General features: G+C 37.9%; 1 long non-coding RNA gene and 1 pseudogene across 1 annotated transcript; both read right to left on the bottom strand.

The window, feature by feature from the left end:
• Positions 1–50072: 50072 nt before the first annotated feature.
• LOC116639587 lies at positions 50073–115193 on the bottom strand (annotated as a pseudogene).
• Positions 115194–118442: 3249 nt separating this feature from the next.
• LOC116639432 lies at positions 118443–142197 on the bottom strand. The gene is made up of 3 exons (XR_004300838.1): positions 142116–142197; positions 121179–121212; positions 118443–118527 (listed from the first exon to the last, which is right to left on the bottom strand). It is a non-coding gene; the product is annotated as an uncharacterized LOC116639432 (long non-coding RNA).
• Between the last annotated feature and the right edge of the window lie 1982 nt (positions 142198–144179).

Raw genomic sequence — 144179 nt, 5'->3', positions numbered from 1 at the left:
TGGCATTGGAAAATCAAATGCAGTTCTTCTTTTGTTTTTTGTTTCCATATTTGATATGAATTTGATTTAAAATGTTTTCAATAAGGCAATGTAGATATTAATAGAGCTTCATTTTATTGGTATATCTTGAAAAAAGTATGAACATTTATGTAATTTAAAACTGATACACCAAGTGATTCAGATAAATATGCAGAGCAAATGACCATTCTTTATAAGAATTTGTTTTGTATTATTTTGAATTTTATATATAACGATATTTTCTGAAATATATCCCCTTTATAAGGTATGATGGCTCTGTGTGTGTGTGTGATTTCAAAGAGGGCCTTTATTTACTACTGAAAAGCAAAATGAGAATTTCAAAAATATTTCTCATAGTACCTAATTAAGGTCTCCACTGGATAGGGAAGAAAAGAGAAATAATTAAGATTATATAAATGCAGCCCAACATGCTAATAGAAGTTTCGTTCCATTTCATAATAATAAACATATATATTTTCATGAGAAAATACCTGCTGAGTTTCTAAAACTTGAAGGTTAGTAATACCTGAACACTTGCCAAATGATGAAAAATTATAGGCTCTTCTCTGGTAATAAGCATCAATACCTAACAATGATGTCACGATGTTTTCATGTGTTGGAAATATGAAGATCAGACCTTGAGAAACTCAAGCTCTTTTGTCTCTACCTACAGTAATTAGTTTGAAAAGCATTTCAGAAGACACATGACTTGTGAGAAGACAGATGTAATTTCACTCTTCACTTTGAGCAGTTTACCTGTGTATGGATGGCTGAATACGTCATAGTTTATAAACTGCTACATCTCACACACAATTAAACAAGGAAATGGGCTTCTGCTGTGTTTAAAAAGAGATTTGTGGCTGCCTACCCCTAATCTCCAGAGTGTCCCTTCTCTTTGTCCTGCATGGGATGAGCATGGGTCCCTATATATTGGGAACTCTATCTTAGATTTAAAGATGAAAACCTGGTGGGGCACTTTGGTGCCTCAGTGGGTTAAACATCTGTCTTAAGTGTCTGACTTCGGCTCAGGTCATGATCTCAGGGTCCTGGGATTGAGCCCATTATCTCGGTCTTCCCTGCTCAGCGGAGAGTCTGCTTCTCTCTCTCCCCCTGAACCCTCTCCCCCTGCTCGTGCTCTCTCTCTCACTCTCTCTCTCTGAAATAAATAAATAAAATCTTTAAAAAAAAAATAAATGGCAAGGCTACTCTAATAATACAAGGCAGTAAGATGCAGAGATTAAATGTGTGGACTTTGGTACTGCATATGTCCTGTGTTCAGCCCTGACTCTGTGTCCCTTGTAACTGTGGGACTCTGTGCTTTGGTTTCCTCATCTGTAAAGTGGGGATAATAATGATAATACTGCCTCACAGGAATCTTGTTTGTGTTCAGAGGACAGGGCCTGGCCAATGGTAAGCCTATAGTCGACAGCACGCACTGTAATTAATATTGTTCACTCTTTTCCTTTTTATCTGATCTTGATCGAGCGCAGGTCACCTCTCAAAAGGGAGAGGAAAGTCCCTTCAGCTGCTTGTCTATTGTTCTTACTCTGGTTCTTAATGACCCAGAATAATCTTTAGGTGCAACTTTACATAAACTCCCTTCTTTTGCTTCTAAATGCTTCCTGCAACTGGCAGCATGTACCAAGCAGAAATGAATAAATATTTTACAAAGGGGAGAAATGGTGGCACTTCAGAATATTGTTTCCAATTGTAGGTGCTGAAGTGTAAATCATAACTTCCATGTGGATTTCATGAAAATTGAGGGTATCTATTTAAAAGATCAAATATATGAGGAAAAAAACACCACATTTTCTTTCCTTATTATCCTACAAAATACTGCATTTACCCTTTTATTCTCACCACTTATTTCCTTAATATTTCTTGTATATTTCAGGGCTTGGAGAAATACATTTTGCAAGTATTCAAGCGCAGTTAGTTGGCCATCAAAGTCATGTTCATCTTTGAGACTGTGAACCTTGTAACTACAAATGCAATTCATCCAGAGTTGCACAATTGATGACAAACTTGAATGCACTTTGTATCATCATTCCAATTTTAGTATATGTGCTGCCGAAGCGAGCACTGCACTTTGTATCATCAGTGAGGATTCAGACGCAGGAAGAAGGAAACTCTTTCATTATTGTAAGCGGTAAAGGACTTGATCGAGGTAACAACTAAGATGTATTGAGCACCTCCTGTGTCCCGGGCTCTGCTCTGAGTGTGTTGTGTACGCGCACTGATTCAGTCCTCACAGCAGCCCTGGCAGTAAGTGACTTCCCCATTTTTTCAGATGAAACCCTGAAGTTTAGAGAGTTGCCCGAAGTAACACAGCTACTGATGAACTGAGCTGGGATTACAACCCAACTATTCTGGTCCCAGAGTGTACCTGCCAAACGACTATGCTCTACTCCACAGAGAATAAGTTACTTCAAGGTATTTTCCAAATTCCTGAAAGGACCGGAACAGCTGTGCCTCCAGCCTTGACTTCTGGGATAACACCGCAGACTGGCTTGTCAAGATGTCAAGCTCTAGTCCAGGCAGGAGCTGAGAGTTGGAAATGACGCCTGCCTTCGGGATAACGATGTCAAGAGACAAGTAACCACTTCTAGACCCAGAGCGATGCTGGGTCTACTCTATTGCACAAGCGGAACGAGTGTCTTGCATCCTGCCGCCTCTCTCCGTACTTAATTCCATTGGGAATTCAGTTTCGCTGCCAATCACTGCACCCAATTGGCAGAACTTATATCACATCTGGAACCCAGCTTTGCAGCCTCTGAGCCTGGAAAACACACCCGAGGAGGATGGAAAAGATGTTAAGCAAGCCAATCTCAAGTATCATGCAACCCCTTTAATAGAAGAATTTCTCCTTTGCTTCAGCATTTTCTCCCTGTTCATGTGAAGTATTACTTCAAGTAAAACAAAGCGAATGCTTATCAAACAGAAAGGGAAATTTTATGAGCAATTGAAATAAGATATTTCGTTTCCAGCTACCTTTCTTTTCAAGTGTCAGTGACAGATAACAGATAAAGACCCTTCAGTCTTGCTAAAAGGGACAGTTTATATTTTCCATGAAGGAAATAACAGGTGGTGGTAGTGGGGAGAAGGATATCACACCGATGCACTTTAATTTTTTTTTTCTCAAAATGGGTGGGGGAGTGAATATGGTTAAATAACAATAGAATGTGAGCAAGTGGGAAGTGAGCTTATCTATTAGATGAGATGTAGGTTTTGTAACTTCAATAAAAAATGTCACTCTCAAATAGTGCTTTTCAGTTTGTTCTTTCTCCTCGAATCAGGATAAAGTAATTTCCTATATAGGGAAGGAAAAATAACCTTTTCTAGACTCCCTCTTCCGCGCATGTTCCTTTCAGCAGGCCACTTATTTCTTACTTCACTCTCACCCTCAAAGAGCCCTGTGTTTGATTATGAGTTCTGAATGGCAAGGACACCTTTTGAATCAGAGGCATCCTTTCTGGAGCAAAGTGGGACGGTCTTCCTGGCTCTCCTTGCACACCGCCCTCCCCCTGGTGCCCCAGGCACACACGATCTCAGGGAACAGGCCGCTAGAATTGTGAATCTAAAAGAAAGCAGGAGGGATGACACAAGAAATGGGAGTAGCTGTCCCAGAAAATGCCTAGACCATCCAAGCCTCTTCATGAGGCTCAGCACCCGGCTCCTTGCTCATCCTTGGAGGTAGAGCTGGCTGGCTAGAAACCAATACCCATCTCTCATCCACATGCCTCCTACAGGTACCACAGTTCACTTTCTCCAGTGTAGTGATACGGGAGAAACCTTTACTTTGGTTTGGGCTCATCTCCAGAATTCTTATGATTTTATTTTATTTTTTCAAAGTAATCTCTACACCCACCATGGGGCTTGAATTCAGAACCCCGAGATTGAAAGCCACACACTATACCAGCTGAGACAGCCAGGCGCCCCTCCAGAATCCTTTTGAATATCTCCTCTTCAATATCCCAAACACTTCTTAAACTTAATATGTCCAAAACATAATTTATGGCTTTCTAATACTCTTGAGCCTGTTCCTTATCTCATATCCTTGTGGCAACAGAGGGTCCACTCTAGATCTGGCTGCATAACCAGAAGCCTCTCTGACTTAGCCCACAGTCATGGTCAGTCCACACCACGTCCTGTGGATTTCACATCGCCTGTGTCTCTCCTATATTTGCATTTTCCTTCTCGATCTCAAACAAAACAGCATTCTGAGCTATGATTCTCTTCCACGTAAATGTCAGTAGATTCTAACTGGTTCCCTGCATGCTCTTTACTCGCCTCCATCCAAAATCTTTTCTTCACCAACTAGTCAGAGCAGCCTTTCCAAGCAGCATAAATCTGATCAATCATCTCCTCTGCCTTAAAACCGTCATCAGTGTCTTCCCATTGCCCTTAGGGTAATGGGGAGGATTTGGCTCCTGCTAAAGCTGAAACAATCCTATGTGATTGAATTACACCAGCCACCACCTACTGTCACCTACTGTCGAGACTCATTGCCACAGTCTTCCTGTCACTGAGCCTCTCTAGCCACAGAGACTTCCTTCAGTTTTATATCTTCCTATACTCACCCATAACACAGGGTCTGAATACATTCATCTGCCTGGAATCTTCTTCGTTCCCACCTGACTCAATTTTCTTTTACCTTCTCCCAGATATGAATCCTGTTTTCTCAGAGAAGCCATCAGGAAGTCCAATCCTTATGATGTGTGCTCACAGCACCATGGCTTTCTTGATAAAAGACTTTATCGTAGCTGGACTCTTGTGCTTGCTTGTTTGATTACTTAATTAATAGCTCTGTCCATTAGACAATTATCCTTCTAAGGGCAAGGACTAGGCTTTCTCTAGTGCTGGCACTGTTTTTGGCATATAGCAGGAATTCAATAAATTGTTTTTGAATGAGTGAATGTTAAAATGGAGTCCTGGAAATGTTCAGGGTTAGATTTTATATTTCTCATACCTCCCAGATCTGTGCCAGATCTAAAACTGTCCATGGAAAACAGAATAGCTTCAGGTGCTTTTGGTCATCATTATCCCACTTGTCTGAGAGAATTTAGAAGATGTGCAATGACCGATTACAAAGAATATGTTATAATAAGAGCAAATACTCCAACTGTTCTTTGGTTATGTCTGTACAATGCCAAACATCTGCAAGGAACCATTAAAATTTAGCTCTCCATAAAGTTCTAAGTTTTAAAGTATTTGGCATTATGGAGACAGCTCTTGCCTGGGTTTTGCAAATTACATGAACCCAATATTCTCCAATATTTGTGAACATCTCTCCTGCCTAAAACGGTTAGTGACCCTTTTGCTATTGACTTTTCATTTGTCCCATGGTTCTGAGACTATCGGTTTAGTACACATTTTACAGGCCAGGTATTGGCTTTATATATGATTCTCACAATAGCCCCAGCAAAAGGCTGTTCCTATTTTGCAAATGAGAAAAGTGAGGACCAGGGTTATACAGATAGCAGGAGTCATGGTAGTATTGCGTTTAAGTACAGTTTATTCAAAGACTTTTTTTTTTTACATTTTTAAGAAAGATTTTATTAATTTATTTGAGAGGGGCAGAGGGAAGGGCAGAGGGGGAGGAAGAAGCAGAATCCCCGTTGAGTGGGGAGCGAGACGCAGAGCTCGATCCCAGGACCCCAGGATCATGACCTGAGCTGAAGGCAGACATTTAACCAAATGAGCCACCCAGGTGCCCCTAGTTTATTCCAAGACCTACGTCAGTTTCTTCTGTTTAATATCACCTCTCATCTCTAACTTACTTTTTGGGGAAGAGAGGAAAAGAAAATAAAGAATAATAATTATAATTCAAGAAAATGAGATATTCTCTACCCCTGATCATTGCATTCTCCGGCTCAGAGGGTTCATGGAACCTGGAGTTTGTTGTCCAATATTTTCTTAATCACCAAGCCATAAGTTCCAAAAAGGCAGGGAACCACCACTATCCTGAACAAAAGGAGCCCTCCTCAGCACCAAGAATATCAAAGTATTTCCTCTGAAGCATTCAGGAGTGAGTTATGAAAATATCTCAGTTACAGTGGATAGCCATCTCACTTGCTCTCAGGACACCTCCTTTGAATTATTGGTATCCAAGAACAAATCTATGAGACCCTTAAAAGTATGAACTGAAACTTCTTTTCTGACGATGATTTACTGAGAACTCCATTTTCTTCTAAGAGAAGGCACTAAATAGTCAGGAAACCCAGGTTTTAGCCATAGCATGGACAATAACTTTATTTTTTTAAGATTTTATTTATTTATTTTGGAGAGAGAGAGAGCATGGGAGGGAGAGGCAGAGGGACAGAATCTCAAGCAGATTCTATACTGAGTGGGGAGCCTGATGCGGGACTCAGTCTCATGACCCTGAGGTCATGACCTGAGCCAAAACCAAGAGTTGGACACTTGACCGACTGAGCCACCCAGGCTCCCCACTGCCAATAACTTTTGATTAGCAGGACATCAGACATTGTCTAGTCAGACTCCTTTAAGTTACAAGGGAGGAGAGTGAGTTTCAGAGGAGAAGCCATTCCCAAGCTCACCCAGCACGTCCTACCATTACCACCAAGTCCTTTTTAGCATTAAAATCTTTTCTTCAGCAAATAGTTGGTGGGACACACACCTTTAGCTTCCCACTTACTCTGACCCCCATTCCCCAAGAAGCAGACCACTGTAGTCCACCAAATGTGCTTCCTTTATTTTCAGTTCCCACAGTTCTTCTTCTACAAAGGACCAAATCCATGATGGAGAATAAGCTATCCCAGGCTTTTGGGCTACATGTACTTGTTTAAAAAACCAAGTGTCCAACAGGATGTGCCTACATAACAGAATCAATCCAACAAGGGCCTAGTTGACCCTCTGGCAATTTTTATGACACATGTCTCATTTTTCACCTTCCTCTAGACCCCAGAAAATATGTTTTAATAACATTTGCAAATGTTGCCACAACGGAGCCCAAGAGAAGCCACAGTTTTGATTCCTTTGGCCAAAAGCTCCCACCAAGACCCAGGGACCTACTTCCAGCTCTCTGGAGGGTTCTCTTCCCTTGAATCGAATGTATTGGCCTCCTGTACACAACAGCTTGGAAACATTACTGATGCACCCAGCCAGGAAAGTGTCCCAAAGACATGTTCCAGCTTTTGATGACAGTGACAGAGGATCCTGAATGCACCACGGAGACAACCACCTGCAAAACTCCATTTCTTAAGTGGGAGTCAAAGTTCAGGCCCTCCTGGAGTGCCCTGGGTGGCTCAGTCATTAAGCATCTGCCTTTGGCTCAGGTTATGATCCCAGGGTCCTGGTATCAAGCCCCACATTGGCTCCCTGCTCAGGGGGAAGCCTGCTTCTCCCTCTCCCACTCCCTCTGGTTGTGTTCCCTCTCTCGCTGTGTCTCTCTCTGTCAAATAAATAAATAAAATCTTAAAAAAAAAAAAGTTCAGGCCTTCCTGCATTTTCTGATAATGATTTACTGAGAACTCCATTTTCTTCTAAGAGAAGGCACTAAATAGTCAGGAAATCCTAGTGGGTCAGATTGCAAAGTCTGATAACTTAACAAGGTTCAGGCACAAAATTCGGGGATTGTATTAACTGTCCAGTGTGATGTGCTATGAACTCATTTACACAAAGGCCCAAACTCTATCTACTTACAGAGTGGCAGTTTTATCTACTGAAGTGGTTCTCAAGAGGGGTGATGGTATCCTCTTGGGGACATTTGGCAATGCCCACAGATATTTTTGGTTATCACACTTGGGAGTAAAGGTGCTACTAGAATTCAGTGGATAGAGGCCAGGGATGTTGCTGAACATTGTACAAGGACAGGACAGCCTCCTACAACAAAGAATTATCTGGCTCAAAATGTCCACACTGATAGTGTTGAGAAACCCTGACACAGAATTCACCAGACAGACAATAAGTAGACAAGATTACTTGATGGATTTCATTCCAGTCAAAAGGCTTTTGGGAAAGTCCTTGTTCAAGATGTATCAATGTGAACAAGTTGTTTTTTGTTTTTGTTTTTTTTTAATCTGTCTCCCTCAGTTTTCTCATCTGTAAAACAGGAATAACAATGCATGTATCCCTAGCATATGGAAAGCTCTCTGTAATGTTATCAGTTACAATTATTGATCCAAACAGCTTTTTCCTGTTCTGCTTTGATTGTTTTATGGACAATAACAAAAAAATGTATCATTTGATCCCATGTTATGTAAGTTTTAGATACATTATCTCATTATCTCATTCTTTGAGTAAGATCTTAGAAAAGGAAAGTGAGGTACAAAGATACTAAATGACTTACCCAAATTTGCAGAATTGATATGTGGCCCAGTCAGGGTTTGAACATGTTTGCACATGAAGGCCTGATCCCTTATTCATTCTATGGGGTAAGTAGACCCCACGTTTCTTAGGTTTCCTTCTACCAGAGACACTTGCACTGGTTTGTACATTTCTCTCACAGGTCTGTGGGATGCTGTGTTCTGTCACATGTACGTTCTTGTGCTCTGTGTATCATATATCCTGAAGTGTCACACCACCAGGTGGTGAAGGGCCTGGGCCTTCAGAATCCTGGCTATTTCTCTTTTGATCAGAGATAGAAATAACAATGATATAATTGAACTTACATATTTGAAAGGATGCTCTGGTAGCATTCAATGACTAACTGTACTAAAGGATAAATAAGGCAGACTGACATAGTTAAAATGAGAAGAGTGTCAAAGACAAAGGGTACCCATGCCAACAAAGGCCATTAGGTAAGCAGGGTGCCACCAAACCTTGTGGAAATCATATGTGAATAAATATGGCATGCTTTAGCCGCACAATTGCTGTTTTAGTTCATATTGTTAACAACTGGCTTAAGGCCAGTGTCCTATTTTCTTAAAAGACTAATCCTAAACCTCATGCTCACTGTGAAGAGGAGAAAGAAAAGCCACAAACTAGGAGAAAATATTTGCAAATCATATATCTGAAAAAGGACCTATATCCAGGATATTTAAAAAAATTTTTTTAAGATTCTATTTATCCATTTATTTTAGAGAGAGAGAGAGCACAAGTGGGGGAGGGGAGAGAGGGATGAGCAGACTCTATGCTGAGCACAGAGCCCAACATGGGGCTCGATCCCATGACCCCAAGATCATGACCTGAGCCAAAATCAAGAGTCAGAAACCCAGTTGACTGAACCACACAGGCACCCCCTATATCCAGGATATTTAAAAAACTTTTGAAACCCTACATTAAAAATAAACAACCCCCCAAAATGGACAGAGGAGTTGAACAGAAACCTTAGCACAGATATTCAAATGGAAGTAAGCACCTGTAAAGATGTTCACCAACACTAGTTATTAGAGAAATGCACATTTAAAACACAACACTACACACCTACTAGAATGGCTAAAATAAAAACAGCGACCATAAGTGCTGACGAGGATATGAAAGAACTTGAATTCTTATACACTGTGTATGGGAATGTAAAATGGTACAACCACTTTGGAAAACAGTTTGACAGTTTCTTAAAAACTCAACATACACTTCCCATACTATCTAACTATCCCATTCCTAGGAATTTACCAAAAAGAAATAAAAGCATACGTCCATACAAAGACACTTACATGAATATACATAACAGTTTATTTTGTAATAACGCAAACCTGGGAACAATCCCTCCCATCAAGTGATTGGGAAAACAAATTGTGGTATATGTATACAATGGAATACTGCTCAACAGTAAAAATGAATGGACTATTTACATATGCAACAACATGGGTAAATCTCAAAATAATGATGCTAAGAAAAAAGCCAGACAGAGAGTTCATACCACATAATTCTATTTCTATAAAATTCTAGAAAATGCCAACTAATCTGTAGTGACTAAAAACAGATCAGTGATTCTTGGGGAGAAGAAAGAGGGAGGGATTCTCAAAGGTCACAAGGAAATGTTGGGGGGTGATGGCTATATTTCTGATCTTGATTGTGGTGATAAGCTCATGGGTGCAGACATTTGTCAAAATTTATCAAATGATACACTTGAAATATGTGTAGTTTAATGGATGCTACTCATACCTCAATAAAGCAGTTAAAAGGAAATCTGTTCTTGTCAGCTCTTAAATTATAACTTTATACACACACATTTTTAATGTAATATGTATCAACATATAGATTGCCTATCTTTGATATGTAAAACGAGTCACTTTTTTCCCTTCAATTTTTTTTTTTTTTTAAAGATTTTTATTTATTTGAGAGAGAGAGAATGAGAGAGAGAAAGCACATGAGATGGGGGAGGGTCAGAGGGAGAAGCAGATTCCCTGCTGACCAGGGAGCCTGATGTGGGACTCGATCCAGGGACTCCAGGATCATGACCTGAGCCGAAGGCAGCCGCCTAACCAACTGAGCCACCCAGGCGCCCTTCCTTTCAATTTTTTAAAAGATGAAACTTTTCTGAGTCAAATTTTTCATAAGAGAGACGTCAGTGTCTCTTGCAATACTATTGGCAAAGATTGTAGATGCACATTTGTTGGATTTACTTGACATCTTGTTGAAATCTGTTTATATCTTAGACTAACACAAAATTCAGGCATTTTCTTATTTACTTTAATCAGATACAAAAAGCCTGGAGAACAGATCATGGCATAGCTTCATGAAGAAGAAACTAACAACATAAAAAATCTTTGTGCAGCTATGGGGTTAGTGACTAGTTGCCTTATACCTCAGCGTGTCTCAATAGGATCATGTATTTACTAAAGTAAAAGACATTAATTCTTTAAAAAAACACTATAAAATAACCTTGTGGATTAACTGAGAGTATTTTCAACATAATTAGAATTATAATATCAATATGCAGTACATGGGATAAAAACTCTGGATTTGCAAAACCTGAAAATATGATCAAGAAAAAAAATACACGTAAGATGTTTCCCATTTTACTAATACCAATAATGTATATTTACTAATATGTATTACTAATATTAATATGTTGTTATATAAAATATTATACTAATATATAATACTAATATTAGTATATTATGAATAACAATAATGTTACTATTGATGTGTAATAATAATACAATAGGTTTATTATATCCTATAGCTACATTATTATTATATACTTAGTAAAAATAAATATTAATTCTCATGTTAACTATGTACTAATGATGATGATGATGATTACAGAAATAATAGTTACCACTCTATCATTACCAGTTATAGCGTGCTATTATCCCCTTCATTTTATAAATGAGAAACGATGGCTCAGAAAGATTACATATTTCTTCCCAAGCATCAGTTAGTAAGTGGTGGAGTTGGGATGCGGACCCAAGTAGTCCGATTCTAGAGCCTACACCTTCATCTTCAATATGGATCTGATGTGTTTCTTTGTCATCTCCTATGAATTTCAGGACATCTAAATATGCTGAATACAAAGGAAAATTTTAAAAATGATACAGCATGCTAATGCCAAGTACTACATTTTTTTACCTTGATCAGAGGGGAAAACTGAGTTTCATATTTGTCAGAGAAGGTGACGTTACCTGTTGGGCACACAATCTTGGTGGCTTAGCACAATAAATGTTTAGTTTTCTCTCACATTATAGACCAGATCATGCTGGATCCAGGGAAGCTGCTCCACACAGTCAGTCAGAGATGTGGGATCCTTCCATTCAGTGGTTTCTCTCATGTCCTGCGTCTTTAGATTGGCCCTTGTATGCTCTGCATCTGGTTGCTCAATGACAGAAGGAAGAGAGCATAGAGGATCCCCTTGGCAGTTTTATGAACCTGACCCAGATGTGACATTTATCACTCCTGCCCAGAAATCAGTCCCATGGCTTCACCCGACCTCAAGGCAGGTGGGAGTTGTGGCTTGTGTTTCTAGAAAGAAAACAAAACAGGGTTTGGTGACCCTGTAATGAGATCTGTGCCACAAGTTTCTGTTGTATTTTCACACAGAGCTGATTAAAGGACATGCAGCTGACATTAAGGAGGACTAAAGCAGTGAGTTTCAAAGTGTGCTCTGAGGATCACTGAATCAGAACTTCTGGGGTAGGAGATGGTAATCTACACTTTTAAATTAGCATCCTGCAGGATTCTCCATGCACACTGAATATGGAGAACCACCAGCCCATGAATTATCAAGACCTGTGCCAGCAAGAACATGGCTAAGGAGTGAAATTGTCCATGCCAATCATGAATGTTTAGGTCACCATAAATTATCCCCACCCCAAATGACAGTCAGTTAAGGCAAGTAGAGGGCATCTGTCTCTGTTTGGAGTCTCTACCAGGTCACTACTTCAGGGCTCAGAGTAGGATGAGGTAAGAGAAAGGGCTAGAGCCGAAAATTTAAGAAGGCTCTCTGTTAGGTTCACGGAAGTACAGAATCAGCATATGAAACATTGTAAGAACCTTTCAGGAACCAAGAGTGAGAGTCTTCTTAAATCTCATTACAGGATCCCATTATATAATACTAAACTTGTTCCTAGGAATTTTTTAAGAACTTTGGTTCTCACACCCACACAGTTGTTTCCTCTTTTTGTTACCTTGGTTAGAAGATGCTCTGTCGCAGGAGTCCTGCATGAGCCAGTCCTGAGATTCCCACACATCTGCGTGAGGAGTCAGGTTCCCCTGGTATCTATGTGTTGATTGTCTGGGGCGGGAAAGCCTGAAAGGGTGTGGTCTGGGGGGGGTCAATGATTCAGATTAGAGGTAGATGATGAGGTCATTGGGTTTGGAAGAGGTCAGAATGATTCCTGTTCCCCGGCTCAACCCCACGCACCATGTTGGAAACTGTGGGGAGAAGGGGCAGTGGGAGCTGAGTGAACGGTTTAAAGGAAGCTCACCATGCAGCACAGAGGCACAAACAATTCACAGCCACCCCGGGACTGGATGACAAAAGGTACAGTGGCCAGAGGCAGAGGCAGATCTAAGTTTTGTAATATTGGAATTTTACATAGTCGAGGTGTACCATTGCAAGGAAATGAATGCAAATTATCAGCACAGAATAAGAAACAAGTGAATGTTTATGTATGAGAAAAGGAGCCACCATAAGTTATAATATGTAAAAAGTTGATAAGCACTACAAAACATTCCCCAATGATCCACAAAAATGATATTTTTCTTAACTGTCTGACACTTCTATAATTCTTTTTTTCTACATTTCTTGGCTACATGCTCCTTGATCCCCACCTAGTCACAGGACATTTTTGTGATTTTTACAATAGAATAGAAAGATAGTTCAGCCTTTGCTCTATTACAACTGATCAAAATTCCTTTTTATTATCAATAGCATGCATAAAACATGCAACTTTAGTTATAAACATACTTGTTCTTTGTAGTATCTTTTGGAATTATGCCCTTATAAACACAGAATTATGATAAATTCCACTGTGGGTGATTTACATGTACAAGACAAAAAGCATATGGAACATTTATAATTATCTATGTTACATCATCAAGTATGTTTCTGACAGTGGAGGGCTTCCATTTTCTCTAGGCTTTGATGAAACCCAAATCCTCTGCTTGCAATTTTGCACATTTAAAAAAATGGTAGAATTTTCCAGAATTGGCTCCTGGGTCATACATTTCAAACTTGTTTCTTCTTTCCCTCTAGCCATATAATTCTAGTTCTGCATGCCAGACGACCCATTAATATCACATTAAATCATCTGGCCTGGAACTCCATATCACAATGGTGTGCCAGCAGATGGGGCAACAGAAGTATTTCTAGAAGCCATTTCTATACTGGGTGGCTAGAAATGTATTAATCATAACACAGAAATATCTACAAACCACATGCTAAATCCAAGCTAAAGAGTCCTCGATTTCAACTTTCCCTTAGTTGGATCCTCCAAATACCCTTAGCTATGCCAACACCACTAGACACAGGGTTATAAATGACAGAGGGGTAGAAGAAAGAGACAGTAGTCTTGACTGATTGCAGTTTAAATATATGCTGTGAGTATTATAAAATATAGAATCATGGGAACACATTGCTAGGGCCCCTTATAGTGTCCTAAAGTACATTGGCCTCCCGGTAAGAGGGGGAAAGTATTTGCTCTCTTTCTGCATAAAATAGACGATTTTTTTCTGGCCTAGGAAGTCTTAGGCAAAACATCATTTTGGAATCTCCAGAATGTCACAACTTGGGGTGAGTTGGGAAATAGTACTCTTCATACAGTTAGTAGCATTTCTCAGAAGTCACAACAAACAGCATGATGTACCACTCTAAAACAGTGACTTCATTGGCAGGGTACATTAGGGTAGATGAGGGGTGCGGGTTGGAAGAAGGTGGGCGGCTACCATGGAAGAGCATGAGTCATGAGAAGATTATATGCAGGGATGAGACTCCCCCTACCCCGAGGGGGGTGCTTTCCCAGAAATTATTGGGGAGTGGTCCTTTGTCTTGAACTATGAAATATATGCTATTTCTATTAATATGATATCACTAAATTTACATGGGAAATTGAGTAATGCCAACTTCATTTCCAAATCCCAGATCCAGTCTACACCATATACCAAATGGATTTAGATAATGATGAGTGCCAGGATATTTCATGCACAATATCCCTGATGTGATCTTTGCCGTAACCCAGATGCTATGCTCTGAATCCAACCACCTCCTGGGAGGCAACTAGGCACCTGTCCAATGTTGGCTTTGGCCAAATATCAAACTAAGACCTAAACAAAAGATGAGCAGTCTTATATATGACCCAGTCCTCATTCTCAGACCTCATAACTACAAGAACTGCTGCTCAACCAATTTTGTAGGTATAGTGCCCAAGAAGCAATTTTGTGGCCAAATGTGTCTCATCTGAATCTCCTGGAAAACAGACCAAGTACACCCCTTACCTCAAAACTCCTCTCTTTTCTATTTTCTTATCACCTACCAATAAGACTTGGTTCTGGCCCACCCTCTGTTCTTTTTTTTTTTTTTTTTTCCCATTTTATTTTTTTATTTTTTATTTTTTTAAATTTTATTTTATTATGTTATGTTAGTCACCATACATTACATCATTAGTTTTCGATGTAGTGTTCCATGATTCATTGTTTGCATATAACACCCAGTGCTCCATTCAATAATGCCCTCCTTAATACCCATCACCAGGCTAACCCATCCCTCCACACCACTCCCCTCTAAAACCCTTGGTTTGTTTCTCAGAGTCCATAGTCTCTCATGGTTCGTCTCCCCCTCCGATTTCCCCCCCTTCATTTTTCCCTTCCTACTATTTGCTTTTCTTTTTTTTTTTTTTTTAACATATAATGTATTATTTGTTTCAGAGGTACAGGTCTGTGATTCACCAGTCTTAACACAATTCACAGAGCTCACCATAACACATACCTTCCCCAATGTCTATCACCCAGCCACCCCATCCCTCCCACCCACCCCCCACTCCAGCAACCCTCAGTTTGTTTCCTGAGATTAAGAATTCCTCATATCAGTGAGGTCATATGATACTTGTCTTTCTCTGATTGACTTATTTTGCTTAGCATAATACCCTCTAGTTCCATCCACGTTGTTGCAAATAGTAAGATTTCATTTTTGTTTTGGGGGGGTTTTTTGATGGTTGCATAATATTCCATTGTAGATATATACCACATCTTCTTTATCCATTCATCTGTTGATGGACATCTTGGTTCTTTCCATAGTTTGGCTATTGTGGACATTGCTGCCATAAACATTGGGGTGCATGTACCCATTTGGATCACTACATTTGTATCTTTGTGGTAAACACCGAGTAGTACAATTGCTGGGTTGCAGGGTAGCTCTATTTTCAACTTTTTGAGGAACCTCCATACTGTTTTCCAGAGTGGCTGCACCAGCTTGCATTCCCACCAACAGTGTAGGAGGGTTCCCCTTTCTCCACATCCCTGCCAACATCTGTCGTTTCCTGACTTGTTAATTTTAGCCATTCTGACTGGTATGAGGTAGTATCTCATTGAGGTTTTGATTTGGATTTCCCTGATGCCAAGTGATGTTGAGCACTTTTTCATGTGTCTGTTGGCCATTTGGATGTCTTCTTTGGAAAAATGTCTGTTCATGTCTTCTGCCCATTTCTTGATTGGATTATTTGTTCTTTGCCACCCTGTGTTCTTAAAAGGCAATGCATTTCATGCTTCAAAAATGATTCTTCCAAAATTGTATTCCAATTAAATTGGCATGCATTGCTCCATTATTATTTACCAATCTTTCCACTCCAAACCTAGCCATTCTGTCACAGACTAGCCCCATTTTCTTTAGCCACTTGCCATTTCACTAGGCTAATAAACAAATACCAACTTAAATATACTTAGAGGATACCTCCCCCTTGGCCCTAGAAACACTAATATAGAATAAGGAGGATAATAAGGGTGGAAAAAAATCATAGCAAGGATTTTTTTTCACTTGGACAGAATTTGGACCCATATTTTCTTTCCTACCAGACAGTCTTAGTTGGGCATGTAGTATGGGCCAGTTGCTTTACCTATTTCGTATCACTTGATCATTAGGACAACCCTGCTAAATAAGTATTATTATTATACCCAGTTCAAATATACAAAAACTAATACTCAGTGACATTAAGAAAAAAAATTACCCAGCAGATTAGTAATTGTGGAGCTGGGATTCTAACTCAGATCCACTCCCTCCAGGACTCCATACATTATGCAGCCTCTGGATTGTTCTTCAGAGAGAACTCAGTCCTGTTCAGTGTTAGGATTGTTTGTTTTTTTTGTGTTGGCCAAGGGCAGGAAAAACATTTTAGAGGAATTTCAACTAAAAGGCAAGTATATAAATAAATAATGTGCCTGCCTCCTTCTGAGCCATAGAGTGCCAGCACCAAGCTTTGTTCTTTTCCATTTCTTTCAAAAGCAAAAGAGACATGTGACATAATCAGAATTCCCTAAAATACACAATTTTAAGCTACTATTTATTTCTTAAGGACTTACTGAGTATGCTCTGCATTTTTAAAAAGTTTGCTTCTCATAACGACCTTACGAAATAAATATGGTTCATTATACAGAAGAAAGAATTGAGGTTTAAAGGTTAAGTGGTCTGTGCGAGGTAGCCAGAAAGAGGCTGAAAAAGTGAACCAATGCCTGTCTGACCCCAAAATTCATTCTCTGAAGTTTTACACTACCCTTTCTTACATTCATTAGAGTGACTCAGGTGTGTCTTTCATAGTTACTCATTTTATACCAGCTTAGAAGTCAAACATTTCTCTTCTGTGTTCACCTCAGAAGCACTGCCTCATGCACATAGTCTGAGCATGGTCTTTGGAGCCAGAATGCCCGCCTTTAACTCCCAGCGATACCACTTGTGTGAGCCTGGGCAAGTTAATTAACCTCTCTGCCTCAGTTTTGTCATCTGCAAATGGATATAGTCCTAGTGCCTACATTATAAGTTATTGTGAGGATTAAATGAATTTAATATGTAGAAAGCAGTCCAAAGAGTGTATGATGCATATTAAGAACTCTGCTAGGGTCTGTATGGAAGAATATGTGATGCATAGTACTAGGTCAATATTCATACAGGAGAATATATGAGACACAGTAAGATCTCACCAGATTTTGGCATGCCCCACTCCAGCATGGGCCTCAGTGATGGCTCAGTTTATGCTACAGCTATACTGCCCATCTCTCATTTTCCACCCTGGGTCTTCCCTGACACTAGAGTGTAACTCCCCTATGGCCCCCCCGCCAGGCATCATATGTGGAGGTGTGAGTGAATTACCTCCCTGTGTGGCAACCCCTGACCAGTATGGAATGAGAGGTGCTGAATAAATCCCTACCTCTTCCATCTCTCAGGAGACCATTCAGAGGATCTTTGGGGTGTGTGTGTGTGTGGTGGGTGGGAGATTTGGAGATGGAAATGGATGGAGTCCCAAGGAATAAGTGATCTGAGCTTCTGGGACTTCATAACAGGAGATAAATTTCCATACTTGCCCTCTGGGAGTCCATTATTCTTGGTGCCAACCTGTTTCCCTCTCTATCTCATGTATAACATGGTGCTAAGTAAAGCAGAACAGCAGAGAAATAAAATCCATTGGATCACATATCCCACAGATTGGATCTTATTTTCCTTGGCTTAATACGACCTAAGTAATTTGCCTCCAGTAAGAAATTGACTCAAATCACGAAGTACAGTTTAATGCATGAGGAACCAGCAGACATGAGCTCCAAATTCATGTCTATGTTTAATCAGTTTTATGACCCTAAGAAAGATACTAAACCACTGTAAGTCCCAACTATCCTATTGAAAAAACAGGAGATATCATTTGATGATTTCTAGACTCTTTCCTATAAAATTAAAATTCTGATTCCCAATGCCTTTTGACAGTTACTAACATGGTACGAATTATTTGGAGCATATGATGAAAATAGATTCAAGATTGTTAAACATCTTACAATCTATCTTACTTGAAATAGATGTGATAACACTTTTATTCATGTATTTGCAAATAATTTAAACATTTAAAATAAATCTGTCATACTTAAAATGTAAAAATAATCTAACCAGCGGGGCCTGGAAGCCTCAGTCAGTTAAGCCTCTGACTCTTGGTTTCCACTCAGGTCATGATCTCAGGGTCGTGGAGGGCTCCACACTCAGTGGGGAGTCTGCTTCTCTCCCCCTGCCCCTCCCCCACTCACTCACTCTCTCTCTCCTTCTCTCTCTCAAATAAATAAATAAATCTTAAAAAAATAATCTAACCATTATTCACATGGTGGGCAGGCCACAGTTTGAAAAATACTTTGTGTAATAGCATCCCTGCAAATTGATTGCCACAACATTCTTATAGTATTAATACTATTAGTAAATCCCATTTGGGGCAAAAGGAAGTAAATTCAAAGAGGCTATACAATTTCTTTTCAGCTATATGGTAACTAGTTAGTGCACACAAAGTTTTCCATTAAGGATCTAACTTTTTTGAAAACTAGTTTTCTGCTAGGATCATACCAAAAAAAAAAAAAAACCCAAACAATGAAGGTAGGAGATAAAATTTGTTCAGTCAGATACATGAGGGAAGACAAATACCAATGTGATGAGGATATCTTCTGGTTTTGTAGTAATGCCTTTCTTCCTGCCTATATAGTAAAATCCTTGAGGTCACACACAGATAAGTATCTTATGTAATGTTTTTTGTTCTTACTCTGGACTTGCACACAGTAAGTGCTAAATAATTAATCACCAGATATATGAGTGATTGAGTGATTAATTGGGACTGGGAATTAGGAACAAGTTTATTTCCTCTCGGATTTCTTCCTTGATTTGTCAGTCCAGGTAGGGCAAAATGTCTCTCTGCTCTAATAATGCCAAGATTATTACAACATTTGCTATAGAATATTGGAATTCTCTCTATGTGGCTTTGCCTTGATAGCCCACGAACTAGATGAAAGGAAGCTCTGATGTTTAACCATTTATTTGTTGTGTGCCCCTAGGATGTGGTAGATAAAAGAAATATGTGTTGAATCAACAAATGAATAAAAGAAAGAGTCTGGAAAAGAGAGAACAATTTGGTAATTTGGGATTTATGAATTGTGGAGTTATTTGAAGCTGGAGAGAGTAGTGGGATTAGAAACACAGGAACTAGACCCTTGGGGATGTTCACAGTTGGGAGGGGAATGGAGAAGGCAGGCATAACCAAAGAGTCACTGAAGATCAAATGGGAGAACCAGAAAAATGTGAGATCATGCAAATAAAGAAGAAAGTGGCAAACCACTTTCATGGTCTTTCCATTACGATGTATTTATTGGGCCTTATATAAAGTTTATATTTAGCATGGATACTTAGAGTACCACTATAAGTTGCTATTTAATATCAGTTTGCGCTTGTATACACATAGCCACAACCCCCGAGAACCTAAAGCAAGTGAGGCTCTGGAAACATGTAGCTTTGAGTCTGGAATTTCTAATCCTTGCTGTGTGGGCTGAAGCAAATTAGTCTGAATGTGTCTCAGTTTTGTTTGTATGGCAAACACATCACCATCTCCCTCATTGGGTTGTTTTATGCAATCACTAATAAAGCATTATGATAAAGCCCTTTGCAAATATGAAGTGCTATTGAAATGTAGAGTAATACACTGGACATCTTTGTATTCCATCAGACACATCCCGAGAGACATTTCCTTCCTTCCAGAACATGTACACTCAATGAAGTGTCCATCTGGCAAGTTAGACTCTGCCAAGAGTGGAAAGGCAAATTATTTTAAGGTAAACAGCTGAGTGCTAGTGTGCAAAGGTGGTAAAAGACTTGTAGCCCTGCTTGCATAAGGGTTAAGAATAGGGATTAAGATGCCCCAGAACGTGCAATGTACTTGATATTTTCCGTGGGGAGAATGAAGGCAGGGAAAATTTCAGGCTACCTGGGCCCCTTTGCCTTCCCTCCAAAAACATTACACTTGGCTAATGGAGCTGTAACTTTGTTTTGATTTCCTGAGTGGTCTTGAGTTACCTAATATCTGGCTTGCTTCCCTAAATGGTTGCTTCTTAGATCTCGCCAGTAAAATCATACTTAAACCATTTTCATTAGGAACTGAGTACTACATGATCATAAAGTACCTCATGAAATGCCTTGATTAGCCAAGATCAAAGGCTGAGCTTCATTAGTTTTGCTTTCTTTCCCCTCCTACTTTGCCTTTGCGTTCAACTGCATTAACCTGACTAGCTCCACTCTCCAGAGTTTTGCACAATCTGGAATAGATAACTTCTCCTGAGAAGTCTGGCTTTTCTTTGAAGCACATGGTTTGCAGGTTTTCTGTGGCCCAAGGCACAGTCAACAAGCTGTCTATTCCGTCAATTCTTTGGGGAGAACCAGCCCATTCTCAGCAAGTTTCTGCAGCGCTCCCAGTGTTGAGAAAGACTTGGATTAACACCATGGCCAGAGGTGTGAGCCTATGAGCCTGGCTTTCCTCACCAAACTGAGTCGTTTCAAACACCCAAGAGTCAAATTTGTTAACAAAACTCTTTACCATAATGTGGTGGTGAGGGGGTACTCCTCATTCAGGTACACCTCTTCAAGTTTCAAGTTTCTCACATGTAAATGTGGGGTATTAGTGTTGACTTCACAGCCCTGTTGTTAAGACGAAAATGAGATAATGTTTACAAAACACCTACCAGAGCCTAGCACACAGAAAGCAAGTAAGTGGTGATATCGACACATGCCAACTCAATGCAGCCTTACAATTCTAGAAAGGCGAAGGGCTAATGCAGAGCTGTGACATGCTAACTATTTTCTGGAAAATGTTTCCAATTGCTTAGCCACAGCAGCCTCCAATTTTCTTTTGGGTTAATATCCCAGTAAAGAATGGAAGATGTTTCCTTGGATTAGCTCTTTGGAGCCAGGCAAACCTCAAACCTTCCCACAAGCACATGGAAGAGGATGTCTACTCTTGGTCTAAGAACAAGAGACACAGTGGACAATCTGGCTTTCTGCATTGTGAGGTTGAGTGACATGAAGTAGAGACAAGGTAAGCTTTTTTCCTATATAGGAAACCTGTGGTAAAATTCGGCCATTTTCAAGATGGAAAAAGCACTCTTCCTGAGATTTTGGTTGAAGTCTCATTTGACCATGTCAATTTGTTTTTCTCCATCTCAGTTTTTGTTCATGCATTTTCTGTATTATGATAATGTAAATTTAAAAAAGCAGTTGTAATATTTCTATTACCAATAATTATCACTAGCAATTAGCAATACTCACTGAGTGTTTACATTGTGCCAGGCACTATAAAAAGAAAGACATCTATTTAGACTTAGTTTAATTCAAGTAATAAAAGCTAACTACTCAAGTGTGTCCTCTGGTTCAGTCACCCTCCAGATCATGTAATGTTTGCATCATCCCTAAAAATTAAGTATGATCCTCATTTCCATATTATAGATGAAGAAATTAACACCAGGGAATTAAATATCTCCCCCAAGGTGTCATAGCTATTCAATAGCAAAACTGGGTTCCAACTCGTATCTCTGAATCCAGAGCTCAAGTTCTTACCTGTTCTACCTAATTACCTCTCAACCATATTTTTTTAATAACCCCACAGTTTTTCTTTCCAAAAACCTCCATGCTAAGGGTTGGAAAGGGATGAGGGGTGTGTAAACCAAATTATTAGTCTGAGCTCCCCTCCTAAAAATAGTTCACTTCTCAGGAAAGACATGGTAAGTGGTACACACCATCCTTTATCTCTATCTCCCCCTCACCTTACATTAGATTTTAATTCCAATTCACTGCTAAATGTGATTTGATTGATTCCCTGTGGTGCTTAATACCCTGTATATGAGGGGGCATTGTCATTTGTCATTTACTGGTTGGCTAGATAAATGAACCCTTTCTGTACTACCTTCACCTCCCATTCCCACTGCGTCAAAGATGTTTATAGGGAAACTGAATAGGAATCTTACCCTCCCTCCTCCAATTTCCAATTCCTCAGAACATATCCAGTGGGGCATAATTGAAGATCCATGCTTTGTGGGATACACCCTGTGGGAAACTCCAGTGGAGAGAACTAAAGCTCACAGAAGTTAATCAATGCTTTTACTCTTGGATTTCAAGACTTTCCCTATAAAGATGTGACTTGAGCTGGCTTCCATTTATAAAGGGTAAAACCTGGAAATATTTAAAACATATTTACGAAACACTAAAGGTTTCAATTATTAAGGATCATAGAATACTTTCTGAGGAAAATTTTTATATTATATCATAGGTAATAGTTGTTTATCAATGTGACCAATAGATTTTGCAGTCTTGAGGACAGGATGGGATTTATTTACCTTTGAACATTCAGCTTGGTATAGTACCTCACACATGGAGGCCAGTAAAATATTTGTTGATTCACTGGTTGAATGAGTACATGAATGAAGTTCATCAGTGTATAAATCAGTCATCTTAAGGATTCCTATGATGGCTATTTTTATATGTCGATTCAACTGGGCCATGAAGTGCCCAGATATTTGTTTAAACATTATTTTGTGTATGTTTGTGAAGGTGTTTCCGGAGGAGATAGACATTTGAGTCACTTTTACTCCCCAAATGGATGGGCCTCATCCAATTCACTGAAGGCCTGAATAAAAGAAAAGATGCTGAGTAAAAAAGAATTTTCTCTCTCTGCTTGATTGTGGTCAAGCGGAGAAAATGAGTCTTCTCTTGTAATTCAAGTAATAAAAGCTAACACTTGGACTCACACTCAGACTAGAATTTAAGCATTGGCTTTCTTGGGTCTCAGGCTCTTGAAACTATACTCGCATATACTAACAGCTTGCCTGGATCTGGACTTACCAGTCTCCATAATCACATGAGCAATCCTTAGTAATAAATCTTTTTCTCTCTCTGTCTCTCTTGGTCTCTCTGTCTCTCTCTCTCTTTCTGTATATATACCCATATATGTACACAAACATATACAGTTGACCTTTGAATAACATGGATTTGAACTTCACAGATTCACTTATACGTGGGTTTTTTTCAGAGTTGACAGCAAAAGCCACAAGGCATTTATTTACAACTGCCTGCTCAAGTTTTCACAGGATTGAATCAAAGGCGACTGGCTGAGAGATCTCACCTGCTGTCCCCTGAGTATCTGCGGAGGCCAGCCAAAGCTTTTAGCAGCCTTCAGGGCCAGGACCGGGCAGGGCTGCTGCAGGTCGCCCTGTGCGCAGGATGGAGTGGTCCGATGAGCAATTCCAAGAGAAACTCCAAGTTCTTGGGGTTCCACGGTTGCTGGCCTTGCGCCCTTCCTGTGCTGGCAAGGACCCTCCTCCCATCCTGAGGCTTCCAGAAGCCAGGCAGTCACGTATGTCAGCAGCTGCTGCTGGCCACTGGCTGGGGGTGCCCCTCTACATAAGGGGCAGCTGTATGTACCATGCCTCCCAGCCACTGTCACCTCCTGTGGGCCTGCCCTGTGCCTGCTACTTCAGATCCAGACCCCCAGGTGCAGAACATCACAATCCGGGGGCCAGGCCAGCTGCCTCTGCAGTCCCTGGCCTGCCGGGGCACTTCTAGGCCGATTTTTTTCAATAAATATACACACACACTATTGCAAATGTATTTTTCTCTTCATTGTGATTTCCTTAATAACATTTCTCTAGCTTACTTCATTGTAAGAATACAGTCTAATACATATAACATACACAATATGTGTCAATCAGTTGTTTACGTTATTGGTAAGGCTTCCAGGCAATGGAAAGTTATTAGTAGTTGAGCTTTTAGGGAGTCTAAAGTTATACACAGATTTGCAATTGCAGGAAAGTGTTGGTGCTCCTGACCCCTGCATTGTTCAAAGGTCAACTATAAACAGTATAGGATAGTTATCTATCATCACCATGCTGTGCATTAGATTTCCAGAACTCATTCATCTTGCATAACTGAAGTTTTGTACTCTTTGACCAACATATCTTCAATTCCTCTTCCTCACAGCCCCTGGCTACCACCATTCTACTCTTTGCTTCTATGAGTTTGATTATTTTAGATTTTTCAGATAAGTGGTATCATGTAGCGGTTGTCTTTCTGTGTCTGGCTGATTTCACTTAGCCTTATGACCTCCATGTTCATCCATGTAGCTGCAAATGGCAGGATTTTCATAGGTCTATTGCTCTCACTTCTGGCTATGTATCTGAAGGAAGTGATATCAGGATCCTGAGAGATATGTATCTGAACTCCCATGTTCGCTGCAGCACTATTCATATTTGCCAAGACATGGAATCAACCTAAATTTCCATTTATGAATGAGTGCATTAAATAATGTGGTATATACATTAAATGGAATATTACTCAACATTAAAAAAGTTTCCTTCCTAAATGAAATTAATTTGTTAACCATGTTGTTTCATGTTTGAATGAGGTCACCATGTAAATTGTTAGTCAATGTCTGACATTCAGTAGACGTTGAGAAGGAATGAGTTAGACCTCTTTGTGACACTAATAGGGGTTGTCTTTGGAACTGTTCCCAGCTTTTCCCCAAATGTGCTTCTAACAATTTGGGGAGGGCAATCATGGAACTTAGATTGTGTCAGGAGAGAGCTCAGAAACTAATCCTGGAAAGCTGCATATGAATATATATAACGCAAATTTATGTAAGAAACCATGGTGGATGTTCTAAAGGCAGTGTAACAAAGTGGTTAAGCTTCAGCTCTAGAGTCAGATGACCTAGATCCATGTTCTGATAGCCATGTGATTTTTTTTTAATTTTATTTTATTATGTTATGTTAATCACCATACATTACATCATTAGTTTTTAATGTAGTGTTCCATGATTCATTGTTTGCGTATAACACCCAGTACTCCATTCAAAACGTGCCGTCTTTAATACCCATCACCACGCTAACCCTTCCCCCTGCCCCGAAACCTCAGTTTGTTTCTCAGAGTCCATAGTCTCTCATGGTTTGTCTCACCCTCTTATTCTCCCCCTTCATTTTTCTCTTCCTACTATCTTCTTTTTTAAAAAAAAATATATATATATATTTTTATATATAATGTATTATTTGTTTCAGAGGTACAGCCATGTGATTTTATACAAATTGCTTAATTTTTCTGTTTCATTTCCTCACCTATGAAAAAAGGTATCAGTATATACTTCATAGGATTGTTTTAACAGTAAGAATCAATGTAGGCTCAGTACTTTCAGCATTTCTGACACATAGGAAGAACTGAATTTGGGCTTGTGATTATTATCATGAACACCTTTTAGAAAGGAAGAAGCTAAGGCTTAGAAAAGTAAAGCAACCCACCTAAGATGACACAGCCAAGGAGCAGAAGAATTGAGTCTTGAACCCAATTCTACCTAATTCCAAAACCTGTGTTCTTTCCCATTATTTTAGTGTTTCTCAAATCTGAGTGATGGATAGACTCCTTTCAAAAGAAACTCCTTCAGAAGAAGTTCTGTTTAATGTCAATGTTGATTTAAATTATTTTTGTTATAATGTTGCTAAAATATATCCAATTCTAAACCTGGATGTAACTTCTTATGTCTATAAATCATTTAAACTATAAAGTTTAAACACATTTACTAATTAAATACAAACAAAAGTTGCAATGCAGTGAAATTCAATTTAGTAACATTTATTTAATATGAAGGTTGTTGTTGTGTTCTTGAAATAAAAACCACTCACAAAGGAACATGGTACTCACTGTTAAGGTTCAAGTTCTTTTGCGGTCACTGTGCCCATACATCTGTGTGCTGTGAGATCAGTCATTTTTTCCACCACTCTTCTCTGTTCCAACCACTGTGAAACCATAACATGATGTCATTTGGCCTTCACTTGGCAGAAATGCACCATTTACATAGTAATTCTGCCTCCATTTTTTTTTTACTCTAGCCCAGGATGAAGTAGAACTACTTGGGTACAACAAACTCAAAACAAAAACACTATTGAATATGGGGACAATTCTTGGTTGTGAGGTTGCCATCAGATGGTCAAAAATATGCTTATGTACATATTTTTAGATTGCAATTGATATGAAATTCCCAAGTTAAAAAATCTCATAGACTACTGGGAATATGCTCAAGGATCCCCAGAGAACAAAAGACCTTAGTTTAGGAAGTTCTGAGCTGCTCTCTGTTGGTCTTACTCCTCTCTCCTCCCATCTGGAAGAAGCATTCATTTATGCTAAATGATTTAGAATAATGTTTGAGTCATGCTAACATAGTGCTGACTGGAAGGAGGTAAGAAGCAACAGTGAACTACCTTTTCAAGTTTGTGTACAATGGAGAGTGACAAAGATATTTTTCCTGAATATGTAGAATTAATGATGTTGGAGAGGGATGATATTTATTTATCGCTGGCTTTCTTGGTTGAGAAAAGAAGGAGTCACGATCATGGCTGACTATTATTTTACTCTTTTTAAAGGGACAATCAGTGACTAATGCTTATCTGGCATGTTATCATTTATAAAGGGCTTTCTCCAGTTTGATTTTCTTCCATCTTCAACCACACCCAGATGAAGAAATTTCTCAAAGCAATAATCATAAGTTAGGGAGTTGATATTTAAACCAGGTGTCCTAAATTTGAACTTCCCTACTTTCTGTGGTACCACGCCACCTCCCATGAAGAGTACTGCTGCATGCATCCTCTTCTGGACACGAATGGGAGAGAAGGCATCATATATTGTATGTTATGCCTGAGTTTCTCCCTCTTCAGAGGCAAGAAGACTTGAACTTTCACAGAAGTCATAACAAAATGTTAAGGGCATGGAGCTCTGGACTTATATTGCATTTTTATTACTTACCGGCTCTATGACTATGGAAAAGTTATGAAAATTTATGTAAACCCTCCAAGCTGCAGTATCCTCATCTGAAAAATAAGAAGGCCATGCCCTTTTCACGGGGTTTTTTTTAAAGATTAACCAAGAAAATAGATATTAAGAGCTGGGCACAATACCTGTGCGTAGCACACTATTAATATATAATGTATAATGTTTAGTCTTTGCCAGACACTCCTTATATGCTTCACATATTAACTCAATTAATCCTCCTATAACAACCCTTTGAGTTAGATTATTTTATTCCCATTAGACAGAGGGAGAAACTAAGGAACAGACAGATTAAATGAGTTGTCTAAGGTCACCCATCTGGTAAGTTTTGGAGGTAGGTTTTGAACCCAGACTTCTGAACCCAAAATCTGTGTTCCAGAGTTTGTGCTTATTGGAAGGCTATCCATGACTTCTCCATCTTTGCTAGCTTTTAGCATTGTTGCTAGAGAAAGAGATTCTCTTTATTTACTCTCCCATCCTGCCATCTACCCCTATTTCCATGGCCACTTTTGAGATCTTTTTAAGATCCTTCCTGAAATAGTGCAACATCACTCAAATCTTCTACCCAATTATAGTTTTAGCACCATCTCATTCGTTTTCCACATCGCAGCCAAGCACCAGGCCTAATGTGACCATTCCTCTTCCTCATTACAACCTCTCTAAAGTTAATTACCCTCCAAATATTGTCATGATCTGAGCCCTGCTTTCCTTTCCAATCTCAGCCCCTTCCACCTCCTCCCATTTGACATTCTAGGAATCCAGACTATTTGTAGTTTCCTGAAAACGCCCTTCACTTCTGTCGTGCTCTGAAGCATTTTTCCTATTAGCTTGACCATATTTCTATGAATGGCTAAATTCTTCATATCCTTTAAAACTCATTTTAAGCATCCTCTTATACAAGAAGTCTTTTCTGATATCCTTACTTGTACTTCCTGAATTCTAGATGTGATTATATTCACATTTACTAAGCAAGGAAGTATTCTAATTCTCAAAAAAAAAGGGGCATCCCCAAACAATATGATCAATTACTATGCAGAACTGTGACATCATGGAGGAGTTTCTATCAGAGTCACTTTGGGCAGATACTAAATAGCAACTGAACCAAATATTATCACCAGATTTCCAGCTGGAACAATAGCAGTGTTGAGTGAATCCAGCTCTGGTCATGTTCATGTATCAAAAAATCTTTGTATAACACTTTGCGATCATCAAAGTTCAGAACATGTTTTCCCAAGACCTTCCCACCTTTTCTTTTTCCCTCCCAAGCCTCATTCCCTTGTTATTAAGTTCATGTTTTTCAAGAAAAAAATTGGCCTCTATCTATCTGATTTTGTTTACACTTGACTCATCAAAAATGTTTGTAAAGATGTTTGATGTCCCAGAAGCCTCTTGAGCCTCTTGGTGGTTCTTTAAGACATTTTTTTTTCTGAGAACTGAGACTGTTTCTGGCCAAATCCAAGTAAATGGGAACTTCAAATAACTTAAGACTATTAAAGGGATCAAAATATATGCATGAACATGCTGGTATGTGCTCTCTTGTCCTTAAGTTATATATCCAGGCACAAGGAAGGTTTTCAATTTCTCCCTGAAGGTAAATTTCAGGAAACAGGTTGTTGCACAACATGACCTAAGGAACCCTACTTAAACTATTACACAGTTCCCTGGGCCCTATTGGGATTTCTTTGTCCTTGATGTCACTAACGTTTCAAAATCAGAAGGTACCACCTCCCAGACAACAGCTAATCTAAGGATTTCTTTTCAGAATGACCTTTGGCTTACGGCCGACAAAGGCAGAGCAGGATCCTTCCTGCCAAATCACCTGCATTCTTGCTCTCTGGCTATACCAGGTAGTCTCGCCCAGTCTGTAGAAGAGCAAGCAAGCCCAAGAAAAGATAATGCAATCCATGTGTCCCAGCATAAATGTCTCTGTTTTTTACCACATGGCCGTAAGTCATTTACTCAAAGGTTCCAAATTATATTTTAAAAGTTCAACAAATAGTTCATTGTACAACAGACTTGGGCACTTAATTAGAAACCGCAATACTTTGCTTATTGTATGTAATATTAAATGGCCCTTTTCTTCCATTATCCAAATGTTGTAGGTAATTTATCAGGGAAGATGTCTTGTGCAGCACACTATGAAAGTACTGCAACTATATACAAGTTACACAGTTATGGCCTCGTTTGAGAAAAGGGTTTTCAAGAACACTTCCTTAATAGTTCTTCCTGGTCACTTCTTCTAATCCCTCCCAAACCACAAGATGTCCTAGCTTTAAAACTTACCACAACAGCAACAAAGCCCCCATCTAGTTACTAAACACTCTTGGAGGCTTCCTTTTTGGAATTCATTTTCAGTTCTCTGCCATTGCAAGTCACTAGAGGAAAATCATCTTATTGTTTCAAAGCCAGAGAACAGAAATTTAATTCAATCTCCTCTTTGGATGTGTTGACACCATGACATCCTGATTTATCATTCCTAAACCCTATTACCCTCTTGCACCAGTCAGTAACCCTTAGAGGAAGGAAGAGATGGCCATATAGTCCCTGTCTCTATATATCTGAATGAGAAGTAGAAACTTACTTACCTAATGCCAAACAGCTGGATATGTGAATACATCCTGATGTTTCCCTTCTTTATTCCATATTCAGCCAGATGTTCGGCATCACAGAGACAACACCTAATGTTTCTAAAAAGAGTTTCAAAAATATTATGACTCTTCAGATTGGGAAGATGGGAAAACAAAGACTGAGTAAGATATAATTGAAATCTATACAATCATGAAGGATTTAAATAAGTTGGTTATAACTCGTTCATGAGATCTCAGAATACTAGAAACATCCTTTGAAATTTGAGAGACTTTAAGCAACAAACAAAAGGACAACTGAGTTGAGAATAAACATATGGAACTTGTTACCCCAGAGGTAGGGAATGAAGATACACATACTAATTCAAAAATATTTACATACATTCACAGACGATCAACAGAGTTATTAAGGGCAACAAAAATATTTGGGGTACATTGTGAACTTTTGGATATTGGTGTCATGAAGGACAATTCCAACTTTTAGTATGCATTCCTTGGAGTAACTGTCTGTATCCATACACTGGGTTGGTTGAAATCCAGTCTGGCAATTGTTACTTGCATGGTAGCTGCTTATAATTATTTGTTGAATGAATATTAATATGTATAGTGCTTGAAAGCACTAAGCTTGAAAGTACATAAACTCTTACATATGCATTCTCATTTTATCCTTATTTTAATGCTTTCATATTGAAAAGGAGCAAAATTCCCAAGAGAACTGAGATGGAGGTAGCATGGGGCGGGGGGATAATGATTATGGCAGAGTAATTAAGGTTTTGAGCTCTGGGGTCAGAACTGTCTAGAACCCCAGCTCTACAAATCACAGTCTTTATCACTTCAGGCAAATTACTTAAACTCTCCAAACCTTAATTTCCTTGTAAGTAAAGTGAAAATAATGAAAAGTCTACTTCCTATGGTTTCTGTGAGAATTAATGAGATATCCCATATAAAGCATATTGTCCAGTCCCGGCACATAGTTAGTAGTCAATAAATACAAGTTATTTTAGAGATAAGAAAGTTTATTTGCAAAGATATTAAGTAGTCTAATTATCCCACAAAACATGGCTTATTAATTATAATACTAAAAATCAAACAGAATTTTTTGGAATCTGAACCCTGTGTTCTTTCCATGTGCCTGGCATAAGCTATTTGGCCAAGGACAAAAGACTGGACTGAGTTGTCCAAGAAGAAAGAACCCCGGCATTTGGTGTCTGAATGAGCTTTCCCGTACAATAACAAATATGAACGCTATAACTGATTAAGTATTGTATATTTTAAATGGATTTCTGTTTGTTTTATGATAAAAAATATCCAGCTTATTTTTGATTGATGATAGTCAACCATATGTTTGAATTTGTGAGCTTACCACGATAATCCTGGCAATGTTTGCTCTATATTAAATAGATTCTATCTATAGTTTTAAGTAACAACAAATATTTGCATTTATAGAAGATGTCTTATGGTTAGAAGAGGATTAGACAAAATGATCTGAAGGGAACATTGCAGAAGTGCTCCTTAACAACCATTCCTCCAATGAGGCCAACATTGCAGACCAAGTTTAGCATGAAAATTAATTAATGTCCTTTCCAAGATGTCTTACAAAATAAGCCAGCTAGTGTGTTTGGATAATAGAAAAAAAAGATCCTTTATAATATCCTTTTTAGTAAAATATAATCACCAAAAATATTTCATCTACACCATGGTTATTTGTACTTAAGGGTAGAATGTGCTTAGCCACAGTTGAATTCATATTTCTCTTACTTTAAATAAAAGTGAATCCGGTTACTGCATAGTATGGGGCACACTGATCTCAACTGCTTGTCTTATTTTCACCATACCACCTCCTTCACCACCACAAACACGACGTGCAACATGCGTCTAGTGGTGCAGACCCAAAAAGTACATAACATGTAGACCAAAGATGGGAATTGTGTCAGTTAATCCTTGCTGTGTAACTGTCACCCCAAAACATTTTGGCTTATACAACAAAATGTATGATTCCTGACAATTTTGTGAGTTGGCTGAGCAGTTCCAGTCTGGGCCCACTTAGCAGCTCAGCTGGGGCTGGGTGGTCAGGATGGCATTACTCACAAGTCTGGTTGTTGGTTCAGTGTCCGTAGGGTGACAGGCCACATGTCTCTCATTATCCCACAGCCTCGCCCAGGTTTATTCACATGGTGATGGTTGCAGGATTCCCAAGAGCAGCAAGCAGAAAGTCCCGATAAACAAGTGATTTTCAAACCTTTATTTGTATCATATTGTTGATCGTCTCATTGGACAAACTGGTCATGAAGGCAAGCTCATGGTGAGGTGTGGTTAAATAGACTTTGACTCAGTGGAAAGAGTTGCAAAGTCTCATGGCAAAGACTGTCATGTTAAGAGGCATGAAGAGCTGAGGTGATATCTCCCTGTTACCTCAGACCATGTAGGACACTATCCTGTGAGAATTCTCTATCAGAAGTTGTTCTGCATTTCACAAAGAACCTTTACTACCATTCTTTATTCCATCCTCTCAAAAATTTTGGAGGGACGATCAATGATAAAGATAGGCATTTAAAAAAATTAGTCGTGTGACTTTGGTCCAGCCATTTACTATTTCATCATTAGATAGGATTTCAACAGCGTCTGTGTCATGACATTGCTCAGAGAATTAAATGAGATGATTTTGTGTAAATTATTTAGCACAAGCCCCAATTATTAGCTTTTAAGCTTTTATTATACATTTAAAATTACTCTCTGGGCACTTACCATACTCCTATGAATCACTATAGAATATTTCTAAGAATTTGTTAAGTAACATTATTGAGCCAAATTATCTATACTTTATTCTAGTTTTTATGTCTTTAATTTTTTTGTTATTTTAGTATAGTTGACCCAGAATGTTACATTTCTAGCTTTAAATTGAGGCAAATTACTTAGCATTTTGGATCCTATGTTGTTTTCCTCACTTGTGAAGTAAGCATAAAAATAATTATATCTGCCTCATAAGATTGCTGTGAAAATTGCATATAAATACCTAGAGAAATGTCTGTCACATCATAAATACACAATAAATGATGATTATTATTATGTCAGGGCATTGGACTAAGCACTATATATATATATATGTATATGTACACACAGAGATAAAAATATTTATTAAACATGTCATTATGTATATAACAGCCTATTTGAAGAGTAAGACATTAAAAAGTTAACACATCAATAAATTCTAACTGCAAATCATGATTAGTACCATGATAGATAATATTATGAAAAGTAACATAGAGATGAACTTCTGATCATGGGACGGCGACAGGTCTCTCCAGTAAAGTACTATTTCAGCTAAGAATTCATCAATCCAAGAAATTTGAGATTTTCCAGAAAAGAAAAATTAAAGGCAGAGATAAAGCAACTTGCTCAAGGTGGCACAAGGGAGAAGTGGATAACCCAGGAAGTTTCCCTGCAATAACACAACTGCTCTAAACGTTATTGGCCCTGGGGACAAATGTTGCTGAACTCTCAGTGAGCTTGATAGCATCTCAGAATGTTAAACTCTACCCATCTGTGTGTTGCTCTCCTATTTACCTTATTCAGCTTATGGAAACTTCAACCTGAACCCTGAAAAAACCTAAACTGTGGCTTTTGAAATTAAAAGCTAGTAATTCTGTGCTTTGTTGTAGTCTATAATCCTGCCATGTAAAATTTTAAGATGCTCTTCATATTAAAGGGCAAGATTTGTGACACTGCATACAACTGTAAGTCCCAGCCATATGCTGTATGTTCTATCAGAGACACAATTTATATAAAAAGACACAAATAGGAATTAATAAAGTAAGTGGAAATAAATATATCATGCAAACAGCATAAGAAAGCAGAGTTATTTTATCTCATATTAATATCAGATACATTTTAAGGCAAATAGTATCACCAAGTTAAAATACAGACATCCCGCAATGATAATAAAATCAGTTAATCAGAGACCATAGATGTGTGTATTTAATACCAAAGTTTCAACACTGACAGAAAGGGAGAATAGACAATCCTATAATCATAGTTAAAGTTTTTATTACCCTTTATCAGCCATTGAGAAAATAATGGAACAAAAAAGGCATCAGAAAAGATAGAGATAAGATGAACAACATTAATTGTGGCCCTAACTGATAATTATGCAAGAATAAACCCAGTAACTGTCAAATACACATTTTTTCCCCCACTTTTTCATGGTATACTCATCAAGATCTAAAAAAAGATGCTTCAAAATGATACTTCAAAAATGGTACCAGGTGCCTGGGTGGCTCAGTTGGTTAAGCGACTGCCTTCAGCTCAGGTTGTGAACCTGGAGTCCCAGGATCGAGTCCCACATGAGGCTCCCCACTCACTGGGGAGGCTGCTTCTCCCTCTGACCCTCTCCCCTCTCATGCTCTCTCTCACTCTCTCTCTCTCTCAAATAAATAAATAAAATCTTTAAAAAAAAAAATGGTACCATGCAGGGCCATAGCTCGAGTCTCAGTTTTTTTTAAAAAAAATAATTAATAATATGCTTTCTTTACACATGAAATTAAACTTAGAAATTATTAATAATAATACAGCCAGGAAATAATCCCATACATGTGGACAGCATAAGCACACTTATCAAGAGCCCATGACCAAAAAAGAAATCACATATAACTCCAGTCTACTCATGAGGAAAACATCAGCCAAATCCCATCTCAGAGACATTCTATAAAATACCGGACCTGTCCTCCTCAGAACTGTCAAGGTTATCAAAACAAGGAAAGTTTGAGAAACTGTCACAGCCAGTAGGATCCCTAAATGTATTGTAATATCCTGTGGGGTCCTAGAACAGAAAAAAAAGGTATTATGTAAAAACTAAGGAGATGTGAATAAAGTATGGACTTTAGTTAATAATAACTGTACCAAAAATGGTTCCTTAATTGTACCTAATTTACCAACTAATGTAGATGTTGATAATGGGGAAGCAGAATGTGGGGTACATGGGAACTCTTTGTATTATCTTCTCGATTTTTCTGTAAGTCAAAAAATTTCTGGAATGTAAGTTTATTAAAAAGGGAAATGAGAAAATAGTTTTAACTCAACAAGAATGCAAACAGGTATCAAAATTTGAGGGATACAGCTAAAGCAGTGCTCAGAAAGAAATGGATAGCTTTACATGCTTCTAGTAAAAAAGGAAAAAAAGAACTCAACCTGAAGACCTAAGATTATACCTTAAGGTAGGGAATAAAAGAGAAGAGTAACCCCAAAAGAAGAATGAGGGAAGTTATAAAGACAACAGCAAAAATCAATGAAAAAAAAAAAAACATGTATAATAGAGAAAGTGAACAAAGCCAACTCGACTCTCACACCTTGTTGGTTGGTGGTAATATAAAATGGTACAACCACTTTGGGGAAAAATCTGACTCTTTCTAGTAGTGTAAAGTACACACCTACCCTACGACCCAGACATTCTACTCCTAAGTAGTTAGTCAAGAAAAGTGAAAATAAATATTCACAAAAAGACTTGTACAAAAATGTTCATAGCAACTTTGCTTATTATAGCCCCAAACTGGAAACAGGTTTACTGCCCATCAATAGAATAAATAAATGTGATTGATAACAAAAAAGAACAAATTCCCAATATAAGCAATGTATATTTCCATATAATACCTCTGTCAAAGTCCATAACTCTGTGACATATCATTATTCCCCTTATTCTAGATAGGAGAAGTCTGAGGCACCGAGATGATAATTTGCCTAAACGCAGATCGCTAGCAAGGGACAGACCCAGGACTCAAACCCTGTTGGGTGCCAAATGCTTTGCTCTTAAGCAATATATTATGCTTCCCTGTGTTGACCTAAAACAATCAGATCCCTTGAGTGATGTGTAGTACAAAAAGGTTTTCTTGGAAAACTGTGCTAAAATATGTGCATGCACACCGTGCTCCTTAGCAAGCGCAGATGTAGGGGGAAGGTGATTCCATAGCATAGAGTCTTACTTGCTCCTGGATGCACAGACCTAGCTAGACAAGGGAAGGCTGGAGAAAGATCGAAATACTGCCAGTTCTAACATGGCTGCTACAACTACCAGACCGACTGGGGGAAGAATCTGTGCTGACAGATTAGGTTTCAGAGATACAGATTCTAACACCAGCTTTGTGACAAGGTAGCTGAGAACTAGTGTAGGTCACATCACCCCCTCTGAATGTCATCAGTTGATGAAGGAGGCAGAACTTGAGCTTCGACCTTCTGTTAAGTTAGGAAGTTCTATGTCTCACCTCCTAACAGATGAAATCCTAGTTCCACTTTCTCATTATTATTGCTCATTTCTAATAATTGACCCATAATAAACTAGCATCTGTAAGAACATAATTTACATAGAATAAAAATTATTTGCAATTCAATGTCCAAAAAGACTTTCTCCTATTGGGAGGATTGTAATCATGGTGAGGAGATGCTTATGATACAGCAGAAATGAGAAGTGGCTTCTTAGGAATAAGACCGGCAGGGTTCAAATCCCAGTTCAGAGCTTTCTAGCCACATGAACCTGAACAATGCACCTCCCAACTCTGTTTCCTCATCTGTACATTGAGAATGTAAGTGCATATATCTCAATGACTGGTTACCTGCTCTGCCTGGGCAGCCATTGCCAGAACCTGTCCCCACCCCATCCTTTCCCAAAGTAACTCCGACTTGCTGCCAAGAAGACCCCCTTAGTATCCGCCTTTCCCTGTTTTAAGTTGAAAGGGCTAGGGGAGACTAGATGAACTCTGGCTTTATTAATACCCTGGATATAATGAGGTAGGTTTGTTTAAAGCAGCGAGATATACTATAAATTCAGCAAGGATAATCAACCTCCATTTGCAGTATCATGTCTTCAGGAGTTAAAAAAATAATTTTAATTTTACAATAAAAGGAATAAGAAATGGAAACCTGGATGTCCCTCTGCTATTTCAAAAACAAGTAGGAAATTTAGTTTATAGGTAGGTTCAGAAAAGGACTCCTATCTTCTTTGGACTATTGAAACAATTTAGCTCATATCCCCTCTTCTACTGCAATTTGTTTGTTCTTCTGTTTAGTGCTTATCTTTGTGGAAGTCCTATGGGACATCCCTCCCTGTTTCCCTTCCTCCTTCTTTCCCTCCCTCTCTGCCTCTCCGCTTCCTCTTTCTTCAACTGTAGTTTGAACCTTTGAGAGGCAGACCTAGTTTTGTGTCCTGCCACTTAGCACGGATTCTGTCATAGGATAGGTGTTCAATCTCTGTTTGCTCATTTAAATTGATCGTTATAAACAAACTTCTTGCAGCTGGTATGGACCAGTGCCTTTTCCATTGGAAGCTCTTCCTGAAAAACACATGGAGCATGGGGAAATGAGAACAGAGTAAGTAATCTAACCTAAAAGGTTGTGAAGCCCCATGACACACCCAGAATGCAACAGTCCAAATATGAATTCAGACCTTGGCTTATTTTTCTTTTCTTTGTTGGCTTCAGTACTGACCTTGAGTCATGGGCCAGACTATGATACAAACAGGACAATTTTTTGTTGTTCTTGCATTTACTTTTGTATTCCACACTAAAATCCAGAAATGCTTTATCAATGGATCAATACAACAACACCAATAATAATAATGGGGTGTATGATAAAAAATTAAAACAAATATATAAATACATAAATAAACAATAGTACTTAAAAAATAAAATGCTCCAGGCACTTATCAAAGTCTTCTAAGAGATTCATTGAAATCCACATTCTGACATCCATACTCTTACCCTTAGATTTGTATAGCACAAAAGGGACAATGGTCATGATGAAAGTTAGATAGAGGATTTTAGTATCAGTGGCCTAAGGATGAATCAAGAAACTTAAACATTATAAAATAGAATAAAATTTTGCAAAGGATACATACATACACACATGCATACATATTTATCCCTATACTATTTAGTGGCAGTGGTCAAAGATATTAGTAATATCTATTAGCATAATAATAAAACTACATATTGGACGCACATTGTCTATTGGGCATTACATATAAGTTTGTGTATTATTTATACTTCAAATAAATTTATGAGATAGAAAATTGAGGACATTAAATAAATTGCCAAAGCTGTGCACATATTAAGTAGCATGGCCAGTATTCAAACCCAGAAAGTCCAGCTTCAGAGCCCCATCTTTATCACCACAATGTATTTGGTATATTCAGTAGATATAATAACATTCTACCCAAAGTATTGTAAAATCTGATATAAATTTAGGAAATTCCCTATATACATGAATTATGATTACTTCTTATTTTTTTAAAGATTTATTTATTTGAGAGAGAGAGAGGGCTCTTGAGCAGAGGGGAGGGGCAAGGGGAAAGAATCTCAATCAGATTCCCAGCTGAGCTGAGCATGGAGCCCAATGCAGGGCTGGAACCTAGGACCCTGAGATCATGACTTGAGCTAAAATCAAGAGTCCAATGCTTAACTGACTGAGTCACCCAGGTGCTCCTAATTACTTCTTTTTTTTAATTTATTTTTTAAATTAAATTCAATTAGCCAACATATAGTACATCATTAGTTTCAGATTTAGAGTTCATCAGTCGTGTATAACACTCAGTGCTCATCACATCACGTGGCCTCCTTAATGCCCATCACCCAATTACCCCATCCGCCCCAACTGCCTCCCCTCCAGCAACCCTGTTTGTTTCCTATAGTTAAGTCTCTCATAGTTTGTCTCTCTCTCTGATTTCTTTCCATTCAGTTTTCCCTCCTTTCCCCTACGATCCTGTTTCTTATATTTCACATATGAGCGAAACTATGTGATAATTATCTTTCTCTGATTGACTTATTTCACCCAGCATAATACCCTCCAGTTCCAACCACGTTGATGCAAATGGTAAGTATTCATCCTTTCTGATGGCTGAGTAATATTCCATTGTATATTCCATATATATATATATATATACCACATCTTCTTTATCCATTCATCTGTCGATGGACATCTCAGCTTATATTTCACATATGAGCGAAACTTATAAACTACCAAAACTGAAACAGGAAGAAATAGAAAACCTGAACAGACCCATAACCAGCAAGGAAATTGAAGCAGTAATCAAAAATCTCCCCAAAGGAGGGTATGTGCTATGGTGAGCACTGTGAATTGTGTAAGACTGATGAATCACAGACCTGTACCTCTGAAACAAATAATAACATTATATGTTAAAAAAAGAAGAAGAAGAAGATAGTAGGAAGGGAAAAATGAACGGGGGGAAAGCAGAGGGGGGAGACGAACCATGAGAGACTATGGACTCTGAGAAACAAACTGAGGGTTCTAGAGGGGAGGGGGTGGGGGGATGGGTTAGCCTGGTCATGGGTATTAAAGAGGGCACGTATTGAATGGAGCACTGGGTATTATACGCAAACAATGAATCATGGAACACTACATCAAAAACTAATGATGTAATGTATGGTGATTAACATAACATAATAAAAAATAATTTAATAAAAAAAACAAAAAAAACTAATGATGTAATGTATGGTGATTAATATAACATAATAAAATAAAATTTAAAAAAAATCTCCCCAAAACAAGAGTCCAGGGCCAGAGGGCTTCCCAGGGGAATTCTACCAAACATTTAAAGAACTAATACTTATCTTCTGAAGCTGTTTCAAAAAACAGAAATAGAAAGAAAACTTCCAAAGTTGTTCCATGAGGCCAGCATTACCTTGATCCCAAAATCAGACAAAGACCCCACCAAAAAGGAGAATTACAGGCCAATATCCCTGATGAACATGGATGCCAAAATTCTCACCAAGATACCAGCCAATAGGATCCAATAGTACATTAAAAGGATTATTCACCACCACAAAGTGGGATTTATTTCTGGGCTGCAAGGGTGGTTCAACATTCACAAATCAATCAACATGAAAGATCACATTAATAAAAGAAAGGACAAGAACCATATGATCCTCTCAGTTGATGCAGAAAAAACATTTGACAAAATACAAAATACTTTCTTGATTAAAACTCTCCACAGTGTAGGGATAGAGGGAACATACCTCAATATCATAAAAGCCATATATGAAAAACCCATAGTGAATATCATTCTCAATGGGGAAAAACTGAGAGCTTTTCCCCTACGGTCAGGAACATGACAGGGATGCCCACTCTCACCACTGTTGTTCAACATAGTACTAGAAGTCTTGGCCTCAGCAATTAGACAACAAAAAGAAATAAAAGGCATTCAAATTGGCAAAGAAGTCAAACTCTCACTCTTCACAGATGACATGATACTTTATGTAGAAAACCCAAAAGACACCACCCCAAAATTGCTAGAACTCACACAGCAATTCAGCAATGTGGCAGGATACAAAGGCAATGCACAAAAATCAGTTGCATTTCTATAAACTGAGACAGAAGAAAGAGAAATTAAGGAATTGATCCCATTTACAATTGCCCCACAAACCATAAGATACCTAGGAAATAAACCTAACCAAAGAGGTAAAGGATCTGTACTCTAAAAACTACAGAACACTTATGAAACAAATTAAAGAAGACACAAAGAAATGGAAAAAAAATTCCATGCTCGTGGATGGGAAGAACAAATATTGTTAAAATGTCTATGCTACCGAGAGCCATCTACACATTCAATGCAATCTCTATCAAAATACTATCAATTTTGGGGCGCCTGGGTGGCTCAGTTGGTTAAGCGATTGCCTTCGGCTCAGGTCATGATCTCGGGGTCCTGGGATCGAGCCCCGCATTGGGCTCTCTGCTAGGCAAGAAGCCTGCTTCTCCCTCTCCCATTCCCCCGGCTTGTGTTCCCTCTCTCGCTGTCTCTCTGTCAAATAAATAAATAGAATCTTAAAAAAAAAATACCATCAACTTTTTTCACAGCGCTGGAACAAACAATCCTAAAATTTGTATGGAACCAGAAGGACCCCAAATAGCCAGAGGAATGTTGAAAAAGAAAGCCCTTAGTTATTTCTTATTTTTTAACGACAAACTGGGTGGACATTAAAACACGGGGCATCTTCTGTTTCTTTACATAAATTTGCCAGTGGATGGGAGTCAAAAGCTGAAGCAACCTTGATTTTAGTACGTGGGCAGAAGTAGCCTTGCTGGCTCATGCTGAAATCCCCATGCTTCCCTGCACTCCTGGCCCTGAACTTTTCACATAAAAATAATTCACCTAGACTAATATGCAGAGCCAGATTAAGACTTTAGAAAATGTAAGCACTGAGAGATTATGATAAACAATAAAAAGAAAATAGTACTAACCTAGAAAACTAAAATGAACACGCAGGCAAAAACATATAGTTCTATCTTCTGCCTAAAACTTTTAGGATTAACCTATCCTAAAAACTTCTATCATCTGTAGGGTCCTAAAGAGTGGCTTCAAATGTGGGATATGTACTTTTGGGGAATGCTTAAGATGCTCCATTAAGTTGAAGGAAGAAAATAACTTCAACTTGTATTTACTTGTGAACATAAGTCAATTATTTTAGAAATATTTAAAACATAGATGGACAAGGGAGGCCTCACACAGGTCACCTAGTAGATGGTCACCTGCTACTCAAGAGATGTCCAGAGGGAAGAGAGGAAGTCCCAAAATGTGGAGGGATTGGCAGCGAAACTTTCGTTTTTCTTTTTTTTTAATGCATTGCAATAATTTGTAGTTTACTTTTACCCGCTTAAGTGAACTTATAAATCATATCAAATAGTTTTTAAAAATCTAATGCTAATGAAATGGCAAGTAGCTTAAAATACTCCTATTAAGAAATTGAAAATTGAAGACAGTATTAAAGATTTTTTATTTATTTATTTGAGAGAGAGGATGAGAGGAGAGAGAGAGCACATGAGAGGGGGGAGGGTCAGAGGGAGAAGCAGACTCCCTGCTGAGCAGGGACCCCGATGCGGGACTCGATCCCGGGGCTCCAGGATCATGACCTGAGCCAAAGGCAGTCGCTTAACCAACTGAGCCACCCAGGCGCCCCGAAAATTGAAGACAGTATTAACAATGTAAACACAACAGCATCAAACATGGACAAAGAAGCTAACCCATTCTACCAGAACAAGCTTTTTAGCCCCCATGCTATGAAATAAAAGTAAGATGTTAACCTGAATATTTAAAATTATTTGGGAGGCTATGCCAACTATGGATTTGTATCCATTTCAATTAATTATGAAGCTCTTCTTGAGGGCATATTGTTCCTTGATAGTTTGCAAGTCAGTAACAGCCTGATGTCATCATTAGTAAGATGTAGTCCTTTGATTTTTCTAACAAAGCTTTAAGAAATTTGGAACTAAAGCAGGCACTCTTCAAAATTTTTCTCAAGGCAAAATAAATGCTTAGGGACCACTTTTGAGATTCTTTACTAGCAAAAAACTGAAATCATTGGAGTTCCAGTTACTTTGCCTGCTTGCGGACTTAACAGACAACAATGGGGTCAAAAGGTAAAATGCGTTCCCTTGTCAGGCAAAAGAGTTTTAAGTCTCATAAAACAAAAACATCTTTTTCAAATTCTCTTCTCCTATTCAAATCTATATATCTTTATGAAGTAACTTTTTCAGTAATCACAAGACCTTAAAGCCAGTTATGAAATAAATTAAATTTAGAACCAAATCTTTGAATTTCTGTAATATGGTGTGTTAAACCAATGTTTTATAAAATACTAAGCTTATTAATTTGTCTTGCTCTCGCTAAATTAATCAAGTTAATCAAATGCATTAATAATAACAAAAATACGTACTGTTATCACAGAAACAATGCTAGGTGTTCATTCCATCATTCTCTTTTTCTGGACACAGGTAAAGACTTCATTTCCCGGCCTTGCTCACTGTACGGTCAGGTCATTTGACTGAATTCTGGTCAATGACATATATGCTGAAGAGTCGTGCACTAACATCTGAGCCTGGCCCTTAAAACTTCTAGTGCAACCTTTTAGATTTTACTTCCCTTTTTCAAAGTGATTGTGGAGGCTACAAATTGCAGTGTTGCAATATGAACTGAGCCTGGAGTTATGAGAGAAAATTACCCCAGAAAGCATACTGACATTGGACTCTAATATAAGCCAGAAATAAAATTTATTATGAGAAGCCAATGAAAAGTCATTGCCGTTACTACAGGGGAGACAGTACTACTCAGATTAACGTAATTGTTAATAATATTTTAATGACAACAAAATGTTTTTGTACTGGGGCGCCTGGGTGGCTCAGTTGTTAAGCGTCTGCCTTCGGCTCGGGTCATGATCCCAGGCTCCTGGGATCGAGCCCCACATCGGGCTCCCTGCTCGGCGGGAAGCCTGCTTCTCCCTCTTCCACTCCCCCTACTTGTGTTCCCTCTCTTGTGTTCTTTCTCTGTCAAATAAATAAATTTAAAAAAAATGTTTTTGTACTATTATTAAAAATAATAAAATTGTGTAATTTTATTTTATCTTGATGTAATAGTTTTTAAATGTCTATTTTTGCACATCTTGTACTATATATGATTTATTTCTAAATGTATACATACATCTGGGTTGCATGATGTTTTTTCTTTTTTTTTTTTTTTAAAGATTTTATTTATTTATTTGAGAGAGAGAATGAGAGAGAGCACATGAGAGGGGGGAGGGTCAGAGGGAGAAGCAGACTCCCTGCCGAGCAGGGAGCCTGATGTGGGACTCGATCCAGAGACTCCAGGATCATGACCTGAGCCGAAGGCAGTCGCTTAACCAACTGAGCCACCCAGGCGCCCACATGATGTTTTTTCTTGATGAAGAAGCAATCAAAGCCATTTAGGGGTAGTTAACCAGAAATATATGGTTAGTTAATAAATCGTCATCATGAGCTATTTAACTATTTAATTTATACCCTATTTAAGGGTTTTAATAGTATACCCTCAGACTTGTTATTTTCACAAATCTAATCCATATATCTAGGTCCTAAAAGACAAGAAATGAATGCTAGTTGCATCCTATTTCCATACATCTCTTCTGATCTTCACCCAATTGTCGTTGCTATAGGTCACCATACCCAAGTAATGATTTCATAGAGAGTGTCAGTACCAAGGGATTAAACCAGTTGGTATGCATGGCTGAAGATAGAACTCTCCAAAACACTCATATCCTTGAAGTTCTGTAATGTATAAGCATTATGTCTGAGAAATAAAAACAGAAAAAATGATTCAATTTTACACGGAAAAAATCTAAAAATAAGTAAATGTGAATTTTCATCTGGGAGATAGATGTTTATCTCCACATACATTCATGAATAGATGCACGCACACACAAATATGTATGTGCACACTTACACACATATTGGGTATTTATTTTATTGAGTCAGAATTTTTTTATCCAAGAGACTCATTTATCACTTGAACTGAAAGAGATTGTGGTAAAATTAAAGCGAACCTTAGCTGCAAACCAAAAATGAGGGTCTTGGGTCTCATTTTCCTGAGTTAAATCAAGATCACATGCTTCTTTCCATGGTTTGATAGAAAATTTTTGTCCTTTTCCAGGTACCAAAGCCAAAGAGTCAATTTTCTAGCTCTTAACATCTATGCATCTTTCAAGAATAGCTGCTAAGCTCACAGAGAGCGCCCGAGGGCTCGCTTTAGAATGTATCCATTTTGAAAATTTGGTGGCTCTTAAAAGTCTAGGATTAAAAGCAGTAGGAAGACTGGCCTTTGAAATCTTTGAAACTGTTGACAGCTATAAGCTCTCTGGGACCTTCTGGTCACAATAACATCTACTGAGTGCACTTTTGGCCATGTCTGACTAGAAGTTCTCACCCTATCATCTGATCAAAAGTTTGACCTTTTAGGTCACTTTGTGAGAATTTCAAATATTCTTTTAAAAAGGCAAGGCCAACATTTCAACACAACTAAAGCTAGATGAAAGTGTTCATCTAACTTTAGTGTTAGTGATGGCTCGCTCTCAACTTCAAGGAAACCCTTCCAACAGCAGTGCTTTGCCTCATTATTTTTCAAAACAGTGCTTTGGTCTGAGTATTTGTGTTTCCTCCAAATTCCTAAGTGTAAGCCCTCATCCCCAGTGCAATAGTATTTGGAAGTAGGGCCCTTGGGAGGTAATTTGGTCATTAGGATGGAGGTCTCATGAATGGGACTAGTACCCCTGTAAGAAGAGCCATGAAAGATGATGATTCTCTCTGTCATGTAAGGATGTAGCAAGAAGACAGCCGTCTGCAAACCAGGAAGTGGGCTCTCACCAGACACACTGAATCTACTAGCTCCTTTATCTTGAATTCCCCAGGCTCCAGAAATAAATGCTTATTGTTTAAGCCACCCAATCTATGGTATTTTGTTATAGCAGCTAAGACAAATGGCAATCAATCAACCAAGCACTCCTAACATAGCAAGCTACTTGGATAGAAAATTTATGTTATAAATGTTGGAAGTTGATAGCACAGTGCTATGAAAGCAATTTTGCAACTGTCCATCATCTTTACTTCTCAGGAGTGACTCAGTTTGTATCAGTCATTGTGGCGAGAGGAACTATACGTTTCCTCTCATCTGGCTTGGTCAGTGAGTTGCCAATTCATTAGAGACATGACATTTTGGGGGACAAATGCTCTCTTGGCATAATAAGGTCATGGTTATTCATTCATAAGAATTAGTGACAAGGTTTTCACAGCAGAGCGCATATGACTTTTTTATGTCCCTGGATTATTTGGGAGAATTTATGTTGCTTCAGAAGGAAGTGGCAAGATGTGTTTGCTTTTAGGTACTCTATAAAACACCAGATGTAGCCCCAAGTGCATGTTCTCCTCATCTCATCCTTGCCTCTAAATAAGTGAGCACGAGCCAGAAAACCACTAAAAACAGAGTCCATCCCTGGCCTTTATGGAACAGCTTTTATTAGACCAGGGAGGGCGAGCCAAGCAAGCCACTGACGTCTAAGGCTGCAGCATTTACAAGACATGAGAATGGGTTAACATGGACTGAGATTTTATTATTCGAATAAATAAATTCACCCCCCTCCCCTGACCCACACAACAGATAAAAGAGGAAGATGTGGTTAAAGGGAGAGAGTACTTGTGCACATCAGGCGGAACGGTAGGGGTAAATGTCTCTGAAGTATATCGCACTCACAGTAATCACTCCAAGAGGGTTATAGAAACAGACCAATATCTCTAAGGAGACAGGGAAAGAAGGGATGGCTACATGGCTTACCTCGTGCAATTTCGCTCTTCTACCTTGAAGGTTTGTTTGACTGCTTAAAAAAAAAAAAAGGTTATGGTAGGGAGTTTAGTCTCTTTGAGTTGCCCTAACAGAATACCAGACAGAGATTGGGTGGATTCAACAGGGGACATTTATTTTCTTACAGTTCTGGAGGCTGGAAGTCCAAGATCAAGGTGTCTGCAAGGTTGGTTTCTGGCGAGACATTGCTTCCGGGCTTGCAGAAGCTGCCTTCTCATGGGGTGCTCCCTTGCACGTGCGCAGAGAGCACTCTTGGGTTCCTCTTCCTCTTCTTACAAGGACACCAGTCCTATGGGATTAGGGCCCCACCCTCATACTCAATTACCTCTTTAGAGGCCCCAGCAATATAGTTACATTGATGGTTAGGGTGTCAACATATGAATTTTGAGGGGACACAATTCAGTCCGTAACAGTAGATGTCATGTTTTAAAAAAAAAAAATAAAACCTTATGGGATAAAACAGAAGACTAGCAAATGAAGCTAAGGGTTAAGTTGCTGCAAATAAATGTATCTAGGAAGGTCCTGACTAATTACATTGACTCAAGTTAACTCTGCACCCCCCAATGGCCAAGGCAAAGAAACCAACAACATCAATTAAAGAACCCACAATAAATTCTTACTTGCTACTCAGGGGAAACAAAGCTTTTCTTAGAGTCAAGTTCTGAAAGATATTTCCTGCTTGTCAATTATACCTGTAGAGTTCAAGCAAAAGCCAGTTTAATAACATTGTGTCTTACTCTATCCCTCACTGCTGGCTGTGGGAATAAAAGCAAATCAAACATCTGGTGAAAGTATTTCTATGAAAGGTCCACACAGTAGCTATTAGGTGACACTCTCAGTAAGCTAACAGTTCAACAATTGTTACTTATATATCTAAAATAAGTAATAATGAGTAGTATAACATTAGTTTCCATTTTATGCCCTTTGTTTATTAAAAAGGTACAGTATGGTGCATATTTTTAACCAAAAGGAAAAACAAAAAAAAAAAAATCAAATAATATGGATACAATGACGCTTTTTCTTCCTATGTCTGTTCTCCATCCAAATGTTCAACGTAGTTTTTATTTTACAAATTTGGGAGGGCTGTGTGAAAACTGCAGGGCATCCTGTGACTTACTTAAACTGTATCTGAGTTGCTTGGGGTTACATAAAAGGGTGAAGAAGTAAACACATAGGTAAAATAATTTATCACAAAAGGACTTCAGCTTTGGAAGGAACGACTATATGGCTCAGCAGCTCCGTTGATAAATTAGAAGTTCCTGAGCTTAAGGATTGGCTTCTGAAAAGGAAACGACTATTCTGTGTCAGTTTAATACACCTCAAGTTAAAATGTTATGTTAATCACCATGCATCGTTGGAACTTCAGTACTGGGTAGATACTGCTCCAGATGGTGATGTTATGTACAAAGGAGGCTTGTGGATGTCATCCAGGGACCCCAGGAAGCTCTCTCTGACTTAAGCATTCCACCACCTCACTTGCAAAAGTGCTCACTTTCCCTGCCTATGAATCACCAATAGGGGAAAAAATAATTTGGGGGCACTAACTCCAAGAGGCAAGATTCAAATATATGTTTTTATTAGTGAGCATGCAACTTCTGAGACCTTTAAAAAATTTGCCCTCTTTTTATTCAGTTAGTAACTATCACTTCAAAACGTGGGGAAAACCTCCACCATAGACAGATTGTGGAAAATGTATGCAAGGTGTTGGGAGGAGAGTGTGTGTTTTTCAAGGTAGCAGAAGGTCCTGATCAGAGATTGCAGACTCCAGGCAACGAGTCCAGGCTCTCCTCAGTCTAGTCCCCGACTGTCTCTGCTCTTCTCTGCTCTACCTAAATGAAATACCAGTTAGGAGTTAGCCTGTTCAACTTACTATCTCCAGAATACATGGTAAGTGTTTTTTACAGTTGGAACCTTCTCTGAAATTTTGATATTAAAGACGCTTTTGCTGCCATGTGTGACCTTTTGGACCACTTCAATATTTTATTATTTAATCGATACGTGTTTTCATCTTGTTGAAGGAGAATGAAACTCCTTTGGGACAGTCCTTTATCTTGTTGAAACTTGCTGTAAAGACAAGGCATGGAGTCCTGCCCATGAAGAAACAGCCTGGCACTGAGGATCGGGAGTTGGGGATGGAATATATTCTAACCCTCACTCTGCTGGTCCAATCATTAGCTATGGGGTTTCTGGCCATTTATTTAACCCTCCCAAGATATCATTCTATTCCAAGAACATGTGGGTGTGTGCAAAAGAGTAGAGTTAGCCAACTCGCTACTAGTGAGTAAGAGGTTTAGAACAAACAGCTGATCCCATTCACATGGGTTTGAGGTTTTAGTGTTCTTGGCCTTGTTTGCAGAAACCTTTCTTCGGAGACGTTCAGCTTTCAATACCTTTAAGAAAATGCATTGAGAAGATCAAGGGAAGGATCACTTTTAAGCTGAGTGCAAAACCCAAAGCTCACTTAGATATCCGTGGCTTATTCCACTACTGGATAGACTTATGTTTTTGGGCAAAGACAACTGTTTTTCCTGGCTCTCCTCCTCAAATATGCAGACAAATCCTCGATGGCAGCAACACCTAGAGAAGAGTTTATAGCCAACTCTTTTAAAGGGAAGTTGGTAAGTGGAGTGCTGTTCACTGGTGCCAAATGGCATGGTTGGTCTGATACTGGGAGAAAAAAGTTCATCATCCTGTGTTGCTATTGATCACCGTGAGTGGTTTCATTCTTTCTTGAATCAAAGTTGTTTGTTGCAATGGTTAGCTTAGGTTTTGACCAGGGTAATTTTGGAAAAAAAAAAAAACGATGAATAGTGGTTTTTGTTTGTTTGTATGTATGTTTAAGGCCCACTTTTATAGACCTGGCATTATAACTACCAACACGCAAAAGAGAGAGACTGTTAAATATACCGAAGGGGTCTCTGGAAAAGATGCAAAAATATTACAATGAAAAATAAAAAGATGGAGAAAAGGGCAAAAGGGTGTATCTTTTTAGAAGATTTTATTTATTTATTTGGCAGAGAGAGAGAGCACACAAGCAGGGGGGAGGGGCAGAGGCAGAGGGAGAAGCAGGCTCCCCCCTGAGCAGGGAAGGGAGCACGATGTGATGCGGGGCTCCATTCTAGGACCCTGGGATCATGACCTGAGCCAAAGGCAGACGCTTAACCAACTGAGCCACCCAGGTGCCCCACAATGGTGTATTTTATGTTTGAACTGGTATAACTAACTGATTATTAATGGTCACTCTGTGAAAAACCTTGGTTTGCATTTTTGGGGGCCAGTCTTGGTCTTCTAGTCTTGGTCTTGAAGATCCTCCCCTCCCCCACTATCATCCCAGCTGTTGTTGTCCATTGTAACTGTGAGGGTTCTGCAATAGGAGGTTTAATATTTTATTGTAGCTTAAGATTGGATTTGTTTCTTTCTGTGACTATTATGTTGTCATGGCAAAACTCTTGTGTAATATGAGAACCATAATTTCCATTTCACAAAGAAAATAATGATTCTTCAAGCTGACTTAAAAAGCTCAACATCAAAATGAACAGCAAAGAACCCACACTTACATATCTCTCGAATGTACTTGATTCTATAAGATCTAAGGAAGTGGTTATTAATCAGTGTCCTAAGTTATAACATGCTCCTATCATGGAAGCATTTGTTCATTATTTCATATCACTGGTTCTTTTCACAACATGGAGATCATTTCATTAAGAAATTCAGAACTTTCACCAGGATTTATGGAGAAACACATTCCTTCATGCCCTGGTTTTGAAATTCCTTACTGAACCTGAATTTTTGGAATTTCCACAGCTTAAAGCAACTGTTGTAAAAGAAACTTAGTACACTTCTTCATAGTCAACCTGCTTTGCTTTCTGGATGAATGCCAAATTAATGTTTTCAGTGACAAATTATCTTATTTGGAATTTCTAGATATTTTTGCCAAAAGGACTGATTACAGATGTAAAACAAAACAAAACAATAAAAGAAAAATGTTGCTCTTACTACACGCAGAATAACAGAGTTTCAATGGATTTTTTGCCTCTTCTTTGGAGTATACAGACTGAGAAAGATAGATCTGTTTTTATTCTACTGGTCTTACCTGGACTCTCTTGGGCAGTTGCAATCAGATAACAGCAGATTGACTGGATGGAAGATCCAAGCTGGTTTCATTCATGTATCTGGGAAATGGTGCTGCCTGCCTATCAGCTGGGGTACCTTCGTTCTCCTCATCTGGGCTCCATCCAGAGGACCTCACAGATAGCTCTTCTCCTCCTTTTTGTCCTTCGTCCCATTTCCTTTCCTCTTCCATTTTGCAGTCCTTAATCCTCTGGGCGCTCATGATATGTTTTAGCTTCTCTAGTCCATTTGTCACATGAAAGATGTGGACACCTCATGCCTTTGTGTTCTTCTGTCACACTTGCTAGATTCTTGCTGTTTTCTTAGCTACTTTTTTTTTTTCTCTTGCCACTTATTTTTACAGCTTCGATCACCCCTGGGACTAGTCTGTATTTCTGGTCTGTGTCTATTCATTCTTTGGAGTGAATCTGCAAAGCAGAAAAACGTGGCAAATTTTCCATAACTAAGTACTGAATTTGCACAGTCCTGATTTATGTACTATGATTCTCTGCAAAGGACTTTTTTACTTCTATGTCTTTTAAAGTCTTCCCTTTTATTTTCTATTCTTGCTTCTTTTTAAGTATCAAATACATCTCTCTACTTCATTTTAAAATATGTACTTCTTGATGTCAACTAAAAACATCTTACGGTTCCACTGACTTTTTTCTATATTTTTCCTTTCTCAATAGGGAAGTTAGATGCAATGGTTCACTCCAAAAAAAGCACAACTGGATCCAAGTGAACACAGCCTCTTAAATCTCCTGCCAAGGAGCCATACTCTCTGCTGCTGGTCATTTAAGCACTTTGACACCTACCTGGGGCTATTGTCACAGGTGTTTATTCTATACTCCATTCAATGTCTGGGGGTCTATACATGGCATCCAGGACTAAATGTAATCAACATACTAAGAAACAAATGGGAAGCACCCAGCAGAAACAATCTGAAAGTGTATTATATCCATCATTATGAAACCCACAATCCTAATTATTTTGGCTTAGGAAGAGTAAGCACTGCAGAGCTTTTAAAAAAAGATCATGTCCCTGAACAGCAAATATTATGAAAACCTCAAACCATCAAATAATAAATAGAATTGTTAAGCACTTTACAAAAGTCCTTTTATTTTGAGTAGTATTGTCCCTAACCATAATAAAGACAATATGAATGAGGATTGCATCTTTGAATTTACTGTAGTCAGATGTGACTCATATGATTATTTTACCTTAAAGATCTTTACTGCTGTTTATTTTAAAATTTTTTATTGGATGAGTTCATTATCTCTTGAATAAAATTGATTTTTCAGTTCTCAGTGCAAAATTTTATTTGCCTTAATTCATGATTAAAATAACATGGGGGATTAAATATAGTACCTTTTCCGGGGCGCCTGGGTGGCTCAGTCGTTAAGCGTCTTCCTTCCGCTCAGGTCTTGATCCCAGGGTCCTGGGATCGAGCCCCGCATTGGGCTCCCTGCTCAGCAGGAAGCCTGCTTCTCCCTCTCCCACTCCCCCTGCTAGTGTTCCCTCTCTTGCTCTGTCTCTCTCTCTGTCAAATAAATAAGTAAAACCTTAAAAAAAATAAATATAGCACCTTTTCCTTTAAGGTCAGAATAAATTGAGGACCAATAAAAGGGAGAAATTAAGAAACCTGATTTCATTTTGGTCTATTCCTGGAAAATAGCAAAAGGACTTCATCTGTTTGGAGAACTCTCCGAGTAGTTACTGCTACTTATGTTTATTATTTCCATTAACTTTTCCCAAGAAGGGCTCTGGGATCATATAACAATTTTAATATTTTATAAGCAAAAAAAATAGATAAATAAATTCAAATGTGTTGGGAAAAGAAAATGGATAGTTACTAAGAGTATAAGAGAAAAAATTAAAATAAGCAAGGCAAATAAAAGAGTTTGAAACCCAGTTGAGTAGTGATTGAGTTTGGACACTGTCTTGCGGGGCAAGCTGAGAGTCTAAGAGTAGATGCGGTCTCAAGGGTCACTTAGCCTTTGAATTGACAACAAAACCCTTTGGTCTCCTGGTGGTTCACTGAGCCCTTTCCACACCAGACCACACGGCCTCCCTGGAATTTATGTGACACTGTCATCCTCAGCTCTGACACACTCCAGTGTGTCCTTAGGTTCGGTGGGAGGTCAATATTATTTTACAGAGAGAGAAACAGAAGTTCCATAGGAGTTAAGTAAGTTGGAGAGTGTCAAACTATACTTCGGAGGGCTGACCTAGAAACTCAGAGCACATCTCCTTACCCAGATATTCTTGAGAAAAAGTGATTCTTATTTATTTTGAAGAAAGATAATTTTGAGGGTAAATAGATGTAAAAGAGCTATGTTCTACATTTACAAGGGATTACAAAACACAGCAGTGATGACTTTGCAAATTATTTCTCTAATTTAAAACGTGTGGGGATTTCACATTGAAAAAGGCCATTATTAATATTTTTCTCCAAGTTTTTGAAAGTTCTGAAGGACCAATACACTCACATGGGTTAATTTACCTACGATGATCATCATTTCTCGGATATCCACTCTGTAGTCCAGAGTAAGAGTTAAGGAGAAGACACGCTCCTTACCCTACAAGAAAATTGGAAAGATCTTAGCTTTGAGATGTAATGTTTCCAGATGGTTGAAATCGAAAGCAGACCTCCTCTTCTTGCCTGTTCAGCCAAAGTTTTATGCAGCAGTAAATAAGCTCTTATTTGCTTGTGGCGCATTTTATTGCAGGATACAGAAGGATTGAGGTGACTGATTTTGGGGGGAATGATTCCTTTCTCCATATATTTGGAAGGGTAGATACTGCTTCTGACTTAAAACAGGAATACATAGCTCACAATTTTAACTTCAAGAGTACTACAGAATTCTGTTGATTCTTTGATTTTATTGGCTTTTCCCATAAGACTTTTCTAAAACTTGCAGAATACTCTCAATTTCTATTTTCTCAGGCCGAGGCAGAAAAGCACAATGATGTTTCTTGCCCTTAAGCTTTAAATATTAAACGTATTTTCATGTAAGTAAAAGCTCAGTACGTTATTTTTTATTTCATATACAACAATAAACAATTTTTTTAAAAATAATATCCTTGGAAATCTATATTAGATTTTGTAAATGACAATTTTCTCATTGATGGGTGTGTAACCATAAAGGAAACAGTTGACAAATGGATTGGAAAATTCGTTAGTTAGTTTACAAATGTAATTTCAACTTGTTTTCTGACTCATAATTTCTATTCCATTTTTGGTAGAAAGTCATGGTAGAATGGGAGAAAGCATTTCAGCCATGATCTTTGCTGGATGTTTCTGGGCCTTCCCCAATATATTGAACAAAGAGAATAGGTACTGATTATATAGAAGAATTAATAGAACCAGCTTGTCAAACACCCATAGTGTATGTGAAATCTGGTTCTAGAATATGACAAAATTTAATTATTATGTTCATTTATTTATTTATTTATTTATTGAGAGAGAGAGAAAGCATGAGAGGGGAGAGGGTCAGAGGGAGAAGCAGACTCCCTGCCAAGCAGGGAGCCCAATGTGGGACTCGATCCCGGGACTCCGGGATCATGACCTGAGCCGAAGGCAGTTGCTTAACCACTGAGCCACCCAGGCGCCCTAATTATTATGTTCTGTATTATATGTTTAACCCCTCCCAATCTAGCAAGATTAAAAAAAAAAAAAAGAATGCAATATTGTTGCAGAATTATCTCAATTACTTTTTCTTTTCCCCCTCTATGCTTGCTGAAAGTGAGTAATTGTTTTCCTCATCTTCAAATATATGGATGATGGGGATATCAGCACTGTGAATTTTCTAAGATCTGCAGAATTCAGGTGTTTAATTTAGGGTGAAGCAAAAACTCAGCAAGTGCTGAGAATGGTGGTTGGAAAGAATACTGATTATACTCCTTATGATATAGTTATAAATATCCTCCTTCACAGGAAAATGGGAAGGAAACAAGGCAGGGACTACACACTTGGGAGAGAGGGTAGACCATGTGAACCTCTCTGGTTCATTTCTATGGACTTGTGCTGAGTGTTGATGGTGTACTAGATACTGCCCTTGGTACCTCCTATGGGCTAAATGTTTGTGTCCCCCCCCAAAATCACATGTTGATTCCTAGCCCCTAAGAGGATGATATTAAGGAGTGGGGCCTTCAAGAGCTGATTAGATTGTGAGGGTGGAGCCCTCATGAATGGGATTAGGGCCCTGATAAAAGAATCCCCAGAGAGATTTCTCTTCTCTTCCATGATGAGAGAACTTAGTGAATAAATGCCATGGATGAACAAGGAAGTGGATCCTCGTCAGATACCCAGTCTGCTGGGGCCTTGATCTTGGACTTCTCAACCTCCAGAATTATGAGAAATAAATTTCTGTCATTTATTTATTTTTTTTTAAGTAAGCTCTATGCCCAACATGGGGCTTGAATTCACAACCCAGAGACCAAGATTCGCATGCTCTACCACTGAGCCAGCCCGGTGCCCCCACAATTTCTTTCATTAAAGTGGATGGTATGGTATTTTCTTATAGCAGCCTGAACAGACTAAGACAGCATCTTTATTCAGTGATGAAAAAACACAGTACTTGATCAAGGAATGAATTTTCTTTTAGACTCTCTTAACTTGTGTCTGGGTAGAGTTTCTAAAGGAAGGGATTCTTGAAAGAAGTACAACCCAGGAGAGAAAAGATGGAAAGGAGTTCAAGTGGAGAGGGAAACTGGAAAAGAGGCAAAGAATTGTGAAACACAGTGCATGCAGCGTGTTTAGTCCCATGCAGACTAGGGACTAGAGGCAATTTTAATTACTGCAGCACAAATTCTGGAGGCAAAGAATATAAGAAGGAACTGGTCATAGTCATAAATAATCTCTTTTTCTCTCTCCTTGTGAGATAATGAGCATGATTATGGAAGCAAATGTGCCTGGTTCACTCTGATAGTCCCAGCATCTAGCTAATGCCTGAGAATGTCTTATTAACGAACAATAATTTATTGAGGTACGAGTGCATGACCTGAATAAAAGCAGTGTGAATTAGTTCAGAGCAAGGGATAGATTTTTTAAATATTCAATATGTAAAAATACTGGGACTTGCCAATCAAAATGAAAAACAATATCTGGGTGCCTGTATTAATTAGATCACACGCTCTCCAGGACAAGGCATAGCATAGTGTTAAGGATGCAAGCTCAGGAATGATCTTAGCTCAAATCCTGGCACCCTGACTTCCTAGACATGTGCTCCCAGGCAAGTGATTTAAGCCATCTGTGCTTTGGTTTGCTCAAATGCAGAATATAGTACATACCTCATCATGTGGTTCTGAGACTTACAGGAGTTAATTCCCATAAAACACTTAGAACAAAGCCTGGCGGACAGCATATGTTCAATGAACAGCTCAGATTAAAATCTCATTAAGTCATTACCAATGACTGTTTCACTGCAGGAAGGTGACTTGGCTTTTAAATTTCAGCAATACCTCTTCTTTCAATCCTCACTCTTTCTCTGAAGGCTGTCACTGTCTTTATTTAACAAATGGCAAGTCAGAAGTTCCAAATTAAATGATGTGCTAAATTCACACAGATTGTCAGCACCAGAGCTGGGTTCAGAGCTGGGATGCTTTGATTCCCCCATAGCGCTTTCTACTGAATCTCTCCAAGGGAGAGCTCACAGCTGGCTGTATATGGTGGTAGAGAGCTTAAAAGTCCACTTTCAACTACTTATAAGAACATATGTTTGGGCAAATTGCATCAGACCCAAGACCCATTCGGCCAGTACAGACGTGCCTAGTCTTACCAGATGCCAACACCAAAAGCTTTAAGGAAGTTCTACAAACATGTGATTTTTGTTATAGTCCATTAAAGATCTGTCTTCCGTAAATTTAGCTAAAATATTTTTATGCCTAAAATGAAGTTTCTTTGACCATGGGTTCTACCTTTACTTGAGATTCTAGCATAAATAGTTTTCATCTGCTTCTATCTTCCTCAACTAAGAGAGTTTTGTGTTCATCATGTACTCATCTTTATATCACTTCTCTTGTGGAGCATTAACAAAAGTGGAAGTAAAATATTGGAGAAATAAAAATGAAGGTAAAGAGAGTGGGATTGCAGGGGTCATTGCAATTCAGCTTTGGGAGAAAGAAAGGAAATTTAATAAAAAAACAAAACAAAACCAAATCTTAGAAATGCCTTTGAGGGCCTGCTCACAGTGATGAGCAGAGTCCAAGTGGAGAGAGCCCCAGAGGGCTGGAGAGCTGCGCACTGTGGCCCAGCAAGGAAGTGAAATTACTAACTGGAACTTGCCAGCTCAGTCCTGGACCCTGGATTAAATCAAGGTCCTCCAAATCTTTTTCTGTCAAAAGTTACTTTGAATTTCTAGGAGGAGTAAAGAAAGGATTTAAATAGGGTGCCAAAGATGAGTCAAAACTTCATAAAATGTCTGAAATGAATTGAATATATGGACAAGGAATCCAGCCCTAGAAAATAAATAGGTCCCTTGGGAGAGTCCTCTCTTGTAGTCTGTGGACAGGGCTGATTGCTGAGGTTTATTATCTGTCTGCTGGAGAAGGATAGACATCGAGAACAAGCTGTAAGAAACTTGTACAGCAGTTTGGAAATAATGTTACGTTTCTGTCATTTGGTCGTAAAAAATGGCCATAATGTATGCCTTCCTTCGGTTTCTTGTGTCGCTTTTGCTTCTTACGTATTTACTTGCTTTTTCATTTTATGCTTCTAGTGATTCATTCTTTATTTTATTTTACAAAAATATCAGTCAAGGATGGATTGGGGAAGGAAAAAAAATTGACACCTTTCCATAGATAGTTTGAGAAGTACTACCTTAGATTGAATATTTTTTTCCAACAAAGTGTAGCAAATTTACAATCATCACATTAAAACTGTGGGGGAAGGAAATTTAAAAAGTTCCTACCAGGCAAGAGAAGGTAATTTTACATGGTCTGGTATTCTTATTTTAAGATATACAAAATATCATTGACAATCGTATTAGGTAATATGTTGAGTTTATCCTTTTTATTTTATATACACACAATATGTATTATAAGTATTTCGATAATTGCATTTGTATCTATATCTCCTAATCACAACTTAAAATTTATATTACATAAGTTCTAACAGCAATTTCTTTGCCAGAAAACTTTTTGGGACTGTAGTCTTCAGCTGAGAGGACTATATAGCATTTTATATTTCCAGTCTGCTCATCTTCTCGAGGTTAGAGTTCCCATATGTTAATGACCTATAATGTTCACACTAAATCCTTATGTTTTTCCTGAATTTACTTGCTTCAAAAACATAATAGGCAATGTTTACACGAGAGAACAATTTTTTTTCATTGTTTCCAATATTCTCAATTCCTGTAGACATTTCTATTTTGCTTCTTTTTAGAAGCTATGAGGGAAGGAAGCATGGTGTTCGGGGATTTATTTTTTAAAAAAGACATCCCTGTGCTGGTACACCTGAGAGATGTGTCCGCCCACACACGTTCCTTAGATCATGCTCTGGGAATGGGGGAGCCTGAGTTAGAGCGTGATTCCTGTGTGACCCTCTTCCCTGAGGCCATAGCCCTTAGGTGACTGCAACAGAAGTGTGAGCAACCAAAGGCCCAAGTGAGGCCCAGGATCGTCTGTGGGGGAAGTGGCGGACAGACATCTGATGTGTGCTCTGGGGTGTCCATATGCCCACAGGACCCTGGAGGAAGAGACTGAGCTCGGTGGGGGTGATAGTGCAGGAAAAAGGACCCTCCCCTTATAACTTTAAGTACAAAGCTGAGTCCAGAGTTGGAGATATCTGAAAACAAGACTTCAGAATTCTTGATGAACTAAACATTACTACAACCTCTTCTAGGGGACAGTTGGCAATACCAGTAAATGCCTTAAATTCACATCTCCACTTTGAGGACTTTGTCCCACACGTATACGCTAAATCATGTGCAAGAAAGCGCCTTTCTTCACTGAATCATTTGTTTAAAGAATGATTGGATATTTCCTTTGTTTCAGATACTGATTTAGGTGCCAAGGATACAGGAGTGAACAAAATACATACATACATACATAAAGTCTTTGTGCTTAGATTACAGGTTAGTGGAGGAAAGCAAAGTATAAATAAATAAACTGAGATAAATATAATTAGATAAATTTATAATAATTTAAAGGGGACAAGAGTGGGAATTGGAAGACTAAATGGAGACATTATATGTATATAACATTTACGTTCATACATACATGTATTTCCATTATAATAATGCTATCCATAGGTGTTCATTAAAATAATGCTACAGTAGCAAAAAATAGCAGGAACCAACTAAAAAGTCTGTTAATATGGCATTGGTTGAAAAAACTAGAGTATAGCTAGGTAAATAATGTTTATCATATAGCTGTTAAAAAATGAAGTAAGGCTTTTTTTTAAAGATTTTATTTATTTATTTGACAGAGAGAGAGCATAAGCGGGGGAGCTGCAGAGGGAGGAGAGGGAGAAGAAGACTCCCCGCTAAGCAGGGAGCCTGACGTGGGGCTCAATCCCAGGACCCTGGGATCGTGACCTGAGCTGAAGGCAGACGCTTAACTGGCTGAGTCACCCGGGCGCCCCATAAAATGAAGTAAGGCTTTTTGCCTTTTTGCATATGCTGATGAGGTACCATCTCCAACACAGGAAAAAAACTCACAAAATATCGTATGTTGTATATTACAATAATATGCTTCATTTATATAAAAAAAGCAAAAGAATATATTTGCATATGTATGTATGTATACACACACACACTTGTGTACCTGTGTTTGTATAACTGCATGGGAAATTTCTAGATAGCTAGAGCAAGAAGAGCCAATAGTGGCTTCTTTGGTCAAAGGGAGAAGGAAGTATGTTATCCATTAAATATCTTTCTGCCCTGTTTTAACTTTTTACCATGTGTATGTATTACTTTTCAAACAAATGGTTGTTTTAAAAGGCCCAGATTGGGTTAAAAAGGAAGTGTTGTGGTGTAGACCGAGAGCAGTGGCATTCCAGCCGGCGCATGCGCTATGGCTGCGGGAAAGAAAACGCTCCCTCTGGGCGAGGAAAGTGTGAACGAAGGAGAGAAAAATCCAGGAGGCTGGTGTAGATGAAACTCCAGTGAATACATTTCCAGAGACACACCTAAAGTGGGGAGAAGCAGCTGAACTAGTTTTGGAACAGGAGTTGCTCTAGCATCCAGCTGAGAATAAATTAAAATCACCCGAGTTTCCAGGTTGGGAAGCAGGATCGTGGCAATGAGAAGTTATGGTTTGATGGTAACAATGTTTGATGGATTCAAGGGCTGTGACGTTGCTTTCTCAAATAAGCTGCGAGCCTGGAACGTAAGACAGAGACAGAAGCTCCGGGTCCAAGGCGCTGGGCTAGACTGGGTGAAGCACCGGTGGAGGGAAGGTCCTTGGGACAAGGCACCTCTAGAGTCGAGTCCTGCTCCAGGCAGCATCCAAAGGCCGTGCTGCGGAGGAAGCTGAGACCCTCTCTCTGGAGCAGACAAGGAGCAGGAGCGTAGGCAGAGAGAATGAGATGTCAGGACAGAGCGCCACGTTCAGAACGGAGGCTAGAAGGCAGATCTGGAGAGGTGCCCGGGGCTTGGGAACCTTTGAGACCTTTGCTCTGGGCCCTCTGCTGGTACACGGGAGCACCTGTCCCAAGCTTCTGATTGAGCACGAGCGGAGGGGCCCAAGGCATCTTCCACCTCCCGCAATTCACAGTTGTGCCCCTTTTTCATCTTGGTCAAAAGCAGACCAGCCCCTGGGTGCCACTTTAGAGGATTCAGGACACCTGTACCAGGAGAAAATTTGGTATGAGATAAAGAATTTGGTATGAGATAAAGAAGTCAGACTTCTGGGGGTCAGTCATCACTTCCTGGTTTGAGACCTCGGGCAAATAATTTATCCTCTCTAAACCTCAGTTTCTTCATCTGCAAAATGGAGTAATAATAGTACCTACCTCATAGGGTATTATTGTTAGCATTAAATGAGATAATGTACGCCAAGTGCCTGGCATATGGTAAGTACTCAGTACAGGCTGATTGATGATAATGATCATGGGGATATAGCAGCATTACACAGGCCAGGCAATGTATGCATGACATTGCTGCATTCAGCCTCAGCTTCAAGGTGAAGTTTATTCATTTCTCTCCTCAGTGATCTGGCAGGAGCAGAAAGTGCTAGAAGTATGGATGAGGGTCAAGAAGAGGAAGCCAGCTGGAGTTCTTGCAACGCAGCCATCTAGCTAGTGCAATGAGCCATAGAATGGTTATTCTTAGCTCTTCCCACCCCACCTCTCCCTCCATGCTCTTGTATCCCCAGGCTGGGAAACATCTGTTACATAATCATTCTCATGAATATGGGGATTTATCTGTAGTTTCATGCATTGTATCCTTATCATCCACAGCTATACAGAGCCCAAAACTAGCTGTGGGTCTTATCGTAATTAATCTTACTAATTAGGTTTTCTACTTCCTTTGTTTCCTGCTTCCCATTCCTTTAGAACTGACACTGGGAATTTTATACTAGAAAGTTGCAGCTGTGTTCATATGCCATGGAGCTCCAGTTACAGAAGGGACTTCCATGGCCCCATGAGTTCAGTAATCTAACTTCCATGTACATTAATCTTTACTCTGTACTGGAGGTAACTCAAATTTTCTGCACATTTGAGTGTTCAGTGAATGCTTTCTTGGCCTGGTGTGAAGGTATTGTGGTGGGGTATTTTCTCATGGTGCTTGGGAGTTAGGACAAATTTCCTAGAAAGTTTCAATTAAATGTACATTAGTTTCCTATTGTTATTCTAAGAAATTACCATGCACTTAGAGGCTTAAAACAATGCAAATTTATTATTTCAGTTTTTGAAGGTCAAATTCTGGACAAAGCAAGGAAGGGTCAGCTAATTCTCTGCTTAGAGTCTCACAAGACTGATACCAAGGTTTCAGCAGGGCTGTGCTACTTTCTGGAAGGCCTGTAGGTAAATCCACTTCAAACTTATTCAGGTGGTTGGAAGAATTCAGTTTCAAGTGGTTGTAGGACTGAAGTCCCCATTTTCTTGCTGATTGCCTGCTGGGGGTTCATTCTTGTCTTCGAGAAGCTACTTACATTCTTTAGCTCCTGGCCCTTTATTGCCATCTTCAAAGCCAGCAGTGGTAAATCAAGTCAAACTTCAAATCTCTCTGACCTCCTCTTCTGTCACATCTCTCGGCCTGGTCTTTAGTTTCACAGCCCGAAAATTTTACTTTTGCCGGGTCTCAGTATATTCAAGGTCCAAAAAGCTAGCAAGACCAAAACAGGGGCATAAGTAGGTTTTAACTCCAACTTAGTGCTCGTGGCTGTCACACATGCTGTATAGAGCAGGATACTGAGTCTCTAACGAAGTTCAGCAGGACCTAAGCTGTAGCGAATACTTGGTGACATCATCTAGGTGTACTTGTGTGGATCTACAGGTGGGGATGCGGAAAGTCTCAGCATGGGTGTCATGTGCAGGACAGCACCTAACATACAGCCTATCATACCCACAAATTTTCCGTAAATAGACTTAAGTGTTTGTTCTCTGAGTTACTTTCTATGTTAGAGCTCCTTAGAAGATGAAGTCACAATTGGAAGGTTGTTCCAGTGATGCTGGTCAACTCTAACTGTTCTCTTGTATCTACTGTTAGATTGTTGACCTTGACACATTCTGTATTGCTGTTTATGCCCTAGTGTTAGGATGCTAATCCAACCAGCTCAGCAAAGCTGTATGTTGATGTCTTGACTGGAATTTTGGTGTGCCCAGGCCCCATTCTTGGAGTCACACCTGCACTGTAGGCTCTTATCTCCATTTCTCCCATTTCTCCCCAATTGTACGCTCTTCTCCAAAAGACCAATCACTGTTCCTGTTCTTTGAGTTCTTTGGGTCTTCAAATATGTTGCTTGGTCATCTATAATGCTCTTCACCCACATTTCCATTTGTTATAATTCCTTCAAGAACCAATCTCAAATGTCATCTCTTCAGGAAAACTTGTACAAATCATCATAATAATAGTTAATATATTTTAGATAAAAACTAGGTCAGACAACCGTACTTTTACTCAGGATTTAGAAATTAATTCTTCTAATTAATCTGTAAGGTGAATATGATTATCCCCATTTTTAAGATGAAGAAACAGACTCAAAGTGATTAACTCATTTCCTAAAGTGAGTCCAGTTACTAAAAGCAAAGCCAGGTTACAAACCCATTTGGGTTCAAATGTGAATCCTTTGTTCTTAGTTTGTGTTGTGATGCTAAAATCCTCTATGTCTGCAACTCCTTATGTTTCAATTTAGCCTTTCTTTCATGACCCATCACAAGATCACTGCCTGCACAAAGCTTTCATAATTCCCCTAAGTAGGTCGCCCCTAGATTTGAAACATCCTCTTCTCTTATTTACTCCACTCCTGAGACCCTTGTCATTTCTCTTCTTGTATTACCTTGCATTATTTTCCTTTACTCTCTACATTTCTGGCAGGCTCCCTGTGACCTACCCGCCACCCCGCAAGGGCTGGGGCTAGGTCTCATTAACTCTGTCTCATTTAAAGGACCCAACATTCTGCCCGATAAATGTCTGCTAAATAACTGAAGAATTGATCAACACTCCTCTGAGTGGGTTTTTAGAGAGTCTGACATGAGAATGATTCTGCTGATATTAGGGGAATGTAAAAAAAGATGACTAAGTAAGGCATGTGTTAGTTACCTTTAATCCCCTTAATTGAAGCTTTAGCTTAAAGTTAAATTCCAAAATGATTAAAAGTGCATTACTGATCTCACACACCATTCTGGCTGTACGTCAATGTTTACCCACTGGGAGTATCAACCTTCCAAAGGGTAAAGCTAATGTTTGAGGGAGGAGCACCACCAGTTAGCCATGCCAGAAGACTTAGGCCTTGGGGATCTGCATAAACCAACCCTCCCCTTTCTTCACACAGCAATGTTACCACTTGCTAATCAGTCAACAACTGGTCTCTGTGATAGAATTTCTTCTCTGGATTTACACAGCTCATAAAGGCAGAACTGTCAGTGGACTTTTCCTTTACTAAACACCGTCTATTTTCATGAAAGTGTTTATTTAGCTCTGGGGACAGGAAATTACTGCAGTCCTAAAGATGGGGAGATACGGTGACACTGCAATTTCCTTTTCATTATTTGAGGCAAGATTGAGAAAACAATATACCTCTATATGTTATTTCAAAACCTTTTGGTACTAAATATCTAGATATCTCTCTCTGTCTCTCTATATCTCCAATGGGTTTGTATAATTCTTTCTATATATGCATAGTAATTTATGAGATGTTTCTAAACCCTGTCCAAAAAAGAGAAGACTCAGCTGAAAGTGACTCAAGAAATTGTGATCTCACATAGCAACGTGGTCAATATGTAGGGTCAGTTAATTCAGTGGTTCCATAGAATCATCAGAGACCCAGGTTGCTAATATCTCTTTGCTTTGCCATTCTTAGCATGGTAGACTTTGTCCTCAGCTTGCCCACCCAAGATCTCAAAGTGAATGCCACGGCTCCCAGGTTCTTATTATCATACAACCAAGTCAGAAGGGGAGAAGGGAAGAAGAGGGTGGTGTTGCATCACTGTTAGTTGGTGGAGCAATTTGTCTGGTTAATTTCAATAAAGAACGAAACTCTGGCATGCTAACTAGTTATGCAACCCACCCAAGAGCTGTTGGTGTCCTCACTTTACAAGTAGCATTCAGCCACCCGAGATTGAACAATAACAGGTCTGTGATGCCCTTAGATGTCCGGGGCTGCACGCTACACTAGGAGCTGAGCACGTGTGTACCCTCCCTCGGCAGGCCCAGGGAATCCATTAAACCCCACTTATGATGGGGACCCTGGATTGACTAAATGAATGTAAAATATTATTAAAATTTGTTTACTAGTTTCTGATATATTACAAGTAATACAAATGTAGTGAAGCTTAGAAGGGGAAGAAGTCTCTGGTTTAAAATGTTTACCTGAGGGTAAATCAGTACTTTCAGCACACTGATGGAGAGTGTATTTATTTAGTTACGGCTCCAATGTTTTAGAAAACACTAAATGGCCAAAAACAGTTACTGTATTTTCTAAACATTTTAATTCTAGATAGAGGACTTCACTCATAAGCAGGCTATTTTGACAAGTACTTTTTAAGGTCTTAGAATTCATTGTAATGGGGGCGCCTGGGTGGCTCAGTTGGTTAGGCGACTGCCTTCGGCTCAGGTCATGATCCTGGAGTCCCAGGATCGAGTCCCACATCGGGCTCCCTGCTCAGCAGGGAGTCTGCTTCTCCCTCTGACCCTCCCCCCTCTCATGTGCTCTCTCTCATTCTCTCTCAAATAAATAAATAAAATCTTTAAAAAAAAAAAAAAAAGAATTCATTGTAATAATATTTTGCTAGGTTAACTTATAAAAATGAGTACACATTTAATTTGCTTTAAGTTTATAATATATTAAAGTCAAATAAATGCTGTATCACTTTAAATAACTATTGTAAATTTATTTTATTTTATTTAAAAAAACCCATGTTGTTTTTTAATGGCAATGTATATTTTCTAGCAATCTGTAGCAAGAGACTTTCACTACTTATTAGCCAAGACAAATAATTGCCGTGATTGGAAGATTAATTAAGATTTACCTGCAGGGGGCGCCTGGGTGGCTCAGTCGTTAAGCATCTGCCTTGGGCTCAGGTCGTGATCCCAGGGTCCTGGGATCGAGCCCCACATCAGGCTCCCTGCTCCGCAGGGGGCCTGCTTCTCCCTCTCCCACTCCCCCTGCTTGTGTTCCCTCTCTCGCTGTGTCTCCCTCTGTCAAATAAATAAAATCTTAAAAAAAAAAAAAAGATTTACCTGCAGGAGCAAAAGAGGATTCCTGTCTCTCCTAAAGTAAATACCTACTGCATACCAACTGCATAAGTCCTGCTTCTTTTAACATTAAAGGGGGGATGAGTTGCTACCTCTGCCATATATACATCATTCATTTGTTTTTTATTAAGTAAATTCTACCCCCAACGTGGGGCTTGAACTCACAACCCTGAGATCAAGAGTCACATGCCCCACAGACACCATTCATTTTTATCCCTCACAATGGCGCAGTACGGAAGGTCTTTGTGATAGGCATTGATGATGCCCACCAACATGTGCGATTCTCCTTCGTTTATCCACAGATAAGCATGAAATTCCATGCCTATTGAGACCCAGGTCATGTGACTCATTTTGCGCAATGAAATTTAAGTGTGCATGACAGATGCTACTTCTGAGCAAAGAGCATTTAACTACTACACTAATTGCTAGTGCTCCCAGCCTTCCTTGGCAATGTGTGGTAGCTGCTGTGGAAATGTAGGCATCATGCCATTGTGAGGGCTCCATCCTCACAGCCCGGAACCATCTCATGGAAGACAGCTACTTGGGGGAGTCTTCCAGATATATAGCAGCACATGAGTTAGTGAGAGATAAACCTTCAATGTTTTAGGCCACTGAAGTTGTGTTTTTATAGCACATCAGCTAAATTCAACTGCTAGAACTAGTCAAATAGGGTTACCTCCATTTTTTTTTTCCTGAGGGTGCTAGCCACAAAAATGATGTAACTTACTCAGTTCTAACATCTAGCCCATCCCTCCTTCAACTTAGACCTTCTTACCTTTCTTTTCAATAGCTATAGTAAAAGTAATCTTATTTATTTAAGGGGAAAGTGGCAGCTAAAGACATCAGATTCCATAAATATTTGTTAACATCTATTATGTTGCAAGGACATTATGTCTCCATATACATTGCTACATTTTAACCTCACCAAAAAAAAAAAAAAAATCTGTATAGAGAGAAATATTGAAAAAACCAATGCACGGAAGGAGACTTTAATTCATGGGGTGGTTAAATAAATTCTTCAAGACAGCTCAGCTAACAAATGGTAGAAATGAAACACAAATCCAGTTTGTTTGGCTGTAATCTGGTATACTTTTCACAATGCTATTATACAGGCTTAGAAATTCAGTTCAAATAAGGAAGGTAGGCCCAAACGATATACTATTTTAAAAGACATGATGGGTGAGAGCAAATAATATTAAGGAGTTCGGACGAGTAGGGTCAAAGTTGGAATGCAGGTACTAGTGGTACTTGAAATAATTCTGGATGGTATCCAACAAGGGGTTCACTAGTATTGAATTAGACTTGTGCTTCATCTCACTAAGTATAACTAAAATCCCCGGACATTATATAAAAACAAAGACAAGAAGATTCTGAGAGGTGGAGAGATGACAACCTGACTAGTGACTTGATACCCAAGGAATGACTCGATGGCGAGTTCCTTGGGTCTTCTTTTTGCCTCATGGATCCTACACTTGGCACCGAAGAAGCTGGTACTATAGACAATGTTTGTGTCCTCCAAAAACCATATGGTGAAATCCTAACTCCCAATGTGATGATATTAGGAGGTGGGGTCTTTGAGAGATGACAAGGTTGTGAGGATGGAGCCCTCACAATGGCATTATGGCCTTTACAAAAGAGACCCTAGAGAGTTCCCCCATCCCTTCCACCAGGTGAGGACACAGGAGCAGATGGCATCTATGAACCCAGAAGCGGGCTCTCATCAGACACCTTATCTGCTAGCACTTTGACCTTGGATTTCCCAATCTCCAGAATGGTGAAGAGTAAGTTTATATTGTTTATAGGCCACCCAGTCTGTGGTGTTCTTTCATGATAGCCTGACCAGACTAAGACAGCTGTAACCTGGAAATGTCAATGGATACACACACACACACACAAATTCCTCCAAAAGGCTTGCTCTCTTTAGTCAAAGAACCAGGAGAGAGGCAGATGAGCAAGACAGAAAAAAACTTTTAGGCAATAATCCCTCTACTCCAACCAAACACCACAGAAAAAAAATCTCTGGTTCTTCCTCCACCCACACCAGCAAAGGCAAAATGAAGAACCTAGACTTTTACCCTTGTGAGGCTGTAATGAGGCATCCCAGCCCCTCCACCTGGGTGGTGGTAGAGATGCTGAGTGGGTAGTGTCAGTGACTACTGGGGAACCTGAACTTTCACCCTCAGCCATACTAATTAGGTACCCCTTTCCTGAGCCATCAAGATGGTGCCAAATGAAGCTAGGCAATGGTCAGGACTTTCACTATCACCCAGTGTTAATGAGGCACCCACCACTGTGGTGTCAGTGGGGCCCATGTGAGTATCTGAACTAACGCCCCAACCAGCAGTAATAAGGAATCCTCCTTCTTATGTGTGAGGCAGAGTGAGGAATCTGGATTTCTGACTCCACCAGGAAGTAACAATGTGGCATCCCTTCCACCTTCTGCAGTTGGGGCAATATCATGAAATGCCAGGTAAAACAGAAGGTTTAAAGAGATCCAGAGGGGCGCCTCAGTGGCTCAGTTGGTTAAGCCATTGCCTTCAGCTCAGGTCAGCATCCCAGAGTCCTGGGATCGAGTCCCACATCAGGCTCCCTGCTCAGCAGGGGAGTCTGCTTCTCCCCCTCCCCCTGCTCATGCTCTCTCTCTCTCTCTCTCTCACTCACTCTGTCTCTTTCAAATCAATCAATCAATCTTTAAAGAGACCTAAAATCTCATAATATAATATAAAAATTTCTGAATTTCCATTAAAGATTACTTAGCATACTAAGAACCAGGAGGATCTCAAGATGACTGAAAAAAGACAATTAGTAAATGCCAATTTAGAGATAACACAGATGTTAAAATTATGTGACAAAGATTTGAAAGCAGCCATCATAACACTTTAACAAGCCATTATAAATATCCTTGAGATAAATTTTCAAAATCGAAATCTCAGCAAAGGAAAAGACTAAATAAAGAAGAACCAAAGGTAAATATTAGAACTAAAGTATACAATAACCAAAATAAAAATGTCAGTGCATGGGTTCAACAACCAAATCGAGAGGACAGAGGAAAAGAATTGGGGAACTAGAAGATAGAACAATAGAAATCACCCAATCTGAACAAAAGAGAGAAAATCGAGTGAAAAGAAAAGGAGCAGAGCCTCATGAAACTCTGGGACTATAATAAAGAGATACAGTATTTGTGTCACCGGAGTCTTGGAAGGAAAGACTGACAGAGCGCAGCTGACAAAGTACTCAGGGAAATAATGGCTGAAAGTTCCTTGAATTTAGCACAAGACAAACCTATAGACTCAAGAAACAAGCTCTAAACAGGATGAGCCCAAAGAAATCAAACCTAGACACATGATAATGGACCCTCTGAAAACTAAACACAAAAAAATTGTGAAAACAGCCCGAGAAAAACGGCACCTTTCTTCAGGGGAAAAAATCAGAATGACAGCCCATTGCTCATCAGAAAACATAAAGGTCTGGAAAACGTGGCACAATATTTTTCCAAGTGCTGAAGAATCCTAGATTCAGGGAAAATACCCTTCAGAAATGAATCATGGAACACTACATCAAAAACCAATGATGTGGGGTGCCTGGGTGGCTCAGTCAGTTAAGCATCTGCCTTCAGCTCAGGTCATGATCTCAGGGTCCTGGGATCAAGTCCTACATCAGGCTTCCTGCTCGGTGGGGAGTCTGCTTCTCCCTCTCCCACTCCCACTCCCCCTGCTCTTTCTCTCTTTCTCTCAAATAAATAAAATCTTGAAAAAAAAAAAACTAATGATGTAATGTATGGTGATTAACATAACATATTAAAAAAAAGAAATTAATGGGAAATTAAGACATTCTCAGATGAAGGGGAACTAAGGTACTTTGTTGCCCAAAAAGAATGATGAAGGGAAGGTGTCTACACAGAAAGAAAACAATGTAAAAACAACAACAACAACAACAAAAAACCTTGGAAGGAAGAAGGAACACAGTAAGCAAAAATATGTGTGAATACAATAGATATTTTTTTCTCCTCCTGAATTCCTAAATCATGTTTTCTAAATCATTGCCATGTGAAGCAAACATTATAACGCTGCCTGATGTGGTTCTGAATGTTTGTAGAGGAAATATTTAAGAAAATTATTTTACGAATGGGAGAGAGTTAAAGGCAGTAAAGGGTGGTAAGCTTTCCATACTTCACAGAAACTGGTAAAATGAGGACACAAACAGACTGATCAGTATAGCACGTAATGTGACGCAATGTAACACTCAGAGCACCCACGGAAATGTTACACTATTTTGAGTTTAAATAGGCACTCAGAAACACTACAGATAAATCAAAAGGAAATTCTAGAAAATGTTCAAGTGACTTACAGGAAGACAGGGAAAAGAAAACAGAGACAAAAAAAAAGAAAGCGAAACAGAGAGAACAAACTGAAAACCAAGGTAGTATTGAATTACATAGTGAGAAAATCTCTTCCTTTTCAATGCCTCTTGAACTTCTGGTCAAATCAGGCAGAAGTCCCAGTCCTATGACCGGAATCTTTGGCACTTCTCTGATATTGCTAACTTTTCCTTTTCTAACCTAGAGAGAGCAGGTCTCAGACTCGGAGACATGGCTGGTGACAGCATTTGGTGATAGTATTTGGCTATAACTGTATAAAACGGCATTTATTTTTAAGGAACTTTCCTTTGTGGCAAAAGATGTAAGTTTCTATATACAAGTCTTATAAAAATGTTCCTTTTTTGTAATTAGGGAGAAATGATAGCTCAACCTATGGAAAAATAATAAATACATGAGGGTCAGATATTCAAAAAGAGCAAATATAGGGAAGATGGTATTTAAGTGAACGAAGTTTGTGAACTCATTTTGGTAAAGTGGCAAAGCCATTTTCTAGCTTGTATACATTAGTCAAACATTTCTGTACTAAATACTTATTATTTGTGTATATGTGTGTGTGTATATATATACACAAACTTAAAGAAGTCACTTTTTATTTATTTTTTATTGAAGTATAGTTGACATGCTGCTTACATATTTTTAAGCCCACTATAATGTGAGCTCCTTTAAATCAGAAAATATGTCAATTTTGTTTCTTTAGCACCTAACATTATATTTGCCACATAATGTTCTCAATAAATATCTGGTGAATATCTGATTGAATCACTCCAAAGGAAAGTATAGAAAAATAAGAGTAAACTCAACCTCTTTGCTACGCTTTGCCTATGGGGGGCCAGGAGGATAAAAGTTGTAAATAACTTACATGCTTGAATTTCCTCTAAGCATGGGTTTCTGTATGCAGTGGAGTAGTGGGTCTAAAACGAAGGAAGATGGAAATGGGTGGTATGATAGTGCTTCCCCAACATCAGCAGGAACAAAAATGTAAGAGAGTGCTTCCTGGTATTTCAAATCTAGCTTTTATTAAACCACATTTAGTTGTCAGAAGGATTAAATATTTATCATAGACATGTGTCCATTTATGTTATAATTTTAATCAAGTGCTATATACTAGGATCTCACCAATTTTTAGATTTGGGGGGTTCTAAGTATGGGGTCTCTTCTTGAAGAATACGGTTATATTTTATGAAAATTATTATTAGCTAGGTTGATGAAAAAGAAATTCTGCATGTATGTGTGTGTTTCTGTACATATCTGTGTGAATATATTGTGTATTTAAAACATTAAATCTCTTCTTTTAAACAGGTCTTTCTCCTTACCTAATGAACTTAAAAAGTGGAGGAAAAAATCTCTCAGAAGCTGAGCTCTCATTATTTCTAGAAATAACCCATTTTCTCTTGTAATGTTAAGTTATCTGAGGATATGAACAGTCATTTTTCATAAAGGAAAAAATCACTTTGTGAGTGTGTGTTAGTGCACATATGTGTGTAAACAGCAAAGGTGAATTTGTGGCTTACATTGTACGGCAGTACTTTCTTACTTAAGCAAGTTTGTTAATACTCTCAGACACGAACAATAATAGAGATTAATTACAAATTTTCCAGATGTGGCCTGAACAGATTTGCACTGGAAATAGGTAAACATCTTGGAAGTTAGCACATTATTGTGCTGTACAAATTGCTATTAAGTGTGTGAAATCAGTTCTTTTTCAAAACCTCCTGTTTGAAATAATCTTGGCAGTATTACGTGCTTAGCAAATCCTTTTCCACAGATAAATAGAAAGGTAGATTTTGACCTGTTCTTGTTCAAATGATCACCGATTTGGAAACTGGTCTCTCTTACTGAAATGTATTGTCCTCAGATTTTGTGATTCCTTAGGGAATTCTTCCTTTGGAAGAATAAGAACTGTATTTTTGAAGAATAAAGCAAGAAGTTAACAACTTTTACATTTTATTCATTTGAATGTATAAAGGACAATTCTTATAAAAACAATTCTTAGTTTTTAAGGAGTGAAATTTTGTGATATACTATATATACTATGGAGAAAACATTACACAATGTCCTCCATAGCATATTCTGATAATTTCATATTCCCTTACTTCTAGGAACAATGGCTTGTTTCATATTTTACTCTAATGACCATTTCAGAAGAATGAAAGACTATATTTGTGGGAAATGACATTTCAAAACTGGGATAAAGGGAAGAGCATATTCATGAGGAAAGAATGATTCATTTTAAAGGCATAGTTCTTTCTGATGCCCAATAAATCAGAGATAAATATATAGTTTATTTCTTTATTCAGTTAATAACTATTGAGAGCCTACTATGTGCAAAGCTCTGTTTTATCAAAGTTACTTTGGTGAGCAACGCAGAAAAAAAATACCTCGTCTATACTTACATTTTATGGAGAGGAGTCCAATTATAAATAGGGAAAACTATAAGGAAGATCATGTAAGGTAATAACTATAAGGTAGTAAGGTAAATCATGAGAAGTACTAGAAAGAAGCTAAAATATAATTAGAAGAGAGTATAGAAAAGTAAGTGATTAGTAGAGCGAGGAAGTTACAGTTGTATTGGAAGTCAAGGAAGGGACTATGGTCCAACTGTAAGACTTTAGATCAAGACTTAGTATGTTAGCGGTCTGAATATCATCACACACACACACACACACACACACACACACAAGAAAACGCAAGTCACTTTGCATCCATTATTGCAGACACAATGTTGGTTTTGCCCTTAAACACCTACCTTTGTGGCTAGTGGGATTCAGGTCCTTGGAAAAGGCTTCAACTCTCTTTGCCTTTTGTCCTCCAAAAAATACAGGGGAGATTTGGCATTGTCCACTGTTGATGTTGAAGCAGACACTGTTTTGGAGTCTATGGAAGATTTGAGCAACTGACTTACTTAGGTAAGAAAAAAATACAAATTCTTCTCAGTTAAATGCATAGATTCTCTCATAGAAAGAATCATTTCTTAGTGCAACATAAGGTCTATTTTCTTGCTACTTGTTTTTAAATTTTTGTTTCTGGAGGTGTTTACAAATCAGGATAGTATTTGCCGTATATGCATATGCACGTACATACATCTGTGCCTATATCAATATACATCTATGTCATCCATATATATACCTATGTCTGGTAGATCTAATGTAATATGCATGAGGTCTGACATCATTTTTTTACATTGAGACATAGATAGTCTGTAAACTCTAGAATCGAAAAAGTTGTAATTTTATTATTTACTATTTATTTAAATATATAAATTTAATATTTACTTAAAATGTCCAAATTTATTTAAATATATAAATGTTTATATGAAATATATTAAAATGTTATATAATTTCGATTTTAAATTGATAGCCGTAAGTTATCATTTTCCTTTTATCTTTCTAATTTTAATAATTTTAGTTAAAAATAACTGTTTAAAAGCATGACAAGTAATATATTATTACTGATATTTATATTTAAAATGTTTACAATTTTGACAAAAGCATATTCAAATATTATATATTTTAAGTACGTTCAAATATGGTATACTTCAAATCAATTAAATTTTACTTTTGATCCTTTTAATTATTATTGTGAATTCATTCCAAATTGTATGAACACACTGAGTACAACAATACAATGAATGATATTGCTAAAGTAAAGGGAAGAAAATGAGATTCATGGAATTATTATATAGTAGTTTATAAAATATGTATGTCTTTATTCTATTACTAATCTAAACATCACCAGCCCTTCAACCAGAACATGCAATAATAATTACATTGTATTCAATTATCTGGTATTTTGCCCACCTGCAATCACATAAACCCTATTGCTCTACATATGTACAGTATAATTTCTGTGTTATAAGGACATATTTGGAGGATATAAGATAACATAACATATTCTTGTTAGCTTGGTAGCTGGTCATTTAGACATGAGGTCTGTGGGTTACCGTCAGCCCAGCAAATGTTAGGGTAGACCAGCCTGAAAACAGTATGTCCGCTATGCACAGGGCTGAGAGCAATGAGAGAAAGGTGCTTAGTGTGCTAGAAAAACGACAAGAGGAGCCGTGTGACTAGAGCCTGGATTTCCGGGGAGAATAGAAAAGAGATCATATGGGAAGCTTATACAGTGATCCAGAGCAGATATGGTCATGGTTAACACTACATTGGTAATTGTGTAAGTGGAGAAGATGGAATTCGTATATACTTTGGAAGCGGTGTTGACAGGATTGCCAAAAGATTCCCTACAGGATATGAATAAAAAAATCAAGATAAATTGTGCAAGACTGTTGAATCTCAGATCTGTACCTCTGAAACAAATAATGCAATAGATGTTAAGAAAGAAAAAAAGAAGAAGAAGAATGTAGCAGGAGGGGAAGAATGAAGGGGGGGAAATCGGAGGGGGAGAAGAACCATGAGAGACGATGGACTCTGAAAAACAAACTGAGGGTTCTAGAGGGGAGGGGGTTGGGAGGATGGGTTAGCCTGGTGATGGGTATTGAGGAGGGCACGTTCTGCATGGAGCACTGGGTGTTATGCACAAACAATGAATCATGGAACACTATATCTAAAACTAATGATGTAATGTATGGGGATTAACATAACAATAAAAAAATTAAAAAAAAAATCAAGATAATTCTTGGGTTGTTTCTTGAGCAAACGAAGAAAAACTCAAGTAATGCATCCATTTACTGATATGCAATCAGTAATTACTCTGAAGATGGTATTACTATAAATATGTGTAAGGGTGGATGGTCAGCAATGTAAAAGTGATAACAGTAACAAAAACAATGATGCCTAATGTCTGCACTTATAAAGGATTTACTTAATTGTTTCATCTGATACCCATCACAATCCTGTGAGGCTACTTATTTTCTAAATTTTACAGATAAAATTACTGAAAAGATATATTGCTTAAGTTCCTTATCCAAGAACCCAAAGGTAGAGACCTGAGAAAGGAGGAGTGGGAAAAAAGAAAGACCTAGAGCAGAGTCCTGTCTCAGAATTTCCTACTAATGCCAACTTGAGCATTTATTAAACTTGAGTCTAGTAATTCTGACTTCAAGTACTACTCTTTCTACTCTACTGCAGCCTGCATTCCCAGGCATGAGGAGTTGACTCTCTGGTCTTTCAATTCTAAATGTCTATGATTTGTGTGCTTTAACTTGGATCCAAAAGGTAACAATCTCACAATCCACAAGCATGGTATATTTCTTCATTTATTTAGGTGTTTGTAAATTTCTCTCAACATTTTTTATCGTTTCCAGGGCACTAATATTGCACATATTCTTGAAATTTTATCTCTAAGTATTTTATGCTTTTTGATGCAATTGTGAAAGGCATTTTCAAAATTTGTTGGCCACTGCTATTATATAGACATATATTTGACTTTTGGGTATATTTACCTTGTAACCTGTGATATTGATGAATTTGCTTGTTTGTTAGCTTTTTTGTATATTTCTAAGGATTTTCTTCACACAACAATCATTTCATCTGTGAACAAAGACAGTTGTAATTCTGTCTTTCAATCCGTATGCCTTTTATTTCTTATTCTTGCCTTATTACACTGGCTAGGACCTATACTTGAATAAAAGTAGTGCAAATAGGTACCTTGCTTTTTCTCAGTCTTATAGGGGAAAACACTCCATCTCTTCCCTGTTAAGTATGATATTAACTTAAGATTTTTTTTGTAGATCCTCTTTATGTAATTGATAAAGCTTGTTTTTATTGATCTTTGCTCAGGTACTTTATAATGGGTAGAAGAGTTTTTAAAAATGCTTTTCCTTCATCCATTGAGATGGTCATCTGATATCTTTGAGAGTTTTTCCCCTGTTATTTGGCAAGTTACGTTAATTGAATTTTGAATATTTAACAAATATTCGTGGAATAATTCCAATTTAACTGTGATATATTATCCTTTTAAATTATTGCTGCATTTTATATTTTTAAATATTTAGTTAAAAACATTTTCATCTATGTTCATAAGAGACATTGGTCTTAGTTTTCCTTGCTTGTAATATGCTTGTCAGATTTGGCTACCCAAATTTTGCTGGACTTATAAAATTAGTTCAAAAGTGTTCTCCAGTACTTCATTTTTTGAAACAATTTATCTAGAATTGGTGTTAATCTTCCTTAGGTGTTTGATAGAAAAACTAGTGAAACTCCCTAAGACCAAGGTTTTCTTTGGGGAGGAGGTTTTATTTAAAAATTCAATTTAAAAAATTAGGTATAGGACTATTTACATTTCCTATTTCTTATTGTGCAGTTTGATTAGTGGCATTTTTCAAAGAATATGTCTATTTTGTCTACTTATAAAAATCATATTTCTCTCTATTCTTTAGTTTGTATAAGCCTATTGATGTGTCTTTAAATTCAATGGGCTTTTCTTCTACAGTGTTCAATTTACTGTAAGCTCATCCAGTGAATTATTGATTACTGACACTGCATTTTTTCAGATTTTTTTTATACAACCCTTTAATTTTTCCAACTACATCACAGCTAAATCTAGAATATATTGCATGCCTTGTCCAAAAGAGCTAATAGACAGCTCACATTTATTTAAGCCCGAGGTAGAAATTCTGCCTAATCTCATCAATGTATATTAGATATCAAACAAGTCATAGTTCTTTTCTAATATCATATCTTATACTCAGCTAAGGAAAGAGGTTGGGAGAATAACATTTTACCATATTTACGTACTTTTAGTGTTGAATATACACCAAAATATACTATAAAGTGAAAAGCTGAATCAATTTAAAAAAAAACCCAAATGAAATGAAAGGATCATGCAAGGTGTTAAAATGTCCTTAGGCAGTAGTTTTTTACAAACATCTGTTTCCAATATGAGACATAGTTTAAGAAATCACTCACATGAGAACTAAGAACATTTTTTAAAGCTTTTTGTAAAAAAACTCATATATGACCCAAACACATATAACAAACACTGCAAGCCAGTCAGACCTCAACATAAAGGGTGAGTATTCCCTAAGGAGGAGGTGATTGCTTTTAACACAGGGTAAAAAATGAATAATGAAATAGAAATCTATTTAGCTTGTACTTAGTGTATCTCCAACTTTAATCCATTTAAGAGCCATTTGAAGAATTAATCATACAGATTACTGGGCATGATTGAGTGGTTCTAGAGTAACATCCAGGAACATTCACTTTTTTTTTCTTTAAATTCAATTAGCCAACACATAATAGTACATCATTAGTTTCAGATGTAGTGTTCAACAATTCATCAGTTGCATATAACACCCAGTGCTCATCACATCACGTGCCCTCCTTAATGCCCATCACCCAGTTACCACCCTCACCCCCTGAACATTCACTTTTAATTAACCTTCCAGGTTATTGTGTCTTCAACCACATGTCCTCAAGCCATTGAATAGGAGGCAATTAATACTAGATCTCATTTCATAGTTAGAAAAGTCCCATGAGATCAACAGCACCATCTTGAATTTAAAATAGACCAAACTGATGTAAGGGCCATTAAAAGAGAAAAAAAAAGATGTGAGCCCAAGCGTTTTTGTCTGTAATGACCATGGTCTTTTAGTCAACCACATACTTTGCTTTCCAGTTAGGTGTGCAGTGTAGCTACATCTTCTTAATTTACCAGAAGTCTGAACCCTCAAACCAACTTAGACCTCTTACAAACTCTTATTTACTCAAAACACAATATTAAGAGTCATTCAAGTCAAGCTTGACAACTTCTCTCACAGTGCTCCCATCCTTTTCCATTATCAAGTGGAAATTTAAACTTTACATCCTAAATATGTCTTGAGTTCCTTCCACTTCTTTCCATCTGCAACACCATTATCCTGGTGCAAGCTGTCATTCTTTCTCTTAAAGGTACTTCATGGATATCCACTTATGTGCTTTTTCAGTCTGTTGTCCACATTGCAGCTAAAGTGATCATTTCAGAATGCAAATCTGATAATGCTTAAAATATTTCAATGCTTTCCCATTATTTGGGGGATAAAGAACACAATTCTTAACATGGCCAACATAGCCCTGAATAATTTGGTCTCTACTTGTTTCTCTACCTTCAACTGTACCAAGATTTCCCTCTCTCTCTACTATAGATCCTCTGGACTTTTACAGCTCTAAAATATACCATATTCATTTCCATCACAGGGTCTTTGCACATGCTGTTCCCACAAGCTGAAATTCTCTTCACCTCATCTTTATCTAATAATCTTTCATTTTGGGGGTCTGAACTTAGTTATTACCTCCTCTTGGAAATCTTATGGACCTCCCTGAATAAGTCAAACTACCTAATTATAAGCTTACAAAACACCCTGTACCTATTCTTATTAATGTCATCATTTTATATCTGCTATCTCCCAATTAGGTTGTAGACTTTATAAAAGCAGACAAAATATAATTTTGCTCCCCATGTTCAACATTTATCCCAGTGCCTAGAACACATGAGGCATTCAAATATTTTATGAAAGATCACACAAATTAATTAATTAGCTTAACAGTGAGTTTCTTGGCAAGAAAGATAATGTAGTTAAAGAAATATGGCTTTGAAAAAGCTTATTTCTAAAAGAAATTTAAGGATTGCCTAGAAAAGTAATATTATAAAACACCTGAATTTTTTTCATAGGAAATCACAACTAAGTCAGAATAATAGAACAAGAACTGTAAAGTATAAAATATTTGTGCTAACAACATTTAGAATTAAAATACAATCTAATTTAAAATAAATTTATAAGATGCTGAAGCTATCTCCAAGAATACAATTCCTACTATTTCCTAGAAAATATCATGGTGACTCAGGGGAATTAGACGGAAACCAAACAAAATCATCTTTTTGTGATTCAATATTGGATGGGTTATTGGAATCTGTGACCAAAATACATCTGTGGATACAAACACAAGCTCAGCCTTATTCTTTTTCTTGAGCCAGCCAAGCACTGCTTATAAATCACTCAGAAGCAGCAATAATGGGGTATGTCTTTTCTGAGGACCCACTGTTCATAATGAATTTTCCCTAGTTAGCCCTTAAAATATCCATGAAGCAAATTTCTGAATTTTTCTATTTTAAAAATGAAGTAACTGTCATTTTAGTTATTCTGAAGTTGACACACAGTCCAAATAAAGTATGTAAAGCACCAAATTTACCAAAATAACTTCTGCAGGACATGAGTAACAGGTAAGATGTTAACTGCTGTTCTTTATGAAAAAAATTAAATTTTGATCCCTGATAAAGTAAGTTTTAAAAGTTAACTCGGTTTCTTTATTGTGGGACTTCTCAGGAATGAGTTTAATGTTTTAAAATATGTATTGTGATTCTCCAAAGAAGAATTAAATAAAACACAGAATTTCCTATATATATTTGGCCTCTTAAAATATTAATGTAGTTTAAGAAATATTTCAAGAAACTCTCATGGTTTGTGGAGCACAGTTTGGGAAATTGTGATATTATAATGCATGTGGTTTAAAACCATATAAACTAAGTGTCAGTATTTTCTCTCACCTCAAGTTTCACCCCCTTTTGGCATGTTTGGGAAAGGCATTGGAGGAGAGGGAATTGTTTAAATACTGAATTTTTAAGTTGACTGTGGATGTGCTGAGTTCTATAATTTTCTAAATAATTTTCTGACTTATTTTCCTTGTCTGAATCTCAGGGAGATTAAAAAGACCCTGAGCTACCAATGGGCTTAAAGTTTTAGTTAAGCAAGATGAATAAATTCTGGCGACGTGCTGTCCAATATTGTTCCCGTGGTCAACAATACTCTATAGTATACTTAAAATGTGAAGAGGGTAGGCTCATGTTGTGTTCCTACTGTGATTAAAATAAAATAAAATAAAATAAAATAAAATAAAATAAAATAAAAATTTGTGAGCTCAAGGTGCACTTAATCTGGAATCAAAACAAGGTTTATCTGACTCCAAATCCTGTGTTCTTTCTACTAAGTTTAGATCTATTCATGTCACTACCTTCCCCTGGGAGGCAATTCCACACAATGGTTGAGAACATGGGTTTTGGGTTGAGACTGCTCAGGAATAGCTATACCAACAGCAACAAGATGTGTAAACTTGTGAAATACATAAACTATCTAAAAATTCAGTATTTTCATCTACATGAAGAGACAAATAATAGGGTTACCATGAGAATTAAACCAAATAACGAATATAAAAAGGCATAGCGAGTGTCCCCAAATAGTCACTACTACCTGTGGTTGGAGAAATTGTCTTATAAAGATAGTTTTTGTACATAAACAAAATATGGAGAATTGAGAGATTTATTCCAAAAAGTCAAACAACAAATATTTAGGAAAAAAAAAAACATGTTAAAGTATTTTATTTGCAGTTTACTTTGATCATTGTCTTTCATTATTTGTTGTCAGGGCTTTTTTAAACCTGGGTTAAAGAAGTTTATGACCAGATATGTTTTAGGAAATCCATGACTACTGAATCATAAGCAAATTTTTATCTGTACATAGCTATAGACATTGTCTCTCTGAGAGAAGTTTCAAGACTGTTTCCAGATTCTTCACCCCTGAAATTTAGTAATCTCTTACTTACATTTCTGTCCACACTATTTGTTTTGATATAGGTTACATGGCAAGACCTTTTTGTCTTATATAAATGAAATCATTTCACAGAGATTTTTAAGAGTGTTGAAATTCCCAGGTCTCTTTGTATAGCCGTAAAAACTTTCAGGTACCATCTTTCGGTAATTATCAGCTATACAGAAAAACTTAGGTGGCATTTTGCAAGTACTTTAAATGTCAGGTTGATGATCAAATAGCCTACACATGCACACACACCTGTGCACGAAAGAATGATTTGATAATGTCATCATCTACCTGATCTTTGCTGAAAAAAATACTAAAACTACAGATTGAAATGTGTAAATATAAGAAAGGGTTTAAGAGGAATAGTTTTTATTAAATAGTTAACAATATAATAAGACTATTTGCTGTTATTGTCCATCTCTAAAGTGCATTAGCAAAGTACATTAAGAAAAAAAGGGTGTGATATTCATTTCGAACTCTGATATTAAGCCAGATATTGATTGTTGTTGCTCATAAATATCCTACACTCTTCCTTGTACCTCACAGTAATACTCTCAGAAACTATTTAACAGTCTCTTTGGCCAGCAGTGTTCTATTAGCTTAGCCAATGGGAGGCATTCATTTGAGATCTGGATGGCAGAAGAGAAGTAAGCCATACTTTATGGCAGCAGCTATCAGTCATCAATTGGTCCATGACAGACAGTGAATATGGGGTTTGTTTCCTGGCTCCCTGGTTCCTTTTGAGAATCTGTTACCCCAGTGCTACAGGAAACTGAGACCATTGGTGGTCACATTCACACTATCCTTGGACTTCCAGAATTACTGAAAGTGCTCTAACCATCTGCTCCAGGAGTCTAATACCATATACTGAATTACATTTTTAAAAGATATCTAGAATGGCTTCTATTTTCCAGAACAAATTTTGATTATTCTAGATAGCATAACAAAAGGCACAACTGAAGTGAGAACAAGTGTGAGCATAGCACTAAACTGGAAGCCTGGAAACCTGGGCTCCTGTGTTGATTTTCCTGTTAGCTTGTTGGGTGACTCATGATTTTATCTTCCAGTGCTGTTTATTCATCCATCAATTTCAGATGATTTCAGGGGTGAATTTTTCCAAATAGTTAAGGGAAAGATAACATTAATCTTATAAACCAGATAATTTAATATTTAACATACCAGATAATTTCAAAAAAAACATTTCCCATTGAATCTTAAAAGAACATTATGAGAGATGAAAATTACAAGCTAATTTCTCTCTCATGAACATAGGCATAAAACCCTTAAACAAAATCTTAGAAAAATCAAATCCACTGATATACAAATGGATGGTATATCACAACAAAATCAGGTTCATTGTGTGAAAGCTATGACTTACTATTTGAAAATAAATCAAAGTAATTTATTATATTACAGAATAAAGGAGAAAAGAAAGTTATAACGATCTTCTTCTTTTTAAAGATTTCTGTATTTATTTTAGAGGGAGAGAGGGAGAGCATGTGGTGGGGGAAGGGGAGGGGCAGAGGGAGAGGGAGAAAGAGAAACCTAAGCAGACTCTGCACTGAGTGGGGAGCCTGACCTGGGGCTTGATCTCATGACCCTGAGATCACAACACGAACTGAAACCAAGAGTTGGATGCTGAACTGACTGCGCCACTCAGGCGCCCCAACTTATAACCATCTTAATGAATGCAAAGCAATGACAAAAGTTATAATCCACTTATGATAAAAACTCTTAGCAAGTAACATCCTTAGTCTGTTAAATGACATTCAAGTAAAAAAAAACAAAAATAGAACAGCTAATAGACATTTTCTAGCCAAATTTTAATGATTTCTTACTGAGCTTGCGAGCCAGACAAGAACTGCTCTTACCACTCGCCTACGACATTGTACTAGGAAGACAGAGCCGGCAGCACAGCACCTGGCATAGCCCTTATATATACTCAGTTTTCAACCAATACTGAGGAAATGTTGAGTGTTGCTATTAATATCACAGATGAGGTAAAATAATGAGAAATAACTGATTTAATTTAGCTGTTGGGGGAAAGTATAACAAGGCTGTAAAATGAGAAAATGGTTTTCCCTGATGATTTTTACTATTAAAAATATAACACATTTTCTTTATAGCATAAATTTAATTTTAAGTCAAAATGCTCTTAATTTTACAGTTTTAAATAAAAACTCTCAAATTGTTTTTTAAAAAGATTGCTATAATTGACTTTCTCTGCTTGACTTATTTCTCTTAGCATAATCTCCTCCAGTCCCATCCATGTTGATGTAAAAGTTGGGTATTCATCCTTTCTGATGGCTGAGTAATATTCCATTGTATATACGGACCACATCTTCTTTATCCATTTGTCTGTTGAAGGGCATCTCGGCTCTTTCCGCGGGGGGGATGGGTTAGTTCGGTGATGGGTATTAAGGAGGGCACGTACTGCATGGAGCAGTGGGTGTTATATGAAAACAATGAATCGTGGAACTCTACATCAAAAACTAATGATGTATTGTATGGTGACTAACATAACATAATAAAATTAAATTAAATTAAAAAAAAAATAAAAAGATTGCTATAAATCACATGAGTGAAGGCAAAGAGGAAAATCTGTACAGTAATATACAGACCATAGTCTGGGAGAAAGGTCATTTGTGGAACATTATCACTTAGCTGACACTGTCATCCAGTTAATACTATCACTCCAAAGTAAGAGCTCAAGATGGCTTGGGGGTAGGAATTTTGGGCTGTTTTGGGGATTTGATTTGACAGAGCAGGACAAAGTTCAGAGGAGAGGTAGGTAAAGGAAGCCTCAACTATTGGAAATTTGTTCATAATACCTTTGCTTTAAAGAAGTATGCATTTCAGATGACCTATATACAACCAAAGATAATATAGTAAAAAGCCTTGATAGTGGCACTGTTTACAAACACTAAAAATTTTAGATTGAAATAGATAAACCTTTGGTTTAAAAAAGCATGTATATTTGAAGAATATAGGAACAAACTAAAAAATGGAAAATTCACCTGTAAATCTATTCTCTCTAACAACTATTGTTACCACCATTTCCTTGTGATATTTTTCAAACATAGGATTACTGGGCTTTATTGTAAGTGAGTCAAAAAAGGAAATGAGTGTGGATGTGACTTCTTCCTCTTACTATGAGTTCACAAAGTGAAGAAAGAGGTACTCACTGGTGTAAACCAGGAAAAACCCATAGGATCGGACATCAAAGTGAAGACAACCTAAATGCAGGGAAGAAGCGTGCACCTGTTGAATGGAAGTCAATATTATTTTCGGGTGGGATTGAATATGATTTTATTTCAGGTTCTTTCAGTGTTTCAATATTCAGCTCGAACACAGCCTCCTTTAGAAAGCTCCATACCTCTCTTCTTCTCCCAGGTAGAATTCCCCTTTCTTTGCACCTTCGTGGTATCCTAAACAGATTTCTATCATAAATTCTGTGATACTTCATTGTGCTTTCTCACCCTTTCTGTATTAACTTAAATGCCATTCCTCAGGGAAAATGGTCAGACATCTGTGATGAGGTTAAATCTTTAGTGTAGACTCCTATAACACCCTAGATTTTGCTTCATAGCAGTTATAATGGTGTGTTTGTGTACATAGTTATCTATTTTATATCCTCTCCCAACCAGCTTATAAATTATAAGGGAAGGACCTGTGTCATTACTTTTGATGGTTTTGTTCCTTTGAGCTGAGCCCAGTGCCTGTCATATAAAACACATTCAAAAAATATTTGAAGAAGAGAAGAGGGAGAGAAGGAAGGAAGGGAGGGAGGGAGAGAGGAAGGGAGGCTCTAAATGGAGTTTTCCATCAAAGAAGATAGGTTGCATGACCTGGTGGATGGGGAGAGTGTGGAGCAAAGGGGACAAATTCTTGTAAACTATCTCCAAATGGAAAAAACAAGCCAACAGACAACAAAAATAAAGAATGAACATATCGAAGGTATGGAATAATCCTGCATTCTTCTTCCATTCAAAAAAAAAAAAAAAAAACTACACTGTAGCTCCTTCTTGAAGTCATCGACAAGTGCATCCATCCCATACATCCAACCCCTGCTGACTTGGGTAGTTTTGCCCCCCACACATCTCCATCTATCTTTGTGCAAAATGCTTGTTCTTTTTCTTTCAGAATAGGTCATTCATGTTTACAAGAGTTGGCCATGCCTTTTATTTTTTAATTTTTTTTCCTTTAATTTTAATGTCTGGGATCTAATCTGCTTACTTGCACATCACTGAGGCTGGCTCGTGGGCAGGCCGGGCTGAACAATAGCTCCTGGGATTTCTAAGCCCCACACGCAAAAAGGCGAAGCAGTCTGGGGAAGGCTGAAGTATGGATTTCATTTACCTACAGGAAACAACACCGATATTAGTGTTTCTTTTTGCTTATAAAAGGGAGGATATAAAGGTGGCGAAAAATAGTTTTGCCAGTCTATCTTCAAATGGGTCATTGGGAGGCTGGTAGGAATTTTCAAACATAATATAACAAAATCAAGAAACAAAAACGTTCCTTTCATCTGCACAGAGGCTCTGTTGAAGCTGGAAATATTTGTGGGATATCAGGAATGAAAAATGTCAGCATGCACAACTGCCCAGCCTTGCCTGGTTTATGGCTCCCACCTCGTGGCCGTCATTACTGTCCAGTAAAAGAGCCTCTTTGTCCCTGGAGCATTGCTTTTCAAAGACAAGAACCATCCCCAAGCATCCTCTCACTTTCACATTTGGTCATGGCATTCAGAGAATAATGTGAGGGATGGCCCAAGTGCCAGTTCTTTCAATCACTGGGACACGAAGATATTTAGTACTGGTTCAGCTAAGCCTTTTTGCTCCTACGAATTTCCTTCCTGAATGGAAAGTCATTTTTCAAGTAAAAAGACCTGAACTCTTCAGTGGGCTTGAGGTGCAAGGCTTGTAAACAAATAAGAGGCCAAAGGGGGGGTGGGGAGGGGTGGGTAGGAAGGACATACAGGAGATGGAGAAAGAGGGACATGTCATTTAAAAGCCTTAACCTAAAGCCTGTATTAGTGGTGTGTGGGGGAAGGGGGCGCGGGAGGGTGTGGGTGTGGGTGTGTGTTTTGAAATCCACAAGAGGAATGCCAATCCCGTAATTCAGAGCTGAAATGATCCAGAACTTGAAATGAGCACATTTCCTGATGTTTGGGTAGATTGAGAAACTTGGTTTATGGAGAGAGACAAGATTGACATGGGTATTCTGCCCTCTGCCAGAAATTGCCCTACATCTCCAGCCTCAAGTCAGATCCTAGAGGGGGAAATATGAGTTTCTGGCACAGCCCTGGAATGCAGTGGTCTGTTTCTTAGAGGTAAGAGCGCTGAACCCTGGCTCTCTCAAAGCAAATCATTTTCAAGTTCAACTTAGTGGTTCACGTTTGTTAAAATTGTGGCACTAAAGGGGGACAATCGCTTCTCTTTCTGGATGTCTGCTATGAATGCCAGCCAAGCCATCTTGCCGAACTCAGATCTAACCAGTCTTCCTGTGCTAAAACCCACTGAAAATAAGAGTAGGTGATTTTTGCATGAGATCAGTCATGATTGAAATGGCTGAGGTGGCATGAATATGTGACATGTAATAGAGGATATGGTCATGGTCAAAAGCAAAAACTTAAAAATAAATTGAAGAGCCAATAAAGAGACAGTGTCAGAACAAATAAATACCCCCAGTGTCAGAACAAATAAATATCCCCTAGACACAAGGACTGAACAGCACTGGGCTTTATTTTCATCCTGGTACCTTTAGACAGATACTTCTCTGTGATGGAACTTCTATGTCTTACCTTTCCAAATACCTTCTTTCCTACTAGAAAATAGAGGCTGTCTTATATTCTTTTGTCCCTCACAATGTTTAACAAATTAGCAAATGCTATGCATCAGCTATTGCTCTAAAATAATAGTCCCCAAACCTTATAAGCTGAGGTTCTCTTGTTATTTATATCTAACATGTTCACATAACTTGTCAATGGTAGAGCAAGTATTCCAATCTAGGCACTCTGTCTTCACAGCTTGCTCTAACAAATAAGTCATAATAAAACTTGGCATTTTCTTGTACTTTATTTTCCCTTACTTTATTATGATGACTCTTGAAACTACAACACATCTTCATATGTGTAGGCGAATGATGGAGATGTTGAAATAACTTAAGTCACCTTTTTTACCTCTTGCCCTAACTTTGAAAAGAATTCACTCATGCATGCATATGTGCATCAATGGATGGATAGATGGATGGATATGCCAAATACCTTTTTGTGAAGGAAGTGTGACTTATGTGTTTTTCAAGTTCAGGTGTTATAGACTTGAGAAGTGGGAGGCATTTAGGGTTAGGTATTAAATGGACCCCATCCTCTGAATGGAGGAGAGAACTGGATTGACAGATCTAAGATGGTGGAAGACATTCTTGGTTTAGACGAACAGGCCTGTTCTCTCTAATACCGAAGAGTTTCCCCAGCAGAAGCTTGTGTGGATCCACTGAGGGTGGAAGAAACTAGATTGTGGTTGGAGAAATGACATGATTCTTACTGTCCTTAGACCCACAGGCAAGCAGAGGGTGGTCTCTTGCTCTCAGAAATAGTCTCCTCCATCAAAGTACTACACAGAGTAACTGTGGATGTCTGGTCTGGTTTAGTGTGACTGGAAGTTCTTCTATTCCTTGGAAGAGGTATGTAGAGGCCACTTTTAGGCAACAAGCTTGAGCAATGAAAACTTGAACAAGGCAAAAGGGCCCACAGTGACCACCAAATCGACACAAACAGTCTCATTAAGTGACACACCTGGAAACAGCCATAAGTCCTAAAGGACCAATGGACTACTTGCAACCAGCCACGGACGGTTCCTAAGATTACCAAAAAGGGAAAATTCCATACGTTCCCATACTTCCTCACTCCACCCTATTACTATAGGCCCTCACCATCACCTCATGGCAGACAGTCTCTCCTTTGCTGTCCTACCTGTCCCTCCCTGGCTGTGTATTCAGTTAACTTGTATCTCTTTGTTCGGCCTTAGATAAATTCTTTCACTGCCTCTGCCACCAGTGCCCATCCAATGGGAAGGCGCCACAAGGTAGACACTTCCATATAAAAACAGCACCCTGCATGGTCAATATGCATAGATTTATACCTTCCCACTACAAATTAATAAGTGTTCCCTATTCCATTGCTTTCTGAACTCACAGGGGATTTCTTTCCAGATACTGTCTCACTTCTCCCTCTTCTCTTGCCTTTTTTCCTTCCAAACCAGGCAATCTTCTTAGATAGGGCTTTCTTCTTTCTTTCTCGGCTCTGTGTTTTCACCAGTGACACCCTTGCACGGTACCTCTCCCGGCTCAGTTTGATCCATGATCTCACCTCCCTGACCCCATAATAATTCCATCCATACTCTTGATTTATGGGTGGTACCCAGACAGTAAAAATCTGGGTAAAGGTAGACCAAGATATGCTCATATTTCTAAATTTCTAAATTTCTTGAAAATGAATAATGAAGACAGTACCCTTTTTACACATGTATTCCTTGAAAATATTCAACAAATACTGTGCCATTACCATATTCCAGGTACTATGCAAGGCCCTAGGAAGAAAATATGGGACAGGTAGATACAATCCCATTTGATAGGAAGCTTAAAGACTAATGTGTTTGATCACTAACATTAAAAACAACACTTTTTTGTTTTGTTTTGTTTTTTTTACTGGCAACACTTTTAAATAATTTTTTAAAAAGGTTTTATCAAGGATTGCTGCTATGTAAATGGCAGTAAATTTGATAGTATAAAACTTAACAGCAGCTTTTATTTCTTCTGGTCACTGTAGAAAAATATTGTAAAACTCTTGCAAGTCTTTAGAATCTCAAACTGACCTATGACTTTCTCCTTCCCTCAGCCTATCAGTGCCTTACATTAAAATGTTCTTAAAATTGCTTAACGAAAATGTTTCTATTTATAGTTTGTTTGGTAAAGTTTAATTTTAACCAAATCTAATTTTGTAAACCAAACTGAATTCTAGTTATTTTGGGTTTATAAATTTATTTCTAACATAATGGCACAGCTACGGTATTTGCTAATGTAGCATAAAAAATAGAAACCTACCTAGATTTACCCTGTAAACTATTTGTTTTACCTTGGATAATTTCTTGAAAAGAAACAAATGGACAAAATGTAGGTCACGAGCTAGAAAATGTTTAATTCCTTAACATTAGAGGTATTTTCCAATTTTGAAAAATCTATAGTTATCATATAGGTTTAATGGGATTAGTCTAAGATTTCTTAGACATTCTCAGTAAATCTAGTTTTTCTGTTACTGAGAGGTATAGGACGCCCTGGTGTTAATTGACTTTTTTTTTTTTTATTGCTTTATCTCAAGCATGGAGCGGGGGGCCACGCATGCCTTGCATGTAATAGACGTACAATAGGTGCTGCCTCCCTTCTCCATCTTCTGGTTAAAATAGAATTTGGTGATGCTATACCTGCATATATCACAATACCATATTAAGCCCATTTTATTAATATTGATGTTTTTAAATTTTTTTTCTTTGATTTACTCTATTCTCTTTTTGCTTTCTCTGCTCTTTTTATTTTGATAACGCTAATGGTGAGTATCACAAGGAGCCCTGTTTCATTGGCCTGGAATAAAAAATTGGAATGGGGGCATAGTCAGGGGAGTAGAGGACCAAGAAATCATTGAAAGGATAGGTATTCAGTCACCTCCTCATCATCTCCTTTGGGTTCTGCAGGAGAAGATGACAGCCTTATTATGACATGGGTGAATAAATTAATCTCCTAACCCACCCTGGGATGTTTGAAACTTTAGTTATGGACTGTATTTATCTATTCTTTGACTTCTTCCGAACTTTCCTTCCATATTCCTACTTCGGTTCTTCTCTTCCTTCCTAAATTTCACCCTGGAGTTAGTTTTCCATTAAACTGCAAGATCTTCTCACTCAATGTGACTTTATAGCAATGCTAAAAGACCAACCATACTCTTTCCAGAATTTGATGCTCAATAGCTATTACACCCAATTTCTCTCTCGAGAATTATGGTTCCTTGGGAAAAATCATACTATATGCCTCTGTATTTCCTCACTTCTGTACTTTTGGGAAGGAATATGTCCTATCGGAGAGAGAAGAGAGGAAGACCAAATTCAAATTTGGTTCTATCTTGAGTTAACTGGACAAATGTTAGGCAAGTTACCTAAGAGTTTCTTGCATAACTTTCTCAGTAATGCAGTTTGGTTTTTGTTGTTGTTGTTGTTTTGTTTGTTCGTTTTTGTTTTGTTTTTGTCTTCCAAGATAAGATAAGAATTTAAGGTGGAGTATGGTAGTGTTTTTTAAAGTGTGGTCTGGGCATGCATATGTATCTCTGGGACACTTTCATGAGATCCACAAGGACAAAACTATTCTATTAAGACACGATTTGTTTTTTCCCCTCGCATTGTCAAGTGAGTATACCAAGTACAAAAAGTTCATTAATCTGGTTTTAGATTACACATTGCAGTTAATTGTTAAGGAAATAACACCTGTAGAATTTTGAAGTAGTACCAAAGAACATCCACAATTATCTAACTAGGCTATAAAAATACTCTTCCTTTTTCCAACTATGTATCTATCTGTGTGGGACCAGATTGTTTTCATACACCAAACAAAATAACATATTGTATCAGACTGACTGTAGAAGCAGATATGAGGATCCAGCTCTCTTCTCTTAAACTTGGAATTAAAGAGATTTGCAAAGATGTAAGACAGTGCTACTCTTCACTGAACCTTTTTGTTGTTGTTGTTTATTTTGGAAATCATATTAATTATTAATTAAAAGTAGATTATTTATGTTCCTGTATAATGGATTTATTACTATTTAAAATAAATTAATAGATAGTATTCTTTAAAATCTCTTTAAAATTTTGAATGCAGTAAATATCAATAAACATAACACACATAAGCAAAAGATCTTTAGTGTCTTCAATTTTTTTAAGAAGGTAAGAGTCCTGAACAAAAACTTTTGAGAACTCCTGATATACGGACAGAAGACATATAATTTATATCATACCCACATACTTATTAAACAAATATGGAAAACCTGAGCTCATATTTTGCCTTGGAAAGCAAGAGGAAAGTTATTTTCCTTCCTTCCTTCCGTCCTTCCTTCCTTCCTCCTTCCTTTGTTCCCTACTTTCTAGATCTTTGTAATGTCTTTATTATCTAAAATCTTTCTATTCTTTCTAATATCTTCTCTAATGTCAGACAGCTCAATCAAGAAAGAATGTAAATGTAAACAAACAAAATAAGAATTTGCTTTATTTAAATCTTTTTGTGTAAAAAAGAATCCAGTATAAAAATCCATATTTAATGTCAATAGGTCACTTGGTTGTATTTAGGAAGCAATTAGAGACAAATCAAGATACTATATATTTGTCAGTCTGGTGTATAGCATATAATAGTAATGAGATGAAATTGTAAAACCTCTGGAGGAGGAGGAAAAATGACTCATCATCACTGTGATTTGGCCAATTTGGCCAATTTGCTGGGAGAAATAACAGAGAAGGCAAAAGATTAAGACATATTCCATTTGTTTCTCTGCTGTGAGTGCTAATCAAGTGAGTTCTGAAATAGCGCCATACATTTGCTAAAGTAGAGCTCAGAAGAGAGGACCTCAGAGAAGGGAGATATAAAAGTCCAGGAATTACAGTAGAGGAATACCAAGGACTATAAAATCGGTCACTAAAACTTGCTGAGAAGTCCTGTTTGTCATATAAACTCAGTGAGGAATCTACTGATGTTCAGAAATCATGAATATATTCTAGTTTCACACACACACAAACACATCTGAAAATTCCTCCATCTTCACTATTTATTTATTTAATTACTTATTTATTTAGGATTTATTTGTGCTCTCTCCCTCTAAATAGGTATAATGAAACCGGTAAGTTAAACATAGTGCAAAATAAGAAAATAAAACAGGAACCCTTCTGTGTCAAAGGGCACAGAAGTTACCAGGATTCTATGACTCAGGTCAATTGTCTATGTTATTACACTATGGACAACAGTTAATGTTGGGCAATCAATATATGTTTCAGGTACTTTACGTATGTTGTCTTGTTTTGTTCTCGTTGCTGACTTAAGCACCAGGTTCACTTATTCCCATTTCACAGATGAGGAAACTGAAAAACAGAGAGCTCTCAGAGCATGTTCAAGGATGCATAGCTAGGAAGTGGGGGGTCTTGAGCTCGTAGTCACCATAGGATGCTGCTCCTAATGATCATGGATCTGTAAGGCAGCTGGGATGCGGTAGTGGGTGATACGAGGGTCCTGCCCTCAAGGAGCTTACAATCTCTCGGTCTAGCCAAATAACCAAACAACTAATTCAACTCAGACTGTTATCTGTCTTATAATCAAATTGTAAATTATGAACTAAAGACATAAAAGAGTAAATAATTCTCTAAGGTAGTCCTTGTGTGGTCTCTGGGTAGCTCTAGAAGCCGGTGTCAATACTGACTAGATGACAAGGCTTTTGGAGCATATTCTCAGAAGTAGACATCTGAATTTGGCCCTTATGAGTCAGTACCATTTCTCCAGAGAGGAAATGGGAGAGATCATTTCATCTGGACACTAAGTAGTATAATAAAAAATGCACATCGCTATTATTAATAACTAAAAGAAGTATTCACTGAGTCCTTGCTCTACGTCCAGTGGTGTACTAAGCACTTCATTTGTGCTTTCGCATCTAATACTCACGATAAGATAGATGGATACTACCATCATCCTTCCTTAACTGACAGGAAAACAGACCTGGTAACCTGAGGAATTTATCACAGCTAATAATTGTTTCCAGCCTAGGCTGCCTGAATCTGGCATCCGGGTCCTTTGCCTCAGTGATATACATTCTTCTAAGAATGTCACTTTTTCCTATGGTCTCTTTTTCCCCTGTCTACAACCTCCCCCCACCTCATCTCCCAGGTCTCATCACCAGGTCCACACCACCTCCTGGCAAGCAAGCAGGTACTCCCTGGAATGCCCCAGTTCCCTCTTCTGTTCACTGCACTTGATTTGTACGTGTGAGTTGTACTTCATCTTGGCTCCCTGCAACGCTCCCACTGCAGGAGCTAGAATGGAAGCAAAGATTGGGGAGCCCAGTTGGCAGCAGGAGCAGAGTTGTTTGTAACTGGAAGCCAAACAAGCCACTTAGCTTTGAAGGCACAAGAGAGCCTTCATTTAGATATGAGGCGAAAAAGATCAAAGCCGAGAAGGACAAACATGCCTGTTGTCTGCGGCAGGCAGCACGTTACCAGAAGGGAGCCCCACATCCTTTACTGCAAAGCAGATGCAGTACATCTGAGAGGTTGCCATAAACCAAATAAATACTGCCTCAGAACCTTCCCATGAAGTCTCGTGGAAACAAAGACATGGGGCTTTCACCTGAAACAGAGAGAGTCTTGCTCTCTCTGCAGCTGGGACATGGCCTTCTGCCCCATGCTGCTTATAATGGCTTAGATGAACACCGCACATCTCCTAATAAAATCACCAGAAAGCCCAAAACTATTTTAGATATGTCTGAGAGAACAAAAACATGATTTCATTTGAAGTATTCTCTGGGAAGTGACATACAATGACTTCTTTACAAATCACAAAGATTTCAGGTTAAGAGTGGGCAATGAAGAGAAATACTCGCTCTCCTTAAGAGAAGCCAACCATGGCTGCCACAGATGAACACAAGCAAAGGAGGGTGCTTTTCACACTTCCAGTTGAGGAACTTCCTAACTGGAAGAGGGACACATACATGCATTGGGCATCTACTCTATGGCAAATAGGATTTTAGATTTTTTTAAAATTACGTTAATTGCAGGATAGTTAACATACAGTGTTATACTAGTTTCAGGTATATGATACCGTGATTCAACAATTCTATACATTACTCAGTGCTCATCACGATGAGTGTGCTCTTAATCCCCTTCACCTATTTCACCCATTCCCCACCCACCTCCCCTCTGGTAGCCATCAGTAATATACAGGATTGTATCTGATTGCTATCATAATCCCGTGAATCTGGAATGATTAGATCTATAGATGGAAGAACATACTGAGTTTTTCCTCAAGGTCATATAGGAAATAGCAGAACTGGGGTATGAACTCCTTCCTTCAAAAACACTAAATTTTATTTAAAAAGTTACTTTGTAAGGAATTCTACCAGCTAGGAAACTGAAACTCCAGTAAGGGAAATTTATGAAAATGACACAAAGCAATTAACTTTGGGAAGAAAATATTTCATCTGTTAATTTGAAGGAAAAAGAGATAGGTTTAAGATCTTAGTAATTAAGCATCTGTAACGAACACAACATATTGAACCAAAGGACTTTAATCCTCAAACTTCATTTTTAAACACAATTTTGAGTGCATGCTAGAGTAACAAACTCATCCTGACTTGTCCAGGAGTGTCCCAATTAGATCTTTTGTTTTGTGCTGGAGATTCGTGGTAAGAAGGAATAGTCTAATTGCTAGTCTATAATTGCTAGAGGCAACAGAAATTAATGAAATGAAATCCAGTGGTGATCAGAGTTACTACTTTAGTTATGTAGTGCATTAAAAAGAGGACTTGTGTTTAGAGACAGTTTCCAGGGGAAGTTACATAAATGACAATGTGAAGGATGAATAGATGTTAGCCAGATATTAAGGGGTCTGGGATGAGGGAGGTTCCAGGCAGAGGGAGAAGCATGTGCAAACACAGGATGGCAGAAGGGAAGGGACCTTGGTACATGGGAACAATTAGGGAAAGTAAGGATTACATGAGGATAGAGCAAGGAAGAACAAAGTGTAGGGGACACTCAGAGGTAGGTGGGGCAACCAATTCAAAGGCTAGTAAAGTGAATTAAAAGTTTGGCATTTTACCTTAAGAATAAAGAGAAGCCTTGGGGCGCCTGGGTGACTCAGTAATTAACCGTCTGCCTTCGGCTCAGGTCATGGTCCCAGGGTCCTGAGATCGAGCCCCACATTGGGCTCCCTGCTTGGCTGGAAGCCTGCTTCTCCCTCTCCCACTCTCCCTGCTTGTGCTCCTTCACTCGCTGTTTCTCTCTCTGTCAAATAAATAAATAAAATCTTTAAAAAAAAAAAAAAAGAATAAGGAGAAGCCTTTATGGGGACTGGGAAGAGTGAAAGGAAGGAGTGGAGGTTAGGGTTGATATATTCCCATTTCTACAGTGAAAAAAATCACTGCACTAAGAACAGAGTGGATGAGAAGAGAATATTCAGCAGACAATGCTACAGACCAGAGGGGAGGCAATAGTGGCTGGGGGGTAGGTGGTCATAGCAGAGGTTGAAAGAAAAGGGTGATTACGTACATTTCTAGATGGAAAAATTGACTGACCTTGACAATAAATTTGATGTTGAAGTGAAGTAGAGAAAAATGTCAAAGATGATGCCTATTCTTCTGGCTCCTGCAAATGGATGGATGGTAGAAACTTACGTAAGGTTCAGTTTTAATGTCTAATGATTTCTGTTAGTGTTGTAATAAAGATGTTCTTTCAATAGTAATATCAGAAAATGCATAGATCTTTCCCCTGACAAAGGTTCTATAGTCCCCTGCTGCCACTGTTGACACTGTGCCTTAATTGTGGAGAGATGGCCTAGGAGGTGGGAAGAGCTTACGTGCTCAAACATCAAGTATAGAACTTACAGCACACGTCACACATGGATGATGATAAGTAAGGTACAAGGGATAATTAATCTCAAAGTTCCCTCAAGCTGAAGATGAATCGAGAGGCAGGTCCACATGAATTAAAAATTTTTAGAACTAATTAATTTTAACCTGTCTTCTTGACATTATGAGTGATAGGAATTATTCAAGAACAGACTAGTGGTGGCCAGGGTAGTGGGGGTTGGTCAAAATAAGTGAAGGGGATTAAGAGGTATAAACTTCCAGTGACAAAGTGAATAAATCACAGGGACAAAAAGCTCAGCATTGGGAATATAGTCCATAATATTGTAATAACATTGTATGGTGACAGATGGAAACTACACTTACCATGATGAGAATTGTGTAATGTATAGAATTAGCTAATCACAATGTTGCACACCTGAAACTAATATAACATTTTGGGTCAACTATACTTCAATAATAAAAATTTTTCTTTAATTAAAAGCTACTTTAAAATGATTTTTGCATCATCCCATGGTCAGATTGTCTGAAACACTTAGTTTATAATAATATTGAATAAAAATAAGAAGCAATTATGCATAAATAATACACCCTAATATATAATATATAATTATATATAGTGTATTATATGTATATTACATGCTAATTTAATAAAATACATAATTATATATATATATATTTTTTAAAGATTTTATTTATTTATTTGACAGAGAGAGACACAGCGAGAGAGGGAACACAAGCAGGGGGAGTGGCAGAGGGAGAAGCAGGCTTCCCGCCGAGCAGGGAGCCTGATGAGGGCCTTGATCCCAGGACCCTGGGATCACGACCTGAGCCGAAGGCAGACGCTTAACGACTGAGCCACCCAGGCGCCCCACATAATAATATATATTAAAATAATACATGTATTAATGTTTCATATATTGATGTATAATGCATAGTACATAATAATATACCCTATTTTTATGTAACAGAACATACAACTTTATATTATGCTTATATTAAAGTAATAAGTCATACTCAGATGCCATATTTTAAAGTTCACGAAGTCATTTCACATCTATTTTCTCACTGAGACTTCACTGTGGTCTAAATATTGCGCTTCTAACAGAAAAGAGGAAATTATGGCTGGGATTAGGTGGTCATAGGAGTTTGAGAGTACAGGGTGAATGATGTAATATCTCTATAACGTATAATACACTGTGTATGATACAGAATACATCACCTGTAATAGATTATATAACATACATTCCCATAGATTCTCTCCCTGGGTTTGCCGCGGTAAGGTAGTATCCCTGTGCCCTCCTAACAGAGGAGGAAATGAGGTGATTTCACAACGTGCCCCAGTTCACTCCGCTAAATCACTGGGCAGATTTCGGACTGAACCAGCTTTTTAGAAAGGCAATTCCAATAATCTTTCTACCACATCACAGCCGCCTTAGATAACTGGTGACGTTTGCTGTACTCTTTCTGACCACAGCTCCTCAATGGCAGAGTCTCTTATGGGAATACGCATGACATTATCTGATTAAAAATGACTCAACTAATGACATCCAGAAGCAATCAAGCAAACTGACTGTGGCTCACGTGTCAGGTTCTGAATGGGAATAGTAAAAAGTCCAGTAAGCATTTGTGTGGGGTATGTCCTTGGCAAGAGTCAGACTCTCAGGGCTGAACTATATCGTGTGCAAGTGGTTTTTGTCTTTCTTTACCTTTTGAGTCATGAGAGGAGCAGCCTAGCACTCTGGGCTCACAGAACTAGGACCATCTTTGCAGATGGGAAGCCAGGGAGCAAGTGTCCCGGCCTGACGACCAGGCACGGTATTACTGTCCCCTGTAAGCAAAGCTCATTAAGGCTTTAATGACCTCCAAAGAGCCCACCCACCCAGAAGAACAAAGACTCCTCCAGGTTCCCAGGACAGAGAGCAGAGAAATGGTGTGAGTGTGTGCAGGGGGTTCCTGTGGGGGGGGGGGGGGCGCTGACATCATTCTCTGACTTCATGGTTTAAGTACAGTTAACCCCAAGAAAGCTAAGAGGTAAGTCAAAACATTTAGGGAATTCATGGGCACTGCAGGTGAAAAAAAAAAATAAAAAATTTAACCCTGCTGCTGTTTACCCCCATCTGGTGCTCACTCTTTATAGGACCAAAAAGAAAGAAAACAAAGAACAAAGCAAATATTCATATATATATATATATATATACACACACACACACACACATATGTTTTTATGTATATTTCCTGACCTCTAAGAATGTAAATAATGCATTTCTTTGGAAAAAGGGCTATAATCTAAATAACTTTCACTGAGATGGCAAAGATGAACTGGGGAGATGGAGTAAAATTATCCATAAGAAAGAGAAATTACATCAAATCATTACCCTGCCTCTAGTTCCGCTGACTTCAATCTATCTTCTCCTCCAGTGTGTGTAGACACGTGCACGCGCATGCACAGGCGCACACGTATTACACACGCTCACACACAGGCACACAGGCTTTAATTTTACTTAAGTCATAAAGCGGAGAGGAGTCATTATAATCTGCCCGCCTAATTTGTATCTGCATTTAATTTATGTGATCTCATTTATTGCTTCACTAAGTTTGAGAGGACAAGGTTCCCAGTTACACGTTACGGACGAGGAGGCTGATCCTGAGGCAGATTAGTGACCTGCTCAGTGTTTCATATGAACAGATGTTTGTCTGGTTCCAAGGTCATCGTACACACCGCTGTCTTTCATGAAACAGCTCAGGCCCAACGTTTCTCCGTAGCTACAAAACAGAGAGCAGAAGACGCCTCACTTTAAAAGAATTGTTTTGAACCACAGTATGTTTTTCCTTATTTCCTCTGTTCTTTCCCTGTCTCCTAAGACTGCAGATAATGCGTTTCTTTGGAAAAGGACTACAACCTAAAGAATGTTCACTAATGGGAAATAGCAAAAATTAACTTTTTAAAAAGGTATTGACAGGACTGAGTAAAAAAAAAAAAATTTTTAAGAGAGAGAGAAAGAGTGCCCGGGCATGGAGGGAGAGGGGCAGAAGGAGAGGGAGAGAGAGAATCTTAAGCCGGCTCCATGCCCAGCCAGAGCCCGGCGTGGGGCTCGATCTCGCGACCCTGAGATCATGACCTGAGACAAAATTAAGAGTCAGACACTTAACTGAGCCACCCAGGTGCCCTGAGGAAAAAATTTTGATAAGAAGGAGACATGACATTAATTACGGCCCCTTCTTTGGTCCTGCCTGACTTCATTCTGTGCTCTACTCGGTAGTTCTGGAGGTACAATCCTGAGATGTGCAGTCTCAGGATCACATGGGAACTTGTGATAAGTGCAGATCATGGGTCCCTCCCAACACGTGCTGAACCAGAAACCCAGCAATCTATGTTTTAACCAGCCCTCTAAGTGATTGAGATGCCCACTAAACTTTGAGAAGAATTGAAGTACTCAATTGTCTGAGTGATCTTTCTAAAATATATATCTATATTACCTCCCTGCTCAAAATTTGTGCTGGCTATCCAGTACTTTTGGAAAATTATAAACTCTTTAAGTGGTCTATCTTCTTTTTTTAGACACAAAACCCTCACCATAACCTCTTTTCGAATCCAAAGCTACTCACAGGCCCCTAGGTCTATACAAAGTCTAATCCTTTTGTTCAGAATGCTGTTCACTCTTGGATCTGTCAGCTAGAAAATTGCTTTAACTCACATTAGAACATAGTCATTGCCACCTCTATGAAGATTGCTCTGAATTCACTAGGCAAACAGTGCTACTGAGTGACCTTGTTCCATATCTCCATTATATTTCTTATTATTTTGGTAATTTTGTAGGTTCTCCTCCTCATTACTTGAGCTCTTTGAGGGTAGAGAGCATGCTTCATACATCATTATGTTACCAGAGCTTTGCACTGTCCTTAGCACATAGTAGGTGACCAACAAAGAGTTGTTGCATAAATCAATTGATAATTGAGTCAAAGCCAAGTGCAACACACTGAAATTTCTACCAGGGCATTTATGTTCCTGGTGACATGAAGTGTGATCTAATACAATTATGGAAGGCTTTATTTCTTCAAGTATTATGGATCCTCTCTGTTTTCTTCGATATTCCTGATTCTTTCCTATTCCTACCTTTTAAAATAATAATTCCCTTTTTAAACAATACCTTGGGTTTGTTATTTGCAGACAAAGGATTTGGTAACATCCATATAAAGAACTTATTTCTTTGAAACAACTATATATTTTCCCAAATATCAAATCTCTATTTTTCATGCCTCAACCCCACATGATGTTCTGTTTTCTTGTAAGCTACCACAAAGTGGAACCATGAGGCTAATCACATGAGCAACGGAGAGGGCAGATACTGCCTGGACCAAAGTTTCCTTCATCAGCTTTGAGTTTTAAATTCTCTAGACTCTAAGTTATATGAGAAGAGTGACTTCATTTGTTGTTGTTCTTTACTGCTCTGTTTTAGCAAGTAGAAGAGTGCCTAGCACATAGTATGTACCTAATAAATACTTACAGAATGAATAAGTGAATGAACCCTAATACTCTCGATCTCTTTAGTATGACAAAAGTAGTATTACTGGACTTTGTTGAGTAAGAAAGGATTTTCTAACACTTCTTAAAATTTCTTTTGAATCTAGCAAAAGGCAGGTTCACTCAGCACATTACAGGGCTAGGTATGGGGGAAGTAGGTTATGAAAAATAGGGAATAGAGAGCCCAAAGCCTACCCTTTTCAGATCCCAATATGGTGTGAAGTAGAAGGTGAAGAGAACAAAGGGCATCAGATGATTAGAAGTGTATCCTAAGCTCCCTTGTGCAGGTCAAAATCAGAGAGAGAAAGTAGGATAGAGAGGTTGGGGGTCTTGCCAGCAGGGGATGAGCTTTATCTCTACTTCCTTTTGGACAATGAAAGCTTATCTCCTGGCAAGCCGTTCTCTCCCAACCTGGAGATAGCTGCTGCACCAGGTGGGATTATTCACTGTGATTACATAAGGGGAGAATCCGAGCTTAAATATACAGAGGTACGTGAAAATGTCGGGCACCTGGTCTCATTGGAGTTTTGGATCAATGAGTGAATTTTTGTTTGTTAGTTTGGGTTTGGTTTTTTTTTTGTTTTGTTTGTGGGTTTTGTTTTTGTTTGTTGGTTCGTTGGTGTAAATGTCCCATGGAATAGTTGGGACAGGCTTGTGCTAAAAAATTTCCAATTCCCATTCAACATGGCATTCAGTGTCTTAAATGGCAACTCTGCTGCTGCCAATTTTTATGTGTCATGTATTCAGGGATTCCCTTGGGGCCCCACCGTGAGGATATGCAAAAGTTATTTAAGAGCTCTCTGGGGATCTTGCCAGACAGTATGACAGCGTACTGAAAGTCAAGGTGCGGCCAAGTTTCCAGGAAAGATTGATGAGTCCTCATTAAGGCAGAGAAGAAAAGACCTCAAGTTATGCCAGCCTCATGAGAAGAAAAGTGACAGACTCCCCAGGAATGGTACCAGTTGCCCCTCATCAGTGTCATCTGTCAGGAAAGAAGACAGCTGAGACTGAGACCAATAAAAACCCAAGAATCCAAAGAACTTGAGGTAGTGATGGCAGGGTGCCACTCAGATAGAACTCTCTAGTTGCAAAGAGGGTAGTCAGCTGACAGCCCCCTTCAGTATCATTGCCTTTTGAGACAAGAGCTCTCTCTTCCTGGGTAGCCCCTTGTCATGACTCATCACAGCAGGGGTACCAGGGCCTGGTTATTTCTGCCCAACAAGAGATCCCGCTAACAGTGAATCTCTCCTTGAGAGCTTGCTGTGGGGTTGGCAGGGCCACGGCTTCTGTCATATCTGCATGTGGTCTTCTTACCTGGTCCTGCTTCCTCCCCACTTCCAGGACACAGGTACCATACCTGCAGTCTGAAGGCCTTCCCTCTCCAGTCCTGCTTCCTCCCCCTTTCAGTTCACACAGGCTTCCTCTTGAAATCAATCTCTTGGACTCCTATCATTTCAGCATCTGCTTCCCAATGGTTCCAGCTAACGCAACCGTGTTAGTTTGCTGTGATGCCATGTAAATTACCCTCCTGCCATAATCTCAGCTGTTCTCTTGGAAAGAAAGAGAAGACGTGCAAGAACTCTGATCTATTGTGTATTACTGAGGCCACCCTAGCAGAAAAATAGTTTACATTTTTAAATCAGAGTGAGAATACCTAGCTGGAATAAATTTATCTCTCTAAGTCATCTACTTAGTAAGATGGGAGCTCATGAAGGAGATCAAACTCGTTATAGAGAAGTAAAGAAGTCACTTTGTCTTTGCATGTTTGATTGGAACATGGAAGAATTTACAACCCTGCCCATCGACTTTAGGTAGAATCAGACTTTTCTGATTAATGAGATAGGAAAACAGAGATTAGGGAGAGGTGGTAGAAGGTGATGGGTTACAGGGAGGAGAGATAGGTGAGCTTCGCAAACATTTGAAATGTCAGTGTCGGTCTGTCAGGGGAGGATGCCTCTGAGTTCTGCCCTCTGATCCTTCATTAACTTCAGTGCTAGCTTCCTACCTTGGGAAAACACTGGCCAGGTTAATTTCAAAATCTCAGCCTTTACTTTGTCCTGGGAAAATGACCAAAAGTTATTTCCTAGCAAGTACCTGAAGAGTGGGAGAAGGGGGCTAACTTCCTGTCAGCTCCTGTAGTGTGAAGGCTCATCTTCCTCATCCACTAAATCTCACAGAAGTGCAACACACCTTCCAGGAACACTTTGCCAGGGTAGGGTTTCTACGCTCTCAAAAAGTTTTAGGTTTCCTCCCTCCCAGAACAAAAGGGATTTATGGCAGAAAAATATATCAAACATACTTTAGAATCTGAGCTCTTTAACCTGCATTTCAGGAGAGTTCACAAGTTCAACCTAGCCTGTCTTTGTTCCCAGAGGCCATTAGAATAAGTTCCTGCCTGTATTAAGCCCTGTCTAAATCTCACACATACGATAGACCTGCTTCAATACTCAAATCTTTCTTGGTCACAATTGCCACAGGTTTCTCTCTTTGAATTATTATTGTATTTATTTCCTTATCATTCATTTTTTTTTCATTCACTATATACCTCCTTATATTTTACAAGTAATTTTTCTATGTAAGTATCTTATCTCTCCAATAAAATATTAAAGTTGTTAAAGAAAAAGATCACATATTTTTCTTCTAGAGTAAATAGCACCTATTAAATGCTTCAAAAGTAGCTGTCAGCTGATTCTGACAGTTCTCTTGGCACCAAAACAAGTTATTTCAGGAAAATCACAGGCATAAATGATTAAGTCAGGGTCAAAGGTAAATAATATCATTTGAGGGGGTATATAAATATTTTCCCATTGTGCTCTTATTTTTCAAATCAAAGAAGTTTCTAGCAATGAGAGACAATGGTAAATGGAGTTGAGCCTACTTGGTTATGAATAACTATTTTGTCTCTGCTAGTGACCCACAATGGACTTTGAGCTGAGTCAGAGCTATCTACTTCACCTATAGCCTTGCTACTAGTTACAATGAAATGAGGTCTCAGTCTAAATTCTGCCAAATATGCAAGCAAAACACATATAAAACAATGCTTAGAAAGCCAAAACAAAACTATTTATGCACCTTACTCTGTTGGCTTGAGGATGTCTCAGCTCATGGTCCTTTTAGATACTGTTTTCACCAATTGCAAGAAAAGTTCGCTTGAGGCAGACAGAGCAATACTCTAGAAGCAGACATAACAACATTCCAGAGCCAGAATTGTCACCGTTACAGCTGAATCAAACAACCAGAATCCTCCAGAATCCAAGGCTGGACACAGGAATCTTTGGGGATTTAGATTAGGACATCTTTCCCAAGGGTGTAGGCTACAAAACCTCTTTGAGTTCTTTTTGTTCATGCATGTGTGGAAAGTGTCTTCTAAATATTTTAGCCAAGACACACATGTTGAATATTTACATTTCTGTAATAAAAAATCACTTTTAACATGAATCATTCTTGTCAACAATCTGCTATTTTCACCCATAAATGCCCCATTTCTGACATCCAGTATATTAATTATTAAAGTAGCAGTGATCGATCTAACACAAGTAACAGAACAAAGTCACTGCTTCTGGAGGATAAGCTTCCTGAGGTCCAGGATCCAGTTCTAGACTGTGCATCCTTGATTAGCACATTCACTGATGATCTCCAGATTGGACATTCTGGATGAAATACTAGAAGCATAGGGGTTGCAGGCTAAACAAATAATATATATGTTCCCCCACATAGTATCTGCTGATGTATTTGAACATAATTTATAGATACCATAGTCAAAATCTTAAAGCAAATTTCTGCTAGAGTTTTTTTTAACTGGGTTATCCAGAGACCTGGTCTCAGTGCCCCACGTCCATCTGCTAGGGAGACACTGTGCCTTTAAAACAATGCTACTTAAAAAAAATATTTGTCAATGCGTTTCCATGCAAAATTCCATCTGAAGAATAGAAAGAGTTGCTGAAAAAAATGTTGGGATGAATTAGTCTGCTACTCCTGTCTTGCTCTTTCTCAATGATAAAACTGTTATCCAGAGGGTGTAGAGAGAAAATTTAGGTCTACTATTTAGTGGCAGAGATAGGCCCAGAAAAGCGTTTATAGTAGGAAAAATGTTGTATAAAGACCCTGTGACTTCTTCAATCTAGTAAAAAAGTGGCCTGAGATTACATGTCCACGAAGAATTCAGATGTTGTAGGTGTTTAAGTCAGTTCATTGTATGAATTAAAATTCAAGGTAGTAACTGAACAAAAATATAAGAAATATAATGGTCAACACCCTGGAGTCTCTCTTAGGAGATGCTCTTTCCCACTTCCCATTGTGTTCCTCCATAAAGCTACAAAAGCTAAGAACAAACCCTACTGCATCTTAGTTATTTCCTTGAGTTAGTCCTCATGCATACTGTGGGATAAGCAACGCTATTCTGATAATATAAAAATGAAACAAATGCAAGTAAAGTTATAGAGCTATTTGAATCACTCAAATAACTTACTAATTTCTAGACTTCATTTTGAGTTTATCACAAGCTTTCTCAAAGTATTTAAAAACATGTTCCGAAAAAATGATTGCAATTTACTCCTTTACAAGGATTATAGTATTTTTGTATAAGTGTGGGAGGTTGGTAAATTTTAACAACTCTTAAGTCAGCATATTTTCATGTTGTCTATTTGGATTTTAAAAAAGTGCTTAAGGTGGGTATTTTTGAGACCCCTAACACATAACTGACTGTATTGTTTTACATTTCCACCTCTGATGAAATGAATGCACAAGGGAGGTGGTGAAAGTGGGAAAGGTCATGGGAATAATGTGGATCCATCTCATCACCAAATTACATCCATGTCTTAAAAAGCCTTGTTCCAAAGTGGATTGGGTTTCCTCCGAGCTACAAAGAAAGAATAAACAAACAGGAATGTTTTTTAAAGAGAAGGAAAATAATTGCCAAGCTGGACACATTTAATTGCAGCACAAATAACACAAATTAATTTACCTCAAGTCAAAAGCATATTTTAGTGATTAAAAAAAATCAAACCTGGGAAACTGCCCAAAGTTTCCCTCCAAAGAAAGTATTCCACCAAAGTTTAAATTGTGCAAACACATCCTGTCATTATCACCAGTTGGGAACCATGGACAATTCTTAATGCCAAAGCATGAGAAGGCATTTTAGCATCACACACCACCTACGTGTTCCAAGCTATTTGACAAATTCAAAGAGGCCAATTTATAGAAAGTATAGTCCATACAGTGCATGTTTTCCTTACCATCTCTTCCTTTAGATATTTCTCGGAGTTCAAAACTGCCGTACTTGTAGGAGGTGGCAGAAAGGTAAGGGGCAGACAAGTCAGTGTTCATCTCATCAGGGACAGATCTTTTGCTTCTCAAAGCTATTGTGTAGTCAGGTTTATCCAACTGTCATCTCCTATAAATCCAGTTGATTTGAATGGTTTTACCAAATTAAAAAAATCAACATAATTCCAGCTTTAGCTAACACTTTATTCCAGTGGGGGCGTATCTTATGTATCCTTAGCCCTGTTCTGTAAAGTTTCATCCCTCATTGTGATGGGCTAGTCTTTTATAAGAACAAATAAAGATTCTAGTTCTCATTTCCAGGAGGTAAATATACACTATACTTATAAATAAGACGAAAATACAACAGTCTGTAGTTTGTAGACTACAAAACCCCAAACTCTTCTGATTTTACTAAACTGTCCTCATAATTAAGCTCAGATATTATTATTATTAATAATTACTAAATTAGATAAACAATCCTGTCCTTGGCTTCATGTGGTTATCATTGACTTGGGATGAATGAAAAAAGAGATTGTGGGGCACCTGGGTGGCTCAGTCATTAAGCATCTGTCTTCAGCTCAGGTCATGATCCCAGGGTCCTGGGATTGAGCCCCACGTCAGGCTCCCTGCTCAGCGGGGAGTCTGCTTCTCCCTCTCCCACTCCCCCTGCTTGTGTTCTGTCTCTCGCTCTTGCTGTCTCTTTTTCAAATAAATAAAATAAAATAAAATAAAGAAATTGTTCTGGTGACTTTTACATAAAAATCTGACTTGTTAAATAAGCTTTTCAATTTGTCTAAATATTGATATTTTTCTTTGTCCATGTGTTTTCTTTTGTGATGAGATAAAATAATACACTTTCCATCTTTTATAGAAGAAGACTCTGAAGACCAGAAAAGTTAAGAGAATTATCTGAGGTTACACTCTTAATTAGTGGAAGAACCAAGGTCAGGATTTAGGTCTGCTGATTCCCAGTCTAGGATTCTTTCTACACATCCAGATACTAAACTATACTTCATATTCCTAATCACTTCAATTTTCCATTTCATAAAAACTCTCAAAGACATGACTACATCCAACAACAGTATTATTACACAGAGAAGAAATGTTTTCTTGTATACGGAAGGTCTTTTGTCCCTGCAACTCAAATAATTGCCGAACTAAAAACATGATCATGACAGAGTCACAGAAATATCACATGAGATCTCTTGATCTAATGACTGCATTAGATTAGGTCTATAAAAGTGAGGAACGAGGTATATGTGCATTTAACGAAGACAAAACATTTTTCTCATCCTCAAGAAGTTCCAAGTTAGCATATTCTAATGACTGGAGTGTGGGAATCTTGGGAGGGGACGGAACAGTGGGGAGAAAGGACAGCTCATTTCCAAATCACATCCTCCTCTTGCGTGCAAATGGGTGACTCCAGTCAATAAAGAATATCCATCTGCTGTTACTGCTTTGTATAATAAGGTCCCCTGCCCCCTACAATGGAAATTACAGTGTCGTCTATTTCCAGCATCTCATCCTTCTGTTTTGCTAAACTCTCCCTCCTATGTTTAAATGATTTACTGAATGAAGGGCAGGGTCTCTTCCAAAGAGAGGATCTCATCCATAACCAGAGACATTTTAAGAGATAATGCTGTCTACATCTTAAGCCTTCTTTTTTTGCCTAACAAAGGAAAGGAGAATAGGCAGGGCCCAACTTGCTTTTTAAAGTGTGGTTTCATAAAATTGGCCTTTCCATAACAATGTGAGCTGTTCATTCAGCCTATAAAAATGCCTCATATTAGACAGCTGTTTTGTTTTTGCTGAGCTTTGGAATTGGGGGCATGGTATTTACACTGTGTCCTATTATAAGCTAAATAGGCTCACACCCTGGAAACAGTTACTGCTTAATGAAAATAATATGCTATAACCAAGATTATGTTAACATCTGACAAGAAGACCTCCCTTGTGCTAAAATGTGTCTGTTCTAATAAAAGCATATGCAGATTTAAACCTATTTCTCTGGTTTTACTCATGGGCAGTATATATAATATAATTTTTCTTTATATGTTTTATCTGAATTCAAGAGAAAAGCTTCTGATGATCTTTGAAAATGTTTCCTAGTTTGGTAGATGCATAGCCCTGAGCCTGGAGAGGCAGACAGACCCAAGAGGATTTGAAATGCGCCATTAAGTTGCTGTATCACCTTGTAAAAACTGCTCAACTTCTATAATCCTCAATTTTCTTATTTTATAAGTGGAATAAATACACATAACACATGGTATCCTTATGAAATTCCAACACAATATGGAGGACTTAGTCCCATACCCAAAAAAGAGAAGGTATTCATTCAATGTGGTGTCATGGTTAACAGTACAGGTTTGGGAGTCAGTCTGAGTTCACACCTTTGCTCCACCACCTTTGTGGCTAGGTCTTTGCTCTAATAAATTAGGCATAATGGTAATAGCCATTGGATAGGTTTATTTAGAAATATCAAACAAGATAATATACATATGGCACTTAGAATAAACTCTGGTACATAATAAACATTTCATTTTTTAATTCAAAAAGTATTTTTAAAAAGATTTTATTTTTTTATTTGAGAGAGAGAGAGAGCATGAGCACGAGGTGGGGAGGGGCAGAGGGAGAAGCAGACACCCCGCCGAGCCCGGAGCTCGATGTGATGTGGGGCTTGATCCCAGGATCCCGGGATCATGACCTGAGCCAAAGGCAGACCTTCAACCGGCAGACACTTAACCAACTGAGCCACCCAGGTGCCCCCAACAAGTATTTTTATTGAGCACCTACTACATGCCAGATATATATATATATATATTTTTTTTTTTTTTGAAAGGCTGAAGGGTGAACAGTGAGACAAAGGGTCAAAAATACACAGCCTTGTGAGCTAAATTTCCCAGAAAGAAATACAATAAACAAAATAAATAAGATCACTATTATTTTTTAAAGTGAAAAAAATGCCAAGGAGATTTTCAAAGAGCAGGGAAATGGAAACAGGGTTGAAATTTCAGATAGTCAGGAAGCACTCATTAAAAAGATATCATTTGAGTAAAGACCTAAATATTAAGTTATTATTGTTATTATTATTTTCTGTCTTTCTTACTCAGTAATCTCATAGATTTCATTCAGAAACTAGACAAGAAAACAGAAAGCATTCAAGGTGGAAGGCATTTAATTTAGAAAATTAGTTCCTTACAAAACTGTTGAAAGATACAAAGAAGTGAAATTTAAGTGAAGCTACTGCTTTCTTTCAAGAAATTAGGATGTTACTGAAATTCCTGGAGACCACCACCAATGATCTTGGCTACCTGTGGCATTAAAATGGTAATTCTTTGGGGATCTCATTAAAGCCACTGGCAAAACCTCGTATTTGTCTCCTACTAAAGCCCATGCATCACCTGTCTCTGGGGGAGGGGTTATATTAATTTCTATCTATTTTCTGCCTTCAAAATCTCACATATATGTATCTCATTAAAGATTTTTAAACCAGAATATTGATGGCAATGAATTCTGGGAAATGTAGTTCCTGGACTTCCAGCTCGTGATAACAAAGGATGGCATACAATCGAGTCTGGGTAGGTATCTCTCAAAAAGAAAAAAAAAGAAAGAAAGAAAGAAAAAAGACAGAGAAGCAAGGCTATTTACTATGTAGCAGGTATGCTAAAGTCTTTATATTCATTTATTCCCCACAAACTATTTATTACTATTATTTTTTAAAGATTTTATTTATTTATTTGAGAGAGAGAGACAGAGCATGAGCAGGGAGGGGACGGTGGGCAGAGAGAGAGAGAATCTCAGGCAGACTCTGCATGGAGCACAGAGCCAGATGCTGTGCTGGATCCCACAACCCTGAGATCGTGACCTGAACCAAAATCAAGAGTTGGATGCCGGACCAACTGAGCCACCCAGGTGGCCCTATTTGTTATTATAAATGGTGGTATATTATCTTCCCCTTTTCAGACATGAAGAAACTGGAGCTAAGATCGATTCAATAGATCCTCCAAAGTCACACACCAATTAAATTGCCGAGCTGGGATTTATTCCTAGTAAGTATGATTCCAGAACCTGCATTCCTAATCACCCTGCTTTTATGTACCTATGTTCTTTTTCCTTGGAGAAAAGGATAAAGGGTGAGGCTAATTGTATAATGATCTAGAGAATATCATAGCTGACTTAATTTGAAACTGACTTTGTTGGAAAGAAGTTATGGAAATAGCAATTGAAAAACAATGAGAGCTAGTTCTGAGGCAGAATTCAGGAAATATTGCTAAGGAGAAGAATGTAGAGACGCACAGGAACGTCCCACAGCTCCATTTCCACAAATATTTTCAACCATTCTATTTTCAGGCAAGACCTCTTCTCCAGAGTGAGGTCTGCAGAGAATTAGAATATCAGTTCTAGAAGGACTCTTAGAAATCAGTTCACCCCAGATAACCTCCAAGACCATCAAAATCTAGAGATTTGTTCAGATTCACACACAGGTAGACCTGGAGTAAAAAACTTCCCCTTCTAGACCATGTTTTAGTCTGTTGTCTTAATTATTTAATACCTATGATTTCTTGTGTCTGTGTCTGGTGGTTAGAACAGTTAAGTAGAAATCTTGTTTGCTATTCTTGGCTCATCTGCAAACTGCTGGCAGCTATGTCATGTCTCATTCACTTCATCCAAGGTTTCCAGAAACTCCATGTTACCATATGTGGAATAGGAGTCTCATTAATCTTCATTCAAAATATTAAAGGGATTGGACTGTGAGTTAATTTGTATAAAGTACTTTGAGATTTTTGGATAAAACTCATTGTTTAAGCAAAGAAAGGGGACTATGTGCCCTTTCTGAGTCATCAACCCAATATTTTGAAGAATGACAGATTCTAAATTCAATAAGGAATGCAAATGTTGCTCTTTGAAATCTTACAGTCAATTTTGGAACGAATTCAATATCCATGAAATTTCAAAAGTAATCATAAAGTGAGCTTGCCTCCAGAATCTTCCTGTGTAAAAGTAGAAGCATTTTTAAATTACTTCTGGGATATTTCTATCCTGAGGAAACAGCTGGTCATACTCTCCATTTAACTACATATTCCCACGCCATCTTTGGAAAACTAAATACTGTAATTTACTTCAACCATATTGTATTAATATTTATTATTCAAAGAAGAAGAACAAATAACCACTAAATGTTCATTATTCTTTAAGAAACCCTATGTTCCTTAAGATATATAGGTGGGGATCTATTTGTGTGTTTTGCTTTGTTTACCAATCTTTGTCAATCTCCAATGACTGGATATATTTGTTCTGTCAGAGTAAACTCACATTATTCATTGTACTTTACTTTTTTTAAGATTCTATTTATTTATTTGTTGGTGGGGGGACACAAGCAGGGGGAGCAGGAGACAGAAGGAGAAGTGGAGAGTCTGATGTAGGACGCGATCCCAGTACCTGAGCCGAAGGGAGATGCTTAACCAACTGAACCACCCAGGCATCTCTTCATTTTACTTTAGAATTAAATATTTCAGGGGGCACTTGGGTGGCTCATTTGGTTAAGCATCCAACTCTTGATTTTGGCTCAGGTCATGATCTCAGGGTTGTGAGATCAATCCCTTCGTAGGGCACTGTGCTGGGCGAGGAGCCTGCTTAGGATAAAGAATTAAATATTTTATTTCAGTTAGAGAACACCACTTACCTCATGCCCAATAAAAAGAAATAACCATTTATTTTCCTTTCTTTGAAACAAATGATTTTATATAATGTGAAATTTAGCAAATGCTCACACTGAGAAGCACAATAATATTCTTTTTTTAAGATTTTATTTATTTGAGAGAGAGACAGAGAGAAAGAGCACGAGTGAGAGAGAGGGTCAGAGGGAGAAGGAGAAGCAGACTCCCTGCTGAACAGGGAGCTGAGGACCTCAGGACCATGATCTGAGCCAAAGGCAGACACCTAACTGACTGAGCCACCCAAGCACCCCAGAGAAGCACAGTAAAATCCTTAATTAACTAGTCTGTTCCCTTCACCAGGCTGTATCATCAGAAATATAAAGAATTAAAATGGCGTAATTTTTAAAAACAGTAACTGAAAAGAAGAGAATATTTTTGCTGTCAAGTAGAAATGGCATTTGCCACCTTCTCCCAAAATAACTTAGAGTATTTAGCTTATCAAATTAAATTTGTCCAAAAATGCACATGCATCACCTGATGGAGATCCTAATGTTTTGGGCTGCTTGGTTCTCAACATCTTGCCATCTGGGTCCTATTTCCACTGTACTGCTGAAACTGAGTTTGACAAAGTCATCAACTGCCTCTTGAACACTAATATCTTCTTGAAATGAACGTTTTCCTTGGTGTATCTCTGGATTCTCTCCCAGGCCCTCCATTTATATATTCTCCTTGGGTGATTCCATATATTCATTTCATATATTCCATGACTTCAGTCATGTTTATGTTTTGAACCATGTGTTTATAGTCCAGATACTGTGCTGAGCATCAGACCTTTATACTCAATTTCATGTTAGGTATCGCCATTTGGATATCCGATCAAAATCTCATACCCATCATTCCCAAAACTGAATTCATATTCCCACCCACCACAGACTGCATTTTCATCTGTTCTCTGAATTTCAATGAATGCCATCCATCAATCTTTCAGTTGCTTAAGCCATAACCTTCACAGTCTTCATGACTGCCTCTTTCTCCTTTCCCCAACACCACAATCAATTACCAAGTCCTCATGATTCAGGCTTTTATATACTTTTAAAATTATCCATGATATATACTACCTCTATTGTTTAGACCATGGTCATCCCTTGCTTGGATTATTACAAAAGAATCCCAAATGGGCTTTCTGTATTCAATTTTCTTCAACTCATTTTTAATACTGAACTAAAATTACAGTATGGCTATATCATTTTCCTCCTTCTGTCTTATATTCCTACCATCCAGCTCTTTGGCACGGTGTATAATAGGAGTTCATTAGTATGTGATTGAAAAAATAAAGGAAGAGAAGGAAAAATGACAATTGGGGAAGTCATATTGGTTGTTGTTTTTGTTTTGTTTTGTTTGTTTTGTCAAGACAAGCTATGTTCTTTCATCTTTAAAGTCCCAAGAAAAGAAAACAATTGGTTCTGAAATGAGTAGATACAAAGGTGGGCAAAGACAAACTCTATGTATGAGACACCCAACAGTAGGGAGGGAAACAAGAAGGCGGGATTGTAAAGAAAGGAAAACAAATTTTCCACTCCACCACACTTGCCCTTTCCCTATGCCTACAGATACCATTACCCTGAATGGTACTGAACCCTTCCAGCCCGGACAGAAAACCATTTTACTCCAAAAAACCTTTATGATAATGAAAACAAACAAACCAACAACCTGAAACCTTAACTAAACCAATAATTCCTACCGATAAAAACTGCTGCTTTATTTCTTTATTTTTAAAGTTTAGTTGGTCTAAATTGTGGCATTTCAACTGCAAGGAAAGTACCCAGTTCTAGGTTTTAGCACTCAAATAAGTCAAGAAACTTTCAAAGAAATTGAGATGAGGCTGGTGAGTTGAGTGAGTTCACCTGACCAAGTTGATCTACTACCTGAAGCCTAACATCACATCCACAGCCTAACATCACAACCACAAAACTGCTGGTTGATCAGGGCGTGCAGAGTAATACCACATCAGGCTGCAATGCTAAGTTCCCATGAGTGGTGAAACATCATTTGCTATTTTTTTCAAACATGGCAAGCATGAAGGAAGGAAGGAAGGAAGGAAGGAAGGAAGGAAGGAAGGAAGGAAAGAAGGAAGGTAGGAAGGAAGTAGGAAGGAAGGAAGGGAGGGAGGGAGGGAGGAAGAGAGGAAAGAAGGAAGGAAGGGAGGAAGGAAGGAAGGAAGGAAAGAAGGAAGGAAGGAAAGAAGGAAGGAAGGAAGGAAGGAAGGCAGGCAGGCAGACAGCAATCTGAGATTTGATTGCAAACAATATCCACTGTCTTTTAATGTCCTATGTTTCCTGTTGCATTTTTTGTCCCAGGGCAGGAGGACCAGATGTGCAATGATTCACAAGCAATGTGAGGTGACAGTTCCTCCTTGTCTGGAAATACTAAACACATTTCAAAGACACATTTTCAATTGTGCCAAACCCATCTGAAACCACCCTTTTAAAAAATGACATCTTTTCTTCTTACTAAAAATTTTTTCCCCTTAGACTCAATGTACCTCAAACTGAGCTCTCTGGGTATTTGAAACTGGAAGTATTTTTTAAAAGCAATTCTGCAATTAATGAAAGAAAAGAATGATTTCAAGTCTGGAAAAGTCAACCCAAATTACTCCAATATTTTATATCCCTTTAAGTTCTTAGTTTTCTCTATTGTGTCTCTCCACATATATTTCAGGATGCTTTTTCAGACGAGCGCTAAGTACCCTTTTTAAAAAATTACTTTCATTTTTCCGATTATACACTCCATGGAGAACATTAAAGAAATACTCAAATAAAAATGATTCATTTTCCCATTAGCTAGAAATAACTTCGTTCTTAGATATTTTCTTCACAGGTTTTAATATAGCTGAAGTCATAAAGCTCTTACATAATTTTCACCCTTATTGTTTTACCCTTATCGTAATTTATATACCATAAAAATATTTTCAAAAGCATTACTTTTATTACTAAGTTATATTGGATTTTTAGGTAGTTTTAAATTTTTTTCAGGATTATAAATTTTATAATCATGTATTTCTCTACATTTCCAGGGCACAGTGTCACAGATAAGAAATTACTGTATCAAAGAATATATATTATATATATTTTGAGGTGTTTGATTCCTCTTTTGAAATAACCTTTTAAAAGATGGTAGAATTTACTTTCTCATGTGCAACATTTAAGGAGAATCGCTCTCACTACAATTTTAAGGGCATGGGCATTATTTGTTTTACCTTTCAAATCTGATGAACAAAATGGAATATCCTGATTACTCTACTTGGTAGTTTTGATGACCAGGATTGTTGAAATTTTATATTCATATTTCTCAATATCCACCAACTTGCGTATGCACAAGGGTGTGCCCCTTATATGGTAATTTTATTTATCTTTCTGGGTCTGTCCCTAGGGTTTATATTTCTATGAATGTAATCACGATGTTTGATTTGGTTGAGAACTCCACCCTGGGTTTGAACTTAGGCTCAGATGTTCTAGAAAAATGCTTCACCAAGAATCAGATTTCCCAACACCACTCAATGGAACCAGATCTATTTAGGCTTCTCTGATCTCAGATAAGAGTAGCATTAATTCTGAATGTGTTCTAAAAAGCTATCCTTGTGTTATATAAAACCATTGAAAGGGGCAGCCTGAGTTTATTAAGTAATTATTCCCCAAGGAGGGGGCAGCCAATGCTGAGCAAGAGGATGAGATCACTCTTATTTACTATCTGGCCTTTTGGATCAGCTCACTCTGTTCCTTTAAGGGGCAATAGAATAATGAACTGGAGCATCCTGAAAGACTTCATTTTATAACCATATGTCCTTGTGTTTATTACTAAGTATGAGATCAGAAGGCCATATGGACTGACTTGGGGATGGTATTTTAAGGAATTATTAAAATGATTCATAGTAAGTGCAATGGATAAACACAGAGAGATGAAAACTGGAATCATTAATCTGACAATGTTTTAGAGCTACAGTTGACAGTACACATTGAAGAAGCAAAAAGTGTCTTAAAATCCCAAGAGACATGGTATCAGCAAATAAACAAATGACAATGACAAAAGATCCATGGCTTTCAACAGATTCCCCCAAAGAACACAGTTGTCCTAATTCAATACCATTAGACTAGAAAGAATAATTATTAGCATTGCCACCTCATCCCAGTGCTAGCCTAACAACTCTACCCTACATTTGTAACACCTCATAAGCCAGCGTTGACAATGTCTAACCCTTTTCCAGCTGCAGGAACCCTGCTGGACCCTGCCCCCCAGAAAAGATTCTCACACTCCACCCACCCCCAACACAGGAGCAAGAGATTAAAACACAACAGCCGCTCTTTTCAACAACACTTTGGAGCTGTATTCTGGACTGTTCTCTGACCTCCATCCTGACCCACCAAACCATTCTCAATGGTAAATTGATAGTAAATGGTAAATTTATTTATTTATATTTATTATTTATTTGTTTATTCAATTATTTATTTATTTATTATTATTTTATTTATTTATTTATTTATTATTTATTTATTTATTTATTATTATTATTTTTTTTTTGATCACATCAGCCAGTTCTTTATTTGACAAGTAAGGGCCTTTTCATACGAGTCAAGGAAGAGGCAGCTTCCTAGTTACACACATATGAAAAAAAAATCCCAGCAGTATTAAGAAGAATAATGAAAAAGTACGTACAGATCTTTCCTGTCTGCAGGTCATAGTCAAAGGCATCCACGGAGTAGGACAGGCTGTCAATGTAATAGAAGATTTTGTGGTCCAGGGACCAATCCAAACCATTGGAGATGTCCACCTGGTCAAAATACTTTTCCACGTGGTGGTCAGGAAAGAGGGAGTACAAGGACCCCTGGTGCCGCTCCAGAACCTCGGGGGCCGTCTCCTCGGCCATGGTGCCAGCAAAGTATCTCCCAGCGGGATCCACCTTCCCATCATTGAACCGATTGCTTTTCTTGTCTTTATCTACTGTGGCCAGGGCTACTGCTGACTGATCTTCCCAGTTCAAAGCACAGAACTTCGTTCCAATGGTGGCGACGTAGCCTCCTCCCTGGCGAAGGGCCACAGAGCTGACGGCGGCATCCACAGTCACTTGCTGCACGCGCTAGCTGAGCGAATCCCACCGGCAAACCTTTTTTTGCAGGAATGTCTACAAAGAGGAGCGAGTTGGACACCTCCTCCCACACCGGAGACTCCCCACGCCAGCAGTTCTCTCGCAAAACACACTCGATCTTAATGGAAGACATTGTCAACGGGGAGCTCTCTTGGTGTCGGTGACCCTCGGAGAGCTGGCTTCATCATTTATTTTTATCACATAATACCTTCTATTAATTAGTATATATAATGCACTAAGCAATATGATAAGCATTTTTCAAAAAGTATAAATATATCCTTATAACCCATAAAGTAGATTCTATTATAACAATTATTATTACTAGCTATCATTTATTGCATGACTACTTTTTCCAGACACTGAGTTGAATGTTATAATAATACTTATAATTTTCTCAATAACTCTACATGATAGATATTAAAGTCATTTCATAAATAATGAAATTGAGATTCAAAGAGGTTAATTAAATTATATGTGAAGCACTTACTACACTGGTTGATGCCTAGAAAATGCCCAATAATAGCACCTACTTTATTAACATTATATATTTTATTATTGATATTAATTTTGATGTCTTAGGACATGTTTCCTTCCCTTGGAAGGTATATCATATACAAAAAAAATGTTTGTATCTGTGTGCTCATCTTATTAATAATGCTAATATTATTAATGTTAATAATATATTTTTTAAATTTTATTATGTTAATCACCATACATTACATCATTAGTTTGTGATGTAGTGTTCCATGATTCATTGTTTGCGTATAACACCCAGTGCTCCATTCAGTACATGCCCTCCTTAATACCCATCACCAGGCCAACCCATCCCGCCACCTCCCTCCCCACTAGAACCCTCAGTTTGTTTCCCAGAGTCCATAGTCTCCCATGGTTCATCTCCCCCTCTGATTTCCCCCCCTTCATTTTTCCCTTCCTGCTATCTTCTTTTTTTTAATAATATTAAATAATATCTTTAATAAATGATAGTAATAATACCAATACTATTACTATGTATTTGTAATATATTACATAGTACATTAATAATATATTCTATATTAATACTATATGGTATACTGAAAATACTACCACTGTTAATACCATTATAAACTATAATAATATTAATACTATTAATAAAACAGCTTAGCTTTATTGAGCACCCACAGTGTGCCAAACAGTGAGCTAAGGCCTTGTTACGATGTACCTTACTTTAACCTTAAAAAATTCTGTACAACAAATTCTTCTGTTACTTCTTGACTTTCAGATGAAGAAATCCAGGGTAAGAAAGATGAATTAAGTTGTCCAAAGTTGCACAACTTGTATAATGAGGACCAGAATCTGAATTTAGTCTATCTAACTTAAAAGCTCTAGTTCTTAATCACTGTGCATTTGAGAATTAAAAAGCATTTAGGAATAATTTTGTATTTAAATCCTTATTCTACATATGAATAAATGATGAAGGAAATAAATTGCCCATGATCACACAGCATTTATCGGCCTAGCCGAAACTTGGTGCTAATAGTCTTATTGTTTGCTTATTATGCACAGCCACTGTGCAAACATTATCTTATTTAAAACCCCAAAATTCATGTAAGTTAGGTTCCTGTATAATCCCCTTTTTACCTTAAGGGAAACTGAGATTCAGAGAGGTTAAGCTACTTGTCCAAGTCCAAGGCCACAAGAGAAGCTGGGGTCTGGACACCGGTAGCCAGGCTCCTGAACCTTTGCCGTTAACCACTGTTAACGTCCTGGGTCAGCCATCTCTCAATGCAGCACCCCTTCCAAGTCATCATGATGGTTTCTATTTCCTCCGCAGGAGCAATATTGTGTGTGCCCGAGCCCCATCAGACCAACTTGCAAGAGCCAATTGTGAAATTTTCAGGATTTTTGTGAGCTAGTGGTCAAACATCGTCATTATTAAAGGTAAAACATAGTCCAGTTAAATAAATTATCCTAAAAATAATACCTTTATTTTGTAGTTTTGTGATCCATTTTATTTGTAATACTATTAATAATAAAATTGTAAAAGTCTAAAAATACCAAAAATATTACTACTGTTAATACTATATGCTTACTATGTTATATTGTATCACTACATTTCCAACTCCTGATTATTTTACTATATTTCACTATTCCCTAGGCTCTTGAGATTATGTGCGTCCATTCTATCTGCATGTGGGAATACTATATAATGGTATGCTACCAAACATCTTTTTTTTTTTAAGATTTTATTTATTTATTTGACAGAGAGACACAGCGAGAGAGGGAACACAAGCAGGGGGAGTGGGAGAGGGAGAAGCAGGCTCCCCACGGAGCAGGGAGCCCAATGCAGGGCTCGATCCCAGGACCCTGGGATCGTGACCCCAGCCGAAAGCAGACGCTTAACGACTGAGCCACCCAGGCGCCCCGCTACCAAACATCTTTTTCCAACTCTGCCTTTAGTGATTTCATGTAGGTGGCTTGAAATTGGCCATGGTCAGACTATTTACACCACAGAAATGGGCAAATGCTTCAAATAGGTGTATTTATTTCCCCCACATAGCCGATCATTAGACATTTACCCGTAGCACTGCCAAAGGTCATGAGTATTAACCACCAAAAATGTTTCCTAAGTAATTTAGGTTACATGAAGAAACCTCAAATTTATGTTACCCTCATTCAAAAGGTATAATATGGAATTAACTGGATTAAGAGAAATTAATTAATTGTCTTGGTGGTACTAGTGATACCCTGTGAGTACAAACACTTCAAAGTGACAATTTCTAGAGAATTTTAGGGATATTCAAGCTAAGAGGCTTATACATATCTCCATGAAATAAGTCTCTCTACCTCTCTATCTCATCATGTAAGTAACTTAATATGAGACAAAGGGTGGAAGGAAGATAATATTCTAAATTTATATAATACTACATTGTGGACCATCTGATCAACGCTTAGTTTCAAGTGGCAGACCCCACCTTGAAGAGGGTCAAAATATAGTGAGAGAGGATGCTCAGCCCATAGGCCCGAGGAAAAATCCAGTCAAATGTGAGAGTTGCATTACCTAAGAGGTGCAAACCAGTCCATATGATCCCAGACTGCCTGGCTTGGTAGCGTGATGCTTGGTAATTTTGCTTCATGGGTCACTGGATCAACCTGGCTTCGGCCTGTGAGTAGATGAAAGCTACTGGCAGCAGCAGATGATTTAATGCTCTGAATGAAACGAAGCAGTCAGCCCAGCTCAGGTCTGCTCAGTCTCTGTTTCTTCCCATAGCAGTAGGCAGTCATTAGCACCCTTGTTGACGGTCTTTGCGGAAAGGCCAAGGTCATAGGACGCCCGGAGACTAAAACCACATCTCACCTTGGTGGTCCCTCCAGCACAGAGCTGGAGAGGTGAGAAATCTTGTTCTGCCATTTGGTCTCGTTAGACATCTTTAATTTCCAGTAACATGCTTCTTTCTCAAGGACCCTGGAGTCAAGAGTTCAAACGAGCCCTAGAAGGAAACAAAAAATATTTGTAAAGTCTCTTTGCTTGGTCATTTTTCTTTCGCAACATTTCTAAGGACACAGTCTTAAGTCAAATTCTTTTGGGGACATTTTCAGTAGAGGAAAATTTTGAACAGCTGAGTTCTGTTTGAATTTGTAGGATTTATTTTGAAATCGTTAAGTTGGAAAGACAATAAATTACAGTGTGGAATTTTAGAAGACCTCATAATGGTAGAAAATTAGAGCTGAGCAAAGTGACCTCTCCCCACTATTTTAAATATTTAGATCTCTGGAGAAAAGACCAGGTGGTGTCACAGAATCAGAGACTGGAAACTGCAGAGGACAACAGTGCAAGGGGCTAGGAGGCGTGCATCTTAGTCCCAACTCTGCCATTTACAAGCATTATGAGCTTCAGAAAAATAGCCAAGATGAGCTAGATGGACTTCCATCTCTGACATCCCATGGTGCAGATTTTTCCTAAGCAGATAAAATATTTCTATACTAATTTTACCAGTACAATATCTACATGGGTTAATATATGTAAAGCACTTGGCAAGAAGTCTGGAATATAATAAGTGCTATATAATTTTTTTGTTTTCATATTATTTTTGCTATTATTATTATTATTAAAAATGCTAAAGTACCCAAAACACATTATAAAGGAGTTTTAAGAAACTAAAACTCCAGCCCTGGTCTGGACACTTTTTTTCCATTAAAATATAAAAGATTGAAACGTCATACATAATAGGTGATCATTTTCCAAACTGTGGTTCATGGGAGTGATAATCTTTCAAATACTTCTCTGTTAAATCATTCCTTATATGAAAAGAAAATTGGGTAGATGTTGCCTTCATCTTCTTCTTAGAAAGTAGCCCTGCATATTAGCTTATCAAGGACTCAAAGCATTCTTGAGGAAAGAAATCTATTCAGTTTGGCATAATTTAGCATTCCCAAACTTATTTGGTGATAAAACCTCTTTAGTGCATAATATTTACATAGCTCTCCCACTGAACCACACAGACCTTTTCCAACAGTAGAGGAATTGAGTCTTGGTCTCAACATTTGAATATTCCCACCACCTTAGACAGGCACTTAGTAGGTGCCAGAAGCTGTGCTAAGATATTTATAGTAATGATCTCAATTAATCCTTAAAACTCTGGAGGTCAGTGGTTTCATGAAGTCTTTGCCTGTAAGCAAGGGGAAGCTCAGAGGTGTTTAGTATCTCATATATAAGATTATACAACCAGGAGAGAACTGTCAGTTTTCAGGACCTCTAAGACATTCTGAATGACTGCAAGTAAGTGAAAGAATGAGCAAATGCTTCCTTACTTGGGCTGGAGTGAGGGCTGAGCTTAGACTGTGCTCACTGAGGGAACTTTGAGCCTCCCAAATGATCCCAGAAGGTGGAGCTAAGGAATTGAGACAAGGGAGGGGAAGCCAAGCTACAGAATCCCTGAGTCACAGCCCGAACCAGTTAGGGAGGGAGGGAGTTCTCCGTTTGCAGAATATATATATGTAGAAACTGGAGATACCATCACTTTCCTACATTTCTTCCTGTCTTCACGTATGTGTTCTATGTATGTTTGCCCACAGTAGAAGTATAGAGTCCACTAGCTCTTAGCCAAAAGGCACTATATTATATTTAACTAATGGGACACTTGCTATAATAGGAATGCCACCCATATCAGAAAGTCTGGGTCCCACACTTTTTTGGTCTCAGCAGGTCAGGTCTTGCTGATAGGGCCTTCTTCTCGCCACAGGTGTTGATAAGCTCTGCCTACAACTCCTGGTTTGCATCCAGGCAGAGAAACTTCTGTGACAGTCATGTGGGGATGACGGAGATCTCAGCTCTGAAGTCACTGACAAGTTCCAATTGCTTAGCTGGAGTCAGATTTATAGTTTTTATAGCATTGGAGACTGTTTATAATGACCAAAGGCCAATTACCCATGGTAAATCCAATCGCATAACATAGTTAATTTTCTAGTTGTTAACAACAAAGGAGAAAGTGGAAAGTTTACATGCTAGATTTCATTAGTAGATAAAGTTTGAGATTTCCAAATAATCCTCAGATATGTCCATTAGTTACTGTGTAAGAAAGTAAATCCAGTTTCTCCAGATATTCTGATTGTTCAAGAGTAATCAGAAAAATATCCTCACTTGCAAATATATTGTCAATTATTTTAAATTTTGTAACAATTTCCTTCAGGGGAAGAAAGCCATTTGCTTCATCTGGCTCATCAGCTAACAGATAGCAACTTTAACTATATATGGTTTTCTTTATTTGTGTGTGTTTAGTCATGCAGAAAGAATCTTCTGTGGTCATTATAAGGTCTTAAGTAAAAGAACTCCATAAGTATTGTAAATGTTGAAATTGTGAGTCCTAGTAACTTGCAGGATCAAGACCTTAGCAGAACCAGTCAAGGAACACCACCTAAAGTTTTGTTTATAAAGCGTATTTATTTATGTCTAGGCACATTAGATGTTACACTTGGCCAATATATTTAACATTTTACGTACTTCATCTGTACATTGGGAAACTCAGTCTGTAAGATACCTGAATATACTTTGATCTAGAATTTATGCTATTTGAGATCTATACACAGGTTAAAAGAAAAAAGGTGTGGATTGCATGCTATGGGAGACAATTGGGTAAATTACCTCATGATGAGAATTTCTCCACCAAATACGGTTTCTGTAAAGTGTAAAAATATAAGAAGGTCAATGGGGATTTAACTGTTGTTTCTTATTCTTTACTTTTTTGAATATAGCAAGAATATATTTCTCTTTTAATTTTAGGCATTTGAATATTTTAGTTATATAAGTAATACTTGAATGAGGGAATCTAAAGCATCTAAAGTAAAATTATTAGTCTCCACAGAGAAAAGCCCACATCCCTGAAAGCCATTACTAAGAATTTTGTTTCAGTCCACAGTTTTTTTTCCCTTTGCTTATTCAAGTATATATGTACTTATGTAGGGATTGTTGATTTGCTTTTCTTACAAATAAAGAATAGCATTAAATATTTTATCTTATAATTTCCTATATTCATTTTACCTGACACCCTTCCTACATAAGTATGTATTGACTTCTATATACATTTGGTCTACTACATTCTTTTTGATAACTGTATAGTATTCCATAATTCAGATGATCTAAATTTATTCCCTAATTTGTTCCTGTTCCATAATTTGGAAGCACTAAATTTTTAGCCATTTTCCTATTTATAGAATTTATATTGTTTCTAACTTCTTAAAATCAAAAACATGCTGCAATTATTTTTAGAATTTGATAAACTGATTCTGAAGTCCATGTGGGAGAAAAATATTTAAGAATTGTCTAAGAGTCTTAAAACACAACAGTGGTGACATGGTGAGAAGATTTATTGTTTACTGAAACTTAATATCAAGGAACTGAATTCAAAAGCCAGAAAATAATCTACTTCCTGAGAAGAACTTAGTCAATGAAACAGCTCATGTATAAGTCAGTGGGGAAGTTTTGGATTTACCAGCAATTGATACTAAGGTAAGCACTGGAAGAAAATAAATGAAGCCCCAATTGTGTGTCCCTAGACAAATATAAATTCAAAACAGAAGCTTCAATCAGAAAAATAAATGTATTTAAAAAAAGTAAGTTGTGAATGTACATAACTTTGAAGTAAAGGGAAGCTTGGTAAGGAAGATGGAAACAAAATATATAAAGGAAAAATAAAATACCAGATGAAATCATAAAATAATAAAACAACAAAAACAAAAAAAAAAACCCTTTGAATAAGAGCAGGCAACTTAATCAAATTAAAAGAACAATTATAGGCTGAAAGAAGATATTTGCTACACACACAAAAGTGGTTAATCTTGTTAAGATACAAGTAGTTCTTCAAATTAGTAAGAACATTGTATATAGCCCAAGGAGAATTGATATTCAGGGAAATGAAAACAAAAGCAACAATAAAATAAAACTTTTGGCCCTTCAGATTGGCAAAAATGTAAGATCATGTTAGTGCCCAGTGTTCATGAGATTACAAGAAAAACAATACTTTCATATACCATTTCTCAAGAGCAGTGATGAGTCTGGAAATTTCTGTAAATTTTGGAAAATAAATCTGGCTATATAACTGAAGTATACATATCATTGGATCTAATACCCCACTTCTGGGAAATTATTTCTCAGAAAATACTTACAAGTGTATAATGATTCTTTTCAAACAGGAATTTGGTTTATTGTCTCCTGGGAAAAATAAACAAGCATTCAAAAAACTAGGGTTCCTGAACACAACTATGATTTCCTTTTGATGTTCCTGTTTCTCTGTACCAGAAAACCATAGGAGAAAAAATGTCAACAAAGTGAGCCTTTTGCTCTTATTATTCAATAGAGATGCTAGTAAGAAAGAGGGGAAAAGCTAAGCAAATAAAAATGGTCATGAGAGGGACTTGGGCAGGAAGCTAAGGGTTTGCAATGTAGCGAGGATCATTGACTGAGGCAGGTACGAACAAATGAGTAAAATAATCCTGCCCCCCACTAGTTGCAACTGCATGGAGAAAGATAGACATGCGTAGAGATGAGGCAAGGTACTAAAAAAATATTATAATGGATTAGTTGAAAGAGCAGTCACAGTGCAAATATCAGCAAATCTCAGGGTCAAATTCTCAGCAGTTTAATTTCTTAGTTAATTTTTCAAGAGATACAACATAAGTCAATCCAATTTTGGCTCGACAATGTATAACCAGAAAAATAAACTCACAGTGGTCAACCACACAACCTTTCAGGGATCCTATGTATTAATTCAATCTGTACTGAGTTAAAGGGAAAAGATAATTAAACATATACACATATACACACACACTTCAAGAAACCAAAATACCTAATGACTATTGAACAAAGAAACAGCACTAAATATATTGTAGTGTTTGTCTGAATGGAGTTGATCAAATATGAGTAACTACTATTTTTCATGTATTTTGTTAGACATCAAGATAAAAAGATGAAGAGAGACATGGCACATTTTATCACAAGAGAATCAATACCTTTTATCATGACAGAATTGTATCAAAATAGATTCATATATCTACATCTGCTGATGTCTTACAAAGGAGAAATGGGGAGCTGATTCAGAGTGGTAAAGAAAAGGTCTAAATCTGCCCCCTTATCTCTACAGTTATCCCTAATATGTCTGATTCAGCATTTATGTCCCCTAGATTCTTCTTAGAGATATAAGACAGGGTCCCTTTTTTTTGTCAAGAGGCCCACTTTCTACACTTTTCCTCAGTCTTTTACTGGTTTTACTGGTCACAAATAACAGGAACAAAATGTCTGCTCTTTACTGAGTGTTTATGGGGTCGAGGACTGTGCCAAGCATTTTATGTAAGTGAACTTCTCTCATTTTCACCACTGTGAGGTTTGTATTTTATGCATGTTATAGATTAAGGAAACCCAGAGGCTCGAAGTTATTAATAGCTTGGGAAGGATCATACCACTATCACATGGCAGAGATGGTCCTCAGATCCATGTGTGTTCCACTGCAAAACCTATGACATATTTAAGCATGTTGATAGTCTACTGCCTCAAGACAGAATATAGACCACTATGATTTTACCTGCGTACACACTTCTCTACTTCATGACATCTTGGCCAATTTTTTTTCTTCCCCCTTATGACCAGGTCTGTAGATTAGGGTTAGTTTGCATGACTATTTAACTCAGGAGCTAATGAACTAAATATTCTCCACCGCTCTTGGCTTTTTTAGAGGATCTAATGTCAAAATGCTATTCTAGGTTCAGGAAGGTAAAATAAAAATGAAAATATTTAGAAGTTGGTAAGTTACAGGTCCTTTGTTAAAGGAAGATTTGATTTGTCTATTTCTGCCAAAGAAAGACTGAAGACACACAATGCCTGACTGGTTTTGATGTCTATTAGATGGATTTCTCTTAAGAAGTTCAGATAATCTCTGATATTTATATAGTGGCAATCATATCCCTGGCACTTAGCAATAGCCAGAGAGAGATTAGATAAAAGACCCTTAAGAGATTAGTGTAATATAACCCAGACTTTGACGCATCTGTTCTCTGTTGGCCTTCGAAATCAGGCCCCACATTCCATTTTTCATAGTAAATCCAAGGTATATTTTAGGATCCTATACTATGATTATTTTTTCTAATAAGTTGCTCTTAATACTATTGTCTTTGTGCCTGGATCTTCCTTGACATAAAATTTTTAAACATTTAATTCTATTTTATTTTATTAATTCAATATCATAATGCGAAGGCTCTTTAATTATGTACCAAACTATTGAGAAGGACCTCTATCTTAGCCACTTACTTAAAGAAAAAAAAAGATTAATTAAATTCATCTCCTTATCCTCAGACTCTATCCACATTTTTCCAGAACACTCCATTTCTCTTCAACCCACTTCGTTTCTCTTCAATCCACAGTAATTGGGGCAAAAGGGATGGTTGGTGATTGGCTAAAAGTGTTGGGATAAAAAGCAAGCCTTTCCACAACCTTTTGATTATTTTTACAGATTGCCCAATGTTCCTTTTTAAAGACCGCTACATTTCTTAAAAGCCCAGACTGATTGCTTGTACTAATCCTAATGTATATCTAAGCATTTTGGCCTCTTGGCCCAGTTTCTAAGTTTGAAATTGAATGAATATTGAACCTTCCCAGGTTTCTTGCTCTCCCACTCCTTCATACACCCATTAACACACATACACACAGGCCTTTTTGGTCAGTATATGTTCCCTAAGGTTCAAAGCATCTCATTAAAATACCCACACACTTTCTTAACCACTACTACCCTTCCTGGTATCAAAAGGAATGCACTCCTTCCATAGATTTTTCTTACAAAAATACTTTAATATATGTATATGTAATTATGTAATAATATATATAAAATCAGTTTACAACCAGTTTCTCCTATATAATATTTTTAGTTTTATGTCCAGTTCATTATAATCTCAATCCATGTAGCACTTCCTATCTGAAACAATGTCTTTGATGAAAGATTTGACATGAGTTTTGGCACCCAGTAGTATAATCATAACTTTCAATCAGCCTATTTTTTGACATGGCCCACCTCTTTATTTTCATTGTAACTATTATTAACTAATATTAGTCCAAAAAACGTAAAGTTACTAAGAGGAGTGTGAAATCACTAAAAGATTATTCTGAAAATTCTTTTTTTCTTCTTTTGACAAAGAAAGAGGGCAAGAAGCTAAACTGCCTCCTCCGAGGTTTGAACTCAGGACCCTCAGATTATGAGACTAACACACTGCTTACTGCACGAGGAGGCTAGCTAGAAGCTCCTTTATCTGTGTACATCTCTCTGCTGACACACAAACAGACAATATCATCATTTTCCTTCAAAGACTGAAAACCAGTAGAACACTAGAATCATCAAGTTTCTTTTACTGTCCTCAAAATACATTTCAGTGATGGCTCAAATTATCATTCAGAATCAAAGTTGTTTTAATTATGTACATGCAATTTTCTAGTTGGAGATGCAATACACCAAGGGAGAGCTAACCACTGTTTTCATGTGACCTTTCTCTTATATTAAGCTTCTTGTTTTTAGAGATCCAGGACTGAGACCATAGTGGGAACATTTTTAGAAGAGGATGGGTTGCAAAATGTTCACTGTCCTGATATTTAATATTACTTAATTGTAAAGAATATAGTTCCATTTTGTTCCTTATCCAGAGTCACATGATTAGCATTCTTTTGAAGACTTGCTAACATGGTCTTGGTTGAACAACAATGCCATGCCAGGCAGATTACATAAGGTAATTTCTGCAGCCTTCTAAACCTACTAGTAGTTTAGGATGATTTTTCCCTGTACATTTTCTCTACTTTCCTTACTGCCTAGTTAGATGAAAAGAGAGACTAAGGTGTTTCCTGTCCTAGCAGGTAGAAGAATCAGTAGGTGCAAATCAAGGAAGCTGGAACAAAGAAATTCAGACTGGCAGACCTGAGTTGAATGAGGGAGGGACTTTCTTTTTAACTTCTCTGCGGGGCCATATGTGTGTTAGATGGAATCCCAATGTGAAGTTAACTTCATGGATGAAGGACATTGATTTAAAAGAGACTGTATATTATTTAATTTTCCTACTCACACATCCTCAAGATTCTTATTTTACTTTACAAAATAGGCACCAATGATTTGCCTTTTAACCCACAGCTCCCTGAATTGTCATTTTGGAGTTATCAGATTCATATTGTCCCGTGGTATAGTCTCAGCATTGTTTTTTTTTTTTTTTTAAGATTTTATTTTTATTTATTTTTTGACAGACAGAGACACAGCGAGAGAGGGAACACAAGCAGGGGGAGTGGGAGAGGGAGAAGCAGGCTTTCTGCCGAGTGGGGAGCCCGACGCGGGGCTCGATCCCAGGACCCTGGGATCATGACCTGAGCCGAAGGCAGACGCTTAACGCCTGAGCCACCCAGGTGCCCCTCAGCATTGTTTTTTTAAGAGTTCGGAATTTAAAGTTAATTTGGCAGTAAGTTGTCCTATCAAAACCAATGCTGTCCAGAGGGCAGGGAAAACTTAGTTATTTTGTTTTCGGAAAGAAAAAAAGAAGTATATAACCATATCATTTTATAGAATTCATACCTGCTCTGGAATGCCAAAAACAAAACACCAGGAATGGATCAAAGAGAAGAAAAAGAGGTTCAGCACAGGAACATGACTGAGGATGGACACCCTACCAGGCAGAAGGTGTGTTCAGTGCTTTCGTATTCTGGAAAATAACTGATTTAGTAAACTATTGTGTTACGGATAGAAATCCCAACCACGACACCATCAAGTATTTCTGTTGTTTGTTGGAAGGCCCTGGCAAAGTTGATTGGTCAAGTTGCTCAGGTTTTGTCTACTGAACTAGAGTGTAAGCTCCTGTAGGTCAGGAATTACAGTAATTGTTTTTTTCTGTGTGTCTCTTTTAGAAGCTACTTAAAAGATGCTCTCTGCTTCACAGACCTGTAAAATGGCCCTGCCCAAATCCGCCCTCACTCAAGTCCCTAGACACACTCCTGATTGGGGGCAGAGGGCAAATTGGACATCAAAGAGTTGCCAAAGGCTTTTCTGCTGTGCAAGCCTGAGGAGCTCTTGGTTCTTTGATCTCTGCTTCCATCCCCTCCCCCACCCTGCCCCCACATGTACCTCAGGGTCGATCTTCCTTGGCCCCACCCTGTGTCTCTGCTATCCTCAGCATCTCTCACAGAAGACCCCTGACATCCTGGTCTACATTAAGGAACAAAATTCAACAAGAGTGCAAACAATCAACCTTCTAATCCAGACAAGCTGCTATCCTTGGCCTTTGGCTCCCTTATCTGAATAGAGAAAACATTTGGTGAAATCTTTCCAACCTCGGGAAAAAATCAGAAGCCTTTTTCCCCCCCTCTTCATTTAATATAGAACCCAGATTCTATTGCTAGTGCTATCTTTGGCTCATCTGCAAAAGAACCAAGAGTGAACAATTCTGGGGAGCCAAATCTGAAGTTTATATGCCTCCACCTATGTAATTCTTGAAAATCAAATTTTAAAAATTAAATGTAAGTCAGTTGTCAATGAATCTGTCCTGAAAGTGCAGCATTTCATTAACTGCAACGGAGAAGTAAATGATGCTTTCTTTTGAGAACAAAGTGATAAGTTTATAGTCAAAAAGTATCCTAAATGTCAGAATGTCTAACACACAATGCAATAAGAACAGTTGAAAATAAACTTCACTTCCATCAAGAAAGGTTAGGTTCAATATGCATTTTGTCTTGAATGTATGAGATGTTTTAGAATCTACTTTAATGAAAGAGAATAGATAATCACTAGCTTTGATGTTATAGATTTCAAAAGCCCAGAGGAAGAGAACTAACCCTCAATACCTTCTGGGGACTCTACTCTGTATGGGAAGGTCAGTTGGGTCCTGGAATCAGCAGATGGTATCCACACTGGATTGATCCCTTAAGTCAAGGCTACCATATCACATCACTCAAGTCTGTTTTGCTAAATAATAGTTGAATAACCTCATCATCAATACGCTTCTCCAAAGGTTGGCTTATCTTTGATTGATAAGCCATTGATTAGCTTAATCTTTATTCAACTGATATGCACTTCTTTGTACCAAGTTCTATGGTAGGTGTAAGGAGCAATAGAGCAAAACTGAAACATTTACTACCAAATTGTATTTACAACTGCAGTTGCGTCCTATGGTTTTTTTCTATTATTATCTGAGAATTAAAAGTTTCGTAGAAGGCTCATCATGTGGGACAATCAGTTCTTCCTCCTAAGGAGAAACTGAAAAGTTTTCAATGGAGCTTTAAATACCCAGGCATGACTTCTAAGCAGGGAGATGTTTCAAATCAGATAAAACAGTAGAGTATATTCATCTCTAAATGAGTGTAAAGCTCTCTCCTTTGACCCTTCATAACTATTCTGGCACCTTTCAGCCATTAGATGTAGATGCTTCCCAAAGTTCTACCTTTGGTCTTCAGATAGAGGATAGAGAGATGTTCTTTCTTCTTATCCACGCATACCCCATCTATTGTCACCTCAAAGCAAATGGCTCAGACCTCAACATGTACCTCTTTTATGTCCAGTTCGTCCCTCAAATAGCACCTCAGCCCAATGCCTACCCTCACTACCCTGTTTAAAGTGACAAATATTCTCTGCCTCTGCACAAATCTCATTACCATTGCTCTATTTTTTCATACCATTTAAATATACCAAATAATCCAATGATTGCTTATTTTTCATATTCTACTTTCTCCCTACCTGTTAAACAATGTAAGCTCAAGGAGAGCAGGGATTTTGTCTGGTTTGTGTCTGGTGTATAGCAAATGTCTTAGAAAAATTCCTGGCACACAGTAGTCCCTCAAAAATATTCTTTGAATATATGAAGAAAGCAACTCCAACTCCTGAATCAACTATTTTTAAGTGTCTTACTGTTTTATTAGGTTCAAAATTTGTGTTCCACATATGACTCCTTTTACATTTTTCCCCATTATCTCTTGTGAGTCAACAGGTGTTGACCATGCTTCATTAATGATGACTCTCATGTCCTTCTCTTGAATTCTATTCCCACGGCCAGAGCCTCATTGAAACTCTCAGTTTTGCTCTCCCATTTGAACACAACAGCCTTCTAACTGGTTTCCTTTACTCCAGTTTTTCCCTTTTATACCTCATTTTATACACTGCTGCCTTCCTAAATATAGCCTTACTATGTGATAGCTGATCACAGATTCCTTCATCAAATATTTATCAAGAGCAAATATGTGCCAGGCAAGGACTGAAAAGACAGAATGTCTCTTCATTTGTAGAGTTTATTTTCCTAGTTCATTACCCTTCAGGAACTCCTCCTGGTCTATGAAGTAAGGTCTGGCTATTATGTTGCCTTGAAAACTCTCCACATTGATCTCATCAAACCTTCCCATCTTCATTCCCATTTTATAACCCTCTATGTAGTCATGCACTAGTCAAATCATAGCATATATGAACAGTTTTGCTCCAGATCTCTGAGTTCACACTGGTTTCTCCCTGTGTGATAAACTCTGATTCCCTCTATCCTATAAGAATCCTACACATGAAGTCTTCTCTGATTAATTTGGAAATTATTTTTCTCTTTTTCTTCTTGTCCATTTCTGCAGTTTAAAAAAATACATATTATATAGTACTTTTATGCTATTTATTAGTCTACATGTCTTACCTACCACAATAGATTAGAACCTCCTTGAGGCCAGAAACCCTGCCTCAATTTCTTGAACTTCCCACAGTACTTGGTGCTCTGCTTTGTACTTAGGCACTCAATAATGTTTATTGAATAGAAGAAACATAAGATATCTTTTATTTCTTCCAACCTATGTTATACTGAATTTAAACTCAATGTTAGTGATAACTATTCACCCTCAAGCAAATATTGCAATATCCCTATCCAGATATCCTGACAGAAATTCTATTAGATTAAAAATCCAAGTTTGTAAGTCAAAAGATTTCAGCTTAATTCTGGCTTTATCAATTCTTGTGTACTTTTTAAAAAAGATTTATTTATTTATTTATTTGAGAGCAAGAGCATGCAAGTGATGGGAAGGGGCAGAGAAAGAGAATCTTAAGCAGACTCTCCACGTAGCATGGAGCCCAATGACATGGGGCTTGATCCCATGACCCTGAGATCATGACCTGAGCCAAAATCAAGGGTCAGATATTTAACCATCTGGGCCACCCAGGTGCCCCACTTATTGTGTATTTTGAACAGTTATTTTTTCCTCTGTGTGCCCCATTTTCCTCATTAGTAAAGATGGGCAAAAATTAATACTAAGCTCCCAGACTTATTTAATACTTAAATGAGATTAATGAATATATGACAATTAACACATCTGACATTTATTTAATGATAGCTATTATTATTACTGCACAAATAGTGTCAAGGTCATCTCTTTACTCCTCCCTTCCTCCTTTCTCCAGAGTTGTTACTCCTGATTCCATGATTATGTCATGCTCTATCCTATCCCTTCCTGCTTCCTGCCTCCCCCCAAACAAATAACCCTCCTTTTGTTCCTATTCCAGACATATGCTTCTACTAGAAGCCAGCTCAAACTTACCTTCTTCATGGAACCACCTTGGTTTCTTTAGTCAATATTGAGTTTACTCCTCTCTGAACTATCAGAAAATTTAGGAGGAAATACCATATACCCATTCCTTCTATATACACTCTGTTATTAGGTACTTATTTTGGCAAATTTATTTTTGTCTCCCCAAATTCATTACATGATATTTCATAGGAAGGCAATATGTATATTTTTATATAAATGTATATAATATGAATATAATTTATATTATTTATATCTTATATTTTATATAAATAATATATATCTTGAATTCTCCATAATATCTAGCACAATTCTTTATAGTTATAGTAGGAAGTATGCATGAGACTTAGGAGCATGAGATGTTAGTTACAAAGAGCTGGGTTTAAATACTGTGATTTAAAAAAAAATAAGCAATCTTGGACAAGCTAGGTAATCTTTTTGAGACTCACATGTTTTCATATGGACAATGGAATAATAATGCTTACATTGCTGGATAGATGCTATGATTGAAGTAGAAGATACATGTAAGTATTTAACACAATGTCTGAAACCCAGTAGACATTTCATAAATAGAACTTGTGATCATCACTGTTATTACTATTGTCAGTTAATTAATTCCTAAAGTGGCATGAAGCAGAGATTAATCCATGATACCACAAAACCCATTTTCACTAAAAACTGAATTTGTCATATGCTATATATAAAATTTCCTTAGATACATATTTACTTATTTCCCTCTCTTAATTTTTTTCGGTAAGTCCATGAGGCTTTCTATTTGCTTTGTAATGAAAATAAAAGCAAAAATTGGAGGAAAAAAAGAAACTTGTTATCTTGTGTCTGGCTTTAATTTAAAAATCATTTTGTCAAACTGGAAGTGTTCAGAAGGACAAAGCAATTTTTTCCCATCATTAGGGTGCAGTAAATCTGTCCTGAAAAATGAAACCTTTTAAACGAGCATTTCCCAAAGCTCCCTAAAGTTCATTATTGGTTTAGAATCTTTTTGCTATGTTGACTAAGAACCTTTGAGACAGGACTTAGAAACTCTTAAATGCCCAGATCTTATGTGGAACGATAGTAACATCTTAGCCTCTAAAATGCCACGATGGTGGTTTTTCACTGTTGAATTGAATGACTGCTAAGATGATGTCTACTTGCCTCGTAAATGTCTGAAACAGAACAAACAGGATATGGAAGAAAGAAACTGGTGTCTTCAATTGTCATGGGTTGGTTCATCTGTAAGGCAGTAATGAATTTGCTCTGTTCAAAAATTCTGAATTTCACACTTACATCCCTGGCTGCTTCATCACAGAGGGCACAAGAAATGTTTTGCAGGGCTGGAAAACTGGAGAGAGACCAATTCAAATAGCCCCCAGTAAGGACCCTGGGATTCCCAACTTTTAGATAATAAGACATAGAAAGTGTCAGCCAAACAGGGACAGAGCTTCACATAGCTCTTGATTGACAAGTGTAAAGTTGTCCTGATTTGAGATATATTCTAAACTGTGTCACATTTTTTTCATGTTATTCTATTGGTCACAAACTTTAAAAGTGATCTTGAGTGTTAATTTCTTAATTCTTCTATAACTCATTCAAAAAATGGCTTGGATCCTTTTACATATCAGATAGCTAGGTAAAATGTTACCAGAATACCTCTACAATTACACTTATATCATGAAAACATTTCTGATTATGATTAATTAAGAAGAGCTTGGGGGGCCTGGGTGGCTCAGTCAATTGAGTGTCTGACTCTTGGTTTCAGCTCAGGTCATAATCTCAGGGTTGTGAGATCAAGCCCCAAGTTGGGCTCCATGTTCAGTGCAGAGCCTGCTTGAGAGTCTTTACCTCTGCCCCTCCCCCCTCTTTCAAATAAATGAATGAATAAAATCTTAAAAAAAAAATAAGAGCTTGGATTGAAATCTATCTCTATCTTCTACTAGGTACATTATCGTGATCAATGTATTTGCCCTATGTAGGTTCTATTTTCCTTTTTGTTGGTGAGCCATCAAATCAATAACATTACAAGGCAGCATTACATTGAGGGCTGTTATAAAAGACAATAGAACCAAGATGGATTTGCTTATGTTAAGCCCCATGTCACTAAACCAAGACTTAATTATAATTTCAGCTCTCCCATAAATGGAACCTTAAACTAGTCAGTGAGGAATCGCCTGATCAGCATTATTCGGCAATTTGCCTAATAGACCCTGTATCCCCTAAAGGAAGGTAACTGTAATAACCAACCCACTTCTTGGTCTACTATAATTTCCTCATTCCCACTCCCTTCTGCCACTCATTTTGTATAGCTCCTTGCAGCTCCTTTCTATCTGCTAGATTGGATGCTGCTCAATTTGTTTTTTGTTTTTTTGTTTTTGTTTTTGATGCTGCTCAATTTGAATCAATTTTGTTCCACTAAACACTTAAAATTTTCAATGTGCCTCAATTTATCTTGTTAACAGTGCTAAATGAAAAATCTAAGAGATACAAGAATTAAGGTGAAAGATGGAATCCTGTCAGCTGGTGCACTCTGAGAAGGTTTCAAAAAGAGGGCATAATTTGAGTTGGGCTTGAAGAGATGGATATAAATATAGTTGGTCACTGGAAAGGAAAAGGCAGGACTTTCTATTAGAAGGGATAATGTTGCTCAGTTGACACTGATTCAGGCTGGCTAAACACGTGAATTCAAGTAAGAGATTGGAAAGGCACTTGAAACCTTGAAGAATAGGACAAAAGTAGTAGAGTTTTATTCATGAAGAACATAGATTTTGAACTCAGATATATCTCAATTTGAATCCTGGCTTTGCCAATTTCCAGAGACTGGAATCTGTACAATTTATTTGGCCAATATGTATCTCAGTTTCTCAAACTGTAGTGTAAAAATAATAATAACTTTCAAGAATGCTGATGGAATTAGAAAAGATAAAAACATAATTTTTTTAGCACATTACATGCTAGATATACTAGTTATTTAATATGGACCCTCCATCAGTCCACCCTCTAGATCCATTACCGGCCTTTCTCTGCCTTGTTGTGTGACCTGAAGGCTGACTTCTGTAGACAGCATCACCTGTGTCCCACACCCTCTGACTCCTGGCCGGGCTTGGCTAATGGAAGGCACCGGCAGGAGATTTGAAAATGGGAAGAGGTACAAGCCATGGTATGTTTTTCTCTGCTCAGGCAGTGGCTGTGTCCTTTCATGACAACAGCTCATGTAGGTCAGGCGCTTCTCCGTGGCTCCAGATACCATCAGGCTCTCATAACATAATTTCTTTCCCTTCTCAGGCAACTTCTTTTGATGTTAGTCTCCAGTTGCTCCAACGTTCCTCATTATTTCCCTAATGTTGTCCAGACTTTAAAAGAAGTCCTTTCATTAAAGTCTTGTTCTGTTTCTTACTGGGACTCTGAAATATACTGGATATGTCTTAGTTCCATTCTTATTATTTTAATAGCAATGGAAGCCACAAGCCACCATGAACACAGAATGATAGGAGCCATGCTTTAGGATGTTTAAAGCTGGTATATAGGATAGATTCTGAGGAAGGAAGAAGAGGGAGACCAAAAATAATTTTAATATAAAAAATAGAATTCTAGCTGATCATTTTTAAAGGTCAGAGAAAGCGTGATGAGATACTGCAATTTATAAGAAGTATGTATGTATGGTCATTCAGATGATCAAATTATATTTCTTGTATGTATTTGCTTTTCATCCACAGTTCCTGGCTCACAGCTCCCTTGAAATTTCCTGAGTGATAAGAGAAATGGAAACATCTTTTGTTATACTATTTGGTCTCAGCTCCTGTAAACACTTCAGGGCCAGAAAGGTGAAATGGGTGTCTTGTTATTCAAAACCAACCCTCTCCACCATAATTGGGTTTATGTTAACGAAGATCACTTTTGGAAAGCACCTAACTGATGGGGACTGGTTGCCAGTGGGACCAACCAGGAAGAGAGGGTTGAAACTTTCTGTCCCACCTCCTTATTTCTGGAAATGGGAGAAGGGCTAGAGGTTGAATCAACCACCAACAGCCATTGAGTTAATCAATCATGCCTGTGTAATGAAACCTCCATAAAAAACGAAAAAAGGAAGGGGTTTGGAGACCATGTTGGGGAACCAGAATGCTTCCACATGCCACCATGCTGGGCCCCAGGCCCACAAGGACAGAAGTTCCTTTGTTCTGGACCTTGTGCTATGTATCTCTTCATCTAGTTGTTGACTCACATCCATTAATATCCATCATATTGATTAGGTCCCTGGCAGTTGGTACTGCCTCTTGTTCTTTTTTTTGAGGTGAGTTTTTCCGCTTTGTCATTTTGTCCAGAAAAGAATAGATGAATGAGAGAACAAAATGATAAAAGGGTAACAACGACCCCAGAAAAATATACACTAAATAAATCAGAAGAGACCTGAAACCAGGGGGATAAGGAAAAAAATATATATATATATATGATCAGGTTGGTGAATACAACAGAGCCACACACTAGATTTTGGGTGTATTTTGGTCTGTTAGAAGAAACTGCCTCCCAAAATTTTAAGGAAAGAAAAACTTATATATATACAAAAATAAAGGTAAGTACGATGAAGGGATGGAATATGACTGTAAAGATGAAAATTAAAAAAGATTTTAAAAAAGGAATTGATAAGAAGTTGGTTGAAAAAAGAAAGAAGAAAAATTTAAAAAAAAAAAAAGGAAGGAATGTGATCAGGTGGGAGACTAGAACAAAGCCATACACTAGATTTAGGGTATATTTTGGTCTGTTAGAAGAAACTGTATCCCAAAATTTTAAAGAAAGAAAAACATATATATTTTAAAGAAAGAAAAAAAATATATATATACAAAAATATATATATATAATATATATATATAAATTGTATATATATATATATATATATATATACAAAAAATAAAGGTTAAATACAATGAAGGGATAGAATATGACTGTATAATTGAAAATTAAAAAAGATTTTTAAAAAGGAATTGATAAGGTAAGATGGTTGAAAAAGCAAAGAAAAATAAAAAAAAAAAGAAATAGAAAAATAAAATTAAAAAGATTAACTTTGAAAGACCAAAGAATCATGGGGAAAAAGCCATGAATTCTATGTGCAGTATTCCCCTAGTGCTGGAGTTTTACAGTTCTCATTGATCAGTAAACTTGGTCTTGGCTGGATGTTCTTGCCGATTTTCTGGGGGAGGGGTCTGTTGCAGTGATTTTCAAATGTCTTTGCCAGAGGTGGAATTGCACCGCCCTTGCCAGGGGCCAGCCTAAGTAATTTGCTCAGGTTTGCTCGGTAGCTTTTGTTCCCTGAAAGCTTTCTGTACAGCTTTAGAGGATGAGAATGAAAATGGCAGCTACCCTACAACCCAGCAATTGCACTACTGGGTATTTACCCCAAAGATACAAATGTAGGGATCTGAAGGGGCACATGCACTCCAATGTTTATAGCAGCAATGTCCACAATAGCCAAACTATGGAAAGAGCCAAGATGTCCATCAACAGATGAATGGATAAAGAAGATGTGGTATATATATACAATGGAGTATTATGCAGCCATCAAAAAAATGAAATCTTGCCATTTGCTACGATGTGGATGGAACTAGAGGGTATTATGCTAAGCGAAATAAGTCAATCAGAGGAAGACAATTATCATATGATCTCACTGATATGTGGAATTTGAGAAACAAGGCAGAGGATCATAGGGGAAGGGAGGGAAAAATGAAACAAGATGAAACCAGAGAGGGAAACAAAACATAAGAGACTCTTAATCTCAGGAAACAAACTGAGGGTTGCTGGAGTGGAGGGGGGTGGGAGGGGTGGGACGGCTGGGTGGTGGACATTGGGGAGGATATGTGCTATGGTGAGCACTATGAATTGTATAAAACTGATGAATCACAGACCTATATCCCTGAAACAAATAGTACATTATATGTTAATAAAAAGGAAAAGAAAAAGGGCAAAATAGAAAAAAAATATATATCCTTTGTAATAAATCATTAAATAATGAATAAATTAGTTTCTTGAGTAATGTGAGCCATTCTAAGAAATTAATCAAATCCAAGGAGGGGGTCATTGGCACTTCCAATTTGTGGCCGGTCTAACAGAAACACAGGAAAAAGTCCGGGCTTATGATTGGAGTTCAGGGTGGACAGCAGTTGGAGGACTGAGCCCTTTACCTTTAGTGGGATCTGATGTTATATCCGATTAGGCAGTGTCAGAACTTAGCTGAATTAAATCAAATTCTCAAACACCTTACCGGTGTGTGAGAATTGCCTGTTGATGTGAGGAAGCCTACACACACACATACACACACACACATACACACAAGTTGGAATTGGGTCCAATAACCTAAAACAGGTGGTAACCACAAAAATGCTGAGTAAGTGATGAGTGGTCATCATTGCCAAACACAGTGAGTAGTGAGGGGAAAGAACCCACAATGAATTCAAAGATGACCTTTAGGTATATGAGCTTTTTCACCAAATGTCTGACTTTTACCCAGATATTTACTAATTAAATCAAACCTAAAGAGTTTTTAACTGCTCATCAGAATTTCAATTTGTGCCAGCAGAGCGAGTAGATCATAGTCTTCACTGTCTTTTATTACTTGAGTAGAACCAAGGGAGAAAGAAGGAAACTAAAAAAGTAAGCACAGTCTGGCAAGCTTGGAAAACATTCAGCGATTGCAAGGCTAATTAATAATCCGAAGCATAATCCCAACTCCTGGTATCCAAACACCTATTAAATTCTCATTCTCATATCAACAATTTTATGAAGTATGTTGTGTATTTGTGTATGTATTTAAGCCTTCAAAATGACCCTAGGATTTATAATTCTTTTCACCATTGTTAAAGGGGAGAAACAAAGGATAATGAAAGTTAAGGTGTGTGTGTACATGTGTATATGTGTGTGAGAGTGCATTTTATGTTCTTTCATATATTTGTGTGTGTGTATATATATATATTTCTATTTTTTTCTTCTGATTATAAAAGCTTTGTTCAAAGCAGAAAATTTTGAAGCCACATAAAAGCACAAAGAAAAGAGATTAAAATATGACCTCACTGATATGAGGAATTCTTAATCTCAGGAAACAAACTGAGGGTTGCTGGAGTGGGGGGTGGGGTGGGAGGGATGGGGTGACTGGGTGATGGACACTGGGGAGGGTATGTGTTCTGGTAAGCGCTGTGAATTGTGCAAGACTGTTGAATCTCAGATCTGTACCTCTGAAACAAATAATGCAATATATGTTAAGAAAGAAAAAAAGAAGAAGAAGAATGTAGCAGGAGGGGAAGAATGAAGGGGGGGAAATCGGAGGGGGAGAAGAACCATGAGAGACGATGGACTCTGAAAAACAAACTGAGGGTTCTAGAGGGGAGGGGGTTGGGAGGATGGGTTAGCCTGGTGATGGGTATTGAGGAGGGCACGTTCTGCATGGAGCACTGGGTGTTATGCACAAACAATGAATCATGGAACACTATATCTAAAACTAATGATGTAATGTATGGGGATTAACATAACAATAAAAAAATTAAAATTAAAAAAAAAAAGAAAAGAGATTAAAGTTAGCCATATTCTCACTCTGAATAGTTTGGCAAATTTTTCTGCATTCTTGTGTCCAGAGAAATATGCAACTCAGGTAATATATATACACACAGACACGCACATATATTTTAATATATTTGCATACTTACATATATTCACATACATGTATACACATATCATATGCATATAGTCACATAGTTAAAATTATACTGTAACAAAAATTTTGTCATCCTTTTTTACTATTATTTACTATCATACTCCAAGTCATTCTCTCTTCTTTTTTAATCTACAAATTTTATTCTGTGCTAGGCATTGACTTTGGCACTGACTTGATTCTCTCCACACAGTCCAGAATTGGTAGATCTGAGAACTGGAAATATACTTATGATCATAAATCCCATATTCTTTCTCATATATTGCAAGTGCTTTTAGTCTGATGTCTTTCATTCCCACTCCTTAAACTAGTACAGACTTAATGCCAATATGTTGAACTGTGGGCTTGTTGTTGACCAGAGATGTCTCCACAGTATTTAACATTTGGTAATGGTTATTATGGTCCCCTCCCCGACCCCACACACCCTACCATACTAAATATCTGATTGTCACTAATTACAAACTTTGGAGAACTTCTATCGCTTTTCCCAACAGCTTGCTACCATTTAGCCTTCACCCGGAGGCTCATGCCTATCTATTTATGAAGCTGTTGCAAGAGAAAAGAAAAAGCAGGTTTCGGGGGGCATCTGTGGTCTTTCCCCTTCCGACTGTTTGCTGCTTAGGATAGACCTTCCCAAATTTCTTTTCCAGTGACAAAGTAGTCAGAGATGGCTGGGGACATTGAACATGAGATCTGGGACCAGCTCATGCCTGCTGCCTCAAATTCAACTAATAATTTTTTTCTCTTCTTTGGCATTTAGACTCTGGTTCTTCTTTCAAAGGCATTATTATAGGAATATATAATACAGTTAGGTTTTCTTATATAATTACAATTACGTGTTTCTAATAAGCACAGAGAAGGGTGAATACTTGCACTGCTGGGAAGGCTGGAGAAGGATGGGAGAACAGGGGAAAGCAGGCTTTATTTTTTATTTTTATTTTTTAAATTTTTTATTGTTACGTTAATCACCATACATTACATCATTAGTTTTTGATGTAGTGTGGAAAGGAGGCTTTAAATATAGATGAGAGAGTAGACGATCAAATGCTGGGTAGCTGGGTCATGTCAACATCATTTCTTTGAAATAAGATAAGACATTTAAAGCCCAGCACCTGGAAAACAGTAAGTGCAGGGTAAGAGTCATCTATAAATTCTCTCCAACCAATAGCTGTTTCTACAAATGTGAACCCGTTTTTGTTGTGTCAACATAGCACAACGTTAGACAAAATGTAAAACACTGAAAAAGAATATTGTTCATAATCACACCACCTGAAATTTAAAAATGATTACCATTTGTTCACATTCCCCTTTATTACTACTTTTTAAAAAAATATGCATTCACTTTTGCCTAACCTAAAAAAAATGTAGATGTGTAATGTTCCCATCCTCTTAAATGCCAATTTTAAGTCACAAATATTGACTGTGGGGGGACAGGTGACTGGGTCAGTTAATGACATACCTTAGGGAACAAAATACACCCCAAGGGACCACAGAATGGCATGCACTGGGCAGAGAATATGACAGACCTGTTGTTTATTTAACTTCGCCATAAGAACATCAGGTTATAGATGTGTGTCTAAGAATATCTCCCCACATTCTAAAACTATCCCCGCCCATGGGCCCTCCTCTCATACACAGAGCCAAAATAGGAGTAAAGAAGCCTTTCACCTGAGTTGAATCTTGAGTCTAGGTGGAATTGTGAAGACTTGGCAAGGAAGGAGTAGCTCTAAAATGTAGTGTCACAGCTTCATTTTAGACAAAATATTCACATAGTTTTCTTTTTTCAGCAAATGTGCTTAGCAATCCTTGTAAAAGCATGTAAATGAAATTTGACTAAGGTTAAGAATAGGGTAAATTTGCCTTTGATTATTAGATGACTGGAGTCTTTGGCTATTTATATATCATTTAAAAATAGGCATTGGCATATTTCTCAATGGTACCGTATAGCATAACGGCTAACTGCATTCTAATATATGTTCTGCCTTTTGTATGCTATGTGATTTTAGGCAAGTTGCTTAACCTCATTGTGCTTGGGTTTGTTGATCTGTAAAATGGAATAATAATATTACCTAGTTCGTAGGAAGGTGTGGATTAACAAAAGTAACACATGTATTATAAATACATTATATTTATAGAAAGAAAGAGAATATATTGGTGTGTGGACACATATATGTATATAAAACTTTAACAGTGTATGGCGCAAGGTCGGCACTATATAAATATTAGGATATATTTTATTGCCATTTTTATAATTATTGTTCCCCTCTTTTAGCAATGGCCCTTCATTCATCCTTTTTATCCTGTGAACAATAAAATAAATGAAATTCTCAGTACCATCTATGAGTTTCCCAGTGATCTTCAGCATCAGTTCCCGTTTTTACATTGGGTCATTGACCCCTTTACAAGCTTGTTTTACCCATATCCCAATTTCAGTGTGACAGTCCCATTGGTTACCAAATAGCTTTAGACCCTGTCTTCTTCCTGGCTGGCAGAAAGCCCATACTGATTGCATAGCTATTCTCCCTTGTGCTCAGAGAGAGTACCTCTCCCTGCCCAAGAGTTGAATAGAATCATGATCATTCTAATTCAATCATGGTTCATTCAGTTGATTCGATTTATAATTGGCTTGGTGAATGCCATGTGGCCCAACTCTGGCCAATGAAAACTAAGGAGAAGCCTTGTGACAGGGGAGAGGGGTAGGGGTGAAGGGTGTAGGGGTATGGGGAGGAGAGGGCTTAAAGACTTTCCTCCATAATGAAAAGGAGTTGTGGGAGACAATGTTTCTCTTCTACATTGTCTTCTGCTGTGAGGCCTAGAACTTATATAATACAGAAGTTTTCTTTTTTTCAAGTTTGTCTCCTCTGCTCTACTAGAAGGTCTATGAAACCAGGAAGGGTGTTCATCTTGGTAACACCACCTTACATTCCCCCACCATAATCCCAAATCTAGTGGTTGATGCGCAAATGATCCAGACCTACTCTTTGAAGCAGTCACTGATCCCCCAAACCATGAATTACTTCCTCCTCCATGTTTCTTATATATTCTGTTCGATTTGAGCAGTAGAACACCAAAGCAGATCAAAGTGCTGGCTCTAGAATCAAACTGCATGGGTTTGAATATGTACTCAACCAATTATCTCTTCCCATTGTACCTCAGTTTCCTGGTCTGCAAAATGAGGATATATGTAGTGACTATCTTTTAGGACTTGTGTGAGAATTAAATGCGTCCATGATTGTAAAACATTTTAAGTAGTGCTTGACATATAGTAAATACTTATTAAATTTGAGATATAACAATTTTATTATTACACTTATATCATTTTCATGCAATAAGGGTTTACATACCTGTTTCACCCATTGGATTATGAGGGTAGCTTGAGCTGGGATTCTGTTTTCCATTTCTCCATTGGATAGCAGATTGCTTGGCACATAGTAGGTGCTCTGTTAATGTTTCCTTAAGTGAGGAAGGAAGGAAGGAAGGGAGGGAAGGAAGGAAAAGAAAAAAAAGAAAAAGAAAAGAAAAGAAAGTACTTGGTATTTTGTGGGTTTTCCTCCCCTTGGGGTGAGGGAGAATTTACTAATCTATAAAGTGAATCTAGTTACCTATTTCTACCCACTGTCTAGAAATCAAAATCTGTCCTGAGCATTCCAAAGCCACCAACTGAGAAAGCTGAGCTATGAAGGCCTATCATTTCTACACTGTACAAATGATGCTTTCAGCAGGACAGTGCCATCATGACACAATGAACTCTATATTAGGAGTATGCAAAGCCTGTGGACATAGAAAGCCAACTGAGGCCTCTGACAACATCTCTACTGTGTGGTCACACAGCCTCGCTGGAGCCCCAGAGGAGCTGATTATATTGTAGAGACTGGTCTTCCTCAGAGCACAGAACTCCCCTTGCCATGCTAGGCCACACAAAATGATCATATTCATGAGGTCCACACAATATTACTTGTTTGGGAGTCTGAGAGCTCACCCACACCTGGGTGCTTAAACATTGGACTTATGGCCTCTTAGACTCTTCATAATAGAAGTTTGAGGATCAGCCAGACTCCTCTCATAGGAAATGGTCATTGGAAAATTTCCCCAACACATCAAAATGGGGAGAATGGATTAAACTTGGTAGATTACAGTAAGTGATCTTTCTTTTTGCTATTGTTCAAAATTATTTGGGAAGAGCTGAAATCAGATTCTGAAGCTGTGGCCTCATTCAGGGATGTGAACAAGCCTATATGCAATCTATGACTTAAGTGGAAAACTTAATCTAGTGGAAAAGACAGTTTCTTCATTCTGCAAAGTTTAATTTTTTGGCATAAACCAGAGAGAGCAGTTATATTTTCAAAGAAGCAACTCATATTTTGCGTATCTGTAGTCATGTCATCCTCCTTTGTTCTGTTTGCATTCTTTCTGCAATACTGGCCCTATCTGGCTAATTCCAACCTTCTTGGGTGAAAATCATTTCCCTCTTCTGATGTTCAGTCTGATCCAATTTCTCTTTCATCCTCTTTCATAGCCTCCTGTTCTGTTCCTACAGTATACTTGACACTATCTGTAATTACGATTTGTAATCTGGGTGTTTGTTTGAAGTCTCTCTCTCTCAATATTGTTCTGAGGACCCTCTCTACGTAAAGATATCTGGAAGACTTATTAAAATGCAGGCTCCCTGGACACCATCCCAGAATTTCAGAATCATGATCACAAGAGGTTGTCCCCAGCTATTTTTTATTGACACTAAAGTTCGAGAGTTATTCTACCAAAGTTTATGCTTTCTGAGGGCAGAGGTCATGTCCATTATCCTGAGCTCTGATATTACAGCGTAACTTCATGGCTGGCACTTCAGAGGTCCATAATAAATCCTTTTTACATGAATGAAAATTAGAATTTGAGTATCAAAAGGACAGTTATTAGTTCAACCAATTGTTCTAAATGGAGAAGCTTAAAGACAGAGTTTAAGTCTACTTCAATTCTACAATTATTTAAGCTTGAAAATAGAGTTGTGTTTGATACTCTTTATCACATGTAAAAAGGCCTTAAAACCTTCGAGGCGGGAACTCCTGTATTTCAGCCAAGAAGTTGATACAGTGGGAAAGAAAAAGATTTGGCAACCATCTAGACTTGACTGGCACTCCCTAGCTATGTGGCTTTTCCCAATTTACTTGAACTTTCTGAGTTTTGATTTCTTCATTCGTAAAGCAATAGCTATGTTAAAATGTAATTGTAAGCACACAATTAATATATAAACAGAACTTGCACTATGCTTGGCCTTAAAGGACAGTCAATGAATGATGGCCCTTGGCTGCCTGATTTCCTGGTTGAAGCAAATTGTTTTAAATACAACCAGGGAACACATTGGCCAGCAGTGAGCACCCCCTGCCCTTTTACCATCATTCTTAGTAATGTTTAGG

This window comes from Phoca vitulina, unplaced genomic scaffold, assembly GCF_004348235.1.
Source record: "Phoca vitulina isolate PV1807 unplaced genomic scaffold, GSC_HSeal_1.0 scaffold18, whole genome shotgun sequence".
NCBI lineage: Eukaryota > Metazoa > Chordata > Mammalia > Carnivora > Phocidae > Phoca > Phoca vitulina.
Note: the sequence above shows the minus strand (reverse complement) of the source record. Positions and strands in the feature narration are given on the sequence as shown.